General features: G+C 37.6%; 1 protein-coding gene across 1 annotated transcript; it reads right to left on the reverse strand.

Moving 5' to 3' along the window:
- Positions 1-5,753: 5,753 nt before the first annotated feature.
- EPC2 (enhancer of polycomb homolog 2) lies at positions 5,754-112,769 on the reverse strand. The gene is made up of 14 exons (XM_032637925.1): positions 112,346-112,769; positions 70,071-70,230; positions 45,632-45,777; positions 34,677-34,883; positions 28,392-28,540; positions 27,262-27,394; positions 24,674-24,865; positions 21,300-21,389; positions 19,872-20,017; positions 19,422-19,765; positions 10,622-10,758; positions 9,291-9,450; positions 8,018-8,351; positions 5,754-7,016 (listed from the first exon to the last, which is right to left on the reverse strand). The coding sequence occupies exons 1-14, from the start codon at positions 112,496-112,498 to the stop codon at positions 6,944-6,946; spliced, it is 2,424 nt and encodes an 807-aa protein (XP_032493816.1). The 5' UTR covers positions 112,499-112,769; the 3' UTR covers positions 5,754-6,943.
- Positions 112,770-144,179: the final 31,410 nt, after the last annotated feature.

The following is a 144,179-nucleotide window of genomic DNA, read 5'->3' on the forward strand; positions in this document are numbered from 1 at the left end:
TAACTTTGTCCCTGTAATCAAATACCACAGTCATATACAATTGGAAAGCATGTACTGACAGCCAGTCTAAACAACCTGAAAGCGTCTAACAGTGGTGGTGAATGAGCATTTGAAAAGTGGTGATTGGACCATCGCGGCAGGGGTGGGGAGGGACGACAACTCTCTCTCTGGGCACGCTGATGTTTGGGGGGTGATCTGGGAACTTAGAGTGCTTGAGATGGTAAGGTGTGAGGTACACTTATGAACTGCTATAGAGAATTTAAGCAGCCATAATTTTCATCCGTGATAAACTGCAAGACAGAATTATTTTTTAAAGCATACAATCTCAAAACTTTAAAGGAAGCATTTGTTATAAGCTTCATAATCAGCACTATTTCTAGTGGCTGCTGTGAAGCTTGCTTAGTGAGAGGCACTCTCTGTGTGCCCTTGGAGCTAATGGGACTGGGCAAATAATTTAACCCTCCTTACTTCACAGCTAAGGAAATAAATCCTGAGCTTTTCCATAAAGTTACGCATCCATGGTCACAACTAATAAACAGAAAGATTAGACTAGTCATTCCCAACCTTAGCTGCAATCAACAAACACCGTCTGGGGGAGCTTACTAAAAACCAGTCAATCAGCAAATCACACAAGCAAACAAAGAACTAAAACAAAAGATAATATACTGACTCACTTTTGGAGATCTTGATTCAGTCAACCTGGGGTGAGACCCACACACCTGTACTTTAAAAGCTCCCCTGGGGGGCTTCCCTGGTGGCGCAGCGGTTGAGAGTCTGTCTGCCTGCTGATGCAGGGGACACAGGTTCGTGCCCCGGTCCGGGAGGATCCCACATGCCGCGGAGCGGCTGGGCCCGTGAGTCATGGCCGCCGAGCCTATGCATCTGGAGCCCGTGCTTGGGCTCAGGCTTTCTGATCCACGTCCTCGTTGTTTTTTACCTCCTCACTGCTAAATCCTCATCACCTGTACTTCCTTACCTACCCAAACCACTCATCCCTTCCCCCCTGCACTCTACCTCTGCATGGTTCTTCTGAAGGAAATTAGAAACCCCTGGATCCAGATCTTCCTCCAAGATCACTACCAATCTCTTCCTCTGCCTCTTCCTCTCCCCACTTTCCCCTGGCCTCACGGACGCTCAGAGTTTTGCTCTTCATACTTTTCCTCTTTCCATTCTACTTTTTCTCTAGCTGGTCTCATCCACTCCAGTTTCCGCAAGGTTTTTGTGTTGATGCTGGCCAGAAGGCTTAGCTCCAGCCTGGACCTGACCCGCTGCCCAACATCTAGGCCTGTGGGACTTAAGACTTACTTACAAAATAGCAAAATGTTTGCATTATAGAGTACGTTAAATCGTTTCCCTATATAACTATGTAGTTCCATTGAGGTTAATCCAAGGTATACTGAGATGGGGAGACTGGGCTGAGTGGGATGGAGTTAATTCAATTACACAGATGTGGCAGACACACACTACGGTGGCCCTATAATTCCTGTCCCGTAGTACCTATGTCTTTGTGTAATTCCCACCCCTTGAGCGTGGTCAAGGCCTGTGACTTGCTTAAGGTATAGAATATGGCAAAGGTGATTTTACAGATGTGACTAAGGTCTTCAATCAGCTGACTGAGCTAATCAAAGCGTACCAGGCTGCATGGGCCTGATTATAGATGAGCCTTTCACAAAGGCCTAGGTCTTCCCTGAAGCAAGAGACGTCACGCAGCAGAAACTCTCTCTTCCATTGCTAGCTTTAAAGAAGCAAATTCCTAGGAACTCTACAGCCGCAAGTAAGTGAACTGTCTACAACCTGAGGGATCGTAGAAGTAGATCCTCCCCTATTTGAGCCTCCAGAGAACACAAGAGCAGCTGCCACTTTGATTTCAGCTTTGTGCTGGACTCCTAGCCCACACTGTAATATATGTGTTGTCTGTACTAGCTTATTACTCAGCAGTAGATAACTAATATAGACGTCTCATGTTAAAAGCTGAAATCCTGCATCTTGGCTATTCCTAATTTGGGCTTACCTGGCCACTGACCAAGATCTACTTAAGAGCGAGAAGAGCACATAAGAGACAGCCATTAGTAAGACAGGAGCTGTGTGTGCCCATGACCCCTGGTGGCCGTGGGACTGAGCAGAGGAAGTACACAGTGTTCTTCTATACGCTAATGGTTAAAGGTCTTCAACAATGGCAAATGTCATTGCTCTAGAATGTGCTATTTATCAAATCAACAGTTTGTATACGGCAGGTGAAATAATTTTTTTTGATTGGAGTAGATTTCTTTTGTTCTATCAGTGGAAGATAACTGCAGTGATCCTAGGCTTTCCTGAGGATAACAGATGTTCACTCTGAGGGAGGGTCAATGTTCAGAGATACTTTATCATCTTCTTGACCTGCAATGTTACTCTAGTCAGCCAGCCAGGGAAGTAGGGGTTTTGTTCAAATATGCATTACAAGAGAGGTTTCATGAGAATAACAAGACATCTTTAAGTATACACGTAACTCTTAATCTTGATACAAGACCCCATTTCGAGACAGCCCATGCTTAAAATCCTGTGCCAAATAAATTAATGCTAGAGAAATAAGTGGCTCAGTGTTACCTTCCTCTTCCCTGTTAAAATGTCAAGCTTTGCAGTAGGTCACAACTAAAAAGCTTAAGCCCATGTGTTTGAAATAAGAAACAGTCCCCCTGCAGACAAATACGAAAAGAAAACGATGTGGTAGGAAGGTGCATAGGGTCTGATTTGGTATTGATCCTTTTGAATGGTGCTGGTAAGTCAATGGATACTGACAATGGCATGGAAGGTGATTTTCCTGGAAAGCAAGGGAGCCACCTGGGGAGGTTAAGAGGGGTAGGGGGAGATTTGATTCCAGTGACATCAGAGCTGGCAGAGATGTCAGAGGTTATCTAATTCTACACATCTGTCCTATGATACAAGTTGGGAAATATGAAGATGATGAAATCACCAGCCAATTAAATGGCCGAGAAGGGATTAAAGCCCAGCTCAACAAATTCTCTGATATTCTACTGCACTGTGATGTCTTGTTTTCCCCACTGATGCCTCCTCCAAAAAAATAAGGAATTCTTGTGCCCTCCTGAGACTTGTAGTCACTGAAGTTGGTTAGAATTATTAGTTCTGCACAGGATAAGTTGCATTACATGATACAATTGTCAATACTTTACAGTCATCGGTGACAGTAATGAGTTTATAAAAAGCAGCTCTAGACTAACCATATGCTCAGCCTTAGCTCCCACATCATTTACTTCCTTGGTGAGAAATCAATGACACACGGGCCACATGTACACCTGCACCAAGCTTGGCAGGGTGGTCTCCTTTCTAGAGTTTTAGGAAATGGCTCATCTTACAGATGGGGAAACCAAGGTCCAGAAAGGGCTAAACTCAGCCACGTCCTGGCCCAGACCCAGCTTCCAAAGCTTTGTGCTGGTTGAGAGCTTTAGCACTTACCGGCTAGGTCTGGCAGACAGAGGAGGATAAACTGATAGGGCTGGGTTTGATTGATGGATGGCTAGAAGCCACAGGTGGATCTAATGCACTCAGTCTGGGAAGCAAAAAACAAACATTAATTGCCTGATGGTGTTAAGAGTGGAGGAGGTTGTTTTCTAGATGAAATTTAAAACTCTGCTACACAGATGCTGTCAATAAGTGGACTGAGAAGTACAATAAGTACCCTTTGAAGGTGGTACTTCTTTCACGTTAAAGATGGGAGGCAGTGGTTAAAAGTGTGGTGACTACCCGAATTTAATTCCTGGCTCAGTAACTTAGCTGTGTGACATAAGGCAAGTTACCTAACTTCTCTAAACTTCATTTTCCTGACCTGTAAAATGGGAAAAATGATAGTACTTTACACAATTGTTAGGACTAAATGAAAAATGTCACCGAGAGAGAACTCGACATGCTCCACGATGCTTGCTGTGATCATGCTGTGGTTAAAAGAAAAACAACTCTTTTGCTACAGAACATAATAATCAGAATTACTTGAGATACCCTTAACCTTTTGAAATGTAATAGTTTGTCAAGTTAGTGAAGGGACAACAAAACCTTTCAGTCGAAGGTGTACATACAGGTCAATAAAATTTGTTTGAAATACAGCATTATAGTCAAATACAGCAGTACACACTATGGAGCAATTTCTGAAATGTTACTACTTCTTACTACTCTCCCCCTGCCTCCCCAAAAAACAACCCTGGCAATAAACAACAAACAAAAAAACCCCACTAGGCACAGTTGCAAATACCCTATTTAACATTTTTTTAGAAGACAGAATGTGTGTGTGTACTGTATATATTTTTTATTTATTTATTTTCTGTATATATTTTTTAAATGTGTCCTCCAGATATTTTAATTTTTCCCTTGGTCTTCTGCAAAAGGAAGATATGTAACACATCTTCAAATATACTTAGAGCTTTATCTTAATATTAATCATAATGATGATCTTGAATTACCAGGAGAAAAAAAGGGCACTCTCTTTAGAAAGGCAGAAAAATACAATTAGTAACTATTTTTACCTATACTCAATTACAAGATATCCCAGCACATGAAAGTTACCCCTTTGTTTAAAACAAACAAACCACCCCATCAAAAAACACACTCCAAGGACTCTAGAAGCTTACTGAACTACAAGTACCAATATTAGTTTCACCAGAAAAACCAAGAAATGGTGGTATTGTCCAGTGGAGGATCTGTGCAAAAATAAACTCTTCAATTTAATAATGCAAAAACAAATATGTCACCTAAGTTCTTGAAAAGCACTGGAAAAATGTGTGTGCAAGTAACTGAAATCTGTGAAACAGTTACAATCACCAAGATATGGAAGACTTAATTTTTCTATTTTACTTAAAAAACAAAAACAAAAAACCAAACTGGTGATCAGTTTTTGATGAATTCTGGATTTGCCACATCTCCAGAAACTGTACAAATACAGTTCTTTGTTTTACTTATATTATTTATAACATGTGTATCACAAGGCAAATTTGCTTCATGCTTTACTTCAGTAAAATGGAAATAAAAACCTTTCTCCGGAATCGGCACTAAAGTTGTTTTGAGTTCTTAATAGCAAGGAGATACATCCAACTAAAAGCAGAATGAACACAGTCATACTACATATCAAATCAAAATTATTTTCTTTATATCATCAGCAATGAGTAACTCCAGAGGTAGTATGGAAGAAACGAGCATGGATCCTATCAGGTCACAACCAATGAAGAAATTAAATTTATTTTTTCCTATGGTTTTGACCATAAATTGCTTTACATATTCAGGACCTGAATAAAAACCACTCTCAGCAGAAACCCTGGTCCATTAAATCAACTGACATATCAATTTACAACTTTCAGGACTGCAGATATAAAAAATGTAAAGTATAAAATTATGAAGTTTGAAATGGTTTTAATCATATTCATTAAAAATATTTACATTTCCCAGTACTTACTTGACAAAACCCCTTGCAATATAATTCTACTCTAAACTTTTATTTATAAAATGAGGCTCATTTATGAGATTTCAATGAATGTTATACTGCAAATTACTTACATTCTGTAAAATATTTTAAGAAATTTTCATATCAAAGGTAGTTTATATTGGATTATCTGAAACCCAATAGTGCCCACAGACGAGCTTCTTATAATTCTTTTCATTAATGCTTGGAAAGCACTGTGAAAATGAAAAGTGCTGTTAAGTGCTATCATCTCCCTTAAACTTTAACTTATACTGTGTGCACATTGTGAAATAAACACATATGCAGCATGTCCATGTTTTGATATGTATTTTTATTTCCCTGCAGTTTTCACTTATCAAGAACAAGTAACAGGGAAAGTTGTCTGAACTAGTGCATAAACAAACATTCTGAAACACCACTACACGTATCTAATATACAAGAACCGTATAAAAAAAGTCACTAAAACACTACACTGTGAAGGTGTCCAACGCTTACAGTCAGACGTTTTCCAACCCGTTACTTGCCTTGTAGCCACAGGAAACCTCTCCAAAACTGAAAAGACAAAATCTTGCCACGACCCCCCCCTCCCAGCACCCGGGATGGCTCGATATCTAGACCTCCAATGGTTACTGCAATCACACAATGCAGTACATACCTGGCAAAATATCCTTTATGTGGTGTGGTACAGGTAAAGCCAGTTAAAATATGCAGTCTTCAGATACAATGTAATCCTTGAAAAATGTTCATACCTGCACAGTTTAAATGTGCTAGATGCATAATTTTTCCTAGTCCTTTTTTCTGTGTAATCATTTTTTATAAACTGGTATTATAAATAGAAATATACATTCAAAATATATGGAAAAGTGAGTTACTACATTAAATTTGCATGTATCGATCCATCCCTTTCCCCTGCACAGTAATAGAAAATACTATTTTGCCTTGAACTTCATATTTGACAGTGAAATGCCACTAAAGTATTTACCAAAAATTCCATCTAGTCAAATTGTGAAACAAAATGAACCAAGTGAAAACTTTACAGTTCCTTTAGAAAAAAATTACAAGAATTTCATTTCCTAGCTATGAATCTTTAACTTTTTAGACACAAAGTTGGATTTATTTTTACAAGATACAAAATGTAAACATGGCAAAATAAATAGTTAAAACAAGTGATGCAGGATCCCATTTCATGCTCATGATCCCATTAAAGAATTATTTTTTAAAATCCATTCAGTTGCAAATTCAAGTGCAAAAGCATGATGATGAATATCTACTATTCAAGTAACAGAAATAATATTGATGATACAAATAAACTATATTACAAGGTAGTGATTTTCCCAATTTTACAAAATATACATCATATATCGATTTAACATCCGATATACTCTAGTCCATTTAGGTCCATTGTTACGCTCTGTGATCCACAGAGTGTCGCCTTTTGCATTCAGCTGGAATATGAATGACTGCACACCATCAGCACAGGTCAAAGCCACATGTTTTAGGTTATGTCACTTCCATAGCTACTGTTGTCTCTGCTATTCCATTTAAACCCAATCTTTCTGGTTCGTGGTTCTCTCTATAATAAGGCAAAGAGTAAAATAAACATTAATACTCTCTAGAATATGATGTGTATCACTTAGTATTTATAGATACATTTTTATGTAATTACAACAAAACACATACTGCAGAAGAACATCTCCCATTTTTATAATTTCTATACAGGAATGAGGAAAAGTTTTCTTCAGCTAAAAAATCCTAGTAATTCCTAAGAACTTGATTATAACTATTTACTTAGGAAAGACAGTAATTTAACACACTATTTCAGTAGAAGCCAATGATAAATTACTTATGAAATATATAACATATGACAATCCAAGTGTTTTTACAATAGATGGAGCATATGATGCTCAAAAAGAATAATCATTTGGAGCACAATATTACTTAAATTATTTTCTACTATAATTTAATTTTACAGGTTTAAGGTCATGTAGTTATTAATCCGTGCAAATCAATTTTTTTTATTCTCACGCATTAGTGTCACAGAAAGAAAAAATCTGAAATACATTATCATGGATTTAGTTAATTTCAGAATATTCTCAATTTTAAAATATACATAGATTAATTTACTTTCCCTTTGTGTATAATACTGAAGAAAATACAAATTTTGATTTGAAAACTAAAGCTCTGGAAGCTAATAACAACTCTAGCCTTCTGGACTGTCTACACTACAAAGAAGTAATAGAAGAATAAATTAAGCTTCTAAAATAGACTGATGTATTATTTCAGTTTGATGGTTCCCAAGTTGATGTGGGTTTTTTTTCCTTTTTTTTTTTTTTTTTACAGTTCTGATTGGCATTTAAACATCCTACCAGTGACCTCAAACAAATGATCTAGGTCACAGAGCTTTAGACTAAGCAGATATTCAGTATCTGTTGAAAAGCAAGTCAATCAATTGACAAGACATCTATTGCTTGAGCAATTAAAAAAAAAAAAAAAGTATCTTTCCTCCCACAGGATAGCAGAAAGGGACAGAATGATACTTGAAACACACACACACACACACACACACACACACACCTTGCTATGCTGCTGATGGCACTGCTAGGAGTAACCTTTGGCACTCTGTCCATACTGGCAGCAACTGTGGCAAGTTTTAAGGCTGTTGGCGATGGTGCTGAAGTCCGTGTATTGATATGCACATTGACTGGAGAAACAACACTGACGTTATTGAGGTGCACTGCATTTGTCAGGCAGGAATTGTTCATGGGAAGTGTTTGAGGACTGCTTGTGCACAATGCTGGGATTAAGTGGTTTGTAGTGGTGTGGCCAACTGTCCTTACAAGTTGTACAGCTGAAATCCCTGGGCTGGATGATAAAGCCATGTTGGTGGAGTATAATGTTTTAGAGGTTCCTGAAGGAGAAGGAAAAAAAAAAATCGTTCCATTCAAGTCATGAGACATTAAACTTTTTAAAAAATTAGGAGCTTAAAAATAAAGAGAAATGCAAACATTTGTAATCTAGTTAAATACCAAATTAACCTTCCACATAACGGCCTCTCCAAAGAGACCTTCTGATTGGTAACATATTCACCTGTTTCAACCCCAAAGACACCCTCTTTCTACTAGCCTACACAAAAGGGTTTGCAAAGTATTGTCCTGCCTCCATATTTGGAAACTGTATAATAGGACAGAGAGCTCCTCTCTGGAGATCGAGGGCAGGTGTAGATGAAGGTTGGACTTCCATTAGAATGTACACATGCAAGAACATCAGTAAGGAAGGGCAATCACAATCATGGGTATATGTAAAAGCAAGAGGAAAACCCTAGGGTCTGAGCAGTAGTTGAGGGTTGATAGGAACAGCAAATCTTTGAGGACTCGGTAGTAAGCAGCAGAAATACGTTCACAGCAATATTGTATTTCATGAGGAGGAGTCAGAGAAAGCAGGCCTGTGAGTATGTAAGACTGGGAAGGTAAACCTAATTTCCAATTTACTGATAAATTGTATTTCACCTTTTTATAAATGTACAAATGATTCAACGATGATGGTTAGCAATTAGCTCGATGTGTTGCCTAAGATGTGAGGCAACTGACAGTATGTGGATAAAACGAGGCAGGGTGAAGTGTTACATAGGTAGGAATCCAGTGGGTGTGGGAGGAAACAGGGAGCAGGCTCTATGTGAATTCTAGAAAACATCCAGCTATTCCACCATACATATCCACAGATATTATGAAGAGTCCAGATTGATTTCTTGTACGATGTTTTCCCTTGGATTTGAAAACCAAAAACCATACCTCAAATCACTGAGTTGCAACTTTGAGCTAGTAAGTATCACATGAAACAACAGGCTTACCTGAAGGCTGGACTACACCGTTTATGTTGTTGTGGCCAGTGTTCTGTTCCTTGGTTACCTCACTGCGACTTGGAACAGGTGCACTGACCACCGCAGATGCAGCAAAATGGGCGCTGGCTGAGTCAAGTGTTTTAGACATACAGTCAGAGGTGCTTGAGCCCTATATAATAAACAAAATTAAACTCTCAGCTTTTTAGACATGAGTTCACAAACATGTTAAGAAATGAGCAAACTCAAGAGGCTGCTGCCTTTTTCATCTTGAACAGTTATAGGTGTTTAGGTTAAGAGATCTAGGACTCGATAGGCTATTTTCATCATATGAAACAGGAAAGCGACTAAAAACTGGGAAGCAATTATTTATGAGAAAGAGCTAGGGTAGTAAACAACCCAAACCTTTAATGCCCTATTCATTTTGCTAATAAGTGTTAATGAATGCCTTTAAAAATACTTGACAGTCTACATACTATGGGCAAAATGAAATAACAGAGATGACTAACAGTCATTTTTGTCCCAATGTAAAACTGTGTCTTAGCCTAATGTTTCAGTAGGTTGGACATACCTGAGATTCAGAAAAGGCAAACAAAGGCAATTTTAATGGTCATATTCCTTTTGATTCTGTATTAAACTGCTTAGCTGTTACTAACAGCTTTTTAGTGGCTTAAACAACGTAAGTTTATTCTCAAACAGTTCTGGAGGCCAGAAGTCCAAAATCAGTCTTACAGGCTCATATCAAGGTGTTGGCAGGGCTTTTTTTCTTCTGGCAATACAGTTTTATAAGGTATTTTTACTCTTATCCCAACTGTCAATCATTTAATGGTGCCTAGGAAAACCTCACCTAGTGGCAATTTTTTTTTCTTCAGGGAAATGTGATTCAAATAGGCAAAGGGCTATGTTGTCTGGATTTATGGCACAAGTCGAGACAATTACCTCTCAGCTCATGGGGCACGTTCACATGGCACTTAAATGCACAGGTTAGGAAGGAGTTAGGATAGTCATATCCTTGACAAAAATATTTCTGGGGGAGTAGGGGTGGGCGATGATGGTTCTAAGAGAATATAATTACTTCTATGAATTCTTAATAACCCTTCTAAAAATATGTACTTCTTTCCTAAATTAAAAATACTAATATTTGGCTCTAGTGCTCCTCTCATAAAATATAAACTAGTCACTTAAAATTATGTAAATTAACTGAAAAGACACTTAGGTTTGGTCTCCAGAATCAAGAGTGGTAATGACAAGGTTATCTTCTGTGACCTGACTAAAATTTTCAAAAAAAGACATAATTATGAAAGAAAGGAATAGACATAACCATGATTAAAAGACAGGTTTACCTGTGCTTTTGGATGTGTCTGTTGCGAGGAATGCTGAGATTGCTGTTTCTGCTGAAGCTGAGCAAGTTGCTGCCTTTGCATTTGAACTAACTGCTGTTGATGAGTCTGAAATTGCTCTTCTGTGATACCCCCTGTCACTGGAAAAGGACACTAATTTTAGAAATACGTATGTTTTAAAGTACCTTTAACAACACAAGTAGAATACAATATGAAGTTATTCCACGATTAAGATGAAAAGCAATTTCAAATCACAATATACATCAGCAGCAAAGAACTGAATAAAAACAACAGATCTTTCAGCCAAAGTGGCTTATGCTAATATCTATGACCTTCTAATATCACATGCTAAAAAAGTGCCTATATGTAGATTTTAGTGTATAACGTAGTTCAAATATAAGGATTCTCCCTTCTATTCAGACTTAAACCATAGTTTAAGCCAATAGATTTGATGTCTAAAATAAGTCCTATCTATGAAAACATGGGCTGGAAATCAGAGAAGTGTTCAGCATCCTCGGATGTAATCAACTATGCTGTTACCAACTGTTAAAAGTTACTAAATGTCAAATAAAGACATTTAAAACTTTTATTTAAAAAATTACTTAAGAAAAAGTTACAATAAGAAACACTTTTTTCAAAGAAATGTAAACAAACTTTCATTCACCACTGATATTTAAGGAGATCACTGATAAACTGATTTAGAGGACACAAAGCTATCTCCACAGAAGTCAGTATGTTACTAGAGTCACAAAACATTAAATCACATCAGAATACATGTACTACTAGAGTAATTTTACTCTATTTTTTTTTTTTTTCTCTATTTTTCTTTATTGCTTTCTTTCCTCTCTCCCAACTATTTCACTTAATCAACAAGTATTTACTATCTATGACGAAAAGTGCTGCATTAAGAGTTAAGAATGAATACAGGGAAAAAATAAATTAAAAAGAGGGTCCTACAGTGTAGTTGGGAAGAAAAGATACATAGAAAGAAACACCAACTAATATGAGCCAACCTTTAAATGTAATCTAGCTATCTAGTCTATATGACCTGAAGGAGTTTAGATAGGAGGCTATACCTTCAACCTATGTTACGTAACTAGCCCCGGTCCCCAAGTTCTCCATTTAGTAGGATCATAAGTGAGAAATTTAAAAAAAATTTTTGATGGTAAATTAGACATATAACAAGTTATGCAAAGTACAGCTTATTTTCTATGAAAAAGGAATTAGGCCCCAGAGATGGACAAAGCTTTATATATACCTTCATTTCTGTTCTACAATGTTATCATTAAAATTAGTACTGGACTATCAGGAAAAAACAGTTCTGAGATAGCAATTTTATTTTTAGAAGATTAAAAAAACTGGGCCTATGATAGTGCTCACGCTAAAATTTTACTATTACCTGTATATTTGAAGTACACATTAGTTATCTTACTGAATTACCAACAAAATCAAATGTCTTTCTTTGCACATGTTAAGTTCACTGCAAGTATTCTATTTTTGGATGAAAAAAAAATTTAATTCTAAATTTAAAATCTTCAAAATGAAATGAAAATGTGAAGTATTCATGAATTTCCAGCGGTTTGAAAACCTTGGGAGAGATGAAAAATAGTTTATTAGATACAAAGCCAGGAAGGAAAATCTTAAGTTAAACCCAAATACATCTGTTTAAGTCCTATGTGTATAAACAGTGTACCAATTCGAAAGAAATGGACTTGGAATCTGATGTATGGTCTACTCACTCAAATTCAGCATTATGTTTGTCCAGAGCTAAGATTTATGTTGTGATGAAAAGGTGAGAAGTCACAGTGGTTAATTTTAAGTGAGGAATAAACCAAATAAAGAGAATACACTTTTAGTAGCTATTTAAAAATTGAGAGAGAAATGAGAATCTTTTCTTTTTCCAAAAGCTTTTAAGTCAGACAATTATAAAATCTTACTAATCAGAATAAAGTATACATATAAATTACTAGAAAGAACAAATTGTATTCTTTTAATAAAAAAATTACTTTTGGTTAGTAGTCATTAGCTAACAAAGTGTTGCCAACTAGAGGTATTCTACTTGCTTTTATAAGAAGATGATCACTTTATATAGCTATTAAAAAGGGATGCTAATAAAATTTCCTGTTTTCTGGGGGGATATGTCTACTTACTGCCCTGACTTGTTGAAACCATTAATTTGCTCAGGAACCCCATCCTTTTCCCCATAGAAACCTCATAAAATCCCAACCAAGACGCAACTGAAATTACTCAAATTAATGTTCAAGTGTTGCCTAACTTTTTAAAACTCAGGCTGACTTTGATACCAAAATTCTCATCCCTGATTCTGTTATTAGTTGAAAACCACTGATATAAAACTTAATTCCAAAATATGGATATGCTTAAAATATTACATTCACTTTTTTCCTCTTCCCCCTCACCACAAGCTCAGCATGTTGGATTCATTCTTGACATCTAGTTCTTTTTTTACTAAAAGGTGTTTTGTGCTTGAAAAATGCTTATGTTCCCCATTCAGAATTTTCTAGAGCATTAAACACTTTTAGACAAAAATAGCAATTAGTAATCATGACACAGAATTGGAACACATACAAAACATCCTCCCTAAATGACCTCTTTCATTTTGTTAGGGTGAGTGGAAAGTGGTAAGAAATGTATGGTTTTAATGACACAGACACAGTATTGAATTATCATCTTCAGGGTTGACTTACTAGTAGGTGGAGGATGGTAATGTGATTGAAAGCACCTTCTCCACTAATTATTTTTCCTTTCATAAATTACTGAAATACTTCCATAAGAAATTTATTTCTTACATTGGCTTTGAGTTATCAAGAGGCAAGCATTAAAATAACACCAGGAAAAGGTCATACTTAACAGTGTGAAGAAATCTCTTTAGGAATGAGATACAGAATAGGGGTCCAGCTATGGATGGGTGGTAGTGGCATAAAGGGGAAGTGGGAATGTATGAAAAGAGAAACGATATCTGCTTCTCTTGCTTAGGGCCAAGCCAAGTTCTTTCTACTAGTTGCTCTCATGAGTTGCTAGCTTAAAAGTAAAATCCATGCTGGTCATCCATCTCCCCTACCCCACACCTCCAAGTCCTGTCAGTTTAAAAGTAACCACACTCTGATTGTTTTGTGAAGGCAATATTTCACTATTCCAGACAGACAGGAAGTGTTCCTTTCCCTAAGTAAGGAGTTTTGCAAATCTCCCTGGGTAACACATTCTAATAGGTCACATATTACAGAATTTCCCCTTTTATGTATGCAAATACGTTATTCTGTACATTAATAACACACTTGCATTTCTAAATATTTTGTGTATATAACTGACAGTCTGTTTTTCACTAAGGCTCTAACCTTTCTGGCTTTCTTTGTACCTGGCTCTTTACCTATCTTGGGTTTATCAGTTTGACTTACTCCTCAGATGAATCCATGTACTTTTTCTTAGAACACTTGTCACCATCCTTAGAATGTTGATTCTGATTTCAAAGATCCTAGGTATCCCTCATTTCTTTCTTCACCTTTCAGGCATGTGGTTCCTATAAGGTGGTTCTGCTAGGTTGGTCCCTCATCACCTTTCCCTCTCATAATCTGACAGTGATCCATCAAAAACATACTCTAGGTATCTCCACTAGATTTTACACTGCTGTACTGATTCTAAAGCCCTAGATCACTGTTCCTTAAACTTGGGCCCACGGAGAATATATTCTTGAGTATGTGTGAAATCTTTACAAGTATTTGTCAACTTTGTATTGATGTTTCATTGATAAACTAATAAAAAGAAAAATCTAATCAAAACACCTTCTGTATTTTCTGGATGACCACCCCACAACAGAATATAAACATATGATTTTTGGGCTTGTACCTGCTGCCTTTTTAAAATAGTCTTTTAACTTTTAATGCAGTGTTTCTCAAAGTGGGCTAAGATGATTTATTCTTGGGAAGCCATGAATTTTTAAAAACACTAGCTTAGACCAAGTTTTTTTTTTTTTTTTTTTTTTTTTTGCGGTACGCGGGCCTCTCACTGTTGTGGCCTCTCCCATTGCGGAGCACAGGCTCTGGACGCACAGGCCCAGCCGCTCCGCGGCATGTGGGATCTTCCCGGACCGGGGCACGAACCCGTGTCCCCTGCATCACAGGCGGACTCTCAACCACTGCGCCACCAGGGAAGCCCTAGACCAAGTTTTTGTAGCTTAATGAAGAACATCTAATGTGGTAGGAAAGATTATCTAAAAGTCGAAATGAATATATTATTCAACACTTCTTCACCTACCAGGCAGGTCTTTGTTATAAAAGTTTTAATACATGCTTTGTTGAAGCAATGCTGACTATATGCAGTTTTTGTTTGTTTTAAAAGCTAGATCTGGGGCTATATGGAGGGGGAGAGAGATCCTATTTTAAACCTTCTAGGTCATAGCAAGGAATCAGGTAAAAGTTCACATAAAAACACTGGAGCTACTCTGAGGACAAATCTTCCAATCCATGAAAGACGACATTACCTGTCCAGGACTACACATCCTATAATGTAACTAATGAATAAACTGAAAAACTGTGGGGATAATAATGAGGGTGAAGATGGCAGGTGAGAGGGTGAAGGGGGTGGGGAATGAGGAACAAAGGAGATGTGAAGATAAAGAAAACAGACTAAAGATCCATTTAAACTTCCGACATCCAAGCTAAATAGTTATAACTGAAATTTCAATATTATTTCCTTTAGCAGTCAAACTAAAATCTTTTAAACTCCTGAAGTCTGAATCCATTTCCCACCCTTAGAAGTGACCCTAACTAAAAAAATAAATCCTTGTGAGTACCTTAGCTAGTTGTTAAAAACATAGTTTTACCTTTCTTAAAACTTTTATGCTTGCAAACATTTTATGGCAATTTTAAAAAGAATGGGAAAAGACACTGGAAAAATTAAAAACCAGGAATTTCTCTTGGAAAACTGCCCAAAATGTTGCTGATTTTACAAACTGGTAATATTAAGATATTTGAATCTGGTCAAAAGCTTCAAGAAGAGTTGCTAGTATCTATCTATCCAGTATACAATACAAATACGAAAAGAAAAAACATGTTAACTTGCAACCATACTTTGGTCTAAACCAAGATTAAAAGTAAATTAATCCTTAAAGATGCTAAAAAAAAAAGCAAATTAATCTGGCCCTTCAAGTCTGAACAAGCAATGCTACTTTTAGATGTGAAATATATTTGCTTAAGGTTAGGATTTAAGAATAGTGTCTCAAAAGAATAAATACTGCAGTTTCAAATGACTGAAAACTTTACCACCTATTTATATAAAGAATATAATATCTGTCATGTATAATCCATGTTTAAGCTCCTTGAAGGTAAGGATTATTGTCTTCTAAAACTCTGCAACTTTTAAACACTTAACATAGTGCTTTGCATATATTAGATCCTAAATAATTATGTATAAACTTAATTTTCCTTGGTTATCCACTTGCCATGTTCAGCACATCTATCTTTCCTTTCTGTCCTGCTTCTATTCTTTGAGAAGAGATTTTCAATTAAGAAAACATACTTTTATTTAACAGTTAACTAAATGAAGTCTTTAGTTCTTACTAATAACTATGACACACAGTTCTATTTGTTTCCCTTTAAGTCCATTCAGTACCGTATAGAAAATAATAATTAGAATATGTTCAGTACACAGAGATTATGACTTGAAAAACATTAACTGGGTTAAGAACAACATAAAAGTAAGAAAATACTTTGCCATTGGTCCTCAAGTTCAAGGTTTTTTTTTTTTAAAGAACTAAGGAACTTGTGATACAAATAAATATTATTGTCAAGTATATCAGGTTTCTATTTCTTTTTACCCCATTATTTATTTATTTTTAAAATTTTTATTGGAGTATAGTTGCTTTACAATGTTGTGTTAGTTTCTACTGTACAGCAGAGAATCAGCTATACGTATACATATATACATATACGTATGCGTATATACATATACATACATACATATATGTATATACATACACATATACGTATATACATATACCTATCCCCTCTTTTTTGGATTTCCTTCCCATTTAGGTCACCACAGAGCACTGAGTAGAGTTCCCTGTGCTATACAGTAGGTTCTTATTAGTTATCTATTTTATACATAGTATCAATAGTGTATATATGTCAGGCTTCTATTTCTGATTAAACCCTTTATTTGCCAGGATTTCCCAGCTGTGAAACAGAAAATTCAGTACTTGACTCTCTGCCAGGTAACTGACGAATATCAGTCCTATTACTCTTAAAGACATGCATGCTCTCCTGATCAAGTCCACAAAGAGTAAGCAGAAGGCAAAAGTGTTAGACACACAGATTAAAAGAAACCAAATATATGAAGATTCAATTCTTTTGTACATGTCCATCAAATATAAAAATATAACTTTAAAAAATTCCTATAACCTTTTCTTTAGGTAGAAAAGGAATTTCTATCAGTATTTACTGAATTATAACTGAATCCACTTAAAATGATCTATCCAGAACTGAGAAACTATGTAATGAATGTAACTGGTACAGGTGGGTACTTAAAACTGCCACGGGAGAACTCCCTGGCAATCCAGTGGTTAGGACCCCGCACTTTCATTGCCGTGGGACCAGGTTTGATCCCTGGTAGGGGAACTAAGGTCCCGCATGCGACATGGCGCGCACCCCATACAAACAAAAATACTGCCATAGCTTTTCAGTTGTTTACAAAACTGTTGTTAAAAAGACCTGTTTCATTATGAATTTATACACCGTGCCTAATATTTTGAAACAAAAGAAATTTGTTAAAAACAAAACACCTTGTGGCCTCAATGACTAGAGGGTCATAGTTAGCAGAGAAAAAAACTTGAACAAAATCCTTTACTCTAGTAATAAATAATTAAATACATATTTGAAAGACCTGATTCTAAAACATTGATTCTAATGTAGCTTAGCTGTTGCTTAAACCTTGAACTTTTTTAAGGGAAGAAAGAAATGGTACTAAGTTGAGACATAGTACCATTACATAACATACATAAACATAAGGCAGGAAAAATTACACAGACCAAAACTACTATTTTTTTTCTGATGGTAGGGGAAAGGCAAAAATAAAAAAAGTCTTATTATCTATGATGTTAGCATTGCATATTTGTGATTTTAAGTTCCCTGAGAAGTGCATGAATGCCTAAAATAATACTTTAAATGCTTATTTTATGCTGATATATGGTAGTGTCATAAAATTCTAGAACTGATTGTATGGAATTATTTACGTTACATTCTGAATCCACACATACAGAGTACTGATGATACAATAACATGCGCAACAAACATTTTCTGGAAAACAGCCGAGTCACATAGATCTGGAGTGTATCAGGAATGTACAGTAGAAAGCTGCAATTATTTGGCCATATTCAACTTAAGGAACATATTAAAATCACTTTTTTGTTATGGTATTCATTGGTAGAGAAAAACTTCAATTTATGGTCAAATCTAATTATAAATGCCTATATATGATGTTTTTAAACTCACTTTTTGGCAAAAGCTATTGTGAGTAATTTTTGGTACAGGAATTTTAGTTAAGTTAAATAATTTGAACAATGTCTTAGAGTTGGCTCAAAAAAAGATTTGACCTAATATTCATCAACTTCCTACTATTTTTAGATTTCTAAGAATCCTACAACCTCAAGTCATAATAGGTATTTATCCATTTGAGCTTCAAAAGGTCATTAAACTTCACAGACTCATGAACTTTATATAACGGGATGCCATTTTCCTCACCTAAATTCGTTTGGGAGAAAATTAACCAACTAATTTGGAGAAATGATATGCCACCTTCCAATCATTCAAACAAATCCAATTTTCCATAACAACCTTTAAATAGATAAATGTCTAAGTCAAGTTTGAAAATAAACAGTTCAGTAATTAAGAAAGACGGAACACTATTGAGACCAAATGTCAACCTAAAATGATTTAAAATCACTTTGAAGAAGTTTAACATAACAATTTTGCATACGAAAATGCACCATCTAGGAAATAATTTAGAAATATATACATTTTAGAGAAAGAAAGAATATCAATAGTATAAGTCAAGCCACATCTAGCTTTGCCTCTGGATACCACGCATTTTTTTGCAATGTATACATTACAAAGACATTTATAAATTATACATACTTGTATACATGTGATAAAGAGAAGACTATCCACAGAAGAAAACAAATCAAGATTACATTTTAGATCCTCTAGATGTTATACATTATTTTATAATGCCTATGTATATTAATTTGAATACAATGTCTCTTAAGAGGAAAAAAACTTTCCAATCTCAATTAGAGAGGTAAGTTATCAGACCAAAATTACAACTATTCATAGGGAACCTCTTTAAAAATCATTTTTCAGAAAGAAAACTTTTAATGGTACTCCTGAGAAGCAATGCTTACATTTAAGCAAAGTTAATATAATAAAATGAAAATTTTCTTTAACAAAAGCAGACAGTATTGTGCTATGATGATCTGACAGCAGCTTATAACCACTTTGCCCATAGGGAATTCCTTATGCATTGTGCCTACACATTCACCATACCAGGCACACACATTCAAAATACAAGCCAGTGGTTTTATAGGTATCAGTTAGGACATTTTGGTTAAAATGTGAATCACAATAATAGAGTTTAGTTTCTTAGGTTGGAAAAAAAATGTAATAGGTTAAGATAAAGTTCCTTTCCTCGGTAGGATCATGAAAATAAACCTTCAAAATTCACCCTGAGAGTCTATTTAGTGGATAATGAAAAATTAAGGAGAAGAGGATATACTTTTAACAAAGTGACAACTTACCTGATATGCCATTCTTGCTGGTGTTCAATAAAGCTACAGATGCTGCAGAAACTCTTTTATTGTTCACAGTCTGCCCTGGTTTTCTTGAGGTACATTCTTCACTATCACTGTCCTGTAAATTTAGTAGCCTTGGCTGGAAACACTGTAGTCGACATGATCTGATATTGCTTAATATTTCAGAAAGGGACAGTCTATTTTCACAATGTTTACTGGAAGCATTGGTCCGAGAGAAATTAGAAGAAAAGTCTATAGTTTGGGAAGCGCTTGAAAAACCATTCAGCATTTCAGGGTCTATCTGTTTCAGGACTGGGTCATGTTCTGTGGATATCCGGTCCATTATGACCCTGAAAAGCAATATAAAGCCAAATATTACCTAGAAGAACTTAACATTTTCTTTATACCCTCCCTTCCAGCTTGTAAACAAAAACCAGGTCAAAACACATAGTTTACCTTCCACCTCTGCCAATTCGCCTCCTTGCAAATCCTATACATCTTCTCGGGACTGTGAGCATTGTAAGGCAATGCCTGTATCTCAACTTATCCAAATCTACCAATTCTGAATTTTCAAACAAATGGTTAGTTTGGTCCAAACGAGGCTGCAAAAAATAAATAAATAAATAAAAACAAAAATTTTAAAAACCTCATGGAATGATTCTGAAATGAAGAAAAGTCAAATCATGATAAAAATAAAGTAACTACAGCATTAGCAGAGCAATTAAAATTTAGATATAAAACTTTAAAATCAGGGTTTAAATATTAACCAGGTAAAATTCTACAAAACTGACTTAAAAGTTCACTCACCAAAATAACTCAAACTAAATTTAGTTTATGACTACAAATACATTTAAGATAGTATTATATTTTAAAAGAAATATATCTTTAAAGAATAATGTGGCTTTTAACATTTATGTAGAAAAGTAGAGATAATGAAGTTAGTAATTTATAGACTTCCTACAGAGATAAACTAGAAGGAAATTTTTTGGAGTAAAAATTGCACCTCAAGAAGGTATGCATGGGTCAAATTCATACTTCCTCTTTACTTGTAAGAACATACAGTCCATTTCTTTGCCTTCCTATTTCTTCTAGCATTCTATTTTTCTATGTTACCACTTTCTGTCTCCTTTTTCTTAAACACATAACTTATAAACAATTCTCTACACCTCTCCTACATTAAATACATACACACACACACACACACACACACACCCCTGAAAAAGCTATAAGTGTATATGTTTACCATAATGCAACAAGACAAAAGGTCTCCAAAAGCCATATATGAGAGCCATCCTCACTACTCCATCGTTACACCTTACTTGAAACCTTAGTATCTGGAAGTGAGGGTCATTCCTTGATATAATATGCACCAAAACTTGACTTAACAGCACAAAGCATTTTCTAAGTGGGACAAAAAGTTATGAATATAATTATTTGACAATATATTGATTGCCATGGGGGAGGTTTAAAAATGATTCCTTTATGTTTGATACTTACTGGGTTTGTATGGAAAAGATGGGCTTGCCCAAAAGTAAATTTCAATAAACACTCATCAGCCATCTAGGGTTCCATTAGAGATTCTGGGCTCACCTAACTCCAGCAATGACATAGTGAGTAGCTGTCGTAACTGCTGAAGTTATAGTTAAAGCCCAAAGTGAACTAGATTTCTAAAATATGAGCAGTTATCAATTTCCAAATAAAGGGTTCTGATCTCCTTTGAAAGGACTCAGTACCTTCGAACATCTTTTACTGGTATCTGCATAGGGGATATTAAATAAAAAATGCTGATTGACTTCCCATTTTTAGATCAAGACTAAATCACCTTGACATGAGTTACCTGTTAATTCCAGTTCACAAAAACACCACAAAAAATAAAGTTCTTACAGCATAATACTGGCATCCTGCCCGCCTCCTGAAAGCACAGGGACCATCAGGATCATTTTCTTCTTCGGGTTCTGATATTGGGGACGGTACCTAGAAGAAGAGGCATGAAGCATTCCATTTAGGAGTTATCAAAAGTCAACAATCTTTGTAATGGTCTAAAATTAGAATCTGATCACAAACAGTGAATCACTCCTATATTACATACAGTGAATTCCCCAAAACATTTAAAGATTAGCAAAATTTTTCTATGGTTAAAAATCATTATTCTTAATGGACTGGTTCTTGCAGGTAAGCTCACATGGTATTACTGCTTAACTGTTTCTGAACATGCAAGGATTATAGGCTTAAAAAGAATTAGTATGGTTTTTATATATCCCATTTACATTTTGTAAATATTATATGTGGCCATAAATACTTTGTAATAATAGTTATGCTTCACCTATAAGTAGAGATGTTTTTACACAATAACTTTATTTCTCTATAATAAAAAAGGTTAAAAAAGATAAAAGAGGTTTATGAATAGCCTCCCATCCCCAAAAGCCACAAAGGTCATACATTTCACTCAAAGGGGTGTCCCTTATTTCCCCTCATTTTTATAAATCACTTTTTAAATTTAGCAGATCAGAAGCAGAGAATCAGAAGAGGAAAGAGGACCCGCTAAAAGGTAAGCAGACTGGTTGCAGAGAGAAGTACTAAGCCCACCAGACAGCAAAAGAATACTTTCAAAAAGCTGTCACATATTAAAAAGCATAGGACCAAGTGATACTAGGTCAAATATCCCTACATAATCTGAGTGGACCTCTAGGGCAGCACTGATATATTATACAACAGCAAACTTTATAAATGTCATCAAAAACAGATTAAATGAAATACAAATATACTCTGATATGGCAGGGAAATAATATGGTTTAGATAAATTTCTACCCATAATGGTTAAAATTAAAAAAAAAAAGTTTTAGTGCTTAAGTTTCAGTTGTCTCGCAATTTCACTTTGCAGTACATCTCTTTTTCTGACAACGCTGACTCAACCATATTTACTTGCAAATTACCTCACGAATCCCTCTCTTCCTATTTTGAGAGGAAAAATGCTTTCTCCACATTATTTCCAAACTGTGGTAATTACCACTGAGCAGGGTCATCCAGGGGAGAAAGGCATTTGTTTGAGGTTCCAATATACCTCCACCAACACTATGGGGGAGACACAGAAATAGTAAGCTGGGGCTAATTCTTCTTCCTGGGGAACCAAACCCAAACCTGAAATTTGAAAGGAAATCCCAAATGTGAATTTTACACTTTGATTCCTTTACAAATCATCTACCTCTTTTAAAATATATACAGGAGATGTCACAAAGCCTCAGAAATTTTTTGCATCCCTTCCTCCCGACTACCCCAGGAGGGGATTCCAGGATTTGGTCTGAGACATAGGAAGAGAGAGCTGATGTTAGGAGAATCAGAAGCATGATCGAGAAGAGACTGGGTTTTTATTCTGCTTTGCTGCAAGTCAGTTGGAGAAGTCTGGTTAAAATGCTTGTTCTCTTAAGGCTCCCTATTCCTTTGTTCTTGTTTATTGGACAAAGAAGAAGCATATATTATTTTAATTATCTTTTTAGCAATAAAATCCTGATTCTGTAAGAGCTACATTCTAAATAGCTGCCTCACTGAATAATGTCCAACTTTAGGTACATGCCTACCTACAGTTTAGCAACAGGGGGATACCATTATAAAAATTAATGTTGTCAAAGATGTAGTATAGGGACTCAGAGGAACCTAAAAGTTTCAAAATGCAATTTCATGTGGGAATGGGGACTATATGAATAAACATATGAATTTAGAACAGAAATGAAGATCCCTTAATAGATGAGGAATATATGACTAGTATGGCTGAGTGTGTCTATCAGGATGGATGGACTGATTCTAGCAATAAGGGAAAAGTTTCTACTGGACATAGTATCCCCCTGGCATCATTCTTAAAGGGCTGGGAGTGTATAGCAAAACTTTACTGGCTTTTATAAATGCATTTATCTAACTATGTCATTTCTTACTTAAAATTCTTTACGAACTTCTCAGTATATATAATGTCAATAGAGGCCATTTGCCATCTGACTACTACTCCAGGCATCATTCCGTTCACCTCTCTTCCCCTTTGTGTTTTATGCTCCAGCAATGCCAAACTGCTAGCAGTTCCCTCTAATATGCTGTTTTCTCTGCCTTGAGCCCTTCCCTACATCTTCTACCTGGGAAAGACCTACTACTTGTTCTCTCATTCCTTCAAATGTCATCTAATTAATGTCCCATGACTATTCAAAGCCCTGCCTGAGTCTAACTACATGATCCTCTGACAATTTTAATAAATGATTTCATTTAAGTGCTTTTTAAGGGCATACGAAATTAAACACATTTTTGTGCATTTGTTACAACACGTATGAATGCTAAAATATTATCTGGGGTAGAAAAACTAAATCATCTACAAAAGAATAAAACTAATACAATCTAGCCAAAGGGGACAAGTTTTATGTAAACTCTAGATTTTAAATAGTTACAACAACAAGGTGTTTTATGAACTGTCTTGATTCCAAACATATCTGTCATTGCTTCCAAACATATCTGTCATGTTGGTTAAAAAAAAAATGTTTTTTAAATCAAGTAAGTCAAAATGTTAAAATATGATAAAGCTTGTTATAGTACTCTCTTTAGGTTGCCTACAACATACGGAAAAGAAAAAAGGAGGGCATTGCTAGATCAGGTGCTAAACAATATATGTTTTAAATTGATCCTTTAATATATAAAATAAGGTCTTGTTTTAAAGATAGCACATATGAAACAAAAATTAAGATTTTTAAACTGCAAACATTTTGCTATAAAACTGTTGTAATATAACCAAATAATTATTTTCACAAGTTAAAACTTGAACCAGTTCTAAATTTTCTTTAGAATCAAATAGTTATTGCCAAACAAATTAGCAGAATTTACATTAAAAGTTGTAAAATACAATGCTGGTGGAATTATTGTTGGTGAATATTTACAATGATGTATTAAATGTCTTAAAATATTTATAATCTTTAGTTCAGGAATTCCATTTCTAATAATCTATTTTAAATACAGAGGGAAGAGGTAGAGATGCTAATTTTTATAAAAGGGAAAGCTGAAAACCACCTAAATGCTACACAACAGAATAAACTTTATTCAACTGATAGAAAACAACAGAAGCAAATACCATTTCAGTAACTAACATAAATAACGTGGAAACTGTTTATGTCATAACATTAGGTGAAGAAAGCAAGAATCAAAACTCTAAGATGTCAATTATGTTTTAAAATATAGCAATACAAAAGACTAGAGGAAAATGTCTTTAAAAATAGTTTTAAAACAAGCACCTGTGGAAATTCATCTTCATCTGAGCTGTGAAAGTCATACTGCTTAATGTCACTCTTATTGATCACAGGCAGTGTCTCAGGAGCGGGCTGCTGAGACGCTAGCAAAGCCTCTGCTTTAGGCTTCTTTGGGTACTTCTTCTTTTGACGAACCACATCAGAAGCCTCTTCTTTCAAAGACAAATGATGCGGGTGCTGTTTACATGACGATTTTTCCCCCAAAAGGAAGAAATGAAAATCATTTTAGAAAGCATGAAAAACTATACTGCTCTTTAAAAAACATACATTTTTACCCCAGAGGTGATTTTACTTTCTGGTTTTAATATGCAAAAATTATTATGTGACCATAAACTGAAAAATGTTTTGCTTTCACAAATTACAGTGAAAAATAATTATGACACTTAAATTTACTTTTTACATTGTTATCAATACTTAAACTAAGATGCTAATGATTTTTAAAAATTGTTCTATTATGCAATCCAGCATTTAAAAACTATTTAAATTATATTTTAATTTTATTTAAATCTACTAATTAATGATGAAAATTAACAACTATTTTTATTTTTAAAATGACTTGAATTAGATCATAAATTCATTTCTATGCTCATTTTCAATTTTTAAAAATGTCTACATGTGGGGTAACTTTTTTGAGACAGATAAGCTTATTAATTAGGAAAAAAACTTCACTTTTTCAAATGAATAATTAATTACTGCCTCAACTGAACAATAATCAAACTGTTCTCAGGTACTCCAGAGTTGAGTGGTGGTATGTGAGAGACCATCTGGCAAAGAGACTGACTGATGGGGTGGGTTCTAGCACCCACCTCTCCTCAACAGAGCAGCTCTGTTTCTGTTTTAACATATTGCCATTCTTTTTTTTTTTTTTTTGCAGCACGCAGCCCTCTCACTGCCGTGGCCTCTCCCGTTGCAGAGCACAGGCTCCAGATGCGCAGGCTCAGCGGCCATGGCTCACGGGCCCAGCCGCTCCGCGGCATGTGGGATCTTCCCGGACCAGGGCACGAACCAGTGTCCCCTGCATCAGCAGGCAGACTCTCAACCACTGAGCCACCAGGGAAGCCCTTGGCATTCTTTTAATAAATAGAGATCTACTACTTTAAAAAGCTTGAAAATGACTGTTCTAAGCATCAAAGTACAAGCACTATGAAAGGGTAAAAATACTGAGGAAGTTATACCTTTCCCCATGTAGCTCAGATTTTTGTAAAAACTACTTTAGGGTCAAAAATGTTACACATGATGAAAATGTTGCTTAAATGCCAAGTTACTGAGATACAAATGGTTTCATACAATGGATGTAGCTATGACATCAAAAAGAAACCCCCAACTTCTCAGAAACTACTTATATTTTAAGGTGGGATGTGTGACAAAGGAAATAATAGTTAACTATGTGAAATAGGGTAGAGCAACAATGGATGCAACCATACTTCTAAAATTAATATTTAAATAGGGTGGGTGTTTAATCTTAAAGATGATCTAAAATAAGAATCAATATATAACAAAGGCTGATTCTGTCAGTAATTTGGGGTTGAGATTTTCATATTCTATGCCTACCAATAATATGTCTTGGAAAAGCATTGATTTATATAAAAAGGATTTTTAAAAATAATGTACAAAATGACATTTATTGTATTGTTTATGGCGAAGCAAGTGTGATTTAAAGGGTAGGTGGGCTAGATGCCTGTGATTAATAAGAAAGAACTCTGCTGTTTGAATTGACATGAGTTGAATAATGGAGGAGTCTTCCTGCTCCACATCCTTCCTTGATCTTTAGGAATGAACCCATGAAAACTGAGGATTGTGTACATTTTTAAAAGATGAATTTTCCACAAACACCCTAAGTCACTTTTAAAATCTTGCTACACAGTACAGCTCTACTGTCTAAATGCTCAGCCAATAACCTGTTTCTTTTTAAAATCTAAGCTCCTTAAAGGTCTTATTAATTTTTGTATTTCTCAACTGAATACTTTAATATTCACTTGGAACAGTGAATAATGAATAAATATAATTCTTCAGTCTAAGAAACAAAAGTAATTACTAGTGCTCTTTATTAGGAAGAAACTGTGATCCAGAAGTTATAGGACTTTTTCAAGTCAAGATAGATAGCAACTGATAAATGCTGGTTATGGCAATAGTGATGACAAAAAGAATAACTTCCAATAGTCTCAATGAGGAAAGCTTTAATTTTAGATTTTGATGCCTGCCACTATGATGCAGGATTTGCTAAGGCTCGTGATAATAACTAAGCTTTAATTACCCATATTCTATAAAGAAGCAGACAGCATAGTTGAAAGCACACTGTCTTTGATGTTAGACCTAGACTCAAATTTTGAATCTGCCACTTAACAACTTTATGATCTGGAAGTCACATAGAGATAAAAATCTATCTAAAAGGGAAGTTATAAGGATTAATGAATCAACGTGTGTATAAAAAATCCTAACAAAGTGCTTGGCAAAAAGTAGGAACTCAAGCATGTTAATAACTTTCTTCCTTAACCAAACTATTATAAGACAACTTCAGAAAACAACTGTCTGATCAATACTACCATACATGCTTCTCCCCAGAAGATATTCACCTTAGTTTTACATTCTTGGACTTTGTGATGATTTCCATTATGATGAGTTGCTGGAGTGGCATATAACTCTTTTTCTGATCTATTGATCTTCACTTCATTAAGGATTTCACCACCATAGTCTCCCAAATGATATCTTGAAAAGGAAATAATATATAAGAAAATGTTACAGTTTAAAAATAAAAAAGAAATAAAAAACCAATGATACTTCATTTACTTGGAACACCACTAATCAAACAGAGCCAACAATTAATCAGATTATTCTTTTTTTTTTTTTTTTTTGCGGTACGCGGGCCTCTCACTGTTGTGGCCTCTCCCGTCGCGCAGCACAGGCTCCGGACGCGCAGGCTCAGCGGCCATGGCTCACGGGCCCAGCTGCTCCGCAGCATGTGGGATCTTCCCGGACCAGGGCACGAACCCGCGTCCCCTGCATCGGCAGGTGGACTCTCAACCACTGCGCCATCAGGGAAGCCCAATCAGATTATTCTTAAGAGAGAAAACTTACGGGAATAAAGAAGCCCATATTTAGGATTTAGTAAAAACAAAACCATCCCCCACCCCCACCCACCTAATCTCTAAGGGACACAGAAGACGGAATCCTCATATGTTTTATATTTTCAAGCACTAGGAAGTGATGTTTAGAATGCTTACCTCAGCAAACACACAAAATTTTGTTAGGTTTAGCACAGTCTACTTAATTATGTAGGAAAAGGATGATTACATCAGAGGATACATTTTCAAAATGCAATGAAACAAGTATTTCCTAACTAATCAGAAAATAAAATCAAATAAACATTTATCTCTCTCAAATTTTGTTTAATAGAAACTTTAATTCAGAGAATTGGATAAAATGATCTCCAAGTTCTTTTCTAAATACAACTCAATGATTCTGCGACAACAAAAAATTACATATAACAGAGGATCTACACTACACACAAAAATATCCCCCAAATTTGCAACCCGAACTGGTAACTTAATCTGATTTTTAAAACAAAAAGGTAGTAATCACAATTTTCAAAAAATGTAGATTTTGTTATATAATCAATTTCAGTTGTTATAAAGCTTAAATTTGGTTACATTTTGCCTATCATTTGACTAAAGCTGTTACTGGTTTGTAATAGTAGCAATGTTACCTTTTTTCCACAACTTCTAAGGTTAAGTGCAATAATTCTCGTTTTGTTTTCTCTCTTCTCTTAATCATTTCCAAAATTGTTATGGCTCTACTAAACTCTCGTCTCAGCTTCAACATCTTTTCATAAGAGGCTTCATCATTCTTACGATTCTATTGAAAATAACAAGTTTAGAAGAATAAATCCAATTGTCCACATTTCCAGCTTCATTCAACGAAATCTTATCAGACCCAAATTCATTCTATAAAAGCAAAATGTTAAAAAATCATCTAAAAAGCAACTACATTAAGAGAACCTATTTAACTCCGAAAATAAAAGTATAAGCAAATATCTCAATAAATATTAAAAAAAAAAGTTGCCAGCTGTTGTAAAGATGGAATGACATAGAAGGGATAATTCCAATGTAAACAAAATTTTTAAAGTCTGTCTGAAACAAAACCTACTATATCAGAAAAATGCAGTCTTTTCATATTGTTACAAGGTATTTTGCAATGACAGAGGGAAAGAGTTGTCAAATCAAGGTTACCTAAAAATAGCTAAAATGAGAGGCTTATTTGGAGGCTGGACAGTTCAATACACTACAGTGTAAACAATCATAATGATAAGCAAAGCTTCACTTCAGAAACTCAGATATAAAACTGATTATGGGATATAAAGGATCTCAAGGAATCGCATGATCATGCTTCAGTGTAGTAACACCTAATTACAGAGTAAAAAGACATCCAGTGAAAAGTCTGAATTTCATTAGAAGTTCTTACTTTGAACTCTAAGAAGTAACTTGAACTAACTCACAGGTGAAAAGTCCTATCATAACTAGAGAAGGCTCAATTGTAATTAGCAGCATCATTTGCATATAAAAGTAACTGTTAATAAAAATATTTTGTTCAATCAAATATCCACAGAATACTTACTTTATATTAGGCATGGAACGATTTGTTTTAAAATAGACCACTACCACCCCTCATTCTATATGTCTAGACAGACTGCATTTAAGCAAGCTTTCCATACCTGACTTAATAAAGCAATATGACATTAGAAAGAACCCAAAGAAAGCCAGGTTTCATACTGGAGGATTATAAAAGAGAAAATAAAACTTGAGAAAGATTCAAAGTTTTACTTTTTTCCTTTTGTGTATAGCTACTTGTATTTGAAAATTAATCATCACCTATAAAACATTACCTAAACGAAGTCCCATTAAGGTAGTGCATACTGAATATTAAAAAATACTATGTTAATAAATCATTCTTTTATCTTATCCAAAGGAAATCAATCTTTTTCCCCCTTCAGCAGTACTATGTGAGAAAAGGCAAAAATCTAAAGCATGGTATTAAGCAAATATTTTTTTGTAACCAGACAGCAATAATACCTTCCGAATGAAAAAAAACTAACATTACCAAGAGCAAATATTAAAAGTGCTCACTCTGTACAAAGTATTGCACATGTCCCCTATGCTCAAAAGGCTTAAAGTCTAATAAGAATGAGAGATATACAGATTCAAAAGATGAATAATAATAGCAGCTGAACCAAAAGTGCACCAGAACCTTTTAAGATTGTCCTCCTTTTCACTAAGGGTTCCTCTTGGACTGTATGCTTCTCTCCTTTCTTACTCATTCATTTCCCGCTCTCTTTAGGCCCAAATAACTAGTGTTCCTAATTTTTCTTTATCCCAGTCCTGCCCTCTCTGCTCTACTTTGTAACCTTTTATTGTGAAATAATTTCAGATTACAAAAAAGTTACAAAAAAAGTATAAAGAATTCCCATATATCTTCATTCAGATTCTCCAAAGGTTAATATCTTACACTTGCTTTATGTATCTCTCTCTATGTATGTATCTATGTATGTATGTACATACACATTGTTATGGACCGAATGTTTGCATCTCCTGATAACTCATATGTTGAAATCCTAACTCTCCAATGTGATTTTTATTTGGAGGTAAGGCCTTTGGGAATCCTGTAGAATGGATTAGTACCCTAAGAGACCCCAGAGAGATCTCTTGCCCCATCTGCCATGTGAGGACACAGCAAGAGGACTATCTATGAAACAGCAAGTGGTCCCTCAATAGTCACCAAATCTGATGGTACCTGGAACTTGGACTTCCCAACCTCCAGAACTGAGAAATAAATGTTTGCTGTTTAAGCCACCCAGTCTAATGTATTCTTGTTACAACAGCTCAAATGAACTAAGACACATATACATGTATATATATAAACACATACACACATATATAAACTAGTAGCAATGGTGTTTTAAATATTTTTCGAGAAAAGTTGAAGATATAATGCTCCTTTATCCCCTAAACACTTTAATATATATTTTCTAAAAACAATGATAATCTCTTATACAATCACAGTACCATTATCGAAATCAGAAAATTAACATTGATATAAAAACTATTACTTAACTTACTGACTTTATTCATATTTTGCCAATTGTCCCATTAATGTCCTTCACAGCAAGAAATAGTTATATACATGTTTTATACATTTATATAATGTTGCTATAAAGGACATTAATAGGACAATAATAACTTTATTATTAAAATTCATTAATAGTAATAAATTCTTTTTCCTGGTCTAGGACCCGATTCAGGATTAAAATTGCGTTTAGCTGTCATGTCTCTTTACTCTCCTATAATTTGGAATAGTTCCTCTGTCTTTCTATGGTGATCATAACCTTGATAGTTTCAAAGGGCAGAAGCCATTTATTTTTGTAGAATGTTCCTAAATTTGGGTTTCTTTGATGTTTTTCCACAATTAAATTCATGTTGCAAACTTTTGGTAGGACCATCACAGAAGAGATACTGTGTCTCTCACTCAGCATATCAGGAGTTAAATGATACCTATTTGTCCCATTACTGCCCCATTGATCACTTGATTAAGATGGTGTTTGCCAGATTTCTCTAGTCAAATTAGTATTTTTCCTTTTTTAATTAAAAAGTATGCTGTGGGACTTACATAAGCATCTTGTTTCTCATCAAATTTCCCCCATCAGTTTAGCTTCCATTAATTCTAACTTTTGCCAGAAACAATTGCTACTATGGTGGTTGCCAAATGGTGATTTTTGAACTCCATCATCCCACTGATATTTATAAGTTGGAAATCTATGGTAAGGAAAAGTGTTCTCTTTCATCTATCTATCAATCAATCAATCAATTAATCACCTACTTATCCATCTATCCATCCATCCATTTATATCAGTATAGACTCATGGGTTACTTTATGGGTTATAATCCATTACTCTCCTTATTTTGGCATACAAACTTGCGCACATCTGATCAGCAGGGTCACCCTTTAAGCTGGCTCCTGAGGCCTTCTAACATGGCTCCAACATTCTTCAATCACATTCTTATATTCTGGCAAAGCAGAATGTTCCAAGCTTATCTTTATGCTTTCCTAGCACCAGACCTAAAATCATTTTTCTAAGGAGTCCTGGTTCCCTTTAATGGAAAATAGTATTTAAAATCAAGATTTACATGCTAGTGTAATTGCTTCTATACCCTCTTGCAAACAGAGCTAGGAAATAAGCCTGTAATATATTTATGTACATACCCATGCATAGATCTATATCTATTTCTAGCTATATCAATATTAAAAACTGTAAGTTCATACTGACATCTTTTCTGTGCTTTTAAGATGGCCCTACTCCCTATATTCAAATCTACTCAATTCCCTTTACCCTTCTTCACAACTGTCTCTGCTTGGAGCAAATTCCTGTCTTCTTGTTCCAGTTACATATTATAGTTCTGACCAACTGCCAAATCTATAGAGAAGTGGTTTTCAAACTGCTGTAATTTAGAGTTAACTATAGATCTTTTTAAACCAAGGCTAACTCACGAGTGATTGTTATGTGCAGCCAGACTGAGAACCACTACCCTGGAAGTTTCCTCTCCTAACTATCTTGCCACACAGAGGGAGGAGAGAAGGCACAAACGCTAACAGTTTTACCTATGGGGTTAAACATATGAACGTATATGCTGATTCAAGACTTCCCAGTCAGTGCACTCAGAGATGCTGGTACCTTAACACCATGTCATTTGAGAATGTCCTAAAGCACTTAAGCACTCCCAAACTAAACATTAGTTTAATGATTAAAATTAAATTATAGACTTCCAAGCAAATATTTCAGAAGTCCTTTACTCTAGCTTTTGCATCAGCTATATAAATGTTTTTACGTTTGTGGGAATAGAAAAGGAAGCAGAGGACCTCTGTTAGCTGGTATTCATTTTTGCATATCTCAATGCCTGACCACCTCCTGAACACCTAGGGTGTCCACTCTCGATTGCTTTCCTAACTTTCTCATTTTAAAACTCACAGACATTTCTAAGCAGCAAGAGTGTACATGAAGGGGAATAGTTTTTGGTCCCATAACTGAAAACAGAGAGGAATAAAAATACCATTGGAAAAGAAAATATACCACCTTGGAGAGGAAGATGAAAATAACAGGTAAGAGAAAGGGTAGGAATCAGAGTGTCAGGAAAATGCTGGCCTAGTTATTACACAATGGAGAAATGCCTAAACACAGGAACCTATTTCTAGCAATTCTCAAAACACACTGGTTAGAAAATAGTGATTTAACCTATTTAAGAATAAAACACATTTAAACATTTGTAATATTGTTTATATGTCAATAAATACTGATAATTTTAAGTACTTCATACCCATTCACTAAAAGAAGCCCAACAGTACTTTTCCTTCAAAAGACATTGCTCTAAGTCTATCTTTTGCAATACATCTGAATCAATTACATTTCTTTTAAAAAGTAACTGGAAGTTCAGATTTTTTCAATAATCCACATAAACCTCTCCTTCCTCATGTCCATATTTATAAAGCTTTACTGTATTTACAAACTCATCTCATTATAGTCTTTTCTAAACAATGCACTAAATCTTCAAGAAACAGCTAATATTTCCTTAGCTAAGAACCAAAACACCAAACTGAAAATTCAGTCTGGGTTAGGGAATGTCATACACAATTGGGAAATCCAAGAAAGAGTTATAAAAACTCCGGTTGTTAACCAGTAGGGAAGTTTCCCCTATAATGTACTATCCCTGGCAGCTGTTATGCTTCACAGCTGTTATATTAACAGCTGACAAGGACAAGCATTCAAGAGAATGAGAAAGCATTCTCATTCAGGAGAAACAGGAATCCACAGAAAATGCTTTGCCTCCAATTATAATTCCTCATGGTTTTTACATTTATATGTTCCTAATATTCTGCAATTTTAGAGAATGTGTTACCATGTCTGATGTTTACCGTTAATTATGAGAAATGAAAGGCAGTGACTACCAGTCTGAAATAATGCTTTCTTCTATACTGTAACATTTCACAGCCTGAGACCCCATTTCTCTTAAAATTCTGGCTCATCTTGCTTCTGAAAGCCAGATTAGGACAAGTTTGTCAATGCGAAATCTGACACAACCGACAACTCAGAAAAGGAGAAAAAGGTTCCATTGTGTTACTTGTGACTGTTAGCAGAACAGGCTTGAAAATGAACCTTTCCCAACTTCCCATGATCCCACAGTAGTTAGAGGGAGTAAAGTCCATTTCCACATGCATGATTTAGAATATGGTTTCAAAGGAACTCTTAAGCTTCCCAAACAGAGGATATGTATAGAATGTACAGTTTACTGAAGAATTCAAAACTTCAGAGTTTTCTTCCTAACACGAATTTCCTCACATCACTTCAACTGCAAGCCTAAAATGGTATAACCAATAGATTTATAAAGCCCATAGGTATTAAATAAACATTGCAAACAACTAGGGGATAGAAGCTACTGAATAGCAGGCTTTCTAATATAAAGTTCAACAATGTCATTAGCTTCTCTTTATATTCGAATTACTGAAAATTACTCAAGCTATCAGCAAAAAAAAAAAATACTGGTCTTAAATACTATCAAGGTACATTCAGTTAAATCTAATTTGCATATTACCTTTCTTCCTTTTTTTTTTTAAACATCTTTATTGGAGTATAATTGCTTTACAATGGTGTGTTAGTTTCTGCTTTATAACAAAGTGAATCAATTATACATATACATATGTTCCCATATCTCTTCCTTCTTGCGTCTCCCTCCCTCCCACCCTCCCTATCCCACCCCTCTAGGTGGACACAAAGCACAGAGCTGATCTCCCTGTGCTATGCGGCTACTTCCCACTAGCTATCTATTTTACGTTTGGTAGTGTATATATGTCCATGCCACTCTCTCACTTTGTCACAGCTTACCCTTCCCCCTCCCCATATCCTCAAGTCCATGCTCTAGTAAGACGCAGACCTACTAGAGCATATTACCTTTCGAGTTTGCATTTTCTCTGTTCTCCTCCTAAAGGCAACATAAGGGTCATTGTTGGTAGAGCCATCTCTTTTCTCTTGTTTTATCTGAGGAATGAGGGATGGTCCCCTGCAGTTTTTACGTTTTCTCACCCAGTAGTCATATACAGCTTTAATAAGGTAATCATCTTCGTTTAGCAGCAGTTTTGCTTCTTGAAGTGTTACAAGCTAAATAAAAAATAAAAAATGTCATCAACTACAATGCTTAAAAAAAATTAAAATTAAACTATACCTACAGGAAAAAATGTGATCAGTCTAACAATTATGATCAGATATGATGGCAGAAAACACAATTCAAACGAAGACTTTATTAAGATTTACCAAAATTAGAAATTTGCCCTAAGACGTAGTGCGTTCCACCACTTAAAATATTTAAGAAGCCTGGATTAATGGTAAGACTACAACAGATTTATGACTCAGGAAAGTCTTGAACTGGAAGACATCCAGGGTCCTTCAAAATTCTGATATTCTGGGATTCCACACATTGGAGGATCTACTAGTTTTCAATAGTCTACTAGCTTCTTTCAGTGTTTTTGTTTTTCAACAGAAACTAGAATTTACAGGTGGTTTCTTTTTACCTCCCTCCAAAATAAACTATGAATATTTTCCAACGTATTGCAACTAAATAAACACGTGCCTCCTTTGAAATTGAAAAGGACAAACTTAGCATGTTTCCAGAAGTCTCAACACTATGCAATCTTGAATTTCTTGTACCAGTTACATATATAAACAATTCCTCTAACAATCCTTGTTCTAAACACTCATTTTGTTAATGACATTGTCATGTCTGGGACAGTGGCATCTCAGGGATCTATTTCTCCTTTATCAGTGCAGCCAATATATGCTGACATTATCTCAAAGTAAAGTTTGTAGAAATTTGCTTGGTCACATCTGTTTCCTTGCTCCTTGTGAAGATCAGAGAGGCTAATCAGCTTTAGTAAGATGGATTAGGGGTTACACATATCCATTTATAGTGAAGCTTAGAAAAAGATTATGGAGTTTTAGAGCTGTGAACCCTTACTGAAGTGATGCTATCCCAATCTTTTTACTTTTATCATTCTAGGGATTAAGATTCATTTTCAAAACAAATTGAGATATCTCCTAAAAACTTGGAAATGAGGGGAAAATTTTTATCACTGAAATTTTAAGATCAACATACTAATCAATTTGCAGGTTGTAGGAATTCATTTGAAGAAAGCATGACTTAGCAAATAAATTTTTGCTATGATCTGACTTCTCATATTGGTATAACTTCATGGAATAAATGTAATAATCACTTGGACTTCCAGTCCTATGATGGTGCTTACTAAAGCTAATTAGTTGGTTTCTTATTATAATTTGGCTGCCAAGATGGTTTGACCACAGGAAGAGAATACAGACGGTATCAACTCAAGTATTCTAGTCCACATGACAATAAAATTATAAGTGCCCATTCTTTGGTTTATTCAAAGTCTCAGTGGAGTCAGCTTAACTGCATCTGAGATGCCGAGTAACTTGACCTTTAAAGTGGAAAGCCGGAGCCTGAAACATGAGATCAAACCAAAAGAACCAATATTTCCAAACATCAACTTTAAGTGAACACTCTCCCACTGTTAGCTGAAGTTCTCTGGAATGGTGATGTGTACCTCCAAAGTCTACAAGGACGGTGGCAGAATAAAAATAGAGCTTTCTGGATCTAACAAAATTCCACCAAATGCTTAGAGCATAGCATAACTGGTAGCTCTCATGTGCTCTGGGGACCAAAGGGAAACAATGCTGTGATATGCTATACGTGCTTCAGCTGTTTGGTCATTCTGCTTCTGATAAAATTTTATAACCTTCACTAATTAAATCAAGAACTTAATCTAACCTTTGAGTGGGGAGGAAGATAATCTCTTTCCTTCAACCAGCAGAGCAGTGGTGAGTTTCTTATATAACAACATTATCAAAATAACACTGCTTCCTATCTTCCTGCAGGAGGTGTCAGGAGATTAAAACACTGCCTCAGATTTTCTTCCCTGGTGCTTCTTGCCCCTGCTTTCAGAAATGTCCTTCTGCCTGGTGCTTAAGTACCCTCTTTATATCTGAGGTAATAAGAATTCAATACACAGTTTAAACATCCTGACATTACTTTCCTATGTTAGCTGTAAGTCAACAACTGCTGTTTTTATATTGTCACATGGCCAATTTTTGTTTTATTGGATAATTTTGGTTTTAGTCATTCTGTAAAACTTATCTTTAGCTATTCTAGGGCAACTAGTATCAGTGCCTCTTTGCTATCATGGTGACAGCATCAATTTGAGTGGACAAGAACTATTTACAGAGACAGTAGTCACAAATTATGTGACATGATTAAAAATCCGCAAAAATCAGAATCCTACTACTTTTATACCTAAGAAAAAAGTTCTGCCATTTAGCATTTCATCTACTAGAAAGCAGTAGAAACCAGTATTCAAGTGGCAAAGGGGTCTGTGATAAATTTATTATTTCCAAGACAGCTCTGACTTACTTTATTTACTTATTTTGGGGGCTCAGGGATAGGAGATAAAAATTCTTCTTTTTCTAGACTGCAACAAGCTCCATCATTTAGTTTGCTTATATACAAAACTCATGGTCTAGCAATTTCAATAAATGCACAAATTTAATACACAAATGAATAAATTACATGTAAAAATTAATGCTTTTACATACAAAATAGCCAAATAAGCAGTAAGTAGTTAATAACTACTATCAGCCCATCATTTGTGCTACAGGTTGTGGGGAAGATAACAATAAAAACTTTAAGACAAATCCAATACTTAAAGAAACTTACAGTATGGGAATTAAGGTTAGACAAATACAAATTAAACAATAAGAGAACGTAAAAACTTTGCAACTGAGTATTAGTGCAGTAAGATAGAGGACACAGTCACAAAATACTCCATCTGAGAGTGCCTGTGTTGGCAGCTTACGGTACAAGAATAACTTCTGAGGATAGATACCAAAGGAAAAGAACAAGAGGTAGAGGAGCAAAGGAAGAGGAGATGAAGAAACAAGAAGAATCAGGAAAGATGGAGGTCAATAAATCCGATACTACAGGGATATTAAGTAGGATGCAGACTAAAAAGAGACTCCTGGATGATAATTAGGAGGCCATCAGTGACCTTAAACAGTGCAGTATCAGTAAACTAAAATGGACTAAAAGGTAAACAATATGGTTTATCTTTTGAAAATTTAACTGTGACTTAATAAAAAAGGAGAGATGTAGGGTAGTAGTTTATTGAAAATTTAGGGACTAAAGGAAAAGGATTTCAAAAACCCACAAGATCCTGAGTTTTGGGAGTCACTGGAGAGAGAATGAATACAGTATAGGATCATCTGGAGTTAAGAGAGTAAGTTAAGTTTTGAAAAGGTTAAACTTGAGAGGTCTGTGGACCATCTAGATGGAGATGCCAACAGTCAGCGCAAAAAGAGAAAAAAGAAAATCCTGCGGCTTGAGAAAGTGGTCAAGGCTAAAGGCATAGGTATTACTATAACCACAAAAATGCTCGATGAGGTGATATTACCCCTCAAAATAATCAGGACAAGAATACCAAGAACAGAATTTCAAGAAACCCTGATGTTTGCAGGAGTTGAATGAAACGGAGTCAGTAAAAGAAAATTAGAAGGAATGGTCATAAAAAAATCATAAGAAAACCAAAAGGGAATGAATTGTATTCAAAAGAACAAAGGTGAGGACAATTTGAAGAAATAAGGAGATCTCAAATAAGACAAAGGATGGGAACCGAAAATAATCACAGACTTTGGCAACAAGAGTTTTCAATAATGACTTCATTGCAATAGTCTCCACAGAATAATGCCAGCAGAAGCTTCTGCCCCAGTCCATCTTTTATGTCTTTCTCTACCAACTTAATAAATATTGGTTTAACCACACACTTGATTCCTTGCCCTGGGATCTGGTACTATCCTAGCCCCCAAAAAGAGAAAATAAAGAACTCCATGAATCCCCCAGATCAGACACTTGGAATGAGGGGAGGCTTTTGCTATCTTTAATCCTTGGTTCTATTAATAAGACAATTTTCTTGTTCCTATAACAAAGCCTTCACCTTAATCTCCTCTGCAGAAAGCAGATGCTATCAAGCTCTGAGAACCTAGCCAGTTGTTTTAGAGTCTGGAAGCTTGCCACTGAGCAAAGAGAACTAAAATAGGATGGTGCTGATTATAGTGCATAGTTAATTTACTGTTTACATGCTTTTTGTTTATCTTGTACCCACTTAGATGATAAGCTTCACAAGGGCAGAACTTCTGTCACTTGTCTTGCTCACCTGAGCACTAAATAAATATTACTAACTGAATGAAAAAAAGCAAATTACAGAACACACAGAAGAAGGCTTCTGATGATATAATTTCAACCACCATGAGAATTTTGGAGCAATCATGGAAAACAGAAGAAATGCCAAAAGTCTGATCAAGCCTAGGTTTGCTAGGAAAATTTACACATAAAGAAGAAAAACTGAAATTATATCTGATGCCAGTGATCAAAATCCTAGGAAAACTGTGAGCACTAATTATAATGAGTATCAATTTGATAATTAAACAAATTTCCAATAAAAAAAGACAATCCCTCAAAAAACAAATTAAGTTGAATTTTACAAACTTCAGTATTAATGTACTTTTTTGGACAGTACACTAGATATTACTTTCCATCTAAATGGGGGACGGGTCCCATCCAAAACAATGAGATGACAAAAAAATATGCTACGGACGAAGGAGCAAGGTAAAAACCTACAAGACCAAATAAATGAAGAGGAAATAGGAAACCTACCTGAAAAAGAATTCAGAGTAATGATAGCAAAGATGATCCAAAATCTCGGAAATAGAATGGAGGCATGGATTCAGAAAATACAAGAAATCTTTAACAAAGACCTAGAAGAACTATAAACAACAAACAAAAGGGGATGAACAACACAATAACTGAAATGAAAAATACACTAGAAGGAATCAATATTAGAATAACTGAGACAGAAGAGCAAATAAGTGAGCTGGAAGTATGGTAGAAATAACTGAGGAGGGGTCTCAGAAGAAGAAGAGAAAGAGAAAGGGTCTGAGAAAATATCTGAAGAGATTATAGTAAAAAACTGCCCTAACATGGGAAAAGAAAGAGCCACCCATGTCCAGGAAGCACAGAGTGTCCCATACAGGATAAATCCTAGCAGAACACAGCGAGACACATATTAATCAAACTAACAAAAATTAAATTCAAAGAAAAAAAAATTAAAAGTGGCAAGGGAAAACAACAAATAACATACAAAGGAATCCCTCTAAGGTTATCAACTGATTTTTCAGCAGAAACTCTGCAGGCCACAAAGGAGTGGCAGGATATATTTAAAGTGATGAAAGGGAAAAACGTACAACCAAGATTACTCTACCCAGCAAGGATCTCATTCAGATTTGATGGAGAAATTAGAAGCTATACAGACAAGCAAAAGCTAAGAGAATTCAGCACCCCAAACCAGCTTTACAGCAAATGCTAAAGGAATTTCTCTAGGTGGGAAACACAAGAAAAAGACCCACAAAAGTAAACCCAAATCAATTAAGAAAATGGTAATAGGAACATACATATTGATAATCACTGTGAATGTAAATGGATTAAATGCTGCAACCAAAAGACACAGACTGGGTGAATGGATACAGAAACAAGACCTGCATACATGCTGTCTAGAAGAGACCCACTTCAGACGTAGGAACACATACAGACTGAAAGTGAGGGGATGGAAAAAGATATTCCATGCAAATGGAAATCACAAGAAAGCTGAAGTAGCAATACTCATATCAGATAAAATAGACTTTAAAATAAAGAATGTTACAACAGACAAGGAAGGACACTACATAATGATCAATGGATCAATCCAAGAAGATATAACAATTATAAATATTTATGCACCCAACATAGGAGTACCTCAATACATAAGGCAACTGCTAACAGCTATAAAAGAGGAAATCGACAATAACACAATAATAGTGGGGGACTTTAACACCTCACTTAGACCAACGGACAGATCATCCAAACAGAAAATTAATAAGGAAACACAAGCTTTAAATGACATAATAGACTAGATAGATTTAAATGATATTTATAGGACATTCCATCCAAAAACAGCAGATTACACTTTCTTCTCAAGTGTGCATGGAACATTCTCCAGGACAGATAACATCCTGGGTCACAAATCAAGCCTCAGTAAATTTAAGAAAATTGAAATCGTATCAAGCATCTTTTCCAACCACGTTATGAGATTAGAAATCAATTACAGGAAAAAAACTGTAAAAAAACATAAACACATGGATGCTAGACAGTGCACCGCTAAATAACCAAGAGATCACTGAAGAAATCAAAGAAATGAAAATATTTCTAGAAACGAATGACAATGAAAACACGATGGCCCAAAACCTATGGGATGCAACAAAAGCAGTTCTAAGAGGGAAGTTTATAGCAATTCAATCTCACCTCAAGAAACAAGAAAGTATCAAATAAACAATCTAACCTTACACCTAAAGCAACTAGAAAAAGAAGAACAAAGAAAAACCAAAGTTAGTAGAAGGAAAGAAATCATAAAGATCAGAGCAGAAATAAATGAAATAGAAATGAAAACAATAGTAAAGATCAATAAAATTAAAATTTGATTTTGAGAAGATAAACAAAATTGATAAACCTTTAGCCAGACTCATCAAGAAAAAAAGGGAGAGGAACTCAAATCAATAAAATTAGAAATGAAAAAGGAGAAATTACAACAGACACCACAGAAATACAAAGCATGCTAAGAGACTACTACAAGCAACTCTATGCCAATAAAATGGACAACCTGGAAGAAATGGACAAATTCTTAGAAAGGTATAACCTTCCAAGAGTGAACCAGGAAGAAACAGAAAATATGAACAGACCAATCTTAAGTAAGGAAATTGAAACTGTAATTAAACATCTTCCAGCAAACAAAAATCCAGGACAAGATGGCTTCACAGGTGAATTCTATCAAACAGTTAGAGAAGAGTTAACACCTATTCTTCTCAAACTCTTCCAAAAAAACTGCAAGGCTACCATCACCCTGATACCAAAACCAGACAAAGACATCACAAAAAAAGAAAATTACAGACCAATATATCTATCACTGATGAACACAGACGCAAAAACCCTCAACAAAGTACTAGCAAACAGAATCCAACAGCACATTAAAAAGAGCATACACCGTGATAAAGTGGGATTTATCCCAGAGATGCAAGGATTCAATATATGCAAATCAAACAATGCAATACACCATATTAACAAATTAAAGAATAAAAACCATATGATCATCTCAATAGATGCAGAAGAAGCTTTTGACAAAATTCAACACCCACTTATGATAAAAACTCTCTAGAAAGTGGACACAGAGGGAACCTACCTCAACGTAATAAAGGCCATATACAACAAACCAACAGCAAACATCATTCTCAATGTTGAAAAACTGAAAGCATTTTCTCTAAGCTCAGGAACAAGACAAGGTGTCCACTCTCGCTACTATTATTCAATAGTTTAGGAAGCCCTAGCCACGGCAATCAGAGAAGAAAAAGAAATACAAATTATAAAATATGAAGTAAAACTGTCACTGTTTGCTGATGACATGATACTATACATAGAAAATCCTAAAGATGTCACCAGAAAACTACTAGAACTAATCGGTGAATTTGGGAAGGTTGCAGGCAGGATACAAAATTAAGGCACAGAAATCTCTGGCATTCCTATACACTAACAATGAAAGACCAGAAAGAGAAATTAAGGAAACAATCCCATTTACCACTGCAACAAAAAGAATAAAATACCTAGGAATAAACCTATGTAAGGAGGCAAAAGACCTGTATGCAGAAAACTATAAGACACTGATGAAAGAAATCAAAGACAATGCAAACAGGTGGAGAAATATAACATGCTCCTGGATTGAAAGAATCAGTATTGTAAAAATGACTATCCTACCCAAAGCAATCTACAGGTTCAATGCAATCCCTATCAAATTACCAATGATATTTTTCACAGAACTAGAACAAAAAATTTTACAATTTGTATGGAAACACAAAAGACCCCGAATAGCTAAAGCAATCTTGTGAAAGAAAAACGGAGCTGGAGGAATCAGGCTCCCTGACTTCAGACTATACTACAAAGCTACAGTAATCAAGACAGTATGGTACTGGCACAAAAACAGAAATATAGATCAATGGAACAGGATAGAAAGTTGAGAGATAAACCCACACACCTATGGTCACCTAATCTATGACAAAGGAGGCAAGAATATACAATGGAGAAAAGACAGCCTCTTCAATAAATGGTGCTGGGAAAACAGGACAACTACATGAAAAAGAATGAAATTAGAACACTACCTAACACCATACACAAAAATAAACTCCAAATGGATTAAAGACCTAAATGTAAGACCAGACACTATAAAACTCTTAGAGGAAAACATAGGAAAAACACTCTTTCACATAAATCACAGCAAGATCTTTTATGACCACCTCCTAGAGTAATGAAAATAAAAACAAAAATAAGCAAATGGGACCTAATTAAACTTAAAAGTTTTTGCACAGCAATGGAAACCATAAATAAGATGAAAAGACAATCATGGAATGGGAGAAAGTATTTGCAAATGAAGCAACGGACAACGGATTAATCTCCAAAATATACAAACAGCTCATGCAGCTCAATATCAAAAAAACAAACCACCAAATCAAAAATGGGCGGAAGACCTAACTAGACATTTGCAGATGACATGACACTATACATAGAAAAGAAGAAGACATACACATGGCCAAGAGGCACATGAAAAGATGCTTAACATCACTAATTATTAGAGAAATGCAAATCAAAACTACAATGAGGTTATCACCTCACACGGGTCAGAATGGCCATAATCAAAAAATTTACAAACAATAAATGCTGGAGTGGGTGCAGAGAAAAGGAAACCCTCTTGCACTGCTGGTGGGAATGTAAATTGATACAGCCACTGTGGAAAACACTATGGAGGTTCCTTAAAAAACTAAAAATAAAACTACCATATGGACCCAGGAATCCCACTCCTGGGTATACCATGAGAAAACCATAATTCAAAGACACTCATGTACCCCAGTGTTCATTGCAGCACTATTTACAATAGCCAGGACATGGAAACAACCTAAAGGTCCATTAACAGATGAATGGATAAAGAAGATGTGATACATATATATAATGGAATATTACTCAGCCATAAAAAGAAATGAAATTGGGTCATTTGTAGAGATGTGGATAAACCTAGAATCTGTCATACAAAGTTAACTAAGTCAGAAAGAGAAAAACAAGTATCGTCTATTAACGCATATATGTGGAATCTAGAAAAATGGTACAGATGAACCTATTTGCAGGGCAGGAATAGAAACGCAAACACAGAGAACGGACGAGTGGGCACAGTGGAGGAAGGGGAGGGTGGGATGAATTGGGAGATTAGGTTTGACATAAATACACTATCATGTGTAAAACAGATAGCTGGTGGGAACCTGTTGTATGGCACAAGTAGCTCAGCTCGGTGTATAACTGAATCACTTTGCTGTACAGCAGAAATTAACACAACATTGTAAATCAACCATACTTCAACAGAAAACTTATTTTAATTTAAAAAAATGGGGTCAGGGGAGACTGGTAGAAAGGCTAAAAATGCAAGAAAGTTACTTTACAATGGAAAAGTTTGGGAAATGTTCTGAAGAGTTGGTAATGCCTCAGGGATTTAAAGGACTTACTTGGAAGTTGGGGAGAAAATAATGAATTTGTATAGGTAAACAAGTGAAAACTTTTAACAGTCTAGTGTAAAAAGCTTATTTATTTATAGTGGTAACTTCTTACTATATTAATAAAAATTAGCATATTAATATACCACAGAGGTACACCAACAATTATTTTTTAAAATAGTTTTAAAATGTAATTGTAATATCATCACATGCCCATTATAGTAAATTTTGGAAAATACAGAAAAATAGAATAAGAACATAAAAATCACCCATAATTCCAGCACCTAAATATAACCATTGTTGGCATTTTGTTGTACATTCTTGTTCTTCTATGCACATGTAGAAATGCTTTAAACAAACCTTCAATAATTCTGTGTCCTGTTTTTGAAATCTCACATTATATAATAATCAACTTCCTGTGCCACTAGATACTCTTCAAAATAACAATTTTTAATGGTTGTATGATATTCCATCCTACAGACAACTTATAAGTTATTCTTAACAACCCTGTTCAGAAATCTTTGACACCTTCACTAATTATTTTTCTTGGGAATGATTCCTAGAGGTAGGACCACGAAATCAAAAGGTATAAACATTTTAAGGTTCCTGACATATGCTGCCTGTTTCCCAGAAGGAACATACCATTTTAAATTCTCTATACCATACATAGAATGTCCCATTAAAGAAAATTCTTTTTTACTTTGTGAATAATTTTTCCTTCACTTAAAATTTTAAATAATATATAAATAAGTAAAACTAAAATACATTTTAAATAATAAGAATACCTTAATATAAATCTGAGTAACTGAATTGGTATGAGGTGTCTACCTAAGACACCCAGCCAAGCAGTTAAGTTACTGAGGCACCAGAAAGACAGCTCCATGAAAAGGATCAAGAAGATATTATAAGAATGTAACTAGTATTAGTTTTATATCCAAATAAGAAAAAAGTCGGAATCGTACTCTTCATGCTCCTATTCAAAGAAAGTACGCTTAAGTATTCCTTAAGGAATATTGAACTGTCAAGGAATATTGTAAATAGAAATTCTAGGATCTCAGGAAAAGAAATTCAAGAGACAGTAAAACATAATATACTCAGGTCTAAAGAAAATGCAAAACAAAGCTGCTAATTAGATTAACTGTTAATACAAGAGACATTTTTACAAGGTACAGTACCTGATTAGAACTGGCTTTTTCAAGTCTGTCAATCATAATTTCAAATTGCAAAGGCTTAATTTCCATCTTTCTGTTAAGTCTATTTAATAAGGTCTCATCTTCTGAATCCATATCATAATCTGGTTGTTCGTTGTCTAGATTAAAGGCTAGAAAAGAAAAAAAAATTCTTCAAACTCAGGAGAAATCATGGAGTTATACAGAGTTTATATTCAACCACAGGATACTCCCAAAGCATAAAGCATTGACCAAAGAGGAGTTCACGAGCAGACATCAAAAAATTGGTTTTAGAGATTCTGTTGAAGAAAAAATAAATTTTAATTCACATATGATTTAAAGTTTCACAGAACAGTAAAAACAGCAACTAGAATTTTTTATTTTAAAAATAAAGGGTCACAAATATATATATTAAAATATAAAGTAGCAATTATAAAAAAAGATATTTATTCACATGGTAGTTGGGAGCATAAAGAGAAGCTATGGAACTAAATTAACAGTCCAGAAATAAACTCAAGTATAAAATATATGATGGGAATGGCATTTCAAATCACTGGAGATAAAACAGATTTAAACAAACAAACAAAAAGAGGTGCTGGCCTGACAGACTAGTTTTCTTTAAAAATAAATAAATAAAATTAACATTTGCAACATTATAGATGGACCTGAGGGCGTTATGCTAAATAAGTCAGAGAGAGACAAATAATGTATGATCTCACTTCTATGTGGAACCTAAAAAACAACCCAAACTCATAGAAAGAGATCAGACTTGTTACCAGAGGCAGAGGGTGGGAGGAAAGGGAAACAGAGAAAGGTGGAGGAGGAAGAGTATGAAAGATAAGCAAAAATTGATAGGAAAGTATAATTTTCAAAATTTCACTTTTTTGGGGTACAGTTTCTTCTCTTGGCTATCTCTCAGGCTTTATCATCCATTAACAAAGAGAACAACCAATATGTTACATTATCAAGAGATACTGCTTGGAATATTCTTAGGGATGTGAGCTAACAGCAAGAAATATGCTATTTAAAATGAAATCTTCTTTAAGGATTGCCTAGCTCTGAAAAGTTGAATTCTGAATGTGCCCAGAAATTTATTTCTGGGCCCCTGAAGTCAACTGCTTCTTTTTATGAACTGACAAAAATCAGCATGAGGTACTCACTAATATTTAGAATGGACCAGTATAATTTGATTTACATTAGTACTATAAAAAGTATAGACATTCCTGCTATAACATGATATATGAGTTCCTCAAAAAAAAAATCCTCTATATGCAAAATTGTACACCAAAAATAACAGGCTTATGTAAAATCTATGTAACTTTGTGTTATCAGAGTCCAAGCAAACCATAAACGTTACAGTAGATGGCCACGTCTACTACCTCAAGGGATACTAAAAATGCACAAAAATAACAGAATGGAATTGCTGGCTTGTGGATACTGAAAGAACACAGACTGTAAGGGAACTTGGCGCGTTGGGGCTCCAGCAGGAAATGCAACCTGCCCCTATATGAGAGCTGTGCAAGGCTAGGGGGTATATCTTTCTGGGAAAGGCATCTTAGGTGCAGGCACTCATTTTTAATTTTTTTTTTTTTGCGGTACACGGGCCTCTCACTGTTGTGTCCTCTCCCGTTGCGGAGCACAGGCTCCGGACGCGCAGGCTCAGCGGCCATGGCTCACAGGCCTAGCCGCTCCGCGGCATGTGGGATCTTCCCAGACCGGGGCACGAACCTGTGTCCCCTGCATCGGCAGGCGGACTCTCAAGCACTGCGCCACCAGGGAAGCCCTAAGTTTTTTAATATAGAGTTGAAAGGACTCTTTCCATGTTGAGCAGTCAAGGAAAAGCCTTTGCTCCTCCCTACTGAAGATTTTAATCCTTCTGTTGCTATTCCAGCCCCCTCTGGCAAAGAAAAATCATAGAAGAACCAGGACAACTTCCATGTAGTACTGACCTCATTCCCCCCTTTTATTGATTGTTGTTGAGCTAATTGGTATCATAAACACTTGTGCAGAGTAGTCTGTACAGCAAATGTGTATTACTAAGGACAAAAGTAATAATTTTATCCAGATCACCTGTCCTGATATTATTTTTCTTATAAAATCCTAAATGATACAGATTCCCCACGTCATAGCTCTTTTTGTAATGAATGAGATATTGTTTATAAATCTACCAATTGATAAATAAATGAGAGAAATGTATATTAAAATATTTCACAGGCAATCAACTACATAATTATATAAGCATCTATGTTACTACTCACATTCAATTTGCATTCAAAGGGCTTTTTTTTGGATGGGGGTGTCAAGAGAAAGTGTTTTATTTTTTTAATGTGGTAAAATACAAGTAACAAAATTTATTATCTTAACCATTTTTAAGTGTACAGCTTAGTGATGTTAGGTGCACTCACAATGTTGTGCAGTCATCACCACCATCCATCTCTAGAAAGCACAGGAAGGATTTTATAATTTCCTACTACCATTTCTTGCTTATGCTACCAAAAATATGGATATACCTAGTACTGCCTAGAAATAATACCTACCTCCTACATGTATCACAGAAACAATTTACAGAGTAAATCAAAAGATGTTTGTAAAACATACAAAATCCTGGTTTAGTACTAATTCAATTTATTAAGTGCTTACTTAATACGTCAGGTAGAAAGCTAGGTATGGTAGATGAAGAGATGAATCCCTGTCTGTAGTTCCTCATTTGGAGTATGACAGTATTGACTTATACTTGTAAACACTCCTGTATAGGAAAAGAACTTTCTGTCTCTCAAGATTTTCCTCCCAAACACACATACCTGGTGGTCACTGGGCTTAGAACATTGTTTTTGTGTGTGTGTGTGTGTGTGTGTGTGTGTTTAAAAATCATTACTTATTTATTTCTCCCGCAGTGCATCCCAAGTCTCTCCTACACCTGGTTAGTTCCAAAACTATTCAACTCCAGAACTGGTCCAGCAATGCAGCTGCCTGCAGCCGAGCCTGGGAATTATCAGATATCTGCCAAGGTGTTGTAAGGCATGGGCTGTGTCCAGAGATGGAAGTGTGGAAAGCAGTCCTCCCAGTACCACTCAGCTCTACATCTGTCAAGCACCTGGCTCAGGTGGGGCTTAGAATACTGTTTGTTCGTCTTAACAAAGCATTATAATATATCCTTTGAATTACATGACCATATCCCAGTTTATATCTTTTGTGTCCTCTGATTTAGAGGAGCAGTATGGCTATATATCATGCTTCTTTTGGATACTTGCAGTAAAGAGGTTAACTTGGGTACATATTTCTGAATTCTAGTTCTTTGGAAGGGAATTGCACCCCTGATGGATACTGTGTGCTACTGATGAGAACGATTCAATTTCCATTCCAAATGAGTAAACCCTTTTAAAACAAGCCTGGCAATATCCCTCATGTTCTTCCCTTCCTACCAGGTCCCAGGCAATATGGCTCTAGGGAATAAAGAGAAAAAAGGCCATTCTGCCATCAAAAAGAGAGTGACCAGAGAATACACTACGAATATTCACAAACACATCCATGGAACACGCACCTCATATATCGAGAAATCTGAAAACTCACCATGAAGGAGATGGAAACACCTCATGTGTATACTGCTAACAAGCTCAACAAAGCTGTCTGGACTAAAAGATTAGGAATGCACCCAACCATATTTGGGCTTGTTTATTCAGAAAACATCATTAACATGAAGATTTGCTGAAGAAGCTCTATACACTGGTCACCTATGTACATATCCTCACTTTCAACTTGCAGAGGGACAGGAGAGCAATTTACAAATCTGAAGACCAGAAGGCTTTGCATTTCTTCCTTCTACACAGCATAGAGTAATAGGCATCTTGTAAAACAATGGGCAAACTAGGGTCATCTGTGTGGTCTACAATGCGTCTAATAATAAGCTGGTCTGCACCAAGACCCTAGTGAGAAACAGAATTGTGCTCATCAATAGCACACAATACCTAGCAAAGGTACAAGTCCCACTATGCACTGTTCCTGAGTCACAAGGGGCAAAGCTGACTCCTAAGAAGAAAATTTAAACAAAGGCAGTCAAAAAATTTAAAACAAATATGATTAAGAAGGAAAATTTCTGAAGGAGTTCCTCCTCCACAGCAGACAAAGCTTCCTGAGAGCTTCGCTTCAAGGTCTGGCCAATGTGGTCAAGTGGCTAAGCAGATCGCTTTATGTGCTCAAGAGCGAGAAACTGGAGTTCCATCTAAGGAAGATCAGGGCCCACAGAGGCAGACCCTTCTCCCTCCCATCTTAGTTCAAAAACCAAACAAACCCCAACAGACAGTTATTATGAAAAAAGTAATTGTTTAAAATCACAAAGTTACTAACAAGGAGAAAAAAAAGGGCTGTCCAATCCACCTTGAATACTTCCAGTGAAGGGGCAGACAGATGTATTGTTTGACAGCTGCTTCTTACACTGAGTCAGTATCTGTCTTGTATTATTTCTTCTTCCACACCTCTAACAATTAAGTTTACTTTCATATTAAAGAAAAAATTTTCACCTAAAAATTCACTCATACACACATTTTTATCTTCAATTTGAAACAGAAACAAACCATAAACAATACTCTTGAGATTTAAAAGTTTCACATGTAGATAAAGTGATATAAACAAGAGAGCAGCAATTCCTGATTTTAAATGTTTTTTTATTATCAAAATTACTCCATTTTTATTAGTGAACATTTTTTTACCTAAAGTTGCTTGTCTTCTGAACAGGAATCAAAGAAAAGGCTGCAGACACTAAAGGCCATGAGAATGGAGACAATATTTATTACTATGCTTTCAGATTCCTTTCCTTATGAGTTTATTTTCTCTGAAGATCAACATATATCATTAAGGGTCTATAATGTGCTAGGTTCTAAAAACAGAAAGGAAGAATGGGAATACTCAAGATTGTAAAAAACTTTTTTTAATCTATATGCAACCTGTCAAGAGGAAAACTAGAATAAACAAAATATGCTGGGAGATCTAGACTCCAATTACCTTTACCCAAATTATATAGTAGTTACTCTTCTCTAGTAAACAGAGGGTAAAAATCTTAAAAAGTAATAGTTCTGGGACTTCCCTGGTGGTGCAGTGGTTAAGAATCTGCCTGCCAAGACACGGATTGATCCCTGGTCCAGGAAGATCGCATGTGCCACGGAGCAACTAACCCCGTGAGCCACAACTACTGAGCCCATGCACCAAAACTACTGAAGCCTGCGTGCTCTAGGGCCCATGTGCCGCAACTACTGAAGCCCACGTGCCCAGAGCCTGTGCTCCACAAGAGAAGCCACTGTAATGAGAAGTCCGTGCACCGCAACGAAGAGTAGCCCTCGCTCGCTGCAACTAGAGAAAGCCTGCATGCAGCAATAAAGACCCACCACATCCAAAAAAAAAAGGAATAGTTCCTAAGGATAGTTGCAGACCAAAACCCCGATGTTCAATTAATCATGTAATTCCCTTTCCTTGTGTTGATGGAAAAACAACAGGTGTGGAGGAAAATTGCATAACTAAAAAATGTTTACTCAACAATATTTAATACAGTAAAAATCTCACTGTCATAAAGTAAACTGGATAATTTTCATTTTTAAAAAGTTTTTTTTCTTATTCCTGGAATCCATTTTGAATTTTCTCTTTCAAATCTCCTTGTTATCTTTTTTCTTTTTCTAGTACACCAGGGTCACATTAAAAAGCAAGACAAAACAAAAAAGTTTACAAATAATAAAAAGTTACATGACCTAGAGTTGGAAACATCTTATCTTACAGATCAGAAAACTGAGGTTAAGAACTTTGGTGAGTTGAGCACAGGTTTCAGGGTCTTGACTCAGAGCTCAGTGCTTCTCCCACTACACCACACAGATGCTAAATTAAACCCTTCTAATCATAATAGCTGTAATAAAAAGTTCTTTGACTGTCAACGGGAAATTAATTAAAAGACTGTTTTTGTTCAGCCATGGACTTAAATTATTAAGATAATAAATTGCATACATTTAATAACCAAAGATAAAAATGATTAATTTACAAATAAAACAAATGCCAGTTGACTACAATGCATATAAAAGAAGATACTGCGAACCCAGTGCACCAGGCACTCAAGGATTTGTTAAAAACAAACAATAGGGCTTCCCTGGTGGCGCAGTGGTTGAGAGTCCGCCTGCCGATGCAGGGGACACGGGTTCATGCCCCGGTACGGGAGGATCCCACATGCCGCGGAGCGTCTGGGCCCGTGAGCCATGGCCGCTGAGCCTGCATGTCCAGAGCCTGTGCTCCGCAACGAGAGACCACAATAGTGAGAGGCCCGCGTACCAAAACAGAAAAAAAACAAAAAAACCCACAAACAATAAAAATTAAAATGAGAACGAACTCTAATAAGACTTTCCCACTTAAAGTTATTTTACATCTAGAAAATGTCCAACATTTACCTATGAATCATCAATGATAATTTTTTTAACATAAAAAGAAGCAACATTATACAAAGCTCCTACTTTCATGCATCTTTAAATTTCTTAAATGCTTACTTCTGGACACTATTTGCTAATATCCAATCCGTTTTTGTTTCTTTTTTTTTCTTTCTTTCTTTTTCCCCCAATCCCTTTGATGCAAGCAACAAAATAAGACAGAGGCACTAATGCACCTTGTTTTGTAAAGGTTCTTCTTTGAAAGTATTAACAATAACACTTATAAGAGTGTCATTCACTTAAAAACTCTCTAGTCTACCTCTTCTTCCAGCTCTGCATTTCCTTTCTTATACAACTTTCCAAAATTATGTTTATTAATCCTCTGAACCCAGTAACAACAAACACCGACTAACACCCACTAACAACAAACACATGTACAACATGTGTAACAGGCTCCCTGATAAATTAAGATAGATAACAACACCATAAAGCATAGAGAAAGTGGTGAAAGGTAATTCCAGACAGAGAGGGTAGCAGGAAAAAAGAGAATATGCTTAACTACAAAAGCCATAAATTAACAATAATGAGTTTGGATAGGAGGCTATATGATTCCAATGTACCTTCAAATAGTAGGACAAAAATTCAAAACCATATGTCCACGGAAGCTGTATGCACATATATAAAATGTATATATATATTTTAACAGTAGAGTTGAAGAGTTTTACAAGTCTAGCATCAGCAATGCTACTGCATATCTAAATCTCAGTTAAATGGAACCCAGTGTACAATAAAGTGGGCTCTGACCAGGTAGACCTATGAACTAGGAAGCAGTGGGAATAAAACATCTTCCTAAGATCCCATATACTTAACTCTAAGGAAGTCCAGGGATCTGACAAAGGCTCATAAGTCTCTCCTTGACATAAGTAGCATCAAAGCCTTTAAAACAGTGTTTCTCAAACTCAAGCATTCACCAGAATCATCTGATTGAATCAAACAGATTGCTGAGCTTGATGACCAGTTTCTGACCCAGTAGATCTGGAGTGTGCCTTGTGAATTTGTATTTCTAACAAGTTCCCAAGTGATGATGGACAACATTTTGAAGACCTCTAACCTAAACCCAAATCTTCACTCTTAGAAGATTATAAACTTTACTTATTCCTAATGTGAAATACAATGAATTTTTAAAATTCTTGTATTGTTAAGATCCTCAGGCTTCAAATAACTTTCAAAGATACTCAATGATGAACTAGTATATCTCAAAGTTCAGAAGCAACCCAAGCACCATCTCCTCCTCTGCTTGGAGCTCTCCAAGGTTCTGATAACCTCCAAATCTAGCTGTTCTAAATGTTGTACCAAGAGATCATATGAATCTTGATAAAGTCAGAATTCTTGACTTTGATTCTCCAAGATTTCCTATTGTTATAAGACTTGACTAGAGACCTTACTTACACTTTCCTCCCAATGTATAGAAAAAGAAAGTGAAGTACAGAAGAGTTCAAGGCCACTTTTTACAAGATTATATAGTGATCCAAGGCTGTCTACCAACCGATTTATTCTGTAAGGAGTTCCAGGTTTATACTATAATCAGGATTATTCTCGTAGTCTTTCTGCTGACTAGCCAACAAACTACATTCCTCTCCCACTTTGAAGAATTCACTTTTTATATATAAAAAAAGTATTACTGGTCAAAATCACTAGCAATGACTACAACTATGGGAATCACAGACCATGAGAATGGGTAAGTGGATACTCTGAATTTTCAGATAGAAATTTTCATAGTTAGAGAGGGGAAAGAGCCTAATGATATTAGATAGGACCCAGGGGGTGTGATAATGATTTTTTAAAAAAAAGGTGTATAAAGATAATGATCCCTTTATTCTCCCTCAAATTATGCTTTTTCTTATTAGTCTTCTCTTTTCTCCTCCTTCAGATTCTTCCTCCCGTGTTTTCTAACAACTCAATAGACAACTGGGCAAGTAACAGTTCAGGACATAAAAATGCTAATGGATTCTAATCACATGAAAAGACCCTCAACCTCATTCATAATAAGAAATCCAAATTAAAACTATACTGAGAAATCAGAGTAAAGTCTGGGTTTCAGGTAATGATAATAATGTACCAGTATGATTTCTTAGATTCAACACATGTGCCACAGTAATGCATGATGATAATATTAGAGGAAACTGAAACTGGATGAGAGGTATACAGGAACACTCTGTACTACCGTCACAACTTTCCTGTAAATCTAAAATTTTTCCAAAATCAAAAGTTTATTTTAAAAAAATTACTACTGATACACTGAGGTGTATCATCTCTTACCTACCAACTGGCAAAAATCAAAAAATTCAAAAGCAATCTTTTGACCAGGATATGGGGAAACAAGCGCTCTCATACTTTGCTAGTGGACATACAAACTGGTATAATCCTTACAGAGGGCAATTTGATAACTTCTGTAAGAAAAAGATATAAGCGTACCCTTATGAAATTCTTTATATTCAAAATTATTCACTGAAGCACTATTTGTAATAACAAAAGACTGGAAACAATCCAAGTTTCATTCCATAGGAAAATGGATAATAAACTGGCACATCCCAAACACAAAGGACTACTTATGCAGCAGTAAAAAGGCATGAGGACACACTCTACACGCTGATACAGGACAATTCCTAGACTACACTCTTACACACACACGCACACACACACAAAATATGCTAAAAAGTACATATAGTGTGCTAATTTTTCTGTAAGAAGGGGTATAAGAATATAATTTCCTATGTACTTCAATTTGTGTAACAAAACCCTAAAAGAATAGATAGACTAATACAAGTGGTTACTTATAAGGGGAGGATGACTGGAGTAGAGGGTAGACAGGGATGAAGTTGTTTTCGTATATTTTTATTTTGGAATATTCTAAATGCATTATCTATTTAAAGATAAAGTAAAATCATGTTACTTTGCGACTCTAAAAACGATTTTGTGTTTTAAGAAAATATTCTGGGTCTGTGATCCCTATGTACTGTGATCCCCAGATTCTTCTGTTCAAACCTCTTATCTTATTCACTCTCAACCAATCTTTCAACAAGTACAGTAGGAGGGCAAAAAGCCTCACTCAGACATCTGGGTTCATGCAGTATCTTGGCTTAATTAGTACAAACTAATTCTACAATTATATATTTTATATCAGTAAGAACACACATTCTATTAATATCTATAGTGTAAAATAATTAATAAATAAGTCACAGAAAGAGAACATATCTCTCTAGCCCACTAAATGGTCAGGAACTTGAGAAATTAAACAGCAGTATTCTTTTTTTTTTTTTTTTTTGCGGTACATGGGCCTCTCACTGTTGTGACCTTCTCCTGTTGCGGAGCACAAGCTCCGGACGCACAGGCTCAGCGGCCATGGCTCATGGGCCTAGCCACTCCGCCGCATGTGGGATCTTCCTGGACCGGGGCATGAACCCATGTCCCCTGCATCAGGAGGCGGACTCTCAACCACTGCACCACCAGTGAAGCCCTAAACAGCAGTATTCTTATAAAGAGAATTGTTTTAATGTTAGCAAAGTATTAAATGGACAATGGAGGTAAACTCAGTATACAGAAGATATCAGAAAGATTTAAAATAGAAATCTTAATAGATCTGAAAAAATCCAAATGTATAAAACATGAATTAGAGAGCAATGAATAATTTCCTTTACAAAAAGAGACTCTTTAACTAAAGAAGATTTCACCAAATATTCTTTGCAAAAATCAGCCCTACGGTAGATATATCTCATTTTTAAATACACATTTTAGACTTCAAAACATATTGCAATGACACAATAATCAAATCGGTGTGGCTGCCATAAAGACAGACATACAGACCAATGGAACAGACAGCAAAGAAATAAACCATTATGTATATGACCAAATGATCAAAAAGGGTGCCAAGGCTAAACAATGGAGAAAGGATAGTCTCTTCAACAAATGGTGTTGGGAAAACTGGAAATCCACATGCAAAATATGAAGATGGACACTTATCTTACATCATATACAAATATCAACTTGAAACTCCTAGAAGAAAACAAAGGCAGAAAATTTTGTGACACTGGATTTGCCTATGATTACTTGAATATGACACCAATAGCACAGGCTACAAAAGCAAAAATAGACAAATGGGACTGCATCAAACTTAAAAACTTCTGCACAGCAAAGGAAACAATCTAAAGAGTGAAAATATGGAGTGGGAGAAAATATTTGCAAAACATATCTGATAAGGGTATAACATATATCTTTATGTAAGAATATATAAAGAACTCCTACAACTCAAGAACAAAATACCAAATAACCGATTTAAAGGATATGAATAGACAATTTGCCAAAGAAGATATACAAATAGCCAACAAGCACATAAAAAGATGCTAAACATCACTAAACATTAGGGAAACACAAGGCTACAATGAGATGTCATCTCACCCTCATTAGGATGGCCACTTCTAAAATAAAACACAACACAAAAAATTACACTTGGGGTGAAAGTGGAGAAATTGGAACCCTGTGCATTGTTGGTAGGATGATAAAATAGGTGCTGCCACTGTGGAAAATATATGAAGTTTCCTCAAATATTAAAAGTAGAATTACCATGTGATCCAGCAATCACACTTTTGTGCATATATCCAAAAGAACTGAAAATAGGATCTCAAAGAGATATGTGAACACCCATGTTCATTGCAATGTTATTTACAACTGCCAAGATATGGAAGCAACCAAAATGTCTATCAACAGATGAATGGATAAACTAAATGTGGTATATACATACAGTGGAATATCATTCAACCTTAAAAAAGAAGGAAATCTTGTCATATGCTACAACATGGATGAACTTCAAGGACATTATGCTAAGTGAAATAAGCCAGTCACAAAAAGACAAATACCACAGGATTCCACTTAAAGTAGACAAATTCACAGATACAAAAAGTAGAATGGTGGTTGTCAGGTACTGCGGGGAGGGTGTTAACAGGGAATTGTTTAGTTTCAGTTATACAAAATAAAAAATTCTAGAACTTCCCTGGTGGCGCAGTGGTTAGGAATCCGCCCGCCAATGCAGGGCTCACGGGTTCGAGCCCTGGTCCAGGAAGATCCCACATGCCATGGAGCAACTAAACCCATGTGCCACAGCTACTGAGCCTGCATGCCACAAGTGCTGAAGCCCGCATGCCTAGAGCCAGTGCTCCGCGACAAGAGAAGCCACTGCAATGAGAAGCCTGCACACCACAACAAAGAGTAGCTCCCGCTCGCTGCAACTAGAGAAAGCCCGCATGCAGCAACAAAGACCCAACACAGCCAAAAATGAATAAATAAAATAAATAAAATTTAAAAAATTTCTAGAGATCTGTTGTACAATGATGTGTACATAGTTAACAATACTGTAATGTATACTTAAAAAGTGTTAAGAGAAAATTTGTTATGTGTTTTTTACCACAACAAAACAACAACAAAAACCCCATTTTAGGGACTTCCCTGGTGGTCCAGCAGTTAAGACTCTGAGCTCCCTACACAGGGGGCCTGGGTTCGATCCCTGGTCAGGGATCCCACATGCTGCAACTAAGAGGCCACATGCTGCAACTAAAGATCCCGCACACCTCAATGAAGATACCGCACGCTGCACCAAAGATCCTAGAGCAGCCAAATAAATAAATAAATATTTAAAAAGCAAAACAAAAACACCCATTTTAACCTGAATCAAATCCCAGGAAACAGGCAAACCCAAATTGAGGAACACTGTACAAAATAACTGGCCTGTACTCAAAAGTGTCAGTGGCATGACGCACAAAAAGATTTAGGAATAGCCCAAAACCATCATGTGATGGCTGGATGCAACATATCATCTGAAGTTTTCCTTCACTATTAAGAATATTACTGGGGCAATTATTAAAATGCAAATGAGGTGAACAGATTAGGTAACTGCAGTGGCAATTACTGATTTTGATAACTGTGCTTTGGTTATGTCAAAGAATGTGTTTTTAAGAAACACACACTTGGGCTTCCCTGGTGGAGCAGTGGTTGAGAGTCCGCCTGCTGATGCAGGGGACATGAGTTTGTGCCCCGGTCCGGGAAGATCCCACATGCCGCGGAGCAGCTAGGCCCGTGAGCCATGGCCGCTGAGCCTGTGCTCCGCAACGGGAGAGGCCTGCGTACCGCAAAAAAAAAGAAACACTTAAGTATTCATAGATAAAGATCTGTAACTTACTCTAAAAGGGTTCAAAACAAAAATAACGTGGAAGTAAGGACATTGCTGAACTCAACACCACTATCAATCATATTATGGATATAATGGACATCCATAGACCACATCAACCAACAACACAGATTACACATTCTTTTCAAGCTCACAGGGAACACTGACCAAGATACCACATCCTGGGACATAAAAAAACACCTTAATAAATTTAAAAGAATAAAAATCATACAATATCTGCTCTCACATCACAATGGAATTAAACCAGCAATCAATAAGAGAAGCATAGCTGGAAAATCCCAAAATACTTAGATATTAAACAATACACTTATAAATATGGTCAAAGATGAAATATCAAGAGAAATTTTAAAATATTTTGAACTAAATGAAAATGTAACTCGTCAAAATTTGTGGGATGTAAAAAAGCAGTGCTTAGAAGAAAATTTAAGCATTGAATGCATATATTAGAAAAGAAGAAAGATCTAAAATCAATAATCTAATCTTCCACCTGTGGGAACTGGAAAAGGAAGAGCAAATTAAATCCAAAGTAAGCAGAAGAAAAAAAATAGAGTAAGAAATAGAGCAGAAATCAGTGAAAGTGGAAACAGGAAATCAATAGAGAAAAATATCAACAAAACCAAAAGCTGGTTTTTGGAAAAGATCAGTAAAATCAATAAGGCTCTAGCCAAGCTAACTCAGAAAAAACGAGACAGAACATAATTACTAATATCAGAAATTTTAAAATAGGGAGCATCACTACCAAGTCCATGGACATTAAAAGGATGGTCAAAGAATACTGTGAACAATTCTATGCCCACAAATTTGATATGCTTTATGAAATGGACTAATTCCTTGAAAGACACAATCTGCCAAAACTCACACAAGAAAAAATATACAATCTGAATAGGCCTGTCTTTATTAAAGAAATTGAATCAATAATTAGTAATCTTCCAAAACTGAAAGTACCAGGCACAGATGGGCTCACTGGTGAATTTTACCTAACATTTAAGGAAGAAATCGTATCAATACTCTATAATGTCTATCAGAAGATAGAAGCAGAGGGAATTCTTCCTAACTCATTCTATGAGGCCAACATTACCCTAATACCAAAATCAGATAAAGACATTACAAGAAAACTACAGACCAATATCTCTCACGAACATAGAAGCAAAAATCCTCAATAAAATCGAATCTAAAAATGTATAAAAAGAATTATACTCCATGACCAAGTGAGATTTATCACAGTACCTGTGATAAATACCTTTTTTCTCTGCAAAGCTGGGGAAAAAAAATCAATGAATGTAATCCACCACATCAACAAAGAAAAAAATCAAAATTATATCAATAGATATAATTATTTCTGCTCTATTTTGGTTTCTGGTCAAACTAAAAACCAAAACTCTATTGGTATCAGTAGATTTCTGCTCTATTTCTTATCCTATTTCTTTTCTTCTGTTTACTTTGGATTTAATTTGCTCTTCCTTTTACAGTTCTCACAGGTGGAAGATTAGATTATTGATGCAGAAATAGTGCAGAAAAAGCATTTAACAAAAAAATGCTTTTTTGTTAAAAAGCATTTAACAAAATTCAACATCTATTCATGATAAAAACTGACAGCAAACTAGGAATAGACGGAAATTCCCTCAACTTGATAAAGAACATCTACAAAAAACTTACAGCAAACATCATACTTAGTGTTGTGAAACTAAGAGCTTTCCTACCAACATCAGAAACAATGCAAGGATGTCCCCTCTCACCACTGCTTTTCAACATTGTACCAGAAGTCCCAGCTAACGCAGTAAGACAAAAAAAAAAAAAAAAAAAGGAAACGAAAGCTATGAAGACTGGGAAGGGAGAAATTAAACTGTCTTTGTGCACAGATGATAAGCTTGTCTATGTACATATGTATATACATTCTATTAAAGAACTGACCAAAAACTCCTGGAACTAAGTGATTATAGCAAGGTTGCAGAAAACAAGGTTAATATACAAAAGTCAAACACTTTCCTATATACTGCAATGAGAAAGTGGAATTTGAAACTAAAAACACAAAACCATTTACATTAGCATCCAAAAAAATGAAACATTAAGGTACAAATCTAACAAAATATGTACAAGTTCTATATGAGGAAAACAACAAAACTCTGGTGGAACATATCAAAGAATTAAATAAATGGAAAGACAGTCATGTTTATGGGTAGGAAGACTCAATTTGGTTAACACATCAGCTTTTCCCAACTTGATCTAAAGATTCAACGCAATCTCAATCGAAATCCCAGCAAGTCATTTTGTGTATCAATCAGTACTGACAAAGTGATTCTCAAGTTTATATGAAGAATCAAAAAAATCCAAAATAGTCAACAGAATACTGAAGAATAAAGTCAGAGGACTGACTTCAAGACTTACTATGAAGCTACAGTAATTCAGACAGTGTGCTATTGACCAAAAAATAGACAAAAAGATCAGTGGAAGAGAACAGAGGGTCCAGAAATAGCCCCATACAAATACACTCAACTGATCTTTGACAAAGGAGCAAAGACAAATTCAATGGAAAAAGAATAGTCTTTTCAACAAACAGTGCTGGGACAACTGGACATCCATATTAAAAAAGATGAATCTAGGTACAGACCTTACACCCTTCACAAAAATTAACTCAAAATGAATCACAGACCTAAATGTAAAACAGACCTATAAATCTACTAGAAAGTAACATAGGAGAAAATCTAGATGCTCTTATGTTTGGTGATGAAATTTCAGAAATACCACCAAAAGCAAGATCCATGAAAGAAAAAAATTAAGTTGGACCTCTTTAAAATTAAGAACTTCTCCTCTATGAAGGACACTATTAAAAAAATGAAAAGAAAACCACAGACTGGGAGAAAATATTTTAAAAACTCATATCTGATAAAGGACTCCAAAATATACACAGAACACTTAAAATTCAACAGTAAGAAAACAAAGATCCCAATTAAAAAATGGGTAAAAGATCCAACAGACACCTCACCAAGGAAGATATACAAACTGCAAATAATGATATGAAAAGGTACTCAACATCCTAGGTTATTAGGGAATTACAAGTTAAAATAATGAGATACCATTACATACCTATTAGAATAGCTAAAATTCTAAAATTGACAATACCAAAGCTGATGAGGATACAGAGCAACATGAGCTCTCGTTCACTGCTGGGAGAAATGCAAAATGGAATAGCCACTTTGGAAGTCAGTCTGGCAGTTTCTTACAAAGCTAAACACTGCCTTACTGTACAAACCAACAATTGCACTCCTAGGTATTTACCCAAAAGAGATAAAAACTTACGTCCACATAAAACATGCTATTACTTAGAGTACATTTTTCATAATTGCCAAAAATTGGAAGCAACCAAGGTGTCCTTCAATAGGTAAATGAATAAACAAACTCTGAATTATCCATACAATGGAATATTATTCAATGATTTAAAAAAAAAACTATCAAGCCAAAAGAAAATTAGAAGAATCTTAAATGCAAACTGATAAGTTAAGGAAGCCAGTCTGAAAAGCCTATGTACTGTATAATTTCACCTATATCACATTTTGGAAACGGCAAAACTACAGAGAGAGCAAAAAGATCAGTGGTTGCCAGGGATTTGAAGGAATGAATAGGTGAAAATACAGGGAGTTTTTATCGTAATTCAACTATTCTATAAGATAATGTAATGGTGGATCTATGACATGGATTTTTAAAAATCCATAAAACTGTACAACACAAACACCAAAGAGAATGGACTTTAGTTAATAAGGTACTGACTACATTAACTGTAACAAATGTACCACACTAATGCAAGGTAATAATAGTGGAAATTGTGTGTGTGTGTGTGTGTGTGTGTGTGTGTGTGTGTGTGTGTGTGTGTGTGTAGGAGGTAGTATATGGGAATTTGCTGTTCTATCTTTTCAATCTTTTGTTAAATCTAAAAATGTTTTAAAAAACCCTATTAATCCACTTAAAACTATGTAAAGGACCTGAACAGGCATTTGTCCAACGAAGATACATGAATGGCTAACAGGTACATGGAAAGATGCTTGGCCTCACTAATTATTAGGGAAACGCAAATCACAATCACAAGATATCACCGCATGCCTGTCAGAATGACCAGCACCAGAAAGACAAGAGATAACAAATGCTGGTAAGTATGTGGAGAAAAGGGAACCCTTGTGCACTGTCAGTAGGAATGCAAATTGATACAACCACTATGGAAAACAGTATGGAGGTTCCTCAAAAAGTTAAAAATAGAACTACAATATGATTCAGCCACCCCACTTCTGGAAATAAGCCAAAGGAAATGAAAACACTGTGTTGAAGAGATATATGCACCCCCATGTTTGCAGCAGTCTTATTTACAATAGCCAAGATATAGAAACAACCTAAGTGCCCATCGACAAACTAAAGTTGTGGTACAATGGAATATTATTCAGCCATTAAAAAGCAGGAAATTCTGCCCATTTACGGGCATTATGGATGGACCTTGAGGGCATTATGCTAAGTGAATTGACTCAGACAGAGAAAGGTAGCAAATACTGTATGATCTCACTTAGAAGTAGATATAAAAAAAAAAAATTTCCAACCCCCCACCCCAAACTCATAGAAAGAGAGATCAGACTTGTGATTACCAGAGGTGGGAGGCTGGGGGAGGGAGAACTGGATGAAGGTGGTCAAAAGGTACAAACTTCCAGTTATGAGATAAGTAAGTTCTGGGGATGTAATGTACACCATGATGACTATAGTTAACATGGCTCTATGTTACATATGAAAGCTGTTAAGAGAGTAAATCTTAAGAGTTCACATCACAGGGGGATGTGTATATGAAGTGAAGGATGCTAACTAAATTTATTCTGGTAATCATTTAAAAATATGTGTAAGGCAAATCATTATGCTATACACCTTAAACTTACACAGTCCTGTATGTCATCTATATCTCAATAAAACTAGAAGAAAAAAAAAAGCATGGATTCTGGAATCTGACTGCCTGGTTCAAATTCTGGGTCCCTTAATTACAAGGTCTTGGGAGCATGCTTGGGAGCAGTATTTCATTGTGTATATATACCACATCTTCTTTATCCATTCATCTGTTTATGGACACTTAGGTTGCTTCCATATCTTGGCAACTGTAAATAATGCTGCTATGAACATTGAGGTGCATGTATCTTTTCAAATTAGTGTTTTTGTTTTTTTCAGATATACACCCAGGATTGGTATTGCTGGGTCGTATGGTAGTTCTATTTTTAGCTTTTTAAGAAACCTCCATACTGTTCTCTGCAGTGGCTGCACCAATTTACATTCCCACCAACAGTGTATGAGGGTTCCCTTTTCTCTACATCCTCACCAACGTTTGTTATTCTTTTTCTTTTTGATGACAGCCAGTCTGACAGGTGTGAGGTGACACCTCATTGTGGTTTTGATTTGCATTTCCATGATGATTAGTGATGCTGATCATCTTTTCATGTGCCTGTTGCCCATCTGCATGTCCTCTTTGGAAAAATGTCTATTCAGTTCTTCTGCCCGCCCCCCCCTCATTTTTTTGGCCATGCCAGGCAGCACGTGGGATCTTAGTTTCCCTGTCAGGGACTGAACATGCGCCCCCTGCATTGGAGTGCTGAGTCTTAACCACTGGACCACCAGGGAAGTCCCCTTCTACCCAATTTATAAATCAGGTTGTGTTTTTGATGTTGAGTTGTATGAGCTGTTTATATATTTGGCTATTAATCCCTTATTGATCATATCATTTGCAAATATTTTCTCCCATTCAGTACGTTGTCTTTTCATCTTGTCAGTAGTTTCCTTTCTTGCACAAAAGCTTTTAAGTCTAATTAGGTCCCATTTGTTTATTTTTGCTTTTATTTCCTTTACTTTAGGAGACACATCCAAAAAAATATGGCTGCAATTTATGTCAGAGTGTTCTGCCTATTTTTTCCTCTAGGAGTTTTATAGTATCCAGTCTTACATTTAATCCATTCTTAGTTTATTTTTGCATATGGTGTTAGAGAATGTTCTAATTTCATTCTTTTACAAGTAGCTGTCCAGTTTTCCAAACACGACTTATTGAAGAGATTGTCTTTTCTCTATTGTATATTGTTGCCTCTTTTGTTGTAGATTAATTGACCATAAGCAAGTGGGTTTATTTCTGGGCTCTCTATCCTGGTTCATTGATCTACGTGTCTGTTTTTGTGCCAGTACCATACTGTTTTGATTACTGTAGCTTTGTAGTATAGCCTGAAACCAGGGAGCATGATTCCTCTGGCTCTGTTCTTCTTTCTCAAGATTGTTTTGGCTATTCAGGGTCTTTTCTGTTTCCACACACATTTTAAAAGTATTGTTCTAGTTCTGTGAAAAATGCCCTTGGTAATTTTTTTTAAATAGTGGACATAAGTAAATGCATATAGGCCCAAGGGGCATGCTCCTTGTACTCAGACTTCTCTATCACTTCTCTATCCCAGACTGTCAAATGATTATTTCGTTTTCCCAAATACCTGGAATGACTTAATATGTAATTTTCTAAGTTTTAGGGCTCCTCATCCTTTCCTGGATTAGTAGTTACCCAGATACTGCTCTACCATTTTAGCACTACTGCCCACACTCACAGCTTTATCCAAGGATAGGAGGCTCAGCACAATCTTGAGAAGAGAGGAAGACCCTTAAAGCCAGCTAATCTGAATGCAGGTTGCCCTCAGGGCCTGACCTTGCTCACTGCCCCTGATATCACTCCTCTGACCACCTCAACCTGGAATCTAGCTTCACCTAGAATGTGCTGTCCATAAATCTGATACAATCCACTCCTATACTTGTGGCCTGGCTTTTCTGTTATTTATTTAAATGTGTGATGTCACTTCTGCTCAATTTGATTAATAGATATCCAGTGACATTTTTACAAGAAATGATGTTCCCAGAATGCATCCTTTCCACCAAAAAGTTTTACTGTATAAACAAAACAATGCTCTTCATTTGGTATCTTCTCCAACTCCTTCCAATCAAAACATATTTGCCCTGCCAAAGCAAAAGGTCAGTTATCATCATTTTTGTTTAATAGGGAGAACAGCAAAAAACATTCCAAGGATAATAAAATTAAAGTTGGATGTTAGATCAGCATCTGTCTCGCTCCTGCTGAAAACCTAGTAGAATACATACGTCCACCTTACACTAAATAAGCAGAATTTTTCTTCTTTTCCAATTGTAGACTTAACAATGGCCAGCTTCACTGAACTGAGGAGTCAGTTTCAAGTGTACTGAGGTGTACAGCAGTGTACACGCATGGACAGGCACCTTCCCAGGGCTTAAGATGTTGGCTGCAGACACAAACAGCAGAATTCAGTTTCCTTTGAGTGGGTTCCTCTCCCTGCCTGACAGATAACAAGGGGTGCTACCCCACCAATTCTTTCTCCTGAACTCTTTCTTTCAGCCAAGAAACAGGTGAGACATTCTACTGATCTGTGTTTGTAGGAGTAATGCACTGAGAAGGGGAAGTGAACCTTCATTTCAAAACAAGCAAAGGAGTCCTGTTTCAAAGAAGCATTTAATTGAGTTCAAAACTGGATATAAATTAACTACAGAATACTTATGAAACAATATCTTAAGTTCCTTCACTTTCTAAAATTCTGAGATACTGTAAAATATATTAAGTAAAAGGGGTAATGGGAGGTCAAAATAAAGAATTTATTGCTATGTAAACAGTCATTTCCTTAAAAAAAAAAAAAAAGGTTTGGATCTTGAATTTAATGAAGTTCTTAAACTCCCAAAGGAATGAAAGAATTTTAACATCTGGGTTGAGGTACCCAAAGTAAATTTGTTATAACAGTAAGTAAAACAGAAGTAGCATTTTCTGTATGTCACACAACTGACCAATGTGTAGAATTAGCTTAAATGAGGAACAGTTTGAGTATCTTGGGTCATCAATGACTATAGGTCACCAAGATGCTTTCGACCTGGTCAGAACACCACAATGTGTTGTGATTAAATAAGTTCCCCTGAATACCAATATGGGTTACTATGGCGAACTGGTACCAAAAGAGACAGGAAAGAATAGGCAGGTTTATCTCACATCCACACCAAGACTGGAGTGATTCCACTCCTAACTCCTTCTTAGCAGATAATTTTTGTCCTAAAATGACACTGTTGGTGAATAAGTGAGCTCAATTTTTAACCTGATCCACAGAGCAGGTCTCTCAATTTCACTGTACACACCAATAATTTTATTCTTGTATTTAATTCTGCATATAATTTTGAGTCCTACGAGATCAATGTCTCAAAAAAGTCATGATGTGTACGCTTATATCTTCACCATTCATTCACTGATTTATTTGGCAAATATTTAACTGCATACCTAATCATATGCTAGGTACTACAGTAAGCAGTAAAATTAAAAGGGGAAAAAAGAAGTCCCTCCTTTCAATGAGCCTTATGACCTAGTGAAGCAACAGAGGGCAAACAATCACAACTGCAGGTGGTCGATGCACACAACATAGGAGGGCTTGCGGTAAACAGTGCCAAGACCTCTGCTTAGAGGGGTCAGGAAAAGGCTCCTAAAGGTAGTCCTGGAGATAAGCCTTGAAGAACAAGTTGTATTTTAAAAAGAGGAGAAGAGAAGTAAAGGGCTATGTAAAGCCCTGGAGGCATGAAAAAATAAGAGATAAGTCAGAGATCTAAAAGGAGCTCATTATTATTGTATCTGGAAGTGTGAAGGGTTAGAGGAATGGGGGGTGGGGTGTGGTGTACTGAGACTGTAGTGTAGGACTGCATGGAGAATGAGATGCAGCTTCTGTTCCTGAGGAACTTACAGTCTAGTGGAGGAAACAGACCTCCAACAGTTCATTTCAATGAGGCTGATGTCATGGTGGAAGAATAAACAGCAAACTGTGACTGGACAGGCACAAAGGAGGGCCTTAAACACCATACAAATATGTTAAAATTTTATCCCACAGGCAACAGTGAGTCTGAAAAATTCTAAATGGGTACCAATCACAACAGTGGCAGCGTGGATGACTGGAAGGTACAAAGACAAGAGCAGAGCAATACAGTACAATACTTTGGAAGACCAATACAAAGGTGTCTGCCAGAGCCCAGGCAAGCAATGTGATGGGCCTGAGCTAAGCTGCCCTACTGTGGCAACTATGCTTTTCTAGCAAGGGAAATGGGAGGTGATTCTTTCAAATCTATCATTAAAAGAAGAAAAAGAAAAATCCAGAGCAATATTTTCTGAAATTCCTTGTATTCAAGGGCTTAGAAAGAAGTTATATCAAGCTTTCCTTGAAAAAAGAGTCAAAAATAACGAGTTTAAATTTTAGTACAGATAAACTTAAGGTCAATGATAGGCGTAGAGGTAAGCAAATAATGGAATATAAGTTTGATAGAAAATTATATACACATTGAAAATGACAATAGGAGACTACAAAAACCTGAGGAACTTAAAATATATGTAGAAAAGGCAGGAAAAAAACTATGTGTAGTACAATTTAGTATAGTATATAAAATATATATATGCTGACAGACTAAAAGAGAAAAAATGAAAGTTAAAATAATTTTCTATTATTTTTATTCCATTTATTACAACAATAGAATAAAATGAAATGAAAAAAACAACACAGATTAATGTTTATTGTATCTAATGGGCCCCACCCAGATGGGTTACATCCAATTTCTGGTTCCAGTTTCCTACAATGGCTTTTACAAATGGTCCTATTGTCCAGCTACATTGTTATTAAAATACAAAAAAAGGGGGGAGGGGATACGTTGGCTTAAAAAACCCTTAAAATTCATATTAAGAACAGCTATCTCGTTCCTGATACAAAGACAAGGAAAATTCAACATGCTAAAGGGACTCAAAGTCAAAGACACAGTGGAAACAAATCACACAATTTTTGCAAGTGCATTTCTCTTGAATCCTTAGGGGAAAAGTCTCTGGAAAATGCTTTTGACACCTAAGGGCTTTTAAGCCATTTAAAAACAATTGAACCAGTCAACAAACATGCCATTTATTGAGCATCTATAAGCCATGCATTTAACACTAAAGATACAAAGGGAAAATAAAACATAGTACCTGCCCTCAAGGAGCTCACAGTCTAAAAGGAGAGAAAGAATGGCTACAAACAATTGCAATCAAGTATGCTCAGTCCTCTGTTAGAGGTATGTACAAGGTACTAAGATAAGCAAAGAAAAGAGGTAGAATGAGAAATCAGGGTAAGCTTCAAAAGGGAGTTAGGTCTTCAATGAGCTACAGAAAGGGAAAGAAGACTTGAATAGCATATGCAAGGAAATGTGAAATGTGAAACAACAAGGCAAATGTGGATAATTTTAAGTTATTCCCTATGATGCAAAGAGTGAGGGAAAGAGCAACAGGAAATGAGGTTAAAAGGGTAGCAGGTAACAAATCACAAAGGGCCTTGTATTCGAATTAGAGAATCTGGCTATTACTAAATTTTGTCAAATCTATATAAGATGCACCATTACTTTATGTACGTAAGAAAGAAAAAAAAAAGCTTTATATTGGGGTCTATCAATAAATTTAATAAAATACTCCTGCATAAAGCTATACTACCAAAGGGCAACAGCCTCAGTGTAAGATAAAGAAATAAACCAGCCATGTAGAAAGGAACAGCATGAAACTATATTTCTCAACTTGCCCTTAGGTGGAAGGAGGGGAGAAAAAAACCTCTCGCTGAGAACTGAATTCCAAGCTGGTCTACAGCCTACTTGTGTGGTCTAAAAAAACAAACAAATAAAACTAAAGCTACCAGTGTGGTCCAAAAACAAACAAATAAAACAAAACAAACAAGACTTTAAGGTGGTCTCAGGTTGGTCCCCAGATGCCTGGCAAAAACAAGTAGAAATTCTCTATAGACAAACCAGATTTTAATCCACGAGAAAAGCAATTTAAGATGTAATCTCATTTCAAATATGGCAAAGGTACATCTTAGAATCGATGAAAAATAGTAGATCTTACAGCCAGCCTTGAATCTGGAGACGTTTCAGAATCACCTGGAGAACTTTTTAAAAAAACTTATTACCAGTCTGCATACCAGAGATTCTCATACAGGGAGGCCTGACACAGCCCTAGAATCTCTATTTTAACAAACTACTAAAGGTTGTTTTTCTTTAAACACAGCCAGACAAGGTACCAAGACACCAGCATTCTGTCTGCAAAATTAGCTGAAAATTCCTATTGTAGAATAAAGAACAACAGTAGGATTTTAAGCCACATCATGATTTGATCAGATGGACACTTTAGGAAGACCACTCTGGTGCCAGTGGACCTGTGGAGAAGATAGGTTAGAAGAGGGTAAAGATAGGAGATGGTGGATAGTAAACAGAACAGTCAGGAGATCAGTGAAACAGTTTTAAGGCAAAAGATGGTGATCATTTAAATAGTAACGATGGGGACAAAAATAAGAGGATCGAAGGAGGCAGAATTAGAATTCCATAAAAACTACATGAAGGTAGAAGTGTAGGATCAAATTCCAAAAATTTTAGAAGACTTGCCCCTAATCAGCATAATTGCCACTAGGCCTTGAAAAATACATTTTTATTTGGGTATGGTAATCTACCACCTTTTAGCTGTATAATAAAGTGTAAGTGCTATAGAAAATCCTGTACTACATAACTATCAAATGTTCCAAATGCAACTCACACTCCAAATGATCTTGAAGTTGAGATGTAAGCATAGAGGGATTTTATTCTTTCATGTTTAACATTTCTATAAATCAGTGCATACGAACTGAAAAGTTAAAATCTCTTTGGGCAAAAAGAAAGGATTTTTCACTGGTTGATAAATTTAAATTACAAACAGAAAACAATGAATTAACAAACTTACGCTGAATATGAATGAACTGCTTTGGCTGTTTAAACTCTCCTTTGTACAAGCGATTGTAATAGTTGACATTGCTCTCTGCCTCAGGAACTGGAATGACCATGCTCTCTTTTTTTTCTCTGAACACTTGCTGTGCTGAAATAGCTCGCTGTAAATGATGTTCCTGGAAAATGTAAAGTAGGCAACATGAGTTGTTTTAATAATGTCAATTCAATGCAAAATTCTATTTACAATTTACTTTGTTTAATAATTGCACAGTGCTTTAAGAATCAATTCTAAACAGTTCCTTTGCCACAGACCTTCAGAAAACATTGCTATCATTCTCCCTTAATACTTGTACTCATACTGATACCATGTTAGATGATTACAATTTTAATAAGTAGGATTTTTAAAAAAAATATTAAATATTCACAAACTAGAATTTAACATCTCAAGAATTTAACATTGCAAGAAAATCGATCCCCTGTTTGCTAAATTAATTGCGGTGTTTATCACCAATAACAAGATGACAGAAAAACATGCAAATAACAGGAAAAGAATTTGTATCACAGATTTTAAGTATCTTCTGCATTTATATACCTCAAACTTCAACAGTACAAAATTCTGAATAAATCAAAGAAAAGATAAAATTATATTCAATAGACTATATTACTATCACGGCAGGAAATATTTTTTAACAAAGGTGAAACAAAAAGTTCTTATAAAATACACCCAGATTCTAGTAACTTTTCATTACCTCCACCACTTAATGGACACTTTCTCCCTTGACCCACTATGGACCATTCCCAACAAAGCACCTTTACCTTGTGGAAGGCAGTAAATTAGGTCATGTCATTCCCCAAAGGATCCCCTTCATATTTAGATTAAAGTTTAAAATCACTCAACGCTTACAAGGCTTTATACCTCTCTGACCTTATTTCCTACTTTTCTCCTTCCAAACTTTATTCTAGCCACACTTCTCCTCTCCTTTAAGGTTCCTAAATATCCAAATGGATTGTTTCTGAAATTCCTTCAAGTCTCATGTCATCAGAGAGGCCTTCTGTTATTTCCTTACCTAAAAGAGTACTGGCATATACCCAGAGAAAACCATAACTCAAAAAGACACATGCACCCCAATGTTCACTGCAGCACTATTTACAATAGCCCAGTCATGGATGCAAACTAAATGCCCACTGACAGACAAATGGATAAAGAAGATGTGGTACATATATACAATGGAATATTACTCAGCCTTAAGAAGGGACAAAATTGGGTCACTTGTAGAGATGTGGATGGACCTAGGGACTGTCAAACACAGTAAACTTAGTCAGAAAGAGAAAAACAAATATCATATATTAATGCATATATGTGGAATCTAGAAAAATGGTACAGATGAACCTGTCTGCAAGGCAGAAATAGAGGCACAGGCGCAGAGAACAAATGTATGGACACCAAGGGGGGAAGGGGGGGATGAATTGGGAGATTGCGACTGACATATATACACTAACTAACATGTATAAAATAGATAACTAATGAGAACCTGCTATATAGCACAGGGAACGCTACTTCACTTCGTTGTGCGGTAGAAACTAACACAACATTGTAAAACAACTATATCCCAATTAAAAAAAAAGAGAGAGAGTACTGGCTATGCTGCAATGCATAAATTAAGATTTATTTATCAGCAGCCATCCTTTCAACACATTTCAGAGTACCTGGCAGACACCAGATACTACTCCCGTCCCTGAGAATTATGAGTGAATGAGAGACAGACTTTGCTATTAAGGAACTTAGGTAGTGAAAGAGAGATACCTGAGTATGCGATCTGAGCTTGACAAGTGTATCTCTTTTCAATTAGTCAAACCACTCGTTTTGGGAGGATAAAGATGTCCAAAGAAAGTAAAATGTAAACTAAGAGTTTTAGGATCAACAGGGATTTTTAGCAAGGCAAAAGAGGAGAAGAAGAAAACAACTCAGGCAGAGAAAATAGAATATCCAAAATGGACAAAAGCCCAGAGACAGTCAATAAAAGGCAAATATTGAACAAAGGGACATGAGGGTGGGTGCTGGTTTAGATCTGAGAGTTTCTTCACCTTCAGTGCAAGGAAGAAATATGTTTTTCTTCATAGGGTAGAATCCCAAGTTGGAGCACTAAGTAAATTTCCCCACATAAAAACTACTATTGATTTAGTTAAAATCTATTAGTACTCAAAATTTTGAGTCGTCTAAGAAGTTGTGATGGGATCAAACATGCAAACAAACAGCATCAAGAAACTAGAAAGCCAGGCCTTGACTGAGGTTGGCAATCTCTAACATTATTTAAGCCTATACTTTCCTATTACCTTCATGATATTTCACCTCTCCTAGTTAAAGAAAGTGATGCAATATGCAATGCCACCCTGCATTTATATGTTTTACAGCTCTCGAAGTACACCCACAATCACATGTCTATTAGCTCCTTACAATCTGGGGACACAGGCGTAGATATTATCTCATTTTGTAAATGAGACTCAGGAAACAAGTGACTTGCTCTTAGCAAATAGGAATGATATGTAAGAGAGCCAAATTTCAGGACTCTGATTCCAGTGTTCCTTGACTATTCCATCCTTATTAGAAAAGTATGACAGATAAAAAAACATGTTCTTGTAATGCTAATAATCTACAGACACAGGTAAAAAAAGGAAACTGAGCACATTTTTTATTTGAAGAGATTCTTTTGATATATATTTGACTTTGCCCTAAATACATTTTTAGGTATTATCCAATTTTGAAATACATCCTTAATAGATTAAGATTTAACATTAATTTTACAAATGAAAAAACTTAAAAACAGATCATGGATGACTCCCTTCTTAACGCGGCCTACAGATGACAGATGCAGCCAGAAATTAAGAGGCCAGATCATGACACCTCCCCCATTTTAATCTACAGACTAATCAGTGGCAAACATACAAAAGGCTCAAAGTAGGTACCAGTTTTGATTTGTCATTTTATTGGGGGAAGATGTTGACAGGAGTAATGCTGATTCCTTGTTACATGCTGCATCATACACTGGTGAGGTTACCTAATTTTTAAAAATAACTAAAAACCAAGCACTACCTAATTTCCTTTCCTTTAAAAAAGCATGCCTTTGACCCACTAACTCCACTAATGGAATTCATCAAAAGGCAACAAACAAATGGGCAGCACCGACTAAATGAAAATGCTCACCATGGCACTGTTTATAGCACCAAAAAAAAAAAAAAAGTCTAAATAGCAATAAATACAGACTTAGTACATCTATTATGTCATATCCATAAAATGGAACTCTTAGGTAGTAGAAAAAAACAACATAATTTAGACCTCTATTGACACGAAAAAAGCCTGGAAGAATAAAGAATAGAACATTCCACAAAATGCTGTAAGTATTTCTTCTTTGTCCCCTTTTGCAGTTTCAGAAATTTTCTATAGTAAATAGTAAATCTACATTTCTTCCATAAACTAAAAAAAAAAAAGAAAAATGCTATAAAAGTTTAACATCCTAAATGAAAGGACTCTCCACCAAAATACACAAAAATCACTTCTCATGGTTACTTTGACATTCTGAAATATCCTTTTGAAACCTACCATATTGTACCTAAACACGTTTTGTGTTTCCCTAGAAATATTATACTTTCTCTGTACTTTATACTTTTCCTAGTAACACATGAAATTACATGAAAAGCCATTAAACGCAAACTAAAAGATGCTAAATAATTAATGACTTCTAGTCATGTATAATAAGTATCAGGCACAATCCTACAGGGACAGAGTAGAAATATTTTTTCTTTTGGAGATGAGTACACTAAGACTCTATGATTTCTATGACGGAAATCAGCAGGACTGAAATTTGAATCATTATTTGTATGTCTCTTTTCCATCTTGCCAAGCTCATGCCCCAATTTGTAGGGTTTCAGAAGGTATTGGGTTAGGCTGCATACAAAGTCAAACATTATTTGTTGATGTTTTAAAAATTTACACCCAAAATTCCCAATTAAAGATACCTGACTGAATAATACATTTACCTACTCTACCTCACTATAATAGTAAACTTACTAGTAAAGGACTAAGAAACTTTAAAAGCCACTATAACAAATTGAATTAGAAATGAGCCATCAGCACAAAACAGAATACCGCAAAATTCTGGGAGATCAAAATCAAAAGAGGAAGTTTCAAATCCTTGCAGAGAAGAAAAAGATAAAAACTGAGACCACCTCACCTATCCTGCAGAAAACCAAATGATGGGGATTTTGAAACACTAGCTAGAAAGAGCCAGAATGAGACAAGTTATTCTCTGCCTACTCCTCAAAAGCAGATCATGCTACACAGTCTACACAGACAAAAAAGGGAACCATTGAACTAGGAATGTTGTGAACCACCCCAAATCCACAAAAAATGAACAGAAGAAAACCTAGTAAGTCTAGTACTATTATTAAAACCCCAAAAACGAGATTCAACTATACATCTAATAATGAACTCTCTCTACTCCAAAGTGGAGGTGGAGAAGAAAACTTTAAGAATGTGCCACACTTAAATATCCTCGAAAGAAACACTTACGAATATGAAAAAAAAAAGTCACCTGAATAAGAAACTTAAAAACTAAAATCAGAGAAGGGGGCAAAAAACTCAGGGAAAAAAAATAGCAAGAGTTGACTGAACTCAGGAAAGAAAGAAAAAGACAATTACCTCAGAGATGAAAACTAAAATTACTAGAAGCCCAATGCAAAATGTACTCAAAGACATAAGTGTGTTGTATAAAGGCTGTCAAATAATCAAGAGAATAAAAATAAGATGAAAAAAGAACTAAAATGAGTAAGAAAGAAAATGATAGGATACAAAAACAGGCAAAGAACAAATGACATTGATATAATTGGAGTCCTTGAAGAAAGAACAAAAAATGCAACAGAACTAGTATTTAAGATAAAAGATATGAATCTACTTATCCAAAAAAAGCCCAACAGGGAGCAAAATGGCACACAAGAACTTGCATAACCAGACAAGATCTGATACTGTTTGGAGTAATCAGGAGAAAACATTCTGCTCACAGCTTCTCCCTTGGGAGGGAAAGAGAAGACTGGAACGTGTGTCTAACATTCCAGCTTTTTGGGAAGTTGCCCAAGGGACTATCTTCTGTCTCACTTAACTCAGAAGGCTGACTGAACCAGCATTCTTTGGATGCCTGGGGGTTGTGGAGAATAAAAAGAACTTAAGAGTCTTGCTACAACACCAGAAAACTTGCAGTACCACTGACAAACACCAGAGGGAGCAAAAGATTACAACAAGATCCAGATAAAGAAACAAGTAAACCTCTCTAACTGGGAAATTATGTGCAGATGCCCAAAGAAGATGTATCTCCAGAAAAGGTTTGAGGGGCTTCCAGACCCCCTAACTGAGTTGATTGGTAAGGGCCTTACCCTGTACGAAGCCAATTCATAAAGACTGGGAGTGGTGGCTACTTTTTCAAATGCACAAATTACAACAAAAATTAAAGGCACATGAAAAAACAGGAAAAAAAATGGGTCAATCAAAAGAACAAAATAGGGCTTCCCTGGTGGTGCAGTGGTTGAGAGTCTGCCTGCCGATGCAGGGGACACGGGTTCGTGCCCCGGTCCGGGAAGATCCCACATGACACAGAGCGGCTGGGCCCGTGAGCCATGGCTGCTGAGCCTGCGCGTCCGGAGCCTGTGCTCCGCAACGGGAGAGGCCACAACAGTGAGAGCCCCGTGTACCGCAAAAAAAAAAAAAAAAAAAAAAAAAAAAAGAACAAAATAAATCTCCAGAAACTGACCCTAAAGAAATGGAGATCTATGAATTTTCTGACAATAAAAGTTTAAAATAATCATCTTAATAAAGTTCAATGCACTAAAAGAGAACACAAATAGACAACTAAACAAAATCAAGGAAAATGATGCATGAACAAAATGCAAATATCAAGAAAGACATAGAAAACATAAAAAAGACCAAATGAAAAATCTGGACCTGAAAATTACAGTAACTGAATTGGGGGGAAAAAAAAATCCACCCAGAGGGGTTCAACAGCAGAATCAATTAAGCAGAAAAAAGAATTAGTGAACTCAAGGAGAGTTCATTTGAAATTACTGAGTCAGGGGAATTTCAATACTCCACTTTCAATAATGAATATATCAACCAGAAAGAATATCAATAAGGAAACATAGGGCTTCAACAACACAAAGACCAGCTGCACCTAACAGACATAAACAGAACACTTCATACAGCAGCAGAGTACACATTCTTCTCAAGCTCACACAGAACATTCTCCAGGACAGATCACATGTTAGGCCACAAAACAAGTTTTATCAAATTTAAGAAGGCTGAAATTACATCAAGTATCTTTTCCAACCACAATGGAATTAAAGCAGAAATCAAGAACAAAGGGAAAACTGGAAAATTCACAAATATGTAGAAACTGAGCAACATACTTTTGAACAATCAATGGGTCAAGAAAGAAATTACAAAGGAATTTAGAAAAGAGACGAATGAAAACACAACATAACAAAACTTAAGGGATGCAGCAAAAACAATACTAAGAGGGAAGTTTATAGCAATAAATTTCTACCTACATTAAAAGAGATCTCAAATCAACAACCCAACTTTACACCTCAAGGAATGAAAAACAGAACAAACAAAACCCAAAGTTAGTACAAGAAAGGAAATAATAAAGATTAGACCAGAAATAAATGAAATTAAGAATAAATTTTAAAAAATCAACAAAACTAAAAGTTGTTTTGAAAAGATCGACAAAATTGACAAACCCTTACCTACACGAACTAAGAAACACTCAAATACCAAAAATCAGAACTGAAGAAGAGACATTAAAACTGATGCCACGAGGGTGGCGGGGGGATGGGGGGTGCAGTGGGGATCATAAGAGATTACTACAATTATATAACAACAAATTGGATAATTCAGAAGAAACACATAAATTTCTAGAAATATACAGCTTACCAAGACTAAATCATGAAAAAATTAAGACCGTGAACTACAGTAAGGATATTGAATCTATTCAATCAGTAATCAAACACCTCTCAACAAAGAAAAGCTCATCAACAGATGGCTTCACTAGAGAATTCCACCAACATTTAAAGACTCATCTATAATCCTTCTCAAAATCTTAAAAAAAAAAAAACTGAAGAGAAGAGAAAACTTCCAAACTCATTTTATGAGGCCAGTATTAACTTGATACTAAAATCAGAGAAAGATACTACAAGGAGGGTGGGGAACAGGGAAATGGGTAAAGCTGGTCACAAGGTACAAAATTCCAGTTATAAGATTAATAAGTCCTGGGGGTTTAATGTACAGCACAGTGACTACAGTTAATACAGTATTGTATATTTGAAAGTTGCTAGGACAGTACACCTTAAAAGTCCTCCTCACAAGAAAAAAAAGTAACTACATGAGGTGATAGATGTTAACTAAACATATTGTGGTAATCATTTCACAACATATACATCAAATCATTATGTTGTACACTTTAAACTAATACAATGTTATGTATCAATTATATCTCAGTAAAACTGGAAGTGGGGAGGCAGAAGGATACTACAAGTAAAAAAACAAAAAATACAAAAAAACAAACTACAGACCAATATTGCTGATAAATGTCAATGCAAAGGTCCTTAACAAAATACTAGCAAACCAAATTGAACACATGAAGATGATTACACATCATGACCAAGTGGGATTTATTTCTGCAATGCAAGAATGCTCAACATATGAAAATTGGTTAATGTAATACACCATAATAAGAGAATGAAGGACAAAAACCACATGATTATTTCAATTGACATGCTGAAAAAAATTCAACACTCTTTCATGATAAAAACACTCAACAAACTAGGAACAGAACAAAATCATCTCAATACAATAAAGGCCATATATGAAAAGCCCACAGCTAACAATATACTCAATGGTGGAAAATTGAAAGCTGTTCCTTTAAGATCAGGAACAAAGCAAGAATGCCTGCTTTTGCCACTTCTATTCAACACAATACTGGAACTCCTAGGGAGAGCAATTATCAAGAAAGAGAAACACCAAATTGGAAAGGAAGAAGTAAAAATATCTCTGCCCACAAATGACATGACCTTTTATGTAGAAAACCCTAAAGACTTCACACATTAAAAAAAAAAAAAAGTTAGACCTAGTAAACGCATCCAACAAAGTTATAAGACAGAAGATCAACACACAAAATCAGTTGCATTTCTATACCGTGAACAATCTGTAATGGAAATTAAGAAAACAATCCCATCTTAATAGCATCAAAAAGAAGAAAATACTTAGGAATAAATGTAACCAAGGAGGTGAAACGCTTGTACACTGAAAAACACAAAACACTGCCTAAAGAAATTAAGAAAGACATAAGTAAATGAATGATGTCCTGTGTTCATGGACTAGAAGGCTTAATATTAGAAAACAGAACTACCGTATTATCCAGTAATCACATTTCTGGGAATACATCCAAAAGAACTGAAAATAGGATCTTGTAGAGATATTTACACACCCATGTTTACTGCAGTGTTATTTATAATACAACAGCCAAGTGGTAGAAGAAACCCAAGTGTTTATTGACAGATAAATGGATATCAAACAAAGTATAGTATGTACATATGATGGAATATTAGCCTTAAAAAGGAAGAACATTCTGACACATGCTACAACATGCATGAACCTTGAGAATATTATGCTAAGTGAAATAAGCTAGTCACAAAAGGACAAATACTGCATTGTTTATATGAGGTCTAAAGTAGTCAAATTCTTAGAAAGAGTGGTGGTTGCCAGGGGCTGGGGGAGGAGAAGAACGGAAGTTGTTGTTCTATGGGTATAGAGTTTCAGTTTTCCAAGATGAGAAAAGTGCTAGATATCTGTTGTATAATACTACTGTACACCTAAATATGATTAAGATACTAAATTTTAGGCTCTGCATTTTTTACCACAATAAAAAAAGCTCATCAAGTACCTGGCAAAAGTAACCCAGAACAACAGACTGTGACATATATTTGAATAAAAGTTATTTCAAAAATAATGAAAAAATCCTCAAAGCCTCCAAGCAAACAGTAACAATAACATATAATAATAACTTAAAAGGCCAAAAGAATCAGATGAACATCAGACTTTAAAAATAACATAGGGCTTCCCTGGTGGCGCTGTGGTTGAGAGTCCGCCTGCCGATGCAGGGGACACAGGTTCATGCCCCGGTCTGGGAAGATCCCACATGCCGTGGAGCGGCTGGGCCCGTGAGCCATGGCCGCTGAGCCTGCGTGTCCGGAGCCAGTGCTCCGCAACGGGAGAGGCCACAACTGTGAGAGGCCCGCATACCGCAAAAAAAAAAAAAAAAAAAAATAACATAAAGCAAAGCATCAATGAGCAGCATTTTCAGAAACCTCAATGAACATAAAGTATGAATCAAGGATTTTACATCCAGCTAAGTTATCCTTTAAGTATCAAGGCTACACAAAGTACTCAGGGAATTCTGTAGGGGACTTTTGAGGAATCTACTAGAATCGTACTGTTCAGAAGAAATGTAATGGAAGCCACAAATGTAACCCACACATTTAAATTTTCTAGCAGCCACACCAAAAAAAGTAAAAAGAAAAAGGATGAAATTAATTTTAATAATATATCTTATTTAAGCCAATATAAATATCCAAACATTATCATTTCAACATGTAATCAATATAAAAAGGTATGGAGATATTTTACATTTTTTTCTTCCACAGCAAGTCTTAAAAACCTGTATGTAACACATGTGTTTCACACGTATAGAACATCTCAATTCAGACTAGCCATATTTCAAATGCTCACCAGCCACAAATGGCTAGTGTAGCCCATCATCATCTTGGATTCATCCAACCATGATATGAATGGAAAACTTCAACAAAACTATACACACACACATACACACATATATACATATATGTCAAAGATGGGGAAAAGGCTGGAGCACTAATGTACAAACATCTGCACAGTAAAGTAGAAATAATGCAACTAAAAATAGGAGAAGGAAAACAAGATGAGAGCAAAATAAAAAAAACTAGCCAATATAACATAATACAAAAAAATTAAATATTATGAAAGAGTTGAGATCAAACATGTTCACTCATATCAATAAATGTGAGTGGACTTATCTCACCTATGAAAACAAAAAGATTTTCAACTTGTCTCATAACCAAAGACTCAACTATATGCTTTATGCAAGAAATACCCCACCACCACCACCATCACCACAAAGAGTGAGTGAAAAAGAGTAAAAGGAACAGAAAAGTTTATCAGGTAATGGAATACAGTAAGAAAGACAAGCAGATCCTAGTATCAGACAAGTAGAATTCAAGCCAAAGAGCATTAAGCATGACCCAAAACCCACAATTCATTACAAAGATCTTGAACTTCTATACACATTTATGAATATCTATATATCAACAATAATTTATGATCAAATAATCATTTCATGAAGAAAAAGCTACAGATATGCAAAGACAGACAAAGATACACTAAAAATAATTTTAAAAGACCACTCTCAGGGGGTTTCCCTGGTGGCGCAGTGGTTAAGAATCCACCTGCCAATGCAGGGGACTCGGGTTTGAGCCCTGGTCCAGGAAGATCCCACATGCCACAGAGCAACTAAGCCCATGTGCCACACTACTGAGCCTGCACTCTAGAGCCCACAAGCCACAACTACTGAAGCCCATGTGCCACAACTACTGAAGCTTGTGCGCCTGGAGCCTGTGCTCTGCAACAAGAGAAGCCACCACAATGAGGAGCCCTCGGTAGCTAGAGACAGCCCGCGCACAGCCACAGAAGACCCAACGCAGTCGAAAACTAACTTACTAAATAAATAAATCTATATATATATAAAAAAAGACCACTCTCAGCACAAGACAAATCAAGTGGACAAATAACAAGCAAGGACCTAATAAGCAACTTAATAAGGTAGAACTTATAGTTATTTATCAAACTTCACACACAATCCCCCTTCTTCTCAAGTACTCATGGAACTTTCACAAAATTGATCATAAATTGGCTAAGAATCACAAAGAATAGGGTATTATGAATGGAGTAGAAAGGATAAGGAGGGAGTGACAATTCTCTGAGCATATATCCTTTAACAGTTCTGAATTTTAAAACCCTGTTTATGTTTCACATGCTCTAAAAATAATCAAAATTAATGACGGTGTGAAGAGAACCCAAATTATAACACAAAGAGAAAAAACAAACCTCATTTATTAGAAATGAATATTCATATGTCTACAATGAAGGGGATTGGGAAAGAAATTTACATTCCTTTCGAAAATAATGATTTAAAGCTTATCTGTAAAATTTAGACCATATACACTTCAAAGGATTGTTGTGATGATGATTATATAAGTTAATAAGGTGTTCAGAATAGTCCACAGCACTGTCAAGGATAAAAGTTTCTCATTTTTATTAAAACATATAATTAAAGTGCAATATTAATAGTAGCGAAATTTTTGAGAACAAAAGCAAAAAAAAATTAGAAAATTTGACAATTCAAAATCTTTTTTCAACACCCATTCATAAGAAAAAATTCACTGAAAGCAAGAAAAAGATGTCCTCAATCTGATAAAGGGCAGGCAGCACAAAGGAAAACCTACAGACCATCATACTTAATGGTCAAAGACTGAATTCTTTCCCCCTAAGAGCAAAAACAAGCCTAAAAAGTCTATTCTCACCACTTCTAGGCCACATTTTCCCTGAGTTTCTAGCCACTGCAGTGAGGAAAGAAAAAGAAATAAGGGCAGGCAGACCGGAAAAAAAGAAGTAAAACTGCACATAATATGATCATGTAGGGAGAAAATCCTAGGGAATCTCAACAGAGCTACTAGAACTAAAAAGTGAACTTAACAAGACTGCAAGTCAATATTAATAACTCAATTGTACCTCTGTATACTACCAACTAAAAAATAAAAATAAAAAGCAATTACCATTTACAACAGTGTTAAACCACTAAATATTTACAGATAGGTTTAACAAAATATGTGTAAAACTTGCACATCAACATAAATGGAGAGATGTAGTATGCTCATGAATTGGAAGGTTCAATACTGTTCAAAAAATTTACTTGTGTAAAATTTCCCCCAAAATTCATCTAGACACTCAACACAATCCCAATCAAAACCCCAACAGGATTTTTTTTTTCTTTTTTTACAGAAATGGACAAGCTGATTCTAAAATTCATATGGAAAGGCAAAATAGCCAAAATAATCTTGAAAGAAAAGAAATTTGAAGAACATACAATCTGATTACAAGCTACATTACAAAATATAAAGCTAAACTATTCAAAACAGTGTGTTACCAGCATAAGAATATACATATAAAGCAATGGAAAAGAAGTCTAAACATAGACCCACATACATACATACACATAATGAATTTTAGACAAAGGTGCCAATTAATGGGGGAACTGAATGGGGGTAAGCATAGTCTTGCCAACAAATTGTCTGGACGTCAGTTTGGAAAAAAATAAGCCTATACTCCTAACTCAAACTATACACAAAAATTAACTCAAAAATAGGTCACAGAGACTTCTCTGGTGGCGCAGTGGTTAAGACTCTAAGCTCCCAATGCAGGGGGCCCAGGTTCAATCCCTGGTCAGGGAACTAGATCCCACATGCATGCTGCAACTAAGAATTCTCATGCCACAACTAAGGAGCCCACTGGTTGCAACTAAGGAGCACACATGCTACAACTAAGGAGCCTGCAAGCCACAACTAAGGAACTCACCTGCCACAGCCAAATAAATAAATTAAAAAAAACAAAACAAATAACTAGATTCTTTGACTCCACCCCAGACCTATTAAACCAGGATCTCTGGGAGAAGATTCTAGGAATCTGTGTTTAAAAAAAAAAAAAGATCACAGACCTAAACACAAAGCCTAAACTTGTAAAACATCTACAAGAAAACACAGGAGAAAAATCTTAGTGACTCTGGGTTTGGGTAAGATTTCTTAGAACATAAAGCAAAACACATTATAAATGAAAGAATTGATAAGCTGGACTTCCTCAAAATGCAAATATTGTGCTATTCAAAATACATTCTTAAGGAAATAAAAAAACAAGCCAGACTGGGGGAAAAAGTATTCACAATAAGTATGTGAGAGGCCTTGTATGCAGAATATATAAATAACTCTTATAACTCAATAATAACAAAACAACCCTGTTTTTTTTTTTTTTTTGGCTGCAGATTGCAGCATGCAGGATCTTAGTTTTCCGACCAGGGATCGAACCTGTGCCCCCTGCACTGGGAGCACAGAGTCTTAACCACTGGACCGCCAGAGAAGTCCCCAAAACAACCCAATTTTAAAAGAAAATGAGCCAATGATTTAAACAGATATTTCACAAGAGAAGATGCAGGAATGACCAATAAACACTTGAAAAAATGTTCAACATATTTGTATCAGGAAAACGCAAAATAAAATCGCAGACAGTTTTGACTACACACCCACAAAGTGACTAAAATTAAGAAATTGACAACATCAACTGCTGGTGGAAGGGTCAAAAGGTATCACCACTTTGTAAACTGTTGGGCATGTTCTTATAAATATACTTATCACATGACCCAGCAAGCCTACTGCTAAGTGTGTACCTGAGAAGTGAAATGCATGTCCACAAACAACTTGCACATGAACGTCAACTGCAATTTTACTCAAAATAGCCAAAAACTGGAAACAATAAAAACGCACATTAACAGGTGACTAAAGTAAATACATTCATTCAAAGGAATGCTACTCAGTTAAAAGAAAAAAAGAGGAGGGAGGTGGGGGAGACAAACTAATCATATATACTACATAGATGAATCTCAAAAGTACAACAAGCAACAACGAGATACAAGCAGCTACATTCTGTATGGTTCCCTTTATATGAAGTTTGAGAACAGGCAAAACTAATCGATAGCGACTGAAATCAGATCAGTAGCTGCCTGAAAAGGGGGTGGAAGATGACTGCAAATAGGTTAAATGGAACTTCTGTGGGGAATGAAAATGTTCTATTCCTTGTTTGGGATGGTGGTTACACAGGTATATTTGTTTATTAAAACACAAAACTATAAACAAAATAAATTCTTTATGGTAATTCCCTGGCGGTCCAGTGGTTAGGATTTCGCACTTCCACGGTGGGGGACACAGGTTTGATCCCTGGTTGGGGAACTAAGATCCTGCATGCCACATGGCACGGTCAAATAAAATAAAATTAAATAAATGCTTGGGCTTCCCTGGTGGCGCAGTGCTTAAGAATCTGCCTGCCCATGCAGGGGACATGGGTTCGAGCCCTGGTCCGGGAAGATCCCACATGACGTGGAGCAACTAAGCCCAAGTGCCACAACTACTAAGCCTGAGCTCTAGAGCCCACGAGTCATAATTACTGAGCCCACGTGCCACAACTACTGAAGCCCGCATGCCTAGAGCCCGTGCTCCACAACAAGAAAAGCCACTGCAGTGAGAAGCACGCACACCGCAAGGAAGAGTAGCCCCCACTCACCGCAACTAGAGAAAGCCCACATGCAGCAACGGAAGCCCAACGCAGCCAAAAAAATAACATAAATTATAAAAAATAAATAAATACTTTATACTGTATGTAAATTATACTTCAATAAAATTGATTTTAAAAATCTAGAAAAAATAACCTTTGATGTAAACAAAAATTTAATGTAAACAAAACATGCTGGTATGGCAATCATTATTCACAACGCTGGTGAAATTGTGCTGAGTAAAACAGACACTTTCAAGAATGAGTGCTAGTGAGTGTGTTAAAGTGTAAATTGGTATGTTCTGGAGAACAGTTTGGTAATATGTTTCTAAGCCTTCAAAAACTTTCTAACAGTTAATCTATTATTTACACAATAATTATAATAAGTAAAACTGGAAAAAACCTTATTATCTCCAATACTGGCATATGATAAACTTACACACTGCCATTCAAAACTTTTTGCAGAACAGTTTAATGACATGAAAATGCTTACACATTAAGTAGAAAAAGCATGCAACAAAATCACATATTGAAGATAATCTCAATTATAGTGAAATAAATAGAATAACAGGTGATAGCATGTATAAATGCAGAATTAAAAAGTAAAAAAACAAAGCTGGAAAGAAATGTGTCAAAGTATTAGGTATTGAAACTGTAGCTGGTCTCTATTTTCTTCTCTACATTTTCTACAATTTTCTCAAAGAATACGTACTACAAGAAAGCAACCAGTGCTAATCTTTAAAACCACTTAAACTGATCCCTTTCATGATCAAAAAAAAAGAGGAAGACAAAGAAAAAAGGAGGACTCTAGATAAGTCCTTATCCTATTCTAACTAAACCTGCTTCTCTTCTAGAACTAACTTTCCAAATCTGATTCTCAGTCCTGACAGCTTATTAAAATCATCTGCCAAGGTCAAATATGGACTCTGGGAGATAAAAGCAGCAGCAGAAACCATTTAAAAAGCTTCAGCAGCTAATTTCCACTCTAACAAAGATGAAATACATACAGTGGATATCATTCAGCTATAAGAAGGAGTGAAATACTGATGTATGCCACAACATGGGTGAACCTTTAAAACATTACACTATGTGAAAGAAGTCAGATACAACAGGCCACATATTGTATGATTCCATTTATAGGAAATGTTCAGAAATAGGCAAATGCATAAAGAAACTATATTAGCAGTTATTAAGGAGGGGGTTGGTGAACAAGTAGGATGGAGAGCGATTAGTGGGTATGGGGTTTCTTTTTAGGGTGATGGAAGTGTTCTGGAATAAGACAGCTGTGACACTGCGTAACATTGTGAATGTACTAAAAACCACTGAACTGTACACTTTGATATGGTGAATTAAATATTATGTGAATTTTTATCACAATAAAAAATTGCAAAAAAAAAAGGGAGAGGGAATGAATTTACCCTTATACCCGAAGCAACAACAACAAAAATCTGGCTAAAGAGTTGAAACAATGGTTTTCTAAACACCAGACATCAGGCAATAAAGGACAATGACTAAAACCAGTGAGCCCCATGACTGCCTTATCTTACTACCTTCAAAGAATATTCCACGTTGTGGAGCAGGAGGATGAAACGGAGGCAGAGGCTAGAAGACCTCCTGAGTTGAGGGGACAGAAATAATAGTCCAGGAAGACTAAGGCACCTAAAGTCCACAGGGAAGAGTACCAAAGAGGAAAGAACTACACAGAGAGAGGACCCAGGAGATCTGCAGAGGGTTCCCCGGAGTATTCAGCAAAATATTCATCAGCACTTGTGTGTGAAGAAACTACGTAACAGTGGAGAATGAACTATAACAAAGGATTAGCGGGAACAGTGCCTGTCACTCAGGGCCAGAAAGATCACCCGCTTCCATTAACCAGACTGGAAAAAAGATATGCTAACATAGAGGAACGAAGATAAGGATGACATCTGATTTCTCATCATAAATAATCCAAGTGAGAAGACTAGAGCACCATTTTTTTAAATACTAGAAGGAAAAACTGTCAACCTACAATTCTATGTCCAGCAAAAATATCTTTCAAAAACAAAGTTAGAGATCTGTTGTACAATTCACACAGCTAGCAGTCTGTAATGCACATTTATAAATTGTTAAGAAGATAAACTTATGTGCCTTATCACACACAAAAAAAGGTGAAATAAAGACATTTTTAGATGTACAAAAGTAGAAAGTATTCATCACCAGCAGACCTGCATTACAAGATGTGTTAACAGAAGTCCTTCGCGAAGAAGAAAAATGATACCAGATGAAAGTCTAGATATAAGATATATTTATGAAAAGCAGGAGTAATGATAACTACCATGGTAAATATATACATCTTTTTCTTATTATTTTGAAGTATTTGAAAATAATTGGTTCTTTAAATTAAAAAATAAGAATGTATTATAGGGTTTATACATATGTAAAATGCATGAAAACAATAGCATAAGGGCTGGACAGGGAGAAGTGGAAGTACGTTATTGTAAGGATCTTACAGTGTACATAAGTGGTATGTCACTTGAAGGTAGACTGGAATAAAGATGTATACCCCAAATCAGAGTTTCTCAACTTTGGCACTATTGATATTCTGGGCAAGGTAATTCTTTGTTGTGGAATTCTGCCTTGTGCTTTGTAGGATATTTACCAGCATCCCTGACCTCTACTAAAGAGATGTCGGTAGCACCCTCTAGTTGTGAAAAATAATGTTTCCAGGAATTATCAAGTGTCCTCTGGGAAATAAATCAGACCCAATTGAGAACCAAGTCCCTAAAGCAATCACTAAAGTAACAAAACAAAGACCTATGTGTAATAAGCCAAAAACAGAGATAAAATGGAATCATAAAAAAATATCCAAAAGAAGAAAAAATAAGAAAAGGGAACAAAGAACAGAAGAAACAAATAGAAAACATTAAGATGACAGAGTGAAACCTAACCATATAAAAAGTCATATTAGGGCTTCCCTGGTGGCGCAGTGGTTGAGAGTCTGTCTGCCGATGCAGGGGACATGGGTTCGTGTCCCGGTCCGGGAAGATCCCATATGCCGCGGAGTGGCTAGGCCCGTGAGCCATGGCTGCTGAGCCTGCACGTCCGGAGTCTGTGCTCCGCAACGGGAGAGGCCACAGCAGTGAGAGGCCCGTGTACCGCACAAAAAAAAAAAAAAAAAGTCATATTAAGTCTCAGTAAACTAGTAATAGAGTACTTCCTGAACTTGATAAAAATCTACAGCTAACATTATAGTTAATGGTGAGAAACTTGAAGCTTCCCCACTAAGGTCAGATATAAGGCAAGGATGTCCCCTACCACTATTTTGTTTCAACATCATACTGGAAGTTCTAGTGAATGCAACAAGACCAGCAAAAGGAAATAAAAGATACACACATTGGGAAAAACGACATAAAATTGTCTTTGTTCACAGATGACATGATAGTCTCTGTAGAAAATCTGAAAGAACTGACAAAAAACTCCTGGAACTCATAATATAATTATAGCAAGGTTGCACAATTCAAGGTAAATATAAAGTAAACTACTTTCCTATATACCAGCAATTAACAAGTGGAATTTGAAATTAAAACCACAATATCATTTACCCTAAAAATGAAATAGTTGTAAATCTAGCAAAATGTATACACTATCTCTGAGGGAAAACCACAAAATTCTGATGAACAAAATCAAAGAGCTAACTAAATGGAGAGATAGCCCATATTCATGCATAGGGAGACTCAATACCATCAAAATGTCAATTGTTCCCAACTTGATTTATATCATAGATTCAATGTAATTTCAATCAAAACCAGCAAGTTATTTTGTGGGTATTGACAAACTGATTCTAAAGTTTATATGGAGAGGTAAAACATCTAGATTAGCCAACAAAATATTGAAGGAGATGAACAAAATTAGAGAACTGATACCACCTGACTTCAAGACTATAAAGCTACAGTAATCAAGACAGAGTGGTCCTGTGGAAAAAACAGACAAATAGATCGATGGAAGAAGACAGAGAGCCCAGAAAGAGACTCACATAATTAGTCAACAGATTTTTTTTTTTTTTTTTGCGGCACGCGGGCCTCTCACCGCTGTGGCCTCCCCCGCCGCGGAGCAACAGGCGCCGGATGCGCAGGCTCAGCGGCCATGGCCCACTGGCGCAGTCGTGCCACGGCATGCGGGATCCCCCCGGACCGGGGCACAAACCCGTGTCCCCTGCATCGGCAGGCGGACTCTCAACCACCGCGCCACCAGGGAAGCCCTAGTCAACAGATCTTTGACAGAGCAGCAAAGGCAATATAATGGAGTGAAGGCAGTTTTCAATAAACGGTACTTGAACAACTGGACATCAACACGCAAAAAAATTAATGTAGACACAAACTTTACATTCTTCAGAAAAATTAACACAAAATGGATCACCGACCTAAATGTAAAATTCAAAACTATAAAACTCCTATAAGATAACATACGAGAAAACCTAGATGACCTTGAGTATGGCAATGATGTTTTAGATACAACACCAAAGGCACCACCCATGAAAGAGTCATCATCCCTCCGTATCCAAGAGGGATTGGTTCCAGGAGCCCCTGCATATATCAATATCCATGGATGCTCAAGACCCATAGTCACCCCTCTGAAAATGGTTCCAACAATATGACATTCTGGAAAATGCAAAACAATGGAGACAGTAAAAAGATCAGTGGTTGAAGGGGGATGGAGGGAAGCAATAAAAACACAGGATTTTTAGGGTAGTGAAAACACTCTTATGATACCATAATGATGGATACATATCATACACTTTTTCAAATCCACAGAATTCACCAAGAGTGAACTGTAATGTAAACTATGGACTTTGGACATTTATCATTTGTCAACGTAGGCTCATTAATAGTTAAAAACATGTAACATTGTAACAAAATGTACCATTCTGGTGGGAGATGTTGATAATGGGGGAGGCTATGCACTTGTGGGGACAGGGACTATATGGGAAATCTCTGTATCTTTCCCTCAATTTTGCCGTGAACATAAAACTGCTCTAAAAATGACCACCTAGAAGGGTGGGATAGGGAGATGCAAGAGGGAAGGGATGTGGGGATATATGTATATGTATAGCTGATTCATTTTGTTATACAGCAAAAACTAACACAACATTGTAAAGCAATTATACTCCAATAAAGATGTTAAAAAAAGAAAAAAATAATAAAGCCTTAACTTTAAAAAAATCATATTAAACGTAAATGGTATCAACAAGATAATTAAGAAACAGAAATTGCCAGACTGGATTAAAAAATTTAAGACCCAATTTATAGGCTGCCTACAATAAATGTACTTTAGATATAAAGACATAAACAAGTTAAAAATTTTTAAATGGAAAAAGATACACCATACTAACTCTAATCAAAGAGACTTATTATGACCATATTAACATCCAACATAAATTTAAGAGCAAAGACTGTCACCAGGGATTAAGAAGTTTATTTCATAATGCTTAAATGGATCAATTAGTCAAGATAACATTACAACCGGACCCATCTATGCACCTAATAACAGAGCCTCAAGATACATGAAACTAAAACGAATACAGGGCTTCCCTTGTGGCACAGTGGTTAAGAATGCACCTGCTGATGCAGGGGACACAGGGTCAAGCCCTGGTCTGGGAAAATCCCACATGCCGCTGAGCAACTAAGCCTGGGCGCCAGAACTACTGAGCCTGCGCTCTAGTCTACAGCCTGCGAACCACAACTACTGAAGCCCGTGCGCCTAGAGCCCATGCTCCGCAACAAGAGAAGCCACCGCAATGAGAAGCCTGCGCACCGCAACGAAGAGTAGCCCCTGCTTACCGCAACTAGAGAAAGCCCGTGTGCAGCAACAAAGACCCAACGCAGCCAAAAATAAATAAATAAAAATTTTTTTAATGTTAAAAAGTAAAATAAAGTAAAACAAATACAACTTCAAGGATAAATAGATAAATCCATATTAGAGATTTCAATACCACACTTTCAATAATAAATAAAACAACAAAAGAACAACACTACCAGCTAACTTGACCTGACTTTTTACAGAATGCTCCATCCATCAAAGGCAGCATACATCTTTTCACAATTACAGGGAACGTTTACCAAGACAGGATATATTCTAAACTACATTACAAAAAATTTACAAGAATTCAAATCACACAAATTATGTTCTCACAGTAGAATTAAGTTAGAAATTGCTAAGAGAATGATCTCTGTGAAACCACTAAGTATTTGGAAACTAAATAACAGAGTTCTAAATAACTCAAGAATCAAAGAAGAAATCAAATGGTAATTAGAAAGTATCTTAAACTGAATAATAAAAAAAAACAGGTTGTGAGATGCTGCTGAAGAAGCCCTCTGGAAGAAATCTATAGCTTCTAAACATTGTAAAATAAATGTCTCATATCAATGACATTAGCTTCCACTTTAAAAAAACTAGAAAAAAAAAAGCCAATTAAGCCCAAAGTAAACTCTGAAGAAAGGAAATAATGAAGATCAAAGTGAAAATCAATGAAATACAAAGACGATCAACAGAGAAAAATCAATGAAACCAAAAGTTGATTCTTTAACAAAATCAATAAAATTGATAAACTTCTAGCCAGATCAATGAGGGAAAAAGTGAGAAGACACAATTTACCAATGTCAGAAACAAGAGAGACATCATCCTAGAGAATATTATGAACAGATCCATGCCAATAAACTTGTCAATTAGATGAAAAGGACAAACTGCTTGAAAGAAACCAACTGCCAAAGCTCATTCAGGAAGAAATAGGTAACCTGAGTAATCTTATGTCTATTAAAGAAATTCAACTGTAGTTAAAAACCTTCATACACAGAAAAACCTAGAGACAGATCGCTTCACTGGTGAATTCTACCAGATATTTGAAGAGGAAATAATACCAACTCTACAAAAATATTTTCCAAGATACTGAAGTGGAAGGAATACTTCCCAACTCATTCTATGAAGCCAGTATTACTCTGATACCAAAATCAGAAAAAGACATTACAAGAAAAGAAAACTACAAATATCCCTTGTGAACATACATGTAATCATTCTAAACAAAAATTTAGCAAATTAAATCCAATGATTTATTAAAAGGACAATACATGACCAAATGAGGTTTATCCCAGGAATGCAGCTCTAGTTTACACCGAAAATCAATGTAATCACCATAATAATAAATCAAAAAAGGAAAAGATGTATGATCATCTCTGTACATAGAAAAAAGCACTTACAAAATCCAACATCCACTCCAAAAATTCTCAGAAAACTAAAAATAAAAGGGAATTTCTTCAACCTGATCAAAGGCATCTACAAAAAAACTACATCATAATTAATTGAAATACTGAATACTTCTTCCCTAAAAGTAGGAATAAGACAGGGATATCTGCTCTCAACACTTCTATTCAATATTGTACTGGAGGTTCTAGTCAGTGTAATCACCAGACAGGAGGCAGGCAGGCAGAAAGATGGAGTGAGCAAGCACCCAGACTGAGAAAAGATGATGTAAAACTGCCTTTATTCACAGACCCATTTGACCTTCTAAGTAGGAAACCCAAAGTAATCTATAGACAAACCTTCTAAAATTAGCGAGTTTAGCAATATTGCAAGATACAAAATCAATATACAAAAATCAACTGTTTCTATCTCCTAGTTACAAACAATGGGACAATGAAGATAAAACAGATTAATCAAGACAAAGACCCCATTTCAAACACTGAAATATAACAATGTTTTAGTTCCTATGAATATATACTGAAACAACCTGACACACATCCAACTTACAGCAGCTGTTTGAATCAGTTGCTATGCAACCCTGAGGTCTTAACCAGCATGAAGAGTTCTGACCAACTAAGTCTTCATCTAGGTGAGACCAGTGTCAAGCTTTTCAACTCTATCAAAATAATTTTAATTATGTGATCCATAATCCTGGTATCAAAACACCAGAATCTTCTCTTTATTCATTTAGCACATCAAACATTTCAATCTTTACTTTAATTACATGTTATTTTTTAAGAATCTGCGACAGATTTAATTTTGTAACCAACCCTATATTTCATTCTTTTACTTAATAGTTGGCACTTAAGTTTAAACTCTATCCAGTTCCATCTAAAAAAGCCCAGTTAATCAGCATTTTAGGAAAAAGGCCAAGGCAGTGGCTCTCAAACTTCAGTTTGAGAATGTTTCAGAATCATCTGTTGGTCTTGTTTCAAAACAGACTGCTTAGCAAAACTACCAGAATTTTCTGATTCAGTAGGTCTGGGATAGAATCAGAAAACTTACATTTCTAACAAGTTCCAATGTGATAATAAATCTGTGGGAACCACCACTCTAAAGCAGTGGTACTCAGATTGTGGTACAGAAATTTAAAATAAGCATTTAGGAAGTTCTGAAGCATTTTGATAGTAATTTTGTCTGTTAAAATTAATAATTAAAAAAGAGTCCTTGTATTTTCCACATTTTTCTTTTATTTAGCTTTTCTAGTAACTCATTTTCCTTATACTTGAGAAAAGTATTAGCAAGCAATGAATTAAAATTAATTTTTAAAAAACTGGTCTTTCACCACAGAAATTCTGAAAAACATGGGCCTAAAGCACATACTAGTCATCCACTCCTCTAGTAGTCTAAATACTGCCTTGGTAAGTAAACTTGCAGGTACTTCGTTAACTTTGCCTCCCAAAGAAATAATCAGCTTTAGCTAAAAATCAATAAAATAAAGTCACATTATTCATGTTTCTGTTCTTTTTTTCCTGTAAAACTGTATTTAAAGGCATTTATCGGGACTTCCCTGGTGGCGCAGTGGTTGCCTGCCAATGCAGGGGGCATGGGTCCGACCCCTGGTCCGGTAAGATCCCACATGACGCGGAGCAACTAAGCCCGTGAGCCACAACTACTGAGCCTGCGTGCTGCAACTACTGAAGCCCGCGTGCCGCAACTACTGAAGCCCGCGTGCTGCAACTACTGAAGCCCGTGTGCCTAGAGCCTGTGCTCTACAAGAGAAGCCACCGCAATGAAGAGTAGCACCCACTCGCTGCAACTGGAGAAAGCCCGCGCGCAGCAAGGAAGACCCCCACCCCCGCCCCGCAGCCAAAAGTAAAGTAAATTTATAAAAAAATAAAGGTATTTATCAACTGAACAGATAAGTGCCCATTTGCAATAAATTCCTTTTAGAATTTAATAACAGGGTAAAGATTTTTCTCTTCTGAAAAACAGCTGTGTTAAATTTTAAATGATTAAGAACTGAATCACTCATTGCTTCTCTTTCTCCCTTAACTGCTTGTGGGGATGTAAAGAAGAAATGGGGGTAAGGGACTTTACTGGCCTGAGTAACTTATATCTTAAACAGAAGTGAAAAAGTGAAAGCAATCTTATTGTGTAGAAATATTTTATCACAAGCATTATAATTCTAGAATGTCTAACAAATCAACTTTTGGAAAACAATTTAAAGTTATACATCACTAACTTGTTCCACTTGATAAAGTAAATGTTTACTCTCTTGTTATCTAATTGTGGGTTTTGAAACCTCATTTTATGTATTTATTTTTAGAATTTTTATTTTTTGGCCCTGTGGTGCAGCATGTGGGATCTTAGTTCCCCGACCAGGGATCAAACCCATGCCCCCTGCAATGGAAGCGTGGAGTCTTACCACTGGACCACCAGGGAAGTCTGGAAACCTTGTTTTAAATTGAGAATTTTCTAATGCTCATTAAGACCATGACCTTCAACATCAACACTAATTTAGGAAGGTGACACTAACATCAATGTGGCTTGGTCTTAAATATTCACACAATAAATGAGGATGAGTAGTAGTAGAAAAAAATTCGAAACAGCAGGCAAAATAAATGATGGAGATTTGGCTTTAAAAGGCATTATTTGATATTCAGTTAATTTATCTATTGATTAACAGTCAACTTCTGATATTATTTTGCATCCCTTGAATACTAAGAGTAGATAGATAACCCATACTGAAAATTTCAAGATACCTATATATGAAAATAACCAAAAATTAGACCACTGGTTATGAAAAACAAAAGTAAGAACATTAGGGGGGAAAAATGCTTGCAAATGGACCCATTCACCAGATAAATTACACAGAAAGAAAATGAGTATCTCTTACCCACAAGAAATTGTGCCAAACTAGAGAGCTCTACACTAGAAAAATGCCTGGGAAGCAATTCCTCCTGAAACGACCAAATCTGAAATGGGCAACAGGCAAAAACACTTTATTGCCATAAGCAAATCACCAGAAAGCAATCATCTGAGAAGAACAGAACTTTCAAATTTATCAATATTATCTGTCAAGATTTTTAAAATCCTTCTCCCAGCCACATTTGAGAATTTCACAGAAGTGTCAAAGCCCTGAAGCGGTTATAGCAAAAAAAAAAAAAAAAGGGGGGGGGCGTGGGGGGAGAGTGGAGCAGGTTGAGAACTACAGCTCTAAACCAGAGCTCTCAAATTCTAATGTGCTTCTGAACCACCTAAGGATCTACTTAAAATGCACATTCTGATTCAACAGGCTGTAGGATGGAGTATGAAATTCTGCAATTTTAAGGAGCTCCCAGGTAACAAATCCACAGACCAAACTTTGAGTAGCAAGGTCCTAAACTATGTAAACAGCTCCCAGAAGGTACGGCTATGGTATTAACCACTCTGGAAAACAGTTGGACAGCTCTTTTTTTTTTTTTAATGAAACGTTTTAAATTTACCGTACATTCAAGCCATTTCACCCACCAGGTATTATTTACCCAAAACAAATGAAAGCAGATGTACATATAAATGTTCACAGCAGCCTTATCCGTCATAGCCAAAATTCAATGAACAGGTGGATGGATAAACTGTGGTATGTCCATAAACTGGAACACTATTCAGCAATAAAAAGGAATGAATATTGATACATGCTAAAATATGTATGGATCTCAAAACAACTATGCTGAGTAAAAGAGGTCAGACCAAAAAAGAAAACACACTGTATGATCTCATTCACATAAAAGTCTAGAAAACGCAACCACTAATCTACAGTGATAGAAATCAGATCAGTGTTTGCCTGAAGTGGGAGGGAGCTTATAAAGGGACATGAGGAAACAACTATTGGAGGTGATGAATATGTTTATTATCTTGACAGTAGTAATAGCTTCACAGGTGTATACAGATGTAAACACTTTCCAAACTGTACATGTTAAGTATGTGCAGTTTATGTGTCAATCATACCTCAATAAATCTATTTTACAAAAATATCTGCCAAATACAAAATTCTGGCTAAAATGATGTCACTATATGTAACAAAATTCTAATTCTTTGAAAATTACACGTAATACTGTAATATTGAGATTTAAAACAAGAAATATATATCTGGTCTTTGTCCCATTTGTGGCACAGAGCTCCTAGAGCCCTTGGAATTTCCTTAGTGATAAGACTAATAAAAGTGTCTTGATATTCCTAGCAAATCCCTTTTAAACACCACTGAGTTTATATTAATGAAGTGACATTTGGAAAGCACCTAAGAATGGGAGCTGGTTGCCAGGAGGACCAATCACATCATTAGAGGGTTGGAACTTTCAGACCCACTCCCCTGACCTCTGGGCAAGGGAGAGGAGCGGCAGAATGCAGATCAATTACCAATGGCCAATGATTTAATCAATCGTGTCTATGTAATGAAGCCTCCATAAAAAAAACCCAAAAGGACTGGGTTCAGAGATCTTCCAGGTTGGTGAACACATGGAGGTGCTGGGAGAATGGCACTCTCAGCGAAGACATGGACACTCCCTGTCCCTCTCCCCACACCTTGCCCTATGCATCTCCTTCTATCTGGCAATTAGAGGTATACTATTTGGAAAAGCGGAGGTAAACTACCTCTATTAGCAAGTGATATGATATCTATATTTCAATAACCCAAGAGAAGCAATTCAAAAACAAGTACCAACAATTAAATAATAAAGTCACAGGATATAAAATTAACATATAGAAGTCAACAGCTTTTTAAAACACAAGCAATAACAAGTTATAAGGTATAATGGAAAAGGAGATTAGATTTACAACAGCAACCAAAGAGATAAAATTCCTAGGAATAAGCTTAACCAAAAACACACAAAACCAATATAAGAAAAATGCTCCTGAATGATAATCAAGTAGACTTCAAAAAATGAAGCGACAAACCATGTTCCTGGATAGGAAGTCAACATCACAAAGATGTCAGTTCCCTACAAGCGAATTTATAAATGTATAGCGAATTCCAATAAAAACACCAACATTTTTTTTCTGGAGTTAGACAAAATAATTATAAATTCATATGGAAAAATAAGCAACAACGATAAGAAACACTCTGCAAAAGGAGAGTAATAAGAATGGCAGAAGTGGGCTTCCCTGGTGGCACAGTGGTTGAGAGTCCGCCTGCTGATGCAGGGGACACGGGTTCATGCCCCGGTCCGGGAAGATCCCACATGCCGCGGAGCGGCTGGGCCCGTGAGCCACGGCCGCTGAGCCTGCGCGTCCCGAACCTGTGCTCCGCAACAGGAGAGGCCACAACAGTGAGAGGCCCGCGTACCGCAAAAAAAAAAAAAATGGGAGAAGTGACTAGCCCTATCAGATTATTTTTTAAATGATAAAAATATAAAGATAATGAAATGATTAACGATAAAGAAAATAAACTTTGTGCACAATGAAACAAAACAGAAAGTTAAGAAATAAACCCAAATGCCTAAGAAAATTCAAATATGAGGAACGTCGCATATCAAACCAGAGAGAAATAATTTCTTAAAAAATGGTGTTTGGACAATTAGATATCCAATTGGATGAAAAAATTGGATCTACAGAATGAGTACCTTACTGTGCTGTATTAATGTCCTAACAGTAGAAAGTGAACAAGTTAGGCAACTCTTAATTATGTCATTGTTTCTAAACACAATTCCACTGCAATACAGGCAAACAATACATTTTACTTTAGTGCTTAAAACAAAGATTCTTCCTTTATAATCAATACATTTATATTCTTCGGTGACGGGTTTCCATGTAAAAACTCCAAGAATCCGTGAATAAAATTCTGCATTTCACAACAGTATAAACTCAATATAGGGCTTTTTAAATACCTCCTTAGACATCTCAGAATATTTAGAACTTTGTGATTCATATAAAATGAGGCTTAACAATGAAAAAAATCTGTATTATCTACTAAAAAGAGATTCTTAACTTCCTGTGAGTCATTTAGTCCATTATAACTGGTGATTGGAGAGAAGGAGAAGACATACATATAAAACTGTGGTTAAAAAAAAAAATTCAGTAAGTTCTCAGACCCCATTAAGTCTATCTAGGTACCAGAGACATTAGTTAAGAAACCCTGATATAAAATTAAGACAACTGAAATCTCTTAATTCACGAAGCATCAAAATTGTTTTTACTCTATCACAAATCTGCTGAAAACACAGAGCTAGAAATCCGATTTCCAGTGCACTGGCCTCATAGCTAGCTTTGTCTCTAGTCTTCTGCCACTGCCGCCGCCGCCGCCGCCGCCGCCGCCCCCACTGCTGCTACCACCCATGTGCTGCCCTCCACGATCCATCTGAGAATACTGACCTTTTACAAAGACAAACCTAATGATGTACCTCCAAAAGCCTAGCTCCCTATTATCAAGATTAAACCCTATGGTCTCTAAATGAAAGAAGAGAGTGTGTGTGTACACATGGAGAGAGAGTTTAATATCACTTACTATTTTATCATTACATAAGGAGTAAATAATACATAATCTCTGTTGCTGAGTTAGAGCAGTGTTTTTCAAACTGTGGGTTGAACCACTAGTGAATCATGAAATGAAATCAACAGAGTAGCTCATTTAACAAAACAGAAATGAAAAGGGAAAAAATATGTACAGCCAATCCTCACTGGCTCACAAATTCCATTCTTGCAAATTCATCTACTAGTTAAAGTTTATCTGTGACCCCCAAATCAATACTTTGATTTCACAGTCATTCACAGAATGTGCAGAGTGGCAAAGAATTTGAGTCGCCCCACTGGTCCACAGGCTCCCAGCTGAGGTCAAACAAGGCAATGCTCTGACTTCCTGCTTCAGCTCTCATACTATAAACACGTGTCCTTTTAACATTCTATTTAGTGCCATGCTTTTCACATTTTTGTGGGGTTTTTTGAAGATATCATTGTTTATGCGCCTCTCCCCCAAATACAGTGAGGTGCTAATGTTTCTAAGCAGGAGAAGGCTGTAATGTGCCTTACAGAGAAAATGTGTTAGACAAGCTTCATTCAGGCATGAGCTATAGTGCTGTTGGCTCTGAGTTCAATGTCAATAAATCAACAACACATAAAAGTATCTTTAACAGAAACATATATAATGCAAGGTTATGCACTGATTGCTTGATGAAATACTGTGACCAGAGGCTAAAAGGAGTCCAGGAGCAATGGTTCAATATTCGCTACTTCATTGTACATGGCAACTTTATAGAACATAACTACTACAAAAAATAAAAACTGACTGTATATTAGTATGTGTGTGTCAAGCTGTACTTTATTTGGGGTACACACACACACACAGAGACACACACACACACACACAGTTACAGTCAAAAAAGTCTGAAAGCCAATGAATGAGAGCACAAGAGAAGAAACCCTGAAAGGAGTGGTAAAATGGCAAGGCAGAAAGGCAGGGATCATAGGCACAGATACTAATCCTTTTTTCCTATCTAGAATCAGAATCACCCATAAATTGTGATTTGATTGGTAAACCTAGGGGAAAGCCTACACCTGTACTTTACAAAAGCATCCCAGATAATGTGATGTGTGGCCAAGATGAGAACAACTAGTCTCCCTCTTAAATTGGTGGTTCTCAAAGTGGGGTCACTGGACAAGCAGCATTAGGATCACCTGGGAATTGTTAATAATGCAAATTCCGTGGGCCCCATTCTGCACCTACTGAACCCTACACTCTGGGAATGTAGCCCAGTTGATCAGTGTCCCAGGTGATTCTGAGGCATGCTGAAATTTGAAAATCACTGACCTAAACCTTTTGTAATTTTTTTTTCTTGAGGTATTTTGAGAGCCCTGATGAATTCTGCTAAGATGGTTGAGCTATTTCAAATAAGGCTGAAGGGTAACTACTACTTATCAAAGCACCTATAATGTATAGACAATCTTCTTCCTAGTATAGTACTTTCTTTATGGAAAGTGGCCCCTGTGCTTTAAACAAAAGGAAGTAAATCTGTACACTGTCTGTGTAATAATCAAGCAGCACTGTTTCTTTAGGCCATTCTCCATAACACAGTTTCCTTTTCCCCAGAACTCTTTAAACAGGCACTATTCTTAACACGAGTTTGCCTGTCCTAAGAGGTGAACTTACATGAGACCACAAAAATTCTTTCAACCCTCTAACAACTCTCCTGGGCGTCACACACTTCTCAATACGAAAAGTAATGACATGAATCTTTAAAAACTCATGGCATTCTGGCATATGGAAATAATTTCAAAACTAATTTGTAAAAATTACTTAAATAATGTATTATACTCAATTAGCTATTACTTAAATTCATATATACTACTCCAATTCAAATGTCCCTTGTGACACAAATTTCCACAATATCATTTTTATCTTCCACATAACACACTAAACCTCACATGGAGTTATCTGTGCTCTTTTCGGGGGAACTACAAGCTGAAGACAGGTAGCACATCTTATCCCTTTCTGTATCTCAAGTACAAAGCAGACGTTGTTCATTCTGTCGGCAAATATTTAGTAACTGCCATATGTCATTTACTGTATTGGATGATCGACACAAAGGTAACACACACACAGTTCCTGTGTTCATGGAGCTATTTACTAAATGAATAAACATCACAGACGACTACAGTGAAAGTCTGACAGGGTGCAATCTGTACGAAAGATCCACCTTACCAAAGTGATACCTGAAATAAGACAGCTTTCTTCAAAAGGGTATCCTATTGTTGCTCTTCTGACCTAGGATGCTATTCAAAACTGTAAATAATTGTTAGAGAAAACACACACTGACAAGTTACTTAATCAATAGTTAATCTGACTTTAACATACTTTATATATAGGAAAATAAATAAAAGCCTTACTATGTACAATGCAATGCGTACTAACAACCAAATTCCCACATGGGAATAACAAGTTAAGGTTTGATAACCAAACTCCAAACAATCCAACAGAAAACTACAATATGTGAATTCTCAATTCCTGAGAGATTTTAAAGAGAAGAAATTTAAAATCAAAATTACCTGACTTTATGACTCTAGATTAAAGAATTAACTCTAAGGTCACATATTACTCACTTATAAAATGAATACAACAAGAGAAAAATGTGTCCACTTTACCAAGTAAAAAGCATTTGTTTAGAAATTTTCTAACGCACGCACATGCACATAATGCTACCAATAGCTGCCTCTGTAGAGTGTCTGGGGACGTAGGGAAGGACACTTACTTTTTATGTATGTTAGTTTCTGCTATAAGGTTTTTATCTTTAAATCATGTGGGCCTATTACTTTTTAATTTTAAAAAGCTAGAAAATGTCTTAAACATGAAAAAAGAGTTCTGTTTATAGTAGCATCTCCTTTATAATGATGGGGATAAAATCCGTAGCCTGACTATATTTTGGGGACAAGGATGACACAGAGATAGAACTGCCATTTAGGCGACAGAAACTCTTGAGGGGTTCTGAACCTCAGGTCATATTCCCCAAAACATTCACAGAAAGCATTGAGGGGCCCATGAACTTGGGTGAGAAAATAATCATTTCTCTAATTTCACTAACTTCTAACAAATTTACCATTTCCTTCAATTATTAACATAGGCAACAGACCACAGTAGTATTAGCAATACTTGTGACCTAGCAATGCAACAGAAATCACAAACCTTTTCATTGTCATGTTACAGTGGTTGCACTTGTCAAAATATTTATACTTACCATTACTTCGAAAAGATAATCAGATCCAACTCTAGATCCTATTATTAATGTGCTAATAAAGCACGTAAATTAAAAGTTGTCTTAATACTTTGATAACTTATTTCAACATAACTAGTTTAGTTGATTTTATGCATTTAAAACATCATTCTGAGGAGTTTCAACAGACTGCCAAAGGAGTCCAAGTCACAAAAAAAATTTAAGAAGGCTTAGATAATGGTTCTCAAATCAACTGCAATAGTCCACATTGGGAAAACTTGAGGGAGGGAACATTTGGAGGTTATTCCAATTGGAATGCTACCAGGAATTAGTGGGCAGAAGACTGATGTAACAAACATCCTGGTATGCCTGTGACAGTCCATTCAACCAGCTACGAACTGAATGTCAAAAATGTCCCAGTTTAGAAACATCTCAAGGATCAAACAAATGGCAAGATTACTCTCTTCAGTAGCCTGCTAGTTCCCAAACTTAGGTGTTCATCCCAGGGCTCATTGGTATATTAGAATATCTCTCATCATTCATTCTCTAGTGTACACCTCCCACTGAACAGATTTTCATCACTAAAATCTCCATGAGTTTCCTCCATGACTAATCTGTCTAAAAAAAATAGTAACTTCTAAAAACAAATACAATATTTAACTAGCAATTATTCAGGATTCAATTATTACTCTGAGAATTAGCTGAAGATTTAGTCTTCTTGGCTGCTAATTTTTAAAGACTTTCATTTTTTTAATCAATTTGATTGTTAACTGCTCTGCCAGGAAACAAAGATGGAAGGAGCAAAATATACATACTGATTTGCTAATGTTTGAAAGCTGTAAAAATATATTTAACTGGCAGGAGAAAAAACATGAAACCACACCACAGAGTAATGTATGAAGATACTCTGTATATTTTACTCTTCTATATTCCTTCACATTTATTATCCTGTATAACTGAAAATCGTCTTTAATAATTAAAAAAATAGCAGTCATCTGTATAAGGCACTGACTTAAGTCTTTACAAAAAAGTTAATCTTTAAAATTACCTTTTGAGATACTTCTCATTAAACATATGAAGAAATGTGACTTAAAGAGATAATGTATCTTGCCCAGAGGGAAAGTGATAGAAGCCAAAATTGAAACCTACATCACAATTTCAAAGTTCCAACAACTTCATCAAATTAGCTGTACAATTTAGGGCTGCTTGTCAACTCCCCAGCCAACAATCTCACGCTCTTCTGCCAACAACGACAAAAAAGGAGGTAAGAAAGCGAAAAGCAAAGATACGGATGTGAGTTAGAGAGCTAACAGACAGGCAGACTCTTCCACTCTGCATTCCTCTGCAAGTAAAACTAGCTGATGAGAAAAAAGAAACCTAAAAGCAGATATAAGGAAATGGTGGTAGGGAGAATCTGGAAGTGACTGCCCTCTTCCTCCAGTATTAATCCCACAAAGAACAGTAATGCATAATGAAGTAGGCAAATCTGAAGTTCTGCTCCATTTAAGTGTAGACAAGGCAAAAAATCAGTTTTAAGATAAAAATCAAATAATTATAATGGACCTTCTGCTATCTACATGGGTCTGCTTCATGGCTTACTCCTACCTATCATCCTTTCCTCCTCATGCTGTCCCCTATGCTTCCATTACTGTTTCTCTACTTCACCTCTACTTAAAATGAAATAAGATGTCCAGCTGTATATTTAGTAATACAATCAAATTCAATCCCAGTGCCAGGATCATGGTCAATGTCTGTATTACAAACTTTCTATCACATAAGTGCCTGGGTAGGTATCCAGCCTGTGCTGAATAAAACAAAGACATGAAAGCATCCTTAAGGCATCTGGTCTACGTGAGAAAATAAATGTCTATTCTCTCACATGTACTTAGTCTGTCATGCTATAACCGTACCCATACACACACACCCCTCAAGTGAAAAACATGAGATATTAGAAAATTAAAATAAACTCATGTTATGAGCTATAAGTATACCAAAATTCAAAACATTTATAGCAATCAGTAATAGTAGTAAAGATGGTGAAAATTTCATGAAAGCAAGGGAACTGATCATACCCAAAACACAGAGTGGATTGCTCTCTTGATCTCTAGGAAAAAACAGTACAAGATAGTGGATAAATGTAACTGATCCTCATAAAAAAATAACTCTAAACCAAATAGACAGCATTCCAATAGTGTTAAAGAGTTAAATTTTACCTATTAATATCTTCCTAATATCCAGTCTCTCATTTATTAGTTCTTCTCATCTGATTTACATTCTGTACAATATGCCCAGTAAGTAGACATGTGAATTCAAAGAAGCAAGTAATTTTTAGAGCCAAAGGTACTTTAAAGATCATTCAGTCCAATTCTCAGTCCAATTCTATTTCACAAATGAGGAAACTAAGGGCCAGGAAGGTTAAATAATTTATTTGAAGTCACAGAAAATTTCATCCCTTACTGCTCTGAATATTAGTAAGTGTGGAACATTTGCTTTCTTTAAAAGGATTTTGGAGACTTCTTCTACAGTCCTTAATTCAAGTTTCATTAAAAAACATAATACAGGGGCTTCCCTGGTGGCACAGTGGTTGAGGGTCCGCCTGCCGATGCAGGGGACGCAGATTTGTGCCCCCGGTCTGGGAGGATCTCACATGCCGCGGAGCAGCTGGGCCCATGAGCCATGGCCGCTGGGCCTGCACGTCCGGAGCCTGTGCTCCGCGATGGGAGAGGCCACAACAGTGAGAGGCCCACGTACCGCAAAAAAAAAACAAAAAAAACCCCATAATACAAAATATTCTAATCTCCTTAGAACACCTTACAAATTTGAGGTTTGCAAAAACACAACTAAGTATACACATTCACCTTGGGTCAAACCACGGATTAAACCAATCTAACTTCGTAACTTCTAATAATGATGTTATATATCCACCAGTAGTAGGTCTCTCAGGGCAGCTCCCTAGCTAAGCCCCATTCTCAGGAAGGTAGCCCTTAACAGCACTTGTATACAAACTTCCCCTGTTCCTTGACTTAGAAGTAGATAGATACCTGATACAAGCTAAATCAATAATGTCCTCTATCTCAGGAATCTGGAGGGCTTTGTTTTTGTTTCTTTGTTGGTTTGTTTGTTTTGCATGATATAGTGTGAAACTTTAATACAATGTGGTTAAACACAACATTCAACCACATGAAAGTCATCTTCTGACAGATGAACTGGGCATTATTTCAATAGATTCCTTAGTGTAACTTTATAAAATTCTTGCCTTCAGAAGTGTCTGACATTGATCTTGATACTTGTTAAAAACTCTGATATAAGATAATCACATCTCAACAGACAGAGATTTAGGAGATTATCCTAACGCCCATCTTCAGAATGCATCATCAAAGAACTGATCACTGTCTCCATCCCTTACTTCTTGGTATTTCCCCCAAAGTCTGCCCTCTGGATTAGAGCTATGCAAGGAATCTGGAGTTTGAAGCTAAAAGAAATACAACAGTGATGATAATAGCTAATATTTATTGAATGCTTGCTGCATGTCACAAACTATTCCAAGCACACTACAATTCATCTTCCCAACAATCCCCATGAAAGTTTACAGATTAAATTAATCCGCCCGAGGACTCAAACCCATAGAGTCTGGCTCCAGAATACATGCACTTAACCACTACCCTATACTACTTCTCAAAAGTCGAGAATTACTAGAATTGAGTGATATTAATGTCAGTTGCTGCTGAAGGGCCCACAGCTGCCCTGGTTCCTGTCTAGCCAAGCCTTGACTGTTCAACCCTTCCTTGGTGCCTGTGAGACAACCCCCAGGAACCTTAAAGAAATCAAATTTGGTTTCTGTTACTTGAAACCAACCTAATGGTCCCACATGTCAAATATCTTTAGGCCTCATTTTTTTTTTTTAAGAGTTTTAAATTTTTATTTATTTACTTATGGCTGTGCTGGGTCTTCGTTTCTGTGCAAGGGCTTTCTCTAGTTGTGGCAAGCGGGGGCCACTCTTCATCGCGGTGCGCGGGCCTCTCTTGTTGCAGAGCACAGGCTCCAGACGCGCAGGCTCAGTAATTGTGGCTCACAGGCCCAGTTGCTCCGCGGCATGTGGGATCCTCCCAGATCAGGGCTCGAACCCGTGTCCCCTGCATTGGCAGGCAGATTCTCAACCACTGCGCCACCAGGGAAGGAAGCCCTAGGCCTCATTTTTAAAGAACTGATGCATAAGAAATCTAAACTTAAGACCACAGATAAACCATTCCTTTATATTTTTTAAAAAAGGAACATGTTTTCAAAAGGCATTCTCCACAAAGTTTCTTTCATAACATCATTCCCTGAGACAAAATGACTCCTCCGTGCCCATGGGCAAATAAATGATTGGACAGAAGAGATGTAATGATCTTTAGATATCATCTAGTTCTCAACCCACTCATTTTACAGATGAAGCAATGGTGAAGATGAGAGCACTGGAATCAATCACCCACAGGGCATGAGTTAAAATACTAGCTCTCCCATGTTCTGGTATAGGTAGGGGTGACCTTGGGCAAGTTGTTTCTTCTGGAAAAGAGATAGTAGCATCTACACATCCTACCATTATAATGAGCTCTAAATCACCTACTGAGTTTAATAAAGTACCTGGCACATGCTCAACACACTCACTAACATACACTCAATAAATGGTAGCTGTGATGGTAGTGATGATCGACGTGAGGCTCAGAGACGGTAGGCAAACTTTCCCAGATCATATGGCCACTTAAGGACAGAACCAAAACTAGAAACAGACTTCATACTTACACCTCAATACTTTGTTCTACACCTTCCTACAAACTCCTGGACCTAACATTTAAAACTATCTAAAATCTGGTATAATTCTCCTCTTTCAAAAATCTAATCTCCATCCCAACTTTTATTCATTCATTCACCAAATATTTACATAGTGCTGTCTATGTTCTAAACAGTTTCTAGTGCTGAAGATATAGCAGGGAACAAAGGAAGGGGAAGAAAAGAAGTGAAAGCCATCTGCATGTCCAAATAAAGGAGAAAGAGCTAAGAGAATAATGTGCTCAGAAATAACAGTGTTACCGTCCCGAAGTTTCTATCAGCAGGGGAAAAAGAATAAACAAGGATAGATTAAAAATATAACACGGAAGAACCTTCCTTTAGTCTACTTAACATCCATAGAACTTGCTTTAAATATTCCTGTACTCAAGTATTTGCTTCAACATACACTATAAAATCAAACCTTAAAGCCCAAATTACTAAATTTCTTTCCAAGAAGACTGCTCTATACATTCCAGCAACAGTTTACTCTTATTCCTATCAACTATATTGACATCTAACTTTTTCTAATGCTCTTTTAAATGTCTGTCAGGTTGACTTAACCTGGTAGTTTTTTGCTAACTTTCAAGATATGTTTTTGACCCCAATGACTCATTTAAGTCCCCAATGACTCATTTAAATTCCCTGAAGTCAAGATCTGTATCGTATGCTTCTTTTAATCCTAACAACACTTCAACACACAGCTTTACAATACTTTAGATATTCAAACCCAATATCTTATTTCCAATATCTTATTTTCCAATATCTTATTTAGATAAAGCCTGGCACTTACATGATACCTGGCCAATATTTGCTTTTGATGAAATAATAAATGTGTAATGTTTTTACAATATCAATCTACAAAATTGTATTTTATATCCTAGAACCCTTCTATTATGAAACATGAAATATATTAGTACCAAAGATAACACTGAAATGGTAGAAAGACTGAATATATTCTGACCCTATCATTCAAAATATCACTTAAAATATTAAGATAATGACAAAAATCAGGCAACTAACATGAGCAGAGAAATGGCAATCTAAATCAATCATGGTCTTTTACTTTAAAAACAAGCGGAATCACATACTTCATGTAGATTTTGGCTCACTCTAATGTGAGGAGGTATTTTACGCAAAGCTACATACACCTATGAGAGGAATAATTAACGCAAGATAAAGACCAATACTGACGCCACACTCTGTGTAAGAAATTCTGCATTTAAAGAGGCCTCTGACTCAAGAGGAAATAAAAAGATTTAGTATTTAAGTATACATAGTTCCAAAGTAAGAAACCAAAAAGAGCATCTGGAAGAATAATTTACCAAATTCTGCTAATGAATTATACACATACACACACACACAGAGCTAGAGTTTCACAAAAACATAGCTCTTGGTATAGAAGTAGAAGCTCATCCAACACTGAACAAACATTTATCAAGCATATGTTACGTGTTAAGGCACAGTTCTGGGCAACTGGAGTATATTAATGAACAAAACATGCAAAGATCCTTGCCCTTACAGAGATTATATTCTATTAGGAGAAAATCTAAAAAATAAAATAGGATAGTTTACCACAAATTTCTCACATACTTAAGATACCATAAACACTCAAACATAATGATGCCAATATACGGAGAAGCAAAGTTGATAGACTTCTAAGAAAAAAAAAAAAAGACCAAAAAAATCTGAAAGGCCTAGAGCAAAAGTCAGACAGTTAAGTGATAAAAACTATACTTCTTAATAATTTAATATTCCAATAAAATCAATATCACTTTTTAAAGTTCCCATAATTATAAAAGGTAAAAATTACTCACAGAAACTATAATGAACTTAATAACAGTTCAGAAGATAATTCGGGGTTCTGTAAGAAGTCAATACGGAGCACCGCGGTTATGAGAATGGGTTTTTGTTACACTAGAGAACAAGAGTTTCAATTCTAGCCCTGTCAGTTACCAGCAGGGAGAACTTTAGGGCTGTTACAAAGATTAAATGAAAACCAAAAACTAGAAATAACTCAAATATCCAACAACAGACGGATGGATGAATATATTATAGTATATCAATTCACTGAAACGTTATTCAGCATGCAGTATATAGACTAATATACCCAACAGAAATGAATCTTTAATGCATCACACTAAGCAAAAGAAGCCAGACATAAAAAAGTATGTATGATTCCATTTATATGAAATTCTAAAAAAGACAAAACTAATCTGTAGTGAAAGAAGGCTTAGAACTACTGGAGGGACAGACTTGCAAAGAAGCAAAAGGGAACTTTTAGGGTATTTGATATGTTCCTATATCTTGATTGTGATGATATTTCCATGGGTGTACACATTTGTCAGAACTCTTTAAACCCTATGCTTTAAATGGGTCTGTTTTATTTTATACAGATTATACCTCAAAAAGTTGATCTGAAAGAGGATTAAATGGAATAATATATGTAAAGTTCTTAGCACAGTACCTGCAGCTCAACAAGTGTTCAAAAAATGGTAGATATTATTAAAATCATCAGCTATCATTATACAACACTCCTGGGGAGGTAGCAGAATACCAATTACCTGATCTTTCTGGTTGTTTAGATTCTAGGTAACTCTAAAGTATCTGACCTAGACCAAGTGCCATGAGGAGCACCAGAGACACTGAGTTATAAGAGGATGCCAACTGGCAGACCTTAGGCAAATACAATGAACACAGGAGAGGAAAGGAAAGAAGTATGCTCTTGTGTCCAAAAGAGAAGAACTAAGAGAATGATATGGCCAGCAATGACAGAGTGCTCCAGTGCCAAAGGACACCGAGACCACCTCACCTAGGTATTATCAAAATGTAACTCAAAACTGAGTTTATGACTACATAAACAAAGTCTAATAATAGTCCAATAGCTACACGGAGACAGTCCTTCATCTTATGGCAGGGGTGTGGGGATAGGGAGATGGGGGCAGTGGATCCATGAAGCCCATAAAGTGAAGTCAAATTATTCTGCCAACCAAGCAGGAAGAGGACATACTGTGGATGATTTAGAAATGCCAAGCAACAACTATAAACCCATAAACCAAGGTTTTTGTTGTTGTTTTTTAACAAGTTATGTGATTAAAAAGAATATACTTATAAAGGGAACTAATTAGAATATTTTGATAATGGAAGTTAAATTGAAACACAACTCAAGTGTCACATTCATGAAATTTATATTTTACTGCTTCTTATAACTGTTTATCAAGGCAGAATATATAGAGAACAAATAATTATGTTTAATAGGTCCTATAAATACAACCAGAACAACTGAATTGGCTGTTACTCATTGAAGCACAAGTCCTCTGACCTATATATTACTTTAAAAAAGAAAACGAATGGGACGAGGTGGCCGAATGGTTAAGGCAATGCACTACTAAAAAAGAAAAAAAAAAACCCACCCCAACTGGACATTATGGAAAGCAAAAGACTCTAGACTATAAATCTTAACTGCCAGAGTTTGTTTAGTTTTGATTTTAAGAACCTTCACTTGTAACATTGAAGAGGCAGAAAAGACAGGACAAAGAGTCAGAAGTCCTGAGTTTCAACTCTAGTTCTATCAGAATCTGGATTTCTTCTTACCTAAAATTGGGCAGTTGAAGCAGGCTACTGAAAATAATAAAAAATTAGCACCCATGCTCTAGATTGAAAATCACAGGGCTTCCCTGGTGGCGCAGTGGTTGAGGGTCCGCCTGCCGATGCAGGGGACACAGGTTCATGCCCCGGTCCGGGAAGATCCCACATGCCGCGGAGCGGCTGGGCCGATGAGCCATGGCCGCTGGGCCTGCGCATCTGGAGCCTGTGCTCCGCAAAGGGAGAGGCCACAACAGTGAGAGGCCCACGTACCGCAAAAAAAAAAAAAGAAAATCACAAGTTTTACTGAAAAGGTTAGTATTATAGTACAAAATTGTAAGGGGGTTAAGCATTTATTTTTAATGCATCATTAAAACAGGAACTAAATTGCAAGTTTTCTTCTAAATTAAGATAAAATACCAAGACCTATGTGACCAAGGACCTAAAGCAATAAATAAGTACATTGCTAATCACTGTTGGCAAAAAGTAATATATCTTCCAGGGGCTAACTATTCATTCTAGAACACGTTTCTTGATTCAAGTTCTTCCCAAACCAAAATAATAGGGTCCAAGTAATTACATACAATATTGATACTTTAAGACTCATGAGCTTCCCTGGTGGCGCAGTGGATAAGAATATGCCTGCCCACGTAGGGGACATGGGTTTGATCCCTGGTCCAGGAAGATCCCACATGCCGCGGAGCAACTAAGCCCGTGCGCCACAACTACTGAGCCTGCACTCTAGAGCCCGTGAGCCACAACTACTGAGCTTGTGTGCCAAAACTAATGAAGCCCACGCGCCTAGAGCCCGTGCTCCTCAACAAGCGAAGCCATTGCAATGAGAACCCCGCGCACAGCAACGAAGAGTAGCCCCCGCTCGCGGCAACTAGAGAAAGCCCCCGTGCAGCAACGGAGACCCAACAAGTAAATTAATTAAATAAGCCAAAAATAAATAAATAAAATAATTTTTAAAAAAGACTCATTAGCCACCTTTCTTTTTGGGAAATAACATTAATAGAAATGTAACTTTGTGGAATCCCAAGTTGTGATTTTTAAAGCTCAACTAAATTAATTCTTGTACATACTATTCCTTATTTTAATTATCTTTCCCATGGAAAATTGAGCTAAGCCAGAAATAAATTTTATTTAAAAACAGAAAGAATTTTCACATTTGACTTAGCTCTAAACCTTCAGCATAAATGTTGGGTTTTCATCTTGCTTACTTTTTAAAAAGTTGAATGTTCATCTGATATTGAGGACATACTTTTTCTATGGCAAGTGCAAGGCTTTCAAAAACAAACACCGAGAAACGTGATTCAATCACAGCAGAAAGTAGTAATAACAGGGTAATATAATGAGGTCACAACTCGAGCAGCCAATCAAAAGCATAAAAGCATTTCCTGCAATATTAATAGTCAAAAGAGAAAACCAATCACAGAAACCTCAGGCCTTCTTTTGACAGTCACAGAAGCAAGAGAACCAATCCACGCACACCCGGGGTTGACAATAAGGCGGGACCACAGGTTCATTGAAGAAATTCTTGAGGTTGCAGTTACTATGAACTTCGCACGCAAGTAACACCACTCCAGAGTCATAAACATTGTCAAGCCAGGTGAAATTCAACCGTATCCAAAATTTAACCCATCAGGGGGAAAAAGCATTTTTGCCCTAAACTGCTGTTGTTATAAAAAATGCAGCTGTCAATTTCGATGCAGTAGGTCCTCAACTTCTAAAAGACACCCCCCCAACGCACATGACAATTCTCCGGAACGCGGCGCGAGGACAGCGCAGCGCCGGCGGCTCGCAGCTGAACATCCCCGGTCCCTTTCTAACGCCGCGCACTGAGCGGGCGCCGTCCCGGCTAGGCAGGCCGAACGAACTCGCTCCGCGGAGCGGAGCTAGCCGATCAGCGGCTTTCTAGCGCTACATCCTGCTGGTAGTGGCGGCCCCCGCCCTCCCCCGCCGCAGTGCTGCACCACCTTCATCCCGCTGCACCCAAGCGGGCCGGGGAGCGAGGATTACCTTGCTAGAAGGAAGATGATGTTTGTTTTGAAAGCGCTTTACTTTCCGTTAAGTCATTTCAAAGAGAGCCCAATGCAAAACTAAATCTAAAAGTGGGGGGGGAAATCTTCCCTAGCTAAAGGATCCCTCGCATCCCGCGCCGGGGGAAGAAAAAAAAAAAAGGTAAACAGAGGCCGTACGCCAAGTGCGGCCAGAACATCCCCTGCGCCATTCCGGGCCGCCGCTTACGGCAAGGCCCCCTTACGGCAGCGTAAGCGGCGCAGCGAGCTAATCACAACACTGGGACGCAACAACATGGCGGCCGCGGGCGGGCGCTGCGCCGGCCGAGAGGGTTTACGCTACTCCGCCGGCGTAGGGTCCCATGCGTTAGAGCGGCTGCGGCGCCCTCCAGCGAGCGTAAAGCGCTCTGTGAATGGCGAAGCCCGACTGACAAAGGGGAGGGGGCAGGAGGGAAGGGGGGGTAATAAACACTCGAGTCCCTACCGATTCCTCCTCCTTCTCCATCCCGGTGGGCATCTGGGGCACGGCCCGGTTGATGGAGACGCAGTCGTTGAGATCAGGCATGTCCTTGCCGCGGTAGATAGGCAGCGGTTTGGCGGCGTCCAGCGCCCGCGCTCGGAAGGAGAGTTTACTCATTGTCTCCCCGCCTTACAGGAACAGCCCGGGCGGCGGCGGCGGGGCGGGAGGGGAGGGGGGGAGGACTCCCGCCGCCTCCTCCACCTCCTTCCTCAGTGCAGCGCGGCCGGCCCGCTCCTCCTCCTCCTCCTCACTGCCCCCGGCCACAGCATGGGCGCCCACCCCGCCCGAAAACAGCCCCCCGCCGCCCGCGGCCGCTTCCACACACTAGATCCGCCGCTCGCCCGCCCGATCCGCTCCCTGCGCCATGGCCAACATGGCGGACATTACCACAGCGGCGGCGAGCGATCCCGGCAGCCCGCGCGAGAGCGCGCCCCCGCCGCGGGGACGCGCTTCGCCCTCTCCCTCCCTCCCTCCCTCCCTCCCTCCTTCCTCTCCCTTCCTCTCCCTTCCCCTCCCTCGCCCGCCCACCCACTCTCTCCGCGGCGCGGCCGGCCCGCGGGAGCGTGCTCAGCCTCGGGCCGCTCCGGGTGAGGGGGCGGTGGCGGCGCTCCGCTCGGCAGCCCGCGCTCTCGCCGTGTGGCAGGTGCCAGGTGCGCAAGTTAACCCGCGCCCCCGAGCGTGCGCCTCTGTCTCCGCGGCCCCGACACCCTGCTCGCTGGGTGCCCCGGAGGACGGTGCCGGGCAAAACACAGCCGCGCTGAGCAGCGCGAGCGTACAGAAGTCTGTGAGCGCGAAAGGAAAATGTCAACCGGAGCCACAACTGCCCCACCGAGCCTCTACTTATAAAGACCTTGTCTCCAAGGCGCCCCGAGCACCGGCTAATTCGCATCCTCCAATTCGCACATCCCTGAGAGGTGCGAAAGGTCCATTCCTTCTGCCCACTCCGAGGCGCGCCGACCTGCCGGGTCTCTCCTGCCGGGAAAACGCTTACGCAGTCCCAGCCCTCTTCCCCGCATCCTCTCTTTAGTACCTGACCGAAAGAGCTCTCCAAGGTAAGGCGTCCTCGCTTTCGCCGGGAGGATGCTAACGGCAATGAGGAAAAACGTTTGAAGCTGCCAGATGCAACAAGTGCGCTTGAACCTGTCACCCAAACTTCATAGAATTCTTTAGTGGATGATAGATACTTCTGATTTCAAAAATATTAGAGTTCTTAAAAATTAAGCTTATAGCATTTAACCAAGGCAGCACACATTTCCAACGTGGCCGATCTGTGTAAAATATTGGTGCTGTGGAAGACACAAAGAAGTTTGAGATACATAGTTCCTGCCCTGTGCAGCTTTCACATTGATGGGATGACAGAAAGGTTGGACAGATGATTAACAGCAAGAGATTTAAATAGTTGAAGAACAGGGCAGCCGTAAAGATAAATGACGGCCAAAAAAAAAAAAAAAAGTTTATCACTTGACGAAAACTATATAGGCGATACAAGGCAGTAGAACATGAGTAATTACCAAATGAGTCGTACAGGCCGTAACTGCCGCGAGAGTTCAGAGAAAGGAGACTTCTTTAGCCTGAACCGGTTAGAGAAAGTTCTAAAGAGGAGAGAAAATCCAGTTAACTCAAATAAGTACCACCTATTGTTGACATCAACCTCGTTTAGCTGAGTTCCTTGGTTAGACGTTAAGCATGACAGTTTTCCTACAAAATTCCTAGGAAGAGTGTAACACATTTTGCCATTTTCTAATAATTGATAAGTATTTTGCCTAGCTCAGAGAAAAGTCGATGGTTTGCTGATATCCAGAATAGAAAAAAACCTATTCCTACTGTCATTTCTATGGGACATCAAAGCCCCATTTCTTCCTCCACTTCCTCATCTACTTCTTCCCTTCTATCTTTTTCCTTCCTGTCCTCCCTTTTCTCTCCACCTCCCGCTTTGAGGGCAAAATGGTGGGTATAGACTGCATGGCATAGTCTAACCCCTTTGGCCCAGCAAAAAATTCAGGCTTTTAGTGGGGCTTGAGTGTTTTCCATCTAAAGAATGGAGGTGCAGTGACTCACTTCTTGTAAGCAATACCTTCCTCAAGCTTATGGGCATGTCCTGATCCGAGTGCTACCCTCTGGAACAGTTCCAATTCTCTGCAAGGAAGAACAAGATGTTGTTGGGAGGGGGTCAGCCCTGGATTCAAGCCTGAGAGGGGTGGGGGGAAGCAATGGTTGAAGAAATGAGTCATCCAGGGCTTTCATCTGGCACTTCTCAGGTTCAGAAATGATAGCTTTCTTCTGTTCCCTGTATTTGTTGCTACTCTCTCTCAAGAAAGAAAATACTGAGTATCTATAATATACCAGCCACTCTAGGGGTACTATGTATCTATTATCTCAATTAATTGTATTTTAATAGAATCCCACTTAATTCTCATTATAGCCCTGTGAAGAAATTACAATTACAATTTTACTAATAAGGAAACAGGCTCAGACAGATAGTTTGCCAAGTTTCAACAATAATAAACTTGAAGAAGTAGGTTCAAATCCAGGTCTAGCCTAACTCCGAAACTCTTGTTTTCTCAGCAATGCCACCCTGTTATCCAAGCTCTTCAGTTTATTGACCATTCAGCATTCTACACTTACTGATCCAAATTACTGAGACCTTCCAACCAATGGCTAATAGAGTGCATAACCCAGAGCCTAAGGATGCAATAGCCTCAAGGAGGGTAGGACCAACATCTGCTCTGTTAATCACTGTATCCCCAGTTCTATGCCTCACGCATAGCCGGCACCTACTATATAGTTGTTGACTGATATCCCCTGAAAAAATTCAGTGATACTGACCCCATTCCACTCCCACTTGGAATTCACATATCTTCTTAGCCTGTCACCTGACCTAGCCATTGCTGCCAATATCTGCTCTTATGGCCTAACTGGCTCTTCTTCAGCTTCCTCTTTTTGGGCCTAGGAATTTTAGAACCAATTAAAGCCATTCAAAGAAACTTTTGTGAAACCTGAAATTCTATTACAGGAATGGGTTTTTGCTGTAGTAGTTGTTGGTTTGTTCTTTTTCTTTGACCATGTAGCAGATTATTTTCCCCAAATCTCCATTTTCCTCTTGCCCTGTAGGCAATGATTATAGAGCTGGGAATAAAACAGTTTGAGGCAAATAACATAATACACTTTTCAAGTGAGACACAGCCTGTGTTTTCTTGGCTTCAAATTCAGTGCCCAAACTAGAATGCCTCTGTTTCACATTTGGAAAGTAGCTTTTATTTGTATACAAATATTATTTTTCATAAAGTTTATTTCTAATCTATTTGTTGAATACCCATACACTTGTTAGTGCTAAAAACAGAAAATATTCTTCAACTTTTGAAGTACAGCCTGTTATAAAATGTCTTTATCAAAACCTGTTTCAAATGGTTGTACAGCCTAATCTATTTTAGTTTCCACATACAATGCACTGAATATAGTCATTCTAGAATCAGTCCACTTCAAATATTCTCTGGACCAATTCCAAAGGACATGAATTTGGCCAAGCAAGTGTAATATATAAACACCCAAGAATTAGAAATAGTTTTAAAGCTATATCAAAATAAAACTACTTCTAAATGTACTCTAAATTAGAAAGGTCAAGTAACTGTAAGAACTGAAATTATATTCCAGTTTCCACTCCCCCCCCCCCCCACTACTACTAGGATCAGGGCAGGCAGCTTCGAAATAATGAACAAATTACCTTTTGAAAGGAACCTTAAAACTAGTAAACACAGTTGCTATTCAACTACTCCAGAGTTTTGTAAATGTCACGTTCTTTCTAATTGGCTCCTTATTTCGGCGAACCCAATTGAAAGTTAATTGGGTTGGTATGTGAACTGCATCCCCACCCCTCCCCCTTATGTTCCCAGGAATGAGCCCAGTACCAATAAAGCTTCCTTGTTTTCCATATGTAATCTGAATGTGGGGTCTGCATTCATTACCATCTACTGGAATCAGCCCCCTGCTTCCAGTGCCCTTTTACTGAGGCAACTCTGAATCTTTGAGACATGGGGACAGAGGCTATGCTCAGAGGTGATATGCCAAACATCTACTTCCACCTTTATATTCCCCACAGTGGGAAAACCAGATGCTAAATAAAAATTGGCGGCTGTGCTTCTGTCTCTTAGCAGCAACGCTCCGCTCAGACCTGGCTGGAATCACAGGGTGCCACCTTGTGTATAAGTTGACGATTTACTTCCCAAGTTCCACAAAGGGTCCAGACAGACTCAAAAATTATCAGCCCATAAGCTTTGTATTTTATTAACCAAGGAAAAATGAGATACATGTAATTGGAGGAAACAGATTTGGAAACACATAGCTCCAGAGGGGGCACAACACTCAATTTTGAATCACGCCGACAGCCTGTCTCATTTGTTGCCCCATCCTGACCGGAAAACACACCCAATACCCCACACATGGAATAGATTGACGCTGCTCACTCAAGCTTCTGGATAGAGATACCAGAAATCAGTAAAGCTCTTGTGACAGAGCTAATAAATCTGACGAGGACAGTATCTGTGTCCAAGCAGCAAGAAAGCTACGTAGATTTAACTTCAGGGCTCTGGGTTTCTGAGAGGCACTAGGTTCCATGGAGGTAATGATTATGATCCTACTTATCTTAATAAAGTGCTGAGTTTGAAACAGAGAAATAATTATTGGAGCAAGTCCACAGGAGGTAACATAGGCTCCTTCCCAATCCACCTACCTTGCCCTTGGGAAATTCCACACTTTAAATTCAGCACAGCTGCCATTCAGCTGAAGCCATGTTACATTCATGGAACTGGCTGGACCTTTCATGTTATTTTCATTAGAGTGTTGGAGTGGAGAATCTGGGGCTTTGGGGCTGCAGTTGCACATCTCCTGTTGGCTTAGGTCTCCCGTAACATCCATTCTTCTCAGTTGCCTTCCCTGGCCTCCTCCACCAGTGCATCCTTTTCTCCTCAAGCATCTGAAAGGTAACTTGGAAGGTGGTTTCTCTCTCCCTGTGAGGGCAGTTCAGTTTCACTGATGTGCTGGCGCATCTCAGACGAGTAAACCAGGCTCAGAGCATCGAGCTCTCTGGGGTCCAAAGTATTAGATGAGAGGAGTCCATTGTTAGGAACCTTGGGTTGCTATTCTAAATGTGGCTTCCTTTACCTATTTTTTTCTCTCTCCCACCACCAAAAGACTAATGTTGGGCTTCCCTGGTGGCGCAGTGGTTGAGAATCTGCCTGCTAATGCAGGGGACATGGGTTCAAGCCCTGGTCTGGGAGGATCCCACATGTCGTGGAGCAACTGGGCCCGTGAGCCACAGCTACTGAGCCTGCGCGTCTGGAGCCTGTGCTCCGCAACAAGAGAGGCCGCGATAGTGAGAGGCCCGCGCACCGCGATGAAGAGTGGCCCCCGCTTGCCACAACTAGAGAAAGCCCTCGCACAGAAACGAAGACCCAACACGGCAAAAATAAATAAATTAATTAATAAACTCCTACCCCCAACATCTTTTTTTTAAAAAAAAAAGACTAATGTTTATAAACACAGATTTGTGAATGGAATATGCAGTTGGAATCCTGAATTAAAGAAAATTGGTAATTGATTTAGTAATAGCCACACACCTTGTTGACTTTATCTTTGTGTTCCCAAGAACAAAATGGCCTGTTTCTTAAGAAAAGGGCCTGATATCAGCATATTGAGAGACCTCTGAACTCCAGAGTGACTTGTTAGGAGGCAGAAAGGAAAACAACTTTGTCTCCAAATTAGAAAACAGGTCTGCTTGTCTTTCATCAGCTACTAATGGTGACTTTGGCAGAGAAAGAAACAGAAACTACTGAAATAAAATACACTAGTTACCTAGATATTTACTGGCTCACCTACACCCCTCACCTTTTTTTCAGAAGGGATTTCAGGTGGGTTTTGAGAGTAGCTAAAATGCTAGGATAACATTTGGGCTGTAAGTTTCCTAGTAATGTGGCGTTTCATAGCTGTGTGAAACTAGGAAACCTTGTCGGCTTCACAGATCACAATGTCCATTAGATAAAATGATTGCTCAGAAGATTTACAATTATTCCTGGTCCTAATCAGAATATCCAAGAGTAAACAGAGCAACTAGGTGGTATGAAAGACACCTTAACGGTATCCTTATAATAGACACAAAAGGGAGCATCCTCTGGCTGTTTCTTATAGTAACTTTCTATATAAGCTGACAGCATCATATGCAATCCAGCATAAACAATCCTGCAAGGGTTGAAATGGACCTGGATGTCTGAGGCCAAGAGCCACACCCCACGCAGATTCTGGAGCCGTGAATGGACTCTTCAGCCTCCAAGCAATTCTCCCTGAACAGTGTTTTTCTCTCAGCTGTGTCCTGATAAACTCTGTAACTGAGAGCTCAAAATTGTGGCTCCATTGCAACTGCCTGAAGTGTGGCTCTTCTAAGTGCCCAATTAAAGGCAGCCTGTGCTGTGGAGGACAGAGTTAATGTCCTTTTCTGGAAAGAAAGGAGATTAACAAGGACCAGTGCCTGAACAGAGAGCTGTCCCTCCTGCTCTTGCAGTGAGCTAAGGGTGCACCCACTAGCTGAGCCTAGAAGTAATTTTGCCTTTGCATAAACAAGACGTGCATTGCTCTCAGGTTAGATGGCATGGGGAGGTGGGGTCCTGCACGCCGCATCCACACGACGGTTGCCCTCTAGCTGGTGGCGATAGCTGTTGTTTGCCAGCTCTGTTCTCTAGCTTTGTGTGTAGACGCTTTTGCACCAAGTTCCCCATCTTCCACACTTACCCGCTCCCGCAGTCCTTCGCAGCAGTGGTTATTCCCCTCTAGGGCTGGTACACGGGCCCGTGCCTACAGATGACCCTGGCACTTTAGGATAACTTAACGGGACTCCATGGACAAAGGGACTGTGGAAACGGACATCAGTTTGGAGGCCAATTTCCCCCACCACATGGATGCCCTCCACTAAGTTTGGGGGCAGCTATAGCTTGGTCCAGAGTTTGCTGCTTGAAGACTCTACTGACTTTCTTGGTCCTTTCTCCTACTACTTCTCTATTTCATGGGGATGAAATGGCCTGAATAGTTTGTTTCAACCCATATATGCAATAGCTCCAGCTGTTTAAAACGTGCCTGAGTCCTTAACCAAAGAAAACAACATCTGAAACCTGTTTTAGGCAGAGACAAGCCTGGACTATTCTACCGAAATATTCCCCCTAGTGAGGGAAATGAGATTGCAGGGAAAGGGGTGGTGGTAGAGAAAAATTCTTACTTCTCACTTCATAAACCCCCCTGTACTGAGTAAATAATAATAATAGTAATTCTAGATAGATGAATTTAAAAACTCCTTCTAAAAAATTAAAGTCAGATAAGGGAGCACTTGGGCTTGGGAGAGAGACCAAGCTTGTCTCCATGTATTCTACAACTCTTACCTCTGTGAGTTTACTTGTGAAATGGATCTACTGTGCCTATCTCATAGGCTCCTCATGAGAGCTAAATGAGACAACGTGGTACAAATTAGCTAACACAGTGCCTGGCAAATAGTAGAGGCCCAATCAACATTAAAACTACTATTTCCGGGCTTCCCTGGTGGCGCAGTGGTTGAGAATCTGCCTACCAATGCAGGGGACACGGGTTCGAGGCCTGGTCTGGGAAGATCCCACATGCCGCGGAGCAACTAGGCCCGTGAGCCACAACTACTGAGCCTGCGCGTCTGGAGTCTGCGCTCCGCAACAAGAGAGGCCGCGATAGCGAGAGGCCCGCACATCGCGATGAAGAGTGGCCCCCGCATGCCGCAACTAGAGAAAGCCCTCGCACAGAAACGAAGACCCAACACAGCCAAAAATAAATAAATTAATTTAAAAAAATGTCCACCAATTCTTTAAAAAAAAAAAAAAAAAAAACTACTATTTCTTTTCTCTGCCCTCTGCCTTTTTATTTCCATGGCTTGAGGTGGTTAAAATTAGATACAGTTAGAACTGTAGCATATATAAGATGAAACCCTGCATTTCTACTCTGGCTTATGTTTTACTTTAAACTCTTTAACTTAAAACTAAACTAAACAGAACATTCCTCCCACCCCCCCCAAAACACCTCATTCCCTGGCCCTGTTTGGGTTCCAGGCATGTAGAACTATTATTCAAATCATCACAGCCATAGGGCCATGCCAAAGACATAACATTAGATCCTTCAAAGTGAGAAGATCTTATATTTATTAAGGATGGACATATTTATAGCTACATACTTAATCAAACCCTCTGAAAAGTTCAGTTTATTTTTCATTTTCCAAAAGTTCTCTTCGATAACTATTTATCACGTGGCCTTAAGACCCAGATTGGAGGGGAAGGATCTGCCTTTCCTTCCTTCTTTTTTCTTACCCTCCTTCCCTCCTTCTTTTCCCTGCTTCCATTTGCTTCTTATTTTAGGAAATTCTAAAGCTAATTTTTAGAAGTTCAAGTGTCTGTCTAAACAGCAACACAGTTATTTCCTGTTCAAAATCAGACAGAGATAGGCTACTTACCCATAAAAAACCTCATATCATAATCATGAGCTGGCTTGTGGCTGAGTTTATGTTCCCCTGGAAAATGAATGCTACCACCTTCACGAGTGAGATTACAAAGGATATCAGCAGGGGTTCTAACATCCCGGGAGGACTTCCAGAAGAATCTGCAAGTGATGTTTGAAAATAAAGTTTGTCTGATTATTTTCAACAAATCTGTTGGAACACATCCACCCTAATGTATGCCCTGCCTTGGCTTTGTAAAGAGCCAGACGTTCCTCAGAGTCAAACCTGGTGACTAAAAGTGAGCAAGCCATTAGAGTAGTTTGTTTTTGTTTTGGTTACAGAGGAAGGAGGTAATGATAATGGTTTGCTTGCGTGATTTGTAAATTATCTCTGAAGGCCTTTTTCCAAAAGAAGAGTTCCATAAATGCAGTAAACTTGTACAAGTCTCCACTTTGAAGGATCACACTGATTTGGGGGTATGTATACTGCCCACTATGTGCTTTTAAGCCAGTCCCATCGCTTACTTACCTTCTCTCCTCTTTATGATCCATTGGTATAACTTAATTAAGAGGAAAATATTGGAACATAAGACAGGTAACCTTAATTTTACCCACCTTTCCTGACTCCTGAGCAATGAGAAAATTCTTCAGATGAGACTTCAGCCACAAAGGACAATAACATCCTTCTCGGCACTGTGTTCTCTGACAAGATATTTCTTCTTCATTATTTTTACAAATTTATGAGCAGCTCTGAAGGCATTTTATTCAAATAAGATGGAGAATATTCAAGCTTGACTTTGTTACTTTTAATATAGCCTGCAGTCTGTACAGAATTCATCACTTTTAGAGTCACCTTATTCTAATTAGAAATAATTTGCCATTATATGAAATAGTAAGAAGAGCGGGAATAGCCCCCAAAATACGTAGAATAGAGAATGTCAACTTCGTTTCCACCTGCAAACCAAAGATTCCTTTCCCACCCTAGAAGTTGTGCTTGCTCTCAATAGTACAGCTAACAGCCGGGAGCAGGCACAATTATTGACTTCTCCTCTGCCCTGTTGCTTGATCTATAGCAATAAATTCCCAGGGCAGCTGTGCAATTATACACAACGTGATCACTATCACAGCAGGCCCAGCTAGATATGGATACACAACATGATCACTTACCCAGTAGGCACCGTTCAATATGATTACACAATATGATCACGACACAGCAGGTCCTTTAAATATGTATTCCTAATGTGGCCGTGACTAATATACCAGGCAACTTGCATGCTTCTGGACTGCAACCACCATCCCTGCAGGAACACCTTGATGGGGACGTGTCATAAAATACCCAACTCCACATGTGCACTCAGGTGTAGACACCCTGCACAAGGTCGTTTAGCACAGCAGGTACTGCCCTACAAAAATTTGACCGTGGACACAGTGGAAACAGATTTGATCCTGCAGACAACATGTGATAGGACCTTCCAGTGGACTGCTAACATGGCAGGCGATATTCTGACTTTAGCCAAGTGCAAATAAGCAAAAGCCTAATGATGAACAAAAGACCTGTAATTTAGAAAACGCTGCAACAAATGGCCCCCAAAGAAAAGACAAGGAGCTCACTGCCTTCCGTGGAGTGTGGATTTTCCTGCACCCACACCTCCAGTGCCCCTGGTAGAAGAGGATGGCTTTGACATTATCCTGTTACTCTCATTAGAGCACATCCTTTTGATGGAAGGTGCTGTGTCTCTGAGCTGCTTTGATGTGTGTGAAAATACACCAACTTCTTTGTGTAAAGTAACATTATCAGCAGTTCTGTAGAATAAAAAAGAAAAGCATTTTAAGCAAATAAATGGAATACTTTTTTTGCCAGCTTTAAAGAAACAAATGGCTTTGCAAATTTGAAATCCAAATAAAATTTGAAATCAAATTAACAAAAAGGAGAGTAATTATTTTATCAAAGAGCTTTTCATTTACTTTTAAATGATGTTACTCCCATAGATTCCAATTTGGCTGATCTGGAATGTGGCCCAGAAATGTACATTTAACAGATACACCAGGTGATTCTGCATCAGAGTATTTTACACGGCTTCATCCCATTGGTTTTCTTTCCTCCTTCCTCTTTTCTTTTCTCTAATTTTCATCTTGCTTTCCCTCTGTCTCCTCTCCCATTCTCTCATCTTTTTTCCCTTGGCTCTATCTTCCTCCCGTAATTTTTTGTTTTTTCTCTAGGTATGGGCAGGAATGGGGAGACTGGGTGAAGGGCCATAAGGAAAAGAGAAGAAAGAAAATCCTGTCAATTTCATAAGCCTCAAGTCATGTTCCAAAACGGTGTGAGGTGTCACTGTAGTCCCTGTGCCCCTTTGATTGTAGCACACAGATCATGCCACCTAAGTTTCTACAGTCATGGTTAATAGAGGGAGGTCACCAGGAGTCAAGAGAAGACAGGCAGAGATCTTGGCCTGAGCCTGCAATCGTCCAAGTTTGTTTCCACCAACTAAAAAATGCTGCATTTAAAGTACTTACAGCAAACCCAGGATTGGAACAACTATCACCTTAAGTTCCCAATAATGGTCTTTGTAAATAAGCAGGATCCAGTATTCATGGTCATCCCTTTCCTCTGCTTTTTACCCCGACTCTCCATCTATTTACTGGTCATCTGTTGGTTTCTTTTGTTTAATATTTATTTATTTGGCTGCTCTGGGTCGTAGTTGCTGCATGCGGGCTCTTAGTTGCAGCATGCGGGCTCTAGTTCTCCGACCAGGGATGGAGCCTGGGCCCCCTGCATTGGGAGCATGGAGTCTTAACCACTGGACCACCAGGGAAGTCCCGGTCATCTGGTTTTGTTTGCTTCTCCCCTGGACTGTTTCATTGAACACAGTGAAGTAATCTAGTTTGAAGAACCCTCATTTAGGAGTCAGGAGGTCTGTATCCCCATCTGGCCCTGGCATTAGCTACCCTGTGAACCTGGAGAAGTCCTGCAACCTCTCCAGTCTCATTGTCTTCACTGTAAATTAAGGGGGTTATCTGCAATGCTCATTTTAGTTCTAAAATTATATAGAATAAAAAGAAGTCATATTCCTCTCCTATAATGCTTCAAGATAAATAAGGCTAGGCATAAATTATAACAAAGTTTTTAGCATCCAGAATAAGTGATTTTTTTTGTCCTTAAAATTTTAAACTAGCAGTATCTTGTCTAGAGTCAGAATTAAATGGCTGCAAGATTTCCTACTGTATTTGTTAGCTCATAATCACAGGTAGTCTGAATGGTAAAATATAAACTTAAAAAGAGGTTGATGTTTTGAATTGAACTACTAGCTTCTTAAATGTCCTGATTATTAAGGATATATTATTTTTATCATGATTATCATTTAAGGAAACTACAAGAATGCCTTTTTAAAATTAAACAGTTTGAGCGGATTAAAACATTGGCTTTATTATTATCACAACTCATATTTAGGATCCCCCTGAGTAGCGTGGGGAAAAAATATTTAAACATCTTTTCTGAACACTTATAAACAAGATGAGAGTAGGATATAGAAATAAGGCATATGAGTTCTTAGGACAGAAATCTTTCTCCTTGGACACAAAGTATCAGCCTTTATGGTGATATTCCACAGAAGGAGGGAAGAAGGGCACGGGAGCTGCAGGGAGGGAGGAAGAGGAAGGACAGAACTAACACTTACAGAAGAACGTCATTTATCAGGCACTGTCGTTTACCAGGCACTGTACGAGGCACTTTGAATTCATTTAGTACCTGACCACTGAATATCTTCTGTGCCTAATCTGAGAGCTGATCATGGAGTGTCAAGGAAGGAAGACATGGCCTTTGCCTACATTTAATCTCAAAAAAGTCCACCTTTAAAAGTCCATATTATTGACCCATGTTCTTTGCACAGCTCACCTTGCATTTTACTGAAACTCATAAAGTTTACAGCGTTTCCTCCCACCCCACCCCCACCCACAGGACATAAACATACCTTTCCTTTTCTATCCTATACCTAGTGTTGGTCATGAATTAAGTGCTATTGAGTAGAGAACTATACAGGATCTGTAAAGCAAGTATTACCTCCTTTTACTCAATTAACAAAATTAATAAGAATATTAGCATCCAACTTTTACCATCTTCCCAGACAGAGAAGTCAATCAGGAAAATTAACAACAGCCTGAAATTTCCTTGGATTTCATACAGTTCTATATTTTTTGTTTTGATTTTTAATTTTTAAAAATTAAACTTACTTTAGTTGCAGTTTAAAATTAAAATTAATTTTTTTGTTGTTGTTGTTGTTGTACGCGGCCTCTCACTGTTGGGGCCTCTCCCGTTGCAGAGCACAGGCTCCGGACGCACAGGCTCAGTGGCCATGGCTCACGGGCCCAGCCGCTCCACGGCATGTGGGATCTTCCTGGACCGGGGCACGAACCCGTGTCCCCTGCATTGGCAGGTGGACTCTCAACCACTGCGCCAGCAGGGAAGCCCTAAAATTAATTTTTAACTGTACAGTTCAGTATCACTAAGTATATTCACACTGTTGTTCAACCAGTCTCCAGAACTTTTTATCTTACAAAACTGAAACTCTATGCCCATTAACTAACAACTCCCGTTTCCCCTCCCCCCAGTCTCTGGCAGCCAGCATTCTACTTTCCTTTTCTATGAACTTGACTACTCTAGGTACCTCATATAAGTGGAATCATACAGTATTTGTCTTTTTGTGACTGACTTATTTCACTTAGCATAATGTCCTCAAGGTTCATCCACGTTGTAGCATGTGTCAGAATCTCCTTTTTTAAATTTAAGGCTGACTAATATTCCATTATATGTGTGTACCACATTTTGTTTATCCATTCATCCATCAATAAGCACTTGGGTCACTCCTACATCTTGGCTATTGTGAATAATGCTGTTGTGAACATGGGTGTGTAAATATCTCTTTGAGACCCTGCTTTCGATTCTTTTGAGTACATACTCAGAAGTGCAATTGCTAGATCATATAGTAATTCTATTTTTAATTTTTTTGAGGAACCTCTGTACTGTTTTCCATAGGGGCTATACCATTTTACATTCCTACCAACAGTACACAAGGGTTTTAATTTCTCCCTATCCTTGCTAACCCTTTATATTTTCTTCTTTTTTTTTTTTTAATAATAGCCATCCTGACTGGTGTGAGAGGATACCTCATTGTGGTTTTGATTTGCATTTCCTTAATGATTAGTGACGTTGAGCATCTTTCACATGCTTTGGGGTCATTTGTATATCTTATTTAGAGAAATGTCTATTCAAGTTCTTTGCCCATTTTTAAATCAGGTTATTTGATTAAAAGTAAGTAACTTGACTGTGTGGCATTTTGTGGTTTATGTAGCATTTTCACATACTTTACTATATTCTATATTCACAGTAACCCTGTCAAATTGGCAGGTAGGTATATTGCCATCTACAATAACAAAAACTGAGAATAAGAGAAACTGAGTACTTTGACCAAATAGCCATTAATAGGCAGGACCAAGAGTTTGTGAGTTGAGTTCTATATTGTTTTTGTTTGAACATTTTAAAATATTTAGTATATGTAATCAATGGAAAAAGCACAGAATGAATTTCTGGACCACTCATTAAAAATCATAGACAAGATGGGAATTCCCTGGTTGTCCAGTGGTTAGGACTCAGCACTTTCACTGCTGTGCGCCTGGTCAGGGAACTAAGATCCCACAAGCTGTGTGGCATGGTTTAAAAAATTAAAAAAATCATAGACAAGAAAACGAAGCTGTGAGTTTGAGATAAATTTCCTGGTGTCTTGTGGACCTAATCCCAATTTCCATGCCCCATTGCACTATATACATTTTCTTTTTCCAGATATCAGATCCAGGAATCTATTGTCAACAAGACTCTTTTCCAAACTATGAGATAGACATCCCTCGGCCTTCCTTCTGCATTCTGAGGGAAGTGAAACAAGGAAGCAGTGGAAAGGAGCCCTGGGATATTCAGTCAAAGACGTTTCCCATCATGGCCCTAGGATCCTTGTTCTTAATCACACATGATTTAAGTTAAAGGTCCAAGACTCCCAAACATAATACTGGTTTTCCATATATGTTGACTCAAGTTTGATGCTCTTCCCTCGTTGACTTTGTGTAAGAAATTAGGGGACTCTTCCATTAAAATTAAACAGAAGGTACACTGCTTGGGAATCTTTGAACTTTATTCTAGAGTGTGTTTCTGCTTGCAACCCTGGAATAAGAAGGGATGCTGGGGAGAGAGAAAAGTTGTAGAAACAGTTTCTTTTTTTAAAAAATTTATTTTCTTATTTATTTATTTATTTATTTATTTTTGCGGTACGCGGGCCTCTCACCGTTGTGACCTGTCCCGTTGCGGAGCACAGGTTCCGGACGCGCAGGCTCAGCGGCCATGGCTCACGGGCCCAGTTAGTTGCTCTGCGGCATGTGGGATCTTCCCGGACCAGGGCACGAACCCATGTCCCCCTCATCGGCAGGCGGACTCTCAACCACTGCGCCACCAGCGAAGCCCGAAACAGTTTCTTTTCCAAAGACCATGTCCTTAGGACTTTCACCTTTTTCACATCACTCATTCAAACAGTCATAATGCCTGCTACACTATCCACTTTCTACCAAGTTAGTAATGCTTTCTACTAAGTGCTATAATGATTCAAAGATGAGAAAGTACATGCCTTTAGTGCCTATTGCCTGGTAGAGGAGACAAGACATATACACATTTACCTATGATGCTACATAGAAAGTGATAGGTATCTTAAGAAGCCCACACAAAAATGCTATGCGGAGAGAAACTATGGAGAGATTACTTCTGGCTGATAGGCTTGGGAGTACGTCAGAGAAAGATTTAGGGGGAAATATTCTCTGATCCTTGAAAAATATATGAACAGGTAGAAATGGGGCAAGAAGTTCTTTCTTGGCAGAAAGAAATGTGTGAACAAAGACACAAAGGAGGAAAGGAGAGGATGCCTTCCAGGATCAGGAACCTGAAGGATGAAGCATGGTGAGTGGAAAGATCTAAGAAACAGTCCACAACAATTCCAGTACTGGTCCTGCCTTTTCATGACTATTTGTTCAAAGTACTCAGTTTCTCTCATTCTCAGTTTTTGTTGTTGCAGATGGCAAAATATCTACCTGCCAACCCCACAAGGGTTATTGTGAATATAAAATATAGTAAAGTATGTGAAAATACTATATAAACCACAAAAAGCTATACAAGCGTAAGAAGTTTTTATCGGTGGGTTGGGGCCCAATGATGGAAGGCCTTGAACAGACCTCAGACTGAGGGATTTGCAAAAGCCACCTGCATCAGACCCAGAGGTCCTTCACCAAGAGTTCCCATTGCTACCCAGGGAAAGTCCAGTTACCTCTTCTACACAATGTGATGTAATCTGGTACACCAGCTGTATACACATTTGGTAACTGGTATAGGTTACACACCTGTAACTCACTTTGTTAAATTAACTTGCTACAGTTTCAAAATTTTAAGCACAACCTTCAGGTTTCTCTGTTTTCCTCTTCTATAGATTGACAGGTTTGTCCTCTGGCCTGGATGTTGGGGCCACCATTTCAAATTTCTTGTTTTCACAACTCCCCTTCTCAAGCCCACACTAGGACATTCCTCCCAGCTCCACTGATTCCTGAAGAATCAGACTCAGTCCTGGTCTGAGGTTTGGAACGCACTGCTCACCTCACTTTGAAGGTAGTTCCTGCTTCACATAGATGAAAACAATTTAAATTCATTAAGGGTGAGTATGTTCATTGGCAACAATGTCTCAGAGGACCTGCAGTAGGAGTTAAACTGTCATCGTTTTGAAATTTGTGCTGGTTTTTATTTTATACTTAACTTTTCAACTGTCATTAACAATGGATTATTTGCAAAATTAAAACCATTCAGAATAAAGGTAAAGTGAATTCCTCTTTCCTGCTGCCCACCCACTAACTGCTCCCAAATGCAGCACCATTTCTCTGTAATCAGATACTTTTGCCTGGAATCCTACCGGTCTCCTAACTCCACTGGTCTCCTAACTAGATGCTCCTGCCCAGTCTTACCTTCTTCCCGTCCAGTCTTCACAACGGTGCCAGAATGGTTGTTCTGAACAGGTACAGCTGTTTGCGCCTTTCCTTTGCTTCCTTGGCACTGCCTGCAGCCCTCCATGACTTCCCCCTCTGCCACTTCTCCCCATTCCACACCACCCCTCACCACCCGGCCCCGGTGGCATGCCCTTTCAGCCACAGCCCACACCCACTGCACTCCAAGCCTGCTGTGCTCTTCCACAGTTGGCTTTTCCATGTGCTATCCCCTGGAGTTTCCACTCTATCCTCAGAGTCCACCTTCAAGTCTCGTATCTATCAATCCCTCCTCAGTGAAGACACCCTGATGGGGATGCCCGCCCACCTTCCCCATCCCCACCCGGGACATCAGGGATTCAGGCTTTCTCTCGGCACTTCGCGCAAAATTAACTCTATTGGGGCATTATTCGTATTTCATTATCACTATTTGTTTGCTCACTTGTTGCCACACTGGATCCTGAGCCTTTTATTTTTCCAAGCCTGGGTATCCAGCACAGTTGAGCCCAATAAATAGTTGTTAAATGAATGAATAACGTACCCACAAACCTTGACTTTAGAAAGTGCTCTACAAATCCTAGTTCCCTTTCGCCCGTTTTCCTGTCCCCTATTCTCTTCAGTGTCTAACAACCTTAATTTCCAGTTCAGCTCGACCCAGGTCACCATATGGGGACCCCAACCACAGATGTCCACTTGGAGGGAGTCATCTTGCCAGTCATGATGAAGAGGCCATTTTCTATTTTCAAGCAGACTAGAGTGAAAGAAAAAAATTCTCACATCCATCAACTCTATTGCACTCTCTTGCCTCAATCAACCTTTTGGTTACACTTTGGAGAGAAATAGTTTTGTCACATTCATTTCTACCGAAGTCTTATAAAATAGAATTTTACCCAACTGAGTAATGACAGAAAAGAAAACTAAAGGTGATATACCAACCAATTTAAACTGGAAATTCAGTTGAATATTGCATGGCTTCTCTGTGCTGGCCAGGGTGTGAGCTAGGTCTTCACACATATTCTTCCCTCTGTCTGGAATAATTTATTTAGTTCAGGTTTCTCAACATTGGTGCAATGGATATTTTGGGCCTGATAATTCTTCGCTGTGGGGCTTTCCAATGCATCCTAGGATGTTTAACAGCATCCCTTGCCTCTACCCACTCGATGCCAGCAACACCCCTGCCCCAACTGAGACAACCAAAAATGTCTCAAGGTATTGCCAAACGTCCCCTGGAAGGCAAAATCACCCCTGCTTGAGAGTCATTGACATAACTGATTCCTGCTCACCCTTCGTATTTTAGCTAATGTGTCACCACCTCCTGGAAGCTTTCCTTAACCCCTCAGAATGGATCAAATGCCCCGTTACATGTTCTTATAACATTGTACACCATTTCTTCAGAATATGTATCAAGGGTGGCAACTATATATTTATTAGCATAGCTATTTGCTTATTATTTTTTCCTAGTCTATAAGATCCATGAAAATGGAAACTGGGTCTACTTTTCTCCCTGTCGTATGCCTTAGCACAGTTCCTAGTTCATATTAGGTACCACCGTAAACAAACGCTGTGTAAAAGAGAGAACGGGAATGCAGAGATCAAAGATGCCCTCAATAGCAAAATTCAAAAACCTTCAGAGGAAACATAGATATGAACCATTGGCCAGAGGCATCTAAGAAGCAATGTAATTCACAGCAGATGGGAACTTGTAAGTAATATTCTTTCCATATACTTGAAAGACAGTGGAGAGCAGCTATGAAATTAATGTCTCAGGAAAGTCTCAGATGAGACACTATAGGGGTGTGAGAGGATGGGTACATACAGACATGGAGTGATCTGCAAGAACAGTGCTGTGGAGGCTAACATTAGCCCAGGAGCTGAGGCTCACGTAATGGACTACAGGAAAACTTTTACGATACCGTCTTTAGATGGCAGGCCTCGACCTGCACAGAAAGCAGCAGCTCTGTAGCCCTTAAGGGAACCCAGGACAGGAGGAAACTAGGGGTGCATGGAATCATCCACTCACAGTTTCTGATACATACTGTATCCATGGCTAAATTCAAAACAACGTAAACATTTAAAACTTTCCTTTACTGAATGAATAACAGATCATTTTCCTTTGTGAAGATGTAAGCAAAATAGGAGCTAAACTATTTAATCTATCTGCTGTCAACGTCTTTTCCAAATAAGGGCTCTTAAATTGTTCTCACCTTTTCGTACTCTTAAACTTTCCACTGTGATTTGTTTGATGTTTGTTTATTAGAGGGGTGTTGGAGTCGGGGTCTTGGCAGGAAGAAGACGGACACAATAAAGGAACTGTTTATAGAATGTGTTGAGAAACCACAAGGATGGTGCTATATCTAGGGTCTAAGAGTGAGGCACTCTTGTCACCTCTAAGCCTGAAGGGGTAAAGGAGAGGGGAGTGGTTACAGGAACAGAGAGACAGTTACATAGATAGAGAATGCAGCCAGCTTGTAGTGACCAGGCAGAGAGGGAGCACAGAAAATGAATCTATACCCAGCTTTGCTCTGCTTCCCATCTCCACCTCCCTCTCATCTGCTTTTGCTCCTTAGTGGTAGCCATCCAGCAGGCAAGGTTACCTGCTGATTCAGTTCATAAAGGTGAGTCTCCAGGGCCCAGGACAGGAAGGAGAAGGGTACAAAGAGAATGTGGAGGCGCAGCAGAAAATATCCAGCACACTGTTTCATTACACACCATTTCCAGATGGTGGACAATAATGTTATTTTGGAATTAACACAACGCTTTGTAAAATAACATTGATTTTGTGATATCACTTTTTTACTGGGAGATAGAGTATATTTCAACTGTGTGTATGCTTTGAAAGTAGACACAACATAGGAAATCCTGCATGGCTATCTCAGAGACTTGATAATTTCCATAGTCATTGTAATGACTCAGACTAAGAACTAGTCTAGCGCCAGCTTCCAGGTCCCCTGTTACACTCTTGAACATGGCTGCATGACAGAGACACAAAACTTAACCCGCTTCTGCCTCTCTCCTTTAGGGGTGTGATAGGATCACATAGTAGAGCCTTGTTAACTTTCCCTGCGAAGGATGTAGGAGCGGCAGACGTGAGAAGAGTCATCATGGTCCTTTGAAGAAGTTTAGAGGGAGGGAGAGAAGGTGGGAGAGAGAGAAAGAGAAAGAGAAATAAGCAGCTGTTGGGATGAGAGGGATGCTGGGGCAATTGGTGGCTAAAAAGAAATGTTAGGATGTTTGCCTGTTTGTCATGCAATCATACACCTCTCCCCTTGGAATTTTCTGAGACATCTAAATAAAGATTGAAATTACTTCCCAATTTAAATATGAAGCTGTTCAGAAAGAGACCCCAAGTCATCTCAGCCTTCTATAGGCTATAGGAGCAAAGAACAGATGGCCATCTGGACAAGGGCCCTAGAGCCAGAAGGAAAATCCAAAGAGCATGGCAACTCAGAGATGCCAGCATCAACATGACGCCTGGGTGAACTCTCCCCTGCTCTCATCTACATTTTCCAGGAAGAGAGAGCACTTTCACCAAGAGCAACATGGAGAAAGTACAGCCTAGCTCAACACACTAATAGGTGCAGACATTAACAAATGGGTTGGCGGCCACACCTACTAGACAGACCCCATCCTGGGATGATGAAGCCTACTGGGGTGATTCTAGTTGCTGAGACCAAGCTTGGGCTTCTGTCTGTCCCATCTTTTGAGTCCTGACCTGGGCTTGTCGCCCAAGCTCCCATCTGTCCTGCTCATTACTTGGCACTCTTTCCTGTTCACAGACTCAGCCTCCACCTGTGTGTGCCTTTGATGAACCCCTTCTGCAAACTCTAGCCCTAGCATGCATTTGAATTCCAAGTTTTGATAGCTGCTTTTCTCAACACTGCATTTCTTCCAATTTTGTTTGGGATTCTTGACACTGTCTTGGCTTGAAATATTGATATACACTATTCTTACCTCATAACCAGGACCATTTGGGGTCTGATGCTAAACCAAGTTCGTGCCACTATCCTCAAGATACTCCAGCCTGGCCAACTACCTCAATTCCTGCAAACCAATATTATGTCACTAATATTTATTGTTTTTTTCCTATAAGCCTAGAACTTTGCATGAATTCTCTCTTGTAATCCACAGGAAATACATGTATGTAAGAGAATACTGCCTTTCCTATTTTACAGATGAAAATACTAAAACATAGAAAGGTTGAGTAACTTGTCTAAGATCAGAAAGCCAGCTGGTGGTAAAGCTGGCATTGGAACCCAGGCAGCCAGACTGCTGAGTCTATGCTTTCACCCACGCATTTTAGAACATTTCCAACCTTCTGGAAAGGGGATGACCCAAGACCTTGCCTTCCTTCTGGTTTGGAACACCCTCCCTCATTCTGTACCTAGTGAGATCCTTCTTCACATCTCAGTTTACATGTTTCCTCCTCAGAGAGACCTCCCTGTTCACCTGGCTAAAGACAGTCTCCCCTGCTCATATTCTCTCATGCATTCTGTTTTTCTCCTCTGTTAAATTTATCCCAACAAACATTCCTTTGCGTGTTTACTTGTGGAATGTCTTACCTTGCTCTGTAAGGGACGGGGTCTGTTTTGCTCTGTACCATGTCCCTCACATTCAGCTCAGCAACTGACCCATAGTGGTCAATATTTTTTGAATAAAGGAACAAATGAATAGACTTCTTTCTGGCATTCTCCTCACTGCAGAACCTTTCAAAATTCCATGCAGTACCTAAATTGCTGGGTCTGTGGCAAATGCTTTTTGCTGTGTGCTTACTGCTGAGAAAGCACACATTCATCCTTTGAAGGTAGATTTTATTTTTAGAGGTAGATAAAAGCCTTTTGAGATCAAATTTGCAAGGAGCAAGCTTGTCACAACTAGGAACCTAACTTTGGTTCAAAAGTGCCTTGTGATTATAAAATAGTAAGGCTGTGTGTGTATGTCCTACGGATACTGCAGAAGAGGGGTTCTAACGGTCGCCCGATGGCCGTGTTCCTCACCAGTGTACAATCTACAGGGAACAACTCAATTGGTCACATACATTCTAGCACATCAGTTCAAGATTAACTTTATTACTTTCTAATTAGATTTCCAGTGTGCCTCGTTTAGTCCAGTGTCCTCAAACATTTTGGACTTCTGTATTCTTAAAAAGTATTGGAGATCCTCAAAGAGCTTTTGCAGTAAGGATTATGTCTATCAATGCTCACCATACTAAAAATGAAAACTGAGGAATTTAAAAATCATCGATTTATTAGATCGCTTCAAAATTACATTTCTTTTGCTATGTCGTTTTGGAAAAAAGAAATCCAGCGTCACCCACGTATGTGGTTAGAAAAGGAAAAGTGTTTTAATAGCCTTTTCAGATAATTGTGGGATTCTTTGATAGTATACCCTAACTTAACAACTGGCAGTTTCTTAAAGATTAGTTCAATATGAAATAAGAAACCATGTCAATGAAATTTTTGTACTTTGCTACATTCAAATCCATTCCCCTATCTTGCATGATTTGGATCGACCCATGCGTGATTTTGTAGTATCACGTATTTGGTCAGTTAGGCCAAATCTTGGTTCACTGCGTTATGCACATCTTCCAAAAGTTTGTGTATTTTGTCATACAATATCAAAAAATAACATTCATTAATATCACTACTAACATTGTCAGGAATCTTCAAGTACTGGGAAGTTGTCAAGCTGATAGTGGCGGATACGAGATTTCCAAAATTAGTAATTTTAGTAATTTTTGTTTGAAAGCATGAATTTATCATTGGCAACAAATACTGTCAGTTAGTTTCCTTCATAGTGATAGGCCCACTTTATTCATTTTCAAGAAAATGTCTACAAAATAACCATGAAAAAAAAAGGGTAGTTTAGCTCACAATTCAATCAATCACACAGTTGCTTTTCTTTGAACTACATTTGGCATACAAAAGTGCTTTATTTGTACTTCCCATTATATCAGACAGAATGTTAAAAAGACTTGTACTCAAGACTCAAGATTAAATGAAATTAATAATTTTTACTACTTCAACAAGGAAATTCTTAACTGAAACTGGCTTTTCTTTTTCTTTCTTTCTTTTTTTTTTTTTTTTTTACTGTGATTTTGTGGCAGTTAAGAACACAATGACTACTGCCTGGTATCTTGACTTGTGCAAAGGCACCAGCAGGTTTGCCCACCATTGCTTTCCCACCAGTGCAAATGTCAACACAGCAGCAAGGCAAATAACATCTTAGTATCTTAAAGAAAATAGCTTTGACCTTTCTAATCCCCTGAAAAGGTCTTGTGGACTTCCAGGAATCTGTAGACCACTCTTTGAAAATGGCTGTGTCCGTCTATCTGCTGTGAAACTTTCCAAAAGGCTTCAGCAAAGGTGTGGCATTATCTTCCAGCATAATGTGACCAGACAATACACTAGTAAAACAGTGTAAGCCTGAAACTGGAAAATGGCTCAAAAACCATGAGAGAAAAGACAATGTGTGAGAAGAGAGACTCAGTTATAGACGAGATTAGCAATTTTTGTTACAATATTTAGATACAAACAGATTATCGTGGCACTGATTCTAAAATCTGCTTTTCTTTGCCCACAACATGCTTCGAGAACAGTCTCAAGGATCACTGTCTCTTGCTGGCTTCTTCTAATTCCTATTTCTCAGAATATAAACTCTAGAAATATGAATTTGCTTTTGAGGGGGAAAGGTAACAGGAATTCAGGGAGGAGGCGCCTTTACCTGTCACCAGAATTTGCCTTTTAGCACAAATTCAGTTGCTTCAGACCAGTTGGATTTGAGTTCTCACCTCTGGCTAATCTCACTTCATCTACACTTCATCTCTTTCCCGGGTGCTTTTCTGGTAGTGTTTAGTAGCTAATTCATAAATGCCTGATGACATCTGTGAGAGGACAACCTTGTGAGTAAGATGTTTATTTGGGGTGGGGCAGACTTTATTTTTAAAATGCAGAGCACAGTGGTTCCTTTAAAGCATGTGGCAGCCATAGAGCTGTTCTCCGCGTGGAGCAAATGCACTGTGTTCACAGTCAAGGAGCAGTGAGCAGGGGAACCCAGCTCTTAAGTACCTTTGTGTAATGTTGAACAACCTGGGATGCTGTGTTTGCACAGCGGCCCTAGGGGAAGGGACCTCCAAGAGGGAGCAATCCAGGTAGGATCTGGATGAGGGGGGAAAGAGGGAGGAGAACAGGCCACATTTGTCACATTGGTGCAGTTTGACTGTCAGAGAAAACAAAACCTTCTGTCTTCTTGGCCTCTTCACTGGCTCTGAACGGTGCAGGCAGAGTTCTCCTGGGCAGAACCCATTCCACTCTTGGGGATTAGGCTTGTACCAAAACCTCACTCTAGCACCAGGCCAGTGAGCCAGAAGCACTGAAAGAGGTTGCTGACCAGCGGCCTTACCCTGAGACTGTGGAGGTAGGGTATGGGGGTGGACACAGCAGTGGAATCCCAGAAGTGGGTCAGCTGCTGCTTCCTGTCCCCACCCCTAGAGTGGATGGCACGGGCTCTGCTGTAGCCCCTGACTGATGAATTGCAATCAAGAGAATTTTTCCCAACCTGCTGTGTCAATAGGCAGGAGGGAAAAGATTATGAAATATGAACCAGGAGAAGGGGAAAGGGAACCAGAATGTTTTTCTTCTCCTGAGGAAAGGCTCATTGACGGGAGAAAACTCAGCCTGGGCCAAGGCTGCCCATGGCAACAAAAACAAGGGTGCCTTACATTTTCAGAAGTACAACATCGTCATGGGGCATTTCCACACTCCACGTCACCACGGCTGCAGCTCACTACAACCAAATGAGGTGGGCAAAGGGAAAAATGAGCGTCACAACTCACAGAATGCTGGGGAATATTTCTAGAATAAGGAAATATACGGCTTGTAAGAGCTGCCCGTACATTGGAGCCACAAGGCTGCTCCTCCGTGTAAAGCTAAAGGTAGAAATGAATGCCGGTGTGAGTGCTTTTAGAAACATTTCTTTCTGATGTCACAAAAAACAAGAAGGACCTGACCTTTCTCTCAAACGTAGAACATTCACAATGAGAACAGAAGGTATTCCGTTTTGGAGGTTTCTGATGAGATCGTTACATTTTTCTTTTCTTCAAAACAAGAATAAAGGCATCCAGTGACTTTCAGTTTGCCTTAGTCTTTTTCACTCCAAGGGCATTAAGACTTGACAGTGCACACAATTCCAGTAATAAGCGTTTGTTTGGTACCCGGGTAAAATCGCCAGTATCAGGACTTTCTCATCCTTAAGCTCCCATGGGCCTCCTGTTGGCACCTAGCGTCAGAAGAATTGGGAAAAGATTCCACTTCTTGGAGCCCAGGCTTCACGTCTGTGAAATGCAATGACAATGTCTACTTTACAAGTGCTGGAGTAAAGGAGACACGACACAGGTAAATGTGTACAGCACAACTGCCTGGCACTACAGTGATGAGTAAACTCATTCGATGGTGTGCTGGAGTTGATTTGTATGAACTCACGAGAGCTGATTGTTATATTTTCCTGAACTTTGCTAGCCAGCTGCTAAACCACTGGTAGCCTGAGACCCATCATGCTAAGAGTATTCACACAACAGAAATTAGCAAACTATAAATCAGGGTTCCTCCCCACCCAGTCGCTAAAAATTTACAAATGCACCACTACTGCTCTTTTTTTTTTTTTTTTTAAACGAATTTACTTATTTATTTATGGCTGTGTTGGGTCTTGGTTGCTGCACGCCGGCTTTCTCTAGTTGCGGCGAGCGGAGGCTACTCTTCGTTGGGGTACATGGGCTTCTCATTGCGGTGGCTTCTCTTTGTTGCGGAGCATGGGCTCTAAGCACACGGGCTTCAGTAGTTGGGGCTCACGGGCTCTAGAGCGCAGGCTCAGTAGTTGTGGCACACGGGCTTAGCTGCTCCGCGGCATGTGGGATCTTCCCGGACCAGGGCTCGAACCCGTGTCCCCTGCATTGTCAGGTGGATTCTTAACCACTGCACCACCAGGGAAGTCCCTACTGCTCTTAATAAATACGTTTTTCTCTTTTCTCCTATTCAATATTGTGCTAAAAAATAGGATAAACTAAATATTTTTTGGGTATAAATGTCTTGAAGATGCGATGAATTTTCTTTCACTGGGGCAGAGCCTCTGTTGGTTTAAAGCACCAGTGAGCAATTGTGGGATTCCAGGAATCAGCAAGCTTAGTGGCTATAACAGACACTGTTGGCTGCCTCTCCAACAACCACTGCTCCCCACCCTGCCTTTCTTCCCTCATCACCAAACTGGATTCCTTGATTTCAAGGAAGGTAGGCTCCGATCCAAATTTACAGCCCCAGAGATGGATCATGATTGCTCTAGTCAGTCATGACAGTGTGATTCTCCCTCACCTTTGATTGGTCTAGCAGCACTCATATAACTGATTTCTGGCTTCCCTTCTTGGATAAAAAAGCAGACCCTTGTTCCATATGACCCAAAGCAATCTACAGAATTAATGTGATCTCTATCAAATTACCCATGACATTTTTCACAGAACTAGAACAAATGATCCTAAAATTTATATGGAACCATAAAAGACCGAGAATTACCACAGCAATCTTGAGGAAAAAGAACAAAGCTGGAGGGCTTCCCTGGTGGCGCAGTGGTTGAGAGTACGCCTGCCGATGCAGGGGACACGGATTCATGCCCCGGACCGGGAAGATCCCACATGCCGCGGAGCGGCTGGGCCCGTGAGCCATGGCCGCTGAGCCTGCGCGTCCAGAGCCTGTGCTCCGCAACGGGAGAAGCCACAACAGTGAGAGGCCCGCGTACCACAAAAAAACCCCCAAAAAACAGCATGGTAGTGGCACAAAAACAGACGTATGGATCAATGGAAAAGAATAGAGAGCCCAGAAATAAACCCACACACCTATGGTCAATTAATCTTCAACAAAGAAGGCAAGAATATACAATAGAGAAAAGACAGTCCCTTCAGCCAGTGGTGTTGGGAAAGCTGGACAGCTCGCATATAAATCAATGAAGAGAGAACACACCCTCACACCATACACAAAAATAAACTCAAAACAGCTTAAAGACTTAAATGTAATAAAACATGACAACATAAAACTCCTAGAAGAGAATGCAGGCATAACATAGGCTCTGACATAACATAGGCCCTGACATAAATTGTACCAATGTTTTCATAGGTCAGTCTCCCAAGGTAATAGAAATAAAAGCAAAAATAAACAAATGGGACCTAATAAAACTTATAAGCTTTTGCACAGCAAAGGAAACCATCAGCAAAATGAAAATATTGCAAACCATGTGACTGACAAAGCCTTAATTTCCAAAATACAGCTCATACAACTAAATAACAAAAAAACACAACACAATCAAAAAAGTGGGCAGAAGACCTAAACAGACATTTCTCCAGAGAAGATGTACGGATGGCCAATAGGTACATGAAAGGATGCTCAACTTCACTAATTATTAGAGAAATGCAAATCAAAACTACAGTGAGGTATCACCTCACACCGGTCAGAACGGCCATCATCAAAAAGTCTACAAATAATAAGTGCTAGAGAGAGTGTGGAGAAAAGGGAACCCTCCTACACTGTTGTTGGGAATGTAACATTGGTGCAGCCACTTTGGAAAACAGTATGGAGCTTCCTTAAAAGAACTAAAAATGGAGTTACCATACTCCTGGGCATGTATCTGGAAAAAACTCTAATTTGAAAAGATACATGCACTCCCATGTTCATAGCAGCACTATTTACAATAGCCAAGACATGGAAGCAACCTAAATGTCCATTGACAGCTGAATGGATAAAGAAGATGTGGTATATATATATATATATATATATATATATATATATATATATACACACATATACATACAATGGAATACTACTCAGCCATAAAAAAGAATGAAATAATGCAATTTGCAGCAACATGGATGGACCTAGAGATTATCATACCAAGTGAAGTAAGTCAGAAAGAGAAAGACAAATACCATATGATATCATTTATATGTGGAATCTAAAATATGATACAAATGAACTTATTTACAAAACAGAAACATTTTCACAGACATAGAAAACAAACTTATGGTTACCAGAGGGGAAGGGGTTGGGGAGGGGTAAATTAGGAGTTTGGGATTAGCAGATACAAACTACTATATATGAAATAGATAAACAACAGGGTCTTACTACATAGCACAGGGAACTATATTCAATATCCTGTAATAAACCATAATTTGAAAGACTATGAAAAAGAACATGTGTATATATATATATATATATATACACACATATATATATATAGAACACACATACACACACACACTGGTACTTTGCTGTACACCAGAAACTAGTACAACATTGAAATCAACAATACTTCAAAAACAAAAAGCAGACCCTTGTTAGAAGAAAGCCTTTGAGTCTTTTTCTGCCCATTCACTTTAGTATGGGGATGGGATGCCATGTGGCCATAAGACAACAGGCAGGTGGGAGAAAAGCCAACTCCCTGAGGAGGTCTAAGTGGAAGAGTGGAGAGTGTCTGTTTCTGTGACAGCATTATTGAGCCATTGAAAATGGCTCTTACCAATAAAAAATTATTTAAACCACAATTCTATTTTTCTATTACTTTTGGCCCAAAGAATTCCTATCTAATACAGGAAGGCGATATATTGCAAGTGAGGCCGTCTTTTCAAAGTTCCCTAGGTTACATTTTGTAGTTAACCCCTACTTATAAAGCCCACCCTGGCTCTAATTTCAAAGGGCAAAGGGCTCAGAGTGAGAGGGGACCATATTATGGTGAGAAGATAGTTATGGAATGGGAGGGGAGATATTAATGGGTCTGGGAACTCCCCTCTGGACCTATGTGGATTTATTCAACTATTATAATTGAATCAAGCAAAGATGGGCATCCCTTTGAAGTTCTTAAAGGAACGTATAGGGTATTCCTCTAGGTACAACATCATTAGGATCTTCTTAGGATTACTTTATCCAGACTTATTCTGAATGCTTCCCAGAAAGGATATCTGGGAAATTCATACACAGCTGGCAAATAAATGAAAGAGTTTTCTTTTTTTGAAGTATAGTTGCTATACAATATTACATAAGTTACAGGTGTACAACATAGTGATTCACAACTGTGGTTATACTCCATTTATAGTTATTATAAAATACTGGCTATATTCCCCCATGTTGTACAATATATCCTTATAGCTTATTTTATACCTAATAGTTTGTACCTCTTACTCCCCTACCCTGATATTGCCTCTCCCCACTTCCCTCTCCCCACTGGTAACCTCTGTGGAATCTAAAAACTACAACAAACCAGTGAATATAACAAAAAAGAAGCAGACTCAAAGATACAGAGAAAGAGGTTTTCAGTGCTGGAGGAGGCGGTAGGGCTCTCTAGACGCTGTACCTATTACCCTTTCAAACAAAACTTGAGAAGAATATGTCATCATACGTGTGAGAAAATAAGAACCCAAAGAGGATGAGGCTTTTCTAGCAGAGGAAATAGTGAACTCACACATGATGTACTGGCCAGGTGTCAGAATCTGCTTATGACCTTCCCAAATGACAAGAATCTTGCAGCCCAGTCAGGGGACTGCCAACAGCCATGGAGCAGGGAGGAGGACATTTCAATGAAGTCGGCAGTGTAGATCTTGTTTCTGGAGGCAGAGGCAGAGACCTCTCTGCTGGATGGTATGGTTTCCCTCCATGCTCCACAGCAGGGATTTTTCCCGACTGCTATAGGAGCTCCGGGCTCAGGAGACAGGAAGTGTGATTCAGGAGGGTATGCAAACAGGCTTATATGCTTCATCTCTCACGGCCACAGTTCCCAGCTCATCTCTTTCTCTGCAGTGTCTGTGACCATGTCTGATGGCAGCTTCCTCGTATACGCCAAAGGCTATAAGCTTCAGAGAGCTCAGCTGGCAGGCAAGTGCCGGAGAGGGACAATGCCGATAGTGAGAAGCCACATTCAGGGCCTTTAGCATTGGGAAATGACAGAGAATGCTAGGAAGTCCATGAATGGCCTCTGAGGCTGTTTAGAGCTTATCAAGTCCTCCTTTCTCCTTTTGCTGAAAACTCCCATGGAAGTGAAAGGAATCTCTGTCTTGTTTATTTCAAAGGGGGGTTTGTAAAAAAAAAAAAAAAATCAACATTATCCAAGTAGTTCCTTACTGGCTAATTTTCAGAGCTAAATATCTCAGCTGTTGCAAAACATATCTTTTTCATATTAGTCAAAGAAACTGGTGATGGGGTCTGACATCAGATGCATTTTCCGTTTATACATTCTCTCTCTTTAAAGAAATAGCCAATGCTTAAGGCTTTTCGGAAACTATTTTTAAGGAACAACTGCTCACTGATAAGAAGTTCATCAGGATAAAATCAACTTCAGGAAGCAGGGGAGTTACTGCAAAGTGTTCTTGTTATTTGGGATCAATGAACGGCAATGAACGGCTCTTAAAGCTGTCATAGACCCACAAAAGAAGCCTGTTCCCCACATAGAAAAGTAAGCAAGGATGTGTCAGGGGCACTCAGGAGTCATGGCCTTTACTTGGGGGTGTGAGTGGAATATTCCAGAAGTGATGTCTGAGTGAGTGTACAACCACTCCACTTCTCTCTCATCCAGGAAGCAGGCACAAAAAAGCTGTGTGTGTGTCTGTAAGCTATAATCATGCTATGATTACATCATTCAAAATAAGACTATAAATAGTTTCAGTGACAGAGACACAATCAAGTTACCTTTAAAAATGTGTGTTGGGGGCTTCCCTGGTGGCACAGTGGTTGAGAGTCCGCCTGCCGATGCAGGGGACACGGGTTCGTGCCACGGTCCGGGAGGATCCCACATGCCGCAGAGCGGCTGGGCCCGTGAGCCACGGCCGCTGAGCCTGCGTGTCTGGAGCCTGTGCTCCGCAACGGGAGAGGCCACAACAGTGAGAGGCCCGCGTACGGAAAAAATAAAAAAAAAAAGTGTGTTGGGAGCCATGCTTCTGCTTCTACTGATAACAATTTTTTAAAAATGGGACCCCCCCCCCAGCCAAAGCCAAATACCCTGCCATAGGGAGATCAGGAATTGGAGTAGCGTTGGGTGAAAGGAGGAGGAGGAATTTGCCCAGCTTCACACAGGTGGCCCGTCACTTGCTCTTCCTCAGCTCCTCTGCCCTCCTGTGCCTCCATTTCACTATTTCTGCTTTCTCAGAGTTTTTGCTTCCTCATCTTACTCACAGTTTCTGTTTCCCCTTAACTTCTCTGACCATGTGTGGATCTAACTGTACCTCCCAATTTCTCTCCATACACCCTCTCAGCCCCTGAGCTTGCTTCTCCCTGCCTCACTGGCCAAGTGTTTCCTCATTCTGGGCTCTGGGAGAGGGTTTGATGGCTCAGTTCCCCACTTCCTATACAGCTGGCTGTCCTGAGGATTGATTGCCCTTAGATACAGCCAGTAGTAAGTTATGAATAGGGTCATGTGACTCAAAATGGGGAAGTCTTGGAGGTCTCTTACTTGGGTGCAGTGCATGGGGCAGATAATAGGAGATGGTTAATAGTCCTATTAACAATGGTGGGTACCACGATTGACATGTCTAATATAAATGTGTAAGTATGCAGTTAAAATATCCTCTTAATTTAAATTTATATTGAGGATTAAAAAATATTGATTTGTCTAACAGGACTAAAGTGTGTGTGTGCGTGTTTTATCCTGAATAAGAATTCTGAGTGAAAAAACAAATGGCATAGAATATGCATCTCAATTGAAATGTTGCCTCCTCATGGTCTTTCTTCACCATCAAATATAGAGGAACCACTGAGCCACTTGCCCCCAACTCCTAATCACTTTATTTCCTCCATAGCTCCTATTATCTGAAATTACATTAAAAGATAATTTATTGCCTCTCTTTCCCTCCCCCCGAGACTGTAAGCTTCTTGAGGGCAGGGACTTGGTTGATCTTGTTTACCATTTTATTCTCCAGCACCTGGGACAGTGACTGACACAAATAAATATGAGTTAAATAAATGAATTAATAAATAAAATGGAGTTGATGATGAATATATAAGAGAAAAAGTATTTGTAGTCTTTAGAGCTCTAGCCTTAGTGTATGTAAGAATCACTTGGTTCTTGTAAAAATGCAGATTCTTTGCAGATATCCTGATTGAGCTTTTTTGGGTTAGAGCCCACCACTGTAAACAACCACTCAGTGATTCTGATGTGAGTGTGCAAGGACCACATTTTGATATACACTGATGTAGTTGAACCTGCAAGACATTTGACTTGAAATTCCCCACCCAAT

Source organism: Phocoena sinus, chromosome 7, assembly GCF_008692025.1.
Source record: "Phocoena sinus isolate mPhoSin1 chromosome 7, mPhoSin1.pri, whole genome shotgun sequence".
Classification (NCBI taxonomy): domain Eukaryota; kingdom Metazoa; phylum Chordata; class Mammalia; order Artiodactyla; family Phocoenidae; genus Phocoena; species Phocoena sinus.

Coding starts and splice junctions, on each gene's coding strand:
- EPC2 (XM_032637925.1), bottom strand. CDS start 112,498: ATGAGTAAACTCTCCTTCCGAGCGCGGGCGCTGGACGCCGCCAAACCG. Junction 10,759..19,421: donor CAGCAAGAATGGCATATCAG/GTAAGTTGTCAC, acceptor GTCCTTTTCCAG/TGACAGGGGGTATCACAGAA. Junction 9,451..10,621: donor AGACACATCCAAAAGCACAG/GTAAACCTGTCT, acceptor TTTATTATATAG/GGCTCAAGCACCTCTGACTG.